At 33.8% G+C, this 140,752-nt stretch overlaps 16 protein-coding genes and 1 long non-coding RNA gene across 23 annotated transcripts in view; 6 read left to right on the top strand and 11 right to left on the bottom strand.

The window, feature by feature from the left end:
• The window catches only part of LOC120334535 (regulator of G-protein signaling 22-like), a 16,072-nt gene extending 4,345 nt beyond the window's left edge, over nucleotides 1-11,727 (bottom strand). Inside the window, exons 1-29 of the mRNA XM_039402044.2 lie at nucleotides 11,597-11,727; nucleotides 10,908-10,936; nucleotides 10,724-10,786; nucleotides 10,457-10,582; nucleotides 10,253-10,327; nucleotides 9,984-10,069; nucleotides 9,670-9,763; nucleotides 9,029-9,145; nucleotides 8,571-8,756; nucleotides 8,186-8,289; nucleotides 7,753-7,880; nucleotides 7,158-7,268; nucleotides 6,671-6,888; nucleotides 6,180-6,265; nucleotides 5,677-5,758; nucleotides 5,447-5,582; nucleotides 5,256-5,376; nucleotides 4,905-5,066; nucleotides 4,428-4,605; nucleotides 3,892-4,159; nucleotides 3,735-3,801; nucleotides 3,196-3,334; nucleotides 2,663-2,728; nucleotides 2,194-2,295; nucleotides 1,445-1,639; nucleotides 1,288-1,371; nucleotides 705-868; nucleotides 473-635; nucleotides 1-29 (exon numbers count right to left, since the gene is read on the bottom strand). The exon at nucleotides 1-29 is cut by the window's left edge and continues 112 nt beyond it. Of these exons, the coding sequence (XP_039257978.2) occupies nucleotides 1-29; nucleotides 473-635; nucleotides 705-868; nucleotides 1,288-1,371; nucleotides 1,445-1,639; nucleotides 2,194-2,295; nucleotides 2,663-2,728; nucleotides 3,196-3,334; nucleotides 3,735-3,801; nucleotides 3,892-4,159; nucleotides 4,428-4,605; nucleotides 4,905-5,066; nucleotides 5,256-5,376; nucleotides 5,447-5,582; nucleotides 5,677-5,758; nucleotides 6,180-6,265; nucleotides 6,671-6,888; nucleotides 7,158-7,268; nucleotides 7,753-7,880; nucleotides 8,186-8,289; nucleotides 8,571-8,756; nucleotides 9,029-9,145; nucleotides 9,670-9,763; nucleotides 9,984-10,069; nucleotides 10,253-10,327; nucleotides 10,457-10,582; nucleotides 10,724-10,786; nucleotides 10,908-10,936; nucleotides 11,597-11,621 (3,404 nt within the window). The 5' untranslated portion in view covers nucleotides 11,622-11,727. The remainder of the gene's footprint in view (nucleotides 30-472; nucleotides 636-704; nucleotides 869-1,287; nucleotides 1,372-1,444; nucleotides 1,640-2,193; nucleotides 2,296-2,662; nucleotides 2,729-3,195; nucleotides 3,335-3,734; nucleotides 3,802-3,891; nucleotides 4,160-4,427; nucleotides 4,606-4,904; nucleotides 5,067-5,255; nucleotides 5,377-5,446; nucleotides 5,583-5,676; nucleotides 5,759-6,179; nucleotides 6,266-6,670; nucleotides 6,889-7,157; nucleotides 7,269-7,752; nucleotides 7,881-8,185; nucleotides 8,290-8,570; nucleotides 8,757-9,028; nucleotides 9,146-9,669; nucleotides 9,764-9,983; nucleotides 10,070-10,252; nucleotides 10,328-10,456; nucleotides 10,583-10,723; nucleotides 10,787-10,907; nucleotides 10,937-11,596) is intronic.
• Nucleotides 11,728-14,553: 2,826 nt separating this feature from the next.
• Nucleotides 14,554-27,942, top strand: LOC120333785 (axonemal dynein light chain domain-containing protein 1-like). The gene is made up of 26 exons (XM_039401155.2): nucleotides 14,554-14,718; nucleotides 15,636-15,784; nucleotides 15,922-16,143; nucleotides 16,657-16,839; nucleotides 17,307-17,456; nucleotides 17,547-17,633; nucleotides 17,718-17,830; nucleotides 17,998-18,082; nucleotides 18,499-18,639; nucleotides 19,299-19,462; nucleotides 20,304-20,398; nucleotides 20,499-20,602; nucleotides 21,498-21,625; nucleotides 22,042-22,148; nucleotides 22,221-22,304; nucleotides 22,699-22,834; nucleotides 23,215-23,308; nucleotides 24,211-24,395; nucleotides 24,829-24,925; nucleotides 25,416-25,607; nucleotides 25,758-25,859; nucleotides 26,373-26,474; nucleotides 26,936-27,105; nucleotides 27,199-27,298; nucleotides 27,385-27,477; nucleotides 27,710-27,942. The coding sequence occupies exons 1-26, from the start codon at nucleotides 14,640-14,642 to the stop codon at nucleotides 27,824-27,826; spliced, it is 3,279 nt and encodes a 1,092-aa protein (XP_039257089.2). The 5' UTR covers nucleotides 14,554-14,639; the 3' UTR covers nucleotides 27,827-27,942.
• Nucleotides 27,943-29,056: 1,114 nt separating this feature from the next.
• LOC120333790 (uncharacterized) lies at nucleotides 29,057-44,488 on the top strand. Of its 2 annotated transcripts, none has more exons than XM_078109520.1 (25): nucleotides 29,057-29,281; nucleotides 29,393-29,435; nucleotides 29,866-29,994; nucleotides 30,551-30,669; nucleotides 31,050-31,167; nucleotides 31,371-31,456; nucleotides 32,573-32,663; nucleotides 32,896-32,979; nucleotides 33,481-33,652; nucleotides 34,053-34,193; nucleotides 35,118-35,234; nucleotides 35,754-35,847; nucleotides 36,475-36,677; nucleotides 37,180-37,501; nucleotides 38,358-38,611; nucleotides 38,995-39,086; nucleotides 39,374-39,525; nucleotides 39,785-39,874; nucleotides 40,359-40,456; nucleotides 40,643-40,757; nucleotides 41,242-41,352; nucleotides 41,586-41,653; nucleotides 42,028-42,190; nucleotides 42,370-42,484; nucleotides 43,547-44,488. In XM_078109520.1, exons 1-25 carry the CDS (start codon nucleotides 29,173-29,175, stop codon nucleotides 43,854-43,856), a joined length of 3,396 nt encoding a protein of 1,131 aa, XP_077965646.1. In that variant the 5' UTR covers nucleotides 29,057-29,172; the 3' UTR covers nucleotides 43,857-44,488. The 2 variants fall into 2 exon arrangements, with proteins under 2 accessions (XP_077965646.1, XP_077965645.1); XM_078109519.1 differs by having other exon boundaries at nucleotides 38,331-38,611.
• A 1,671-nt stretch (nucleotides 44,489-46,159) lies between these two features.
• LOC120333836 (uncharacterized) lies at nucleotides 46,160-48,924 on the top strand. Its single transcript, XM_039401222.2, has 4 exons — nucleotides 46,160-46,437; nucleotides 46,953-47,099; nucleotides 47,819-47,938; nucleotides 48,123-48,924. Exons 1-3 carry the CDS (start codon nucleotides 46,279-46,281, stop codon nucleotides 47,903-47,905), a joined length of 393 nt encoding a protein of 130 aa, XP_039257156.2. The 5' UTR covers nucleotides 46,160-46,278; the 3' UTR covers nucleotides 47,906-47,938; nucleotides 48,123-48,924.
• Nucleotides 48,925-50,396: 1,472 nt separating this feature from the next.
• On the top strand, nucleotides 50,397-57,278 carry LOC120333830 (uncharacterized). Its single transcript, XM_039401214.2, has 5 exons — nucleotides 50,397-50,555; nucleotides 50,661-50,813; nucleotides 50,949-51,088; nucleotides 52,944-53,139; nucleotides 56,341-57,278. Exons 1-5 carry the CDS (start codon nucleotides 50,397-50,399, stop codon nucleotides 56,419-56,421), a joined length of 729 nt encoding a protein of 242 aa, XP_039257148.2. The 3' UTR covers nucleotides 56,422-57,278.
• On the top strand, nucleotides 53,166-55,158 carry LOC120333843 (uncharacterized). The gene is made up of 4 exons (XM_039401229.2): nucleotides 53,166-54,253; nucleotides 54,336-54,488; nucleotides 54,567-54,706; nucleotides 54,784-55,158. The coding sequence occupies exons 1-4, from the start codon at nucleotides 54,095-54,097 to the stop codon at nucleotides 54,992-54,994; spliced, it is 663 nt and encodes a 220-aa protein (XP_039257163.2). The 5' UTR covers nucleotides 53,166-54,094; the 3' UTR covers nucleotides 54,995-55,158.
• Nucleotides 57,279-58,645: 1,367 nt separating the features above from the next.
• On the top strand, nucleotides 58,646-62,621 carry LOC120333847 (vesicle transport protein GOT1B-like). Its single transcript, XM_039401234.2, has 5 exons — nucleotides 58,646-59,046; nucleotides 60,287-60,378; nucleotides 60,872-61,050; nucleotides 61,290-61,371; nucleotides 61,714-62,621. Exons 1-5 carry the CDS (start codon nucleotides 59,022-59,024, stop codon nucleotides 61,750-61,752), a joined length of 417 nt encoding a protein of 138 aa, XP_039257168.1. The 5' UTR covers nucleotides 58,646-59,021; the 3' UTR covers nucleotides 61,753-62,621.
• A 1,911-nt stretch (nucleotides 62,622-64,532) lies between these two features.
• On the bottom strand, nucleotides 64,533-83,828 carry LOC120333811 (cytochrome P450 2J4-like). Its single transcript, XM_039401192.2, has 5 exons — nucleotides 83,607-83,828; nucleotides 81,129-81,694; nucleotides 80,504-80,678; nucleotides 66,025-66,242; nucleotides 64,533-65,053 (listed from the first exon to the last, which is right to left on the bottom strand). The coding sequence occupies exons 1-5, from the start codon at nucleotides 83,758-83,760 to the stop codon at nucleotides 64,640-64,642; spliced, it is 1,527 nt and encodes a 508-aa protein (XP_039257126.2). The 5' UTR covers nucleotides 83,761-83,828; the 3' UTR covers nucleotides 64,533-64,639.
• Nucleotides 83,829-90,818: 6,990 nt separating this feature from the next.
• On the bottom strand, nucleotides 90,819-95,087 carry LOC120333812 (cytochrome P450 2U1-like). Its single transcript, XM_039401193.2, has 5 exons — nucleotides 94,719-95,087; nucleotides 93,516-94,087; nucleotides 93,255-93,444; nucleotides 92,494-92,711; nucleotides 90,819-92,052 (listed from the first exon to the last, which is right to left on the bottom strand). The coding sequence occupies exons 1-5, from the start codon at nucleotides 94,849-94,851 to the stop codon at nucleotides 91,645-91,647; spliced, it is 1,521 nt and encodes a 506-aa protein (XP_039257127.2). The 5' UTR covers nucleotides 94,852-95,087; the 3' UTR covers nucleotides 90,819-91,644.
• A 5,756-nt stretch (nucleotides 95,088-100,843) lies between these two features.
• On the bottom strand, nucleotides 100,844-102,121 carry LOC120333845 (uncharacterized). Its single transcript, XM_039401232.2, has 2 exons — nucleotides 101,976-102,121; nucleotides 100,844-101,413 (listed from the first exon to the last, which is right to left on the bottom strand). Exons 1-2 carry the CDS (start codon nucleotides 102,066-102,068, stop codon nucleotides 101,075-101,077), a joined length of 432 nt encoding a protein of 143 aa, XP_039257166.2. The 5' UTR covers nucleotides 102,069-102,121; the 3' UTR covers nucleotides 100,844-101,074.
• Nucleotides 102,122-103,634: 1,513 nt separating this feature from the next.
• On the bottom strand, nucleotides 103,635-105,008 carry LOC120333846 (uncharacterized). Its single transcript, XM_039401233.2, has 2 exons — nucleotides 104,849-105,008; nucleotides 103,635-104,440 (listed from the first exon to the last, which is right to left on the bottom strand). The coding sequence occupies exons 1-2, from the start codon at nucleotides 104,939-104,941 to the stop codon at nucleotides 104,111-104,113; spliced, it is 423 nt and encodes a 140-aa protein (XP_039257167.1). The 5' UTR covers nucleotides 104,942-105,008; the 3' UTR covers nucleotides 103,635-104,110.
• Nucleotides 105,009-108,240: 3,232 nt separating this feature from the next.
• Nucleotides 108,241-109,816, bottom strand: LOC120333864 (uncharacterized). Its single transcript, XR_013480579.1, has 4 exons — nucleotides 109,634-109,816; nucleotides 109,318-109,454; nucleotides 108,937-109,103; nucleotides 108,241-108,385 (listed from the first exon to the last, which is right to left on the bottom strand). It is a non-coding gene; the product is annotated as an uncharacterized LOC120333864 (long non-coding RNA).
• A 1,890-nt stretch (nucleotides 109,817-111,706) lies between these two features.
• Nucleotides 111,707-114,871, bottom strand: LOC120334536 (uncharacterized). Its single transcript, XM_039402045.2, has 4 exons — nucleotides 114,342-114,871; nucleotides 113,831-114,042; nucleotides 112,627-112,826; nucleotides 111,707-112,396 (listed from the first exon to the last, which is right to left on the bottom strand). The coding sequence occupies exons 1-4, from the start codon at nucleotides 114,732-114,734 to the stop codon at nucleotides 112,170-112,172; spliced, it is 1,032 nt and encodes a 343-aa protein (XP_039257979.2). The 5' UTR covers nucleotides 114,735-114,871; the 3' UTR covers nucleotides 111,707-112,169.
• Nucleotides 114,872-116,065: 1,194 nt separating this feature from the next.
• On the bottom strand, nucleotides 116,066-126,407 carry LOC120333804 (uncharacterized). The gene is made up of 8 exons (XM_039401181.2): nucleotides 125,806-126,407; nucleotides 124,004-124,196; nucleotides 123,641-123,776; nucleotides 122,445-122,519; nucleotides 119,767-119,919; nucleotides 118,724-118,908; nucleotides 118,039-118,364; nucleotides 116,066-117,710 (listed from the first exon to the last, which is right to left on the bottom strand). The coding sequence occupies exons 1-8, from the start codon at nucleotides 126,213-126,215 to the stop codon at nucleotides 117,467-117,469; spliced, it is 1,722 nt and encodes a 573-aa protein (XP_039257115.2). The 5' UTR covers nucleotides 126,216-126,407; the 3' UTR covers nucleotides 116,066-117,466.
• Nucleotides 126,408-127,921: 1,514 nt separating this feature from the next.
• Nucleotides 127,922-131,176, bottom strand: LOC120334538 (uncharacterized). Of its 5 annotated transcripts, none has more exons than XM_078120604.1 (6): nucleotides 130,920-131,176; nucleotides 130,584-130,689; nucleotides 130,101-130,334; nucleotides 129,535-129,789; nucleotides 129,148-129,322; nucleotides 127,922-128,744 (listed from the first exon to the last, which is right to left on the bottom strand). In XM_078120604.1, exons 1-6 carry the CDS (start codon nucleotides 131,004-131,006, stop codon nucleotides 128,474-128,476), a joined length of 1,128 nt encoding a protein of 375 aa, XP_077976730.1. In that variant the 5' UTR covers nucleotides 131,007-131,176; the 3' UTR covers nucleotides 127,922-128,473. The 5 variants fall into 5 exon arrangements, with proteins under 5 accessions (XP_077976730.1, XP_077976731.1, XP_077976729.1 ...); XM_078120605.1 differs by having other exon boundaries at nucleotides 127,926-128,756; nucleotides 130,101-130,316; nucleotides 130,920-131,175; XM_078120603.1 differs by having other exon boundaries at nucleotides 127,933-128,756; nucleotides 130,920-131,173.
• Nucleotides 131,177-132,239: 1,063 nt separating this feature from the next.
• LOC120334540 (uncharacterized) lies at nucleotides 132,240-135,596 on the bottom strand. Its single transcript, XM_039402048.2, has 5 exons — nucleotides 135,504-135,596; nucleotides 135,078-135,314; nucleotides 134,418-134,636; nucleotides 134,019-134,154; nucleotides 132,240-132,959 (listed from the first exon to the last, which is right to left on the bottom strand). The coding sequence occupies exons 1-5, from the start codon at nucleotides 135,562-135,564 to the stop codon at nucleotides 132,629-132,631; spliced, it is 984 nt and encodes a 327-aa protein (XP_039257982.2). The 5' UTR covers nucleotides 135,565-135,596; the 3' UTR covers nucleotides 132,240-132,628.
• Nucleotides 135,597-136,453: 857 nt separating this feature from the next.
• LOC120333829 (uncharacterized) lies at nucleotides 136,454-140,217 on the bottom strand. 2 transcript variants are annotated; one of them, XM_039401212.2, is made up of 5 exons: nucleotides 140,013-140,217; nucleotides 139,230-139,457; nucleotides 138,629-138,847; nucleotides 138,107-138,236; nucleotides 136,454-137,644 (listed from the first exon to the last, which is right to left on the bottom strand). In XM_039401212.2, the coding sequence occupies exons 1-5, from the start codon at nucleotides 140,056-140,058 to the stop codon at nucleotides 137,350-137,352; spliced, it is 918 nt and encodes a 305-aa protein (XP_039257146.2). In that variant the 5' UTR covers nucleotides 140,059-140,217; the 3' UTR covers nucleotides 136,454-137,349. The 2 variants fall into 2 exon arrangements, with proteins under 2 accessions (XP_039257146.2, XP_039257147.2); XM_039401213.2 differs by having other exon boundaries at nucleotides 138,110-138,236.
• Nucleotides 140,218-140,752: the final 535 nt, after the last annotated feature.

Below are 140,752 nucleotides of genomic sequence, written 5' to 3'. Positions count from 1 at the left end.
ATTCCCCAACCTCCAGATATTTCTACAACCTTGATGCAAACGAAACTGGTTAGATGAGTAGTGAAGCTCAGGTACAGGACTGCGTAATCGAAAAAAAATTACTCACCCAACTACAAAAACCGTGCCCAGGGACATAGCCAGGAGTGGAGTTGAGTGTCGGAACACCCTCTTCCCAAATTTTGATAACAAAAACTTTGTATATGCAAACGTTCTTTAATTGTGTGTTGCGAATGCTTAGTCAACAAAATTTTGTCGGAAATTTTGACTTTGATTGGAACTAATCAGTATAAAATTTTGACTCCAATGAATTTTGTAAACAGGGAATTTGAAAGTGAGAATCCCATGCCAATAAAATCGTGCCCAACTCCGACTCCAACTCAACGGCCTCGCTCGGCCATAAGAGATCGGAGTGAATGACAATATCATACCTGTTTGTATTCTTGAATAATTCATCTAAATCATCAAAATTCACCTTGTTTTGTTGTTCTTTATTAGCTGGACTGCTCGGCCCAAAAAAGTACTTTTTATGAAGATATTTTGTTTTTATTTCTCGAGCTTTTTCATCTCTTTTATCTGAAGCTTGATGTGGAACTCTCTTGAAACTTTCAATGTCAAGCCAACAAAGTAGGTCAGTTCTACAATAAAAAATAGAATGTTGTAATATTGATGTTATTTTCCTTTCGTTTCGTTAGATAGTATCTCACTTTGCATAATTCTCTTCTAAAAATTTGCGAAAATGTTCAAGTTCCAGTCGATTACGGACAAGTTCATCAAATGAAAATGTACGATATTCTTCCGGCACTTTTGCCCATAAATCTCCTTCATATTTTTCTTCTCCTAGAGTGTCAGTCGCCATGGCAACACGTTTCTATAAAAGAGTAAATTTTGTATCAAAAGTTAAATTTGGTGTAGTTTATTGTGGGCAGCTAAATATGGACTATTTTTATACCATGTCCTCTGACAACTGTCACTCAGTCATAGCTCTGTACAAGCGGATACTGATAAATATTTATACATATAATTTCGTGGAACTCTCTTTTGAATTGATCATATTACACAATAACTGGCCTCTCATATCATTATTTTATGTATATTATCCTATGTGGAATCCTACACTGCAGTTATATTTGTAAGAGTAAATGCCAAATAGTGTCTTTGACCAACAATGTCTTGTATATGTCTTGTATCTTTTATGAGGTTCGTTTATCATGCAGATGCTATTATATTTTGAGGCCAAACGTATATACATTTTTGTTTAAACTCTATTATGGAAAAATTCCTACTCACTTCTTTGATGACTCCTTTTCTTTGAAGAAAACTGAGATATTTTGATGCAACTTGCAAATTTCTTTCTTGTTCAATCATCTCAACCTGAAGAAAAATATCCAGTTGCAAAACAATATTTAAATTGTAATTCAGAATAAATACGATAAAATTACTTCACCTTTTTGTATCTTTCTTGGTCATTTCCAAGCATTTCATTCCATGGAATAATCAATAGTTTTAGTACATGTTCTTCTGCTGCATCAAACAATTCATCAAAAGCTGGTTCTAAATTTTTTGAGATTTTTTGTCGAATAACTTTGGGGAGACCTATTTGTTCTGGTGCGCTCACAACAATGTAGGTTGAGTAGAGAATCTGAAATCGTTAATAAATATGAATGAGAGAAGCCTATGAAAGTTTCTCAAAACAAATTCATTTGCACTCTTATAAGCAAACGAGATTCATCTCTGACCAAGAACTACTTGAACTAAATAGAATATGGTGGTGCATTATGTGACAGTAGATGTCAATTTATGATTTAATTGGTCAAATTGTAATTTAATTTGTAATTTAATTGTGCTGAGATGGACATATTGTGATGATGTGATGCTAAGGAAAATTTTCAGTGGCAGCCCAATAGCCTTCTATGAACCGATCATTCAAATAATGATTTGGATATATCCTTCCCTACTTTCAACTGAGTTTACTGGTCAGTGCTGTACTGGCACCTTTGCAGGCTGATAGCAGTGTGTGGGAAAAGGGAAGAAGATGGATGCTTGAGTTTCTTGGTGGCGATAATAAAATTTTATTACGTTATTATAGCAATAAAACAATATTTTCTTCCCATTCCATTTGAATATTAAGCGTGAAAACGCTGCGCTAATTCAATTTTTGTGAATTTATAAGGGAAAAAAACTTAAAAAAATTACCTGAGCTTTTCTTTGTACAATAAAAGGATCGAGTGAATTTGTGTAAAATAAATTGTGAAATTCTTGAGTATCAAACCAAAAGTGTATCGCATTACTCCAATCCTGTGAGAAAATGACATTATAAATACTCTTTATAACATTAACATGGCATCCAATGATTCCAAAGTTTTAATATTCAAAGCGGTTTTATACAAGTCAAGATAAAATTTATTTTTATCGGGCTATGGGACAGTCGAGTCATTAGTCAATTAATTCGCCCAAAATTTCAAGTTCGATTCTAAAGTCCAGTATATCCAGCGATTAGTCTTTAGTAGTGTAAGTTCATTTTGTTTCGATGGTACAAGTCATTCGAAGTGTTCAAAAAGGTTACTCGAGTCTGACCCTAGACAAGTCAATGGCTCTAGTTTACCCAAGGCTGAAAATAGGCATTGATATTGTGTGAAATTTTTCAGTATATTACATGATTCACCTTGTTTCCTGACTGTTCGCAGTATCGAGTGAAAAACCATCCTGCTCTTGTGTCATGATACAATGCCTAGGAAAAAGAAAAGAAGGAAAATCAGCAACAATGAACTTCCAAATAAATCTACTGAAGTTGGGAAGCATGCTTAAAATAATAATGTCAAGTACAAGGCCATATTGACTACTTGCCAATAAAACACTTTCATTTATACTTGAAAAACATTTGGCAGAATTTTCTCGAATTGAACAACATGCAGTAATTCTGTCAGTTTAGTTTTATTGACCCTTCATGTTAGAGATTTAATTCGACAGAACTACGAAGTGACTAGACGTACATATAGAAAAATAAGTTCATCAAGTAAAATTTATTTTCCCCCCTCTCAAAAGAAAATGATTGGGATGCTTTCAGATTTGTAGTTTGTACTAGACCTTCAAAATTCGGTAAACTAGCTAACAATCAATAACCATTTCTCTTAAATATTGGAATATTTTATCATGAAATTTGCTTCCTTGATTACTCAAGGATTCTGTTTTTGTTACCTGTAGCATACTCTCCATTGGTTCACTTCCTCGTATTGTTGTTCTTGATGCACTTGATAGTGAAGTCTGTTGTGACATCAGAGAATGTCTATCAAATGATGGTTGTTTCATGGATTGAGGAAATGGAGTCGAATGAGATCTGAACCAAGTTCAAAGGAATTAGGGGAGTGAACATGTACCACTTCTTCATGGCAAAACCTTTCATTTTCTATATATTCTATACGTTTTAAACCTTGCCCAAGGTTTTGTTTGCTCTGCTGATTTCATAATCAGATTTTGTTTGTTTGTTTTTATCAATCATTTCATTGCCTGATATGCTGATTATGGAGTCGAAATAAACTTATACTTATAATTAGAAACACATGATTAACATTCAAAATTGTTTCATATTTATTCTGGCAGACAGGAAAGCTGATATGTTGGCTAAATTATATCAGAATTATATTATATGAGAACAATTAACCTTAAATTCATTTCAGATGCATAGATTTCTCTGTCTTACTAACAAAACCAATCAATTTACAGTAAAATTTACTTACAGTTGCTGGGCTGATTTTATTCTTCCCTTCCTCTCAAAAATTGCCAGTGTTCCCATTGTTAATGGCTCTGGAAAATCGAGATTGAAATTTGTGCTATGAATATATACATATGAATATATACTATCAACGTACACTTTAATAGAAATGTAATACTTACCAGCTGATCCTGGACGTTTTGCTTGAGACTGCATTTTGTTCAAATATCTTGAAGATGGACGAAATGTACTTTCTTTAGCAGGAGGAAAAAGACTTTTTGGTTCTTTAGTTTTTGTTTCATATTGTTTGAATTTTAACATATGATACATTTGATGTTGATATTGGGGATGATATGTAAGCTTTTGATACATTCCCATCTCATGGTATTGGGGTTTCTTTGGCTTTTCTTCTTCTTCTTTGTTAACTAATTTTGTTGATCCTTTTTTTGTCTATGTATATAACAAATAAATTACCGGTAGTACAACATGTTTTATTGAATTTAATAAAACATAATAAATTGATTGGAACATGCGTGCTAGTGTACCATGTTGGAGGCCAGAGATATAGTCAAAATTTTTACCAAACGAGAAATTGTTTTTTAAAAAGTTTGGAGTTGGGCACACCCTGCATGAAGCCGAGTTGAACATAACCAATAAGAAAATTTTTATAAATCCGTGGAATGCATACTGTTATGTTTACGCATTTTATCAAACTTACCTTGATTCTTGGCAAACATGATTTTGGTCTCAATGGATGAATTATCTGTGTTTTGGGAGTCGGATAAGATTGACTTGACATTGGTCTTAGCAATCTACCTTGTAATTTAATAGTTGGTGTAGGTGGTGGAATTGTTGTAAATGGTTGCACCATTGAATGAATCAAGAACCTTGGACCCCTGAAAAGTGACAAAAAAAATTAACAACAAGACAAATTTCAATAATAATGTGTTGATCAGATAGTGGATAATGATTTTTGTATCTTTGTGTCGCATGTCAGAGATTTTATTTATCATTAATTTGCATCGCTTAAAAGAAATTGTGTATCACTATTGTATGTCAGACTAGGCTGTAATGATAGGATCTCAAAATAGCTCAAAGTATTGCCTGGATTAATTAATTATAAAAAATATCCTCAAATGAAATGAGTTCAGTAATATAGTATAATACAACATATTTAGTAGTATCAGTCATATACCAATAGAGCAGCAAAGATTCAACAATGCTTCTTTGAACGTTTTGTAAGTTCTTGTTCGTCCAGCAGGATGCATTCTCAAGCTCCCATTTTTTGAGCATTTCCTTAGATATGTGGTTTAAACTTGATACATTGAGATATTTCTGCCGGAGTTTTGCTAGAAATCTGTAAATTAAAGTGTAAAAACTTAAATTATATTCAATTAAAATGAAGGTCAGTCTTGTAAAACAAGTGTGCTAGTTTATGCAGCTTTATGATTTTCATGTAGGAATGCTGCCTCCTAAAAAAAAAACAATATGCAGCCTATCTGTAATAAGAATAAAACCTAGAAAATCATATTTTAAATAAGCTCACATTGAAACTTTCTTCAAAGACAAAGCAAATCTTGTTTTGTCAATATCCATCCATAATTGCATAATGCTATCACCCATAGTTCCTCTGATGAATTCTTTAAACTTGTTGAAACCTTTCACATCTGAAATCAATTTTATTTTATGTAATGTAACAATGTGTCCATGTGAATAGTGGATATCAAAGTCTCATACCAGTGAAATCGTATTGATGGATTTTTTTTCTATACTGAAGATCAAGTTCATCTGATTTTTCAGAAAATACAGAATCATGTTCATCAGTTTCAGATGAGTTTGATGACAAATCTTTACTCTCTGTATCAACAGCTACCTGTTAATTTTAAAGAAAATATTAAGATAAACAACAAAGTGAAAATAACAAGCAATTTTTGTGCCTTTTATTGGGATCAGTATGAAAAACTTACCGTTTCATCAAATGTGATTTTCTTTTTTGGAATTTCAAGAAGATCCAGAATATCTCCACGTGATTTTTCTGATTTAAAAGACCTGCCAAAAAATATTTGACTAAAATTAAACATAAGCGGCAGAGCATATAGGAGTACATAAAAACACAGCACATTTTAAAGTAATGCCAAACATGGGATAGGATTTACATATTCATCCCAAGGGAGAGAAAAGTTGATAAGATGGTTTAATCATACGCCGATCTACGGCCTATCGTCCGGTTTCCAGTCCATGTTGAGTATGAGATTAGTTAGCAAGTTATTTGTTTGAATTGCATGGGCTTGATGGTAGAGGAAACCATAACACACCAGCAGTTACGTGACCACCCTACGCCGGCAAGGATTTCAGCAAACCCCATAATTATCCCCACAAGATTTGAACCTGCGAACTCATATTTCTGAAAAGATTTTGACTTTTATCAAGTCAAGATATAATTTTAGTCAAAATAATAGAGTAAGATTACTTTGAAGATTTCATTGACTTCCTTGACATTTGTCCAGTCTCTTCCAAAACCCTGCGTTCTTGTGCAATGATTGCTTCAGCAAACAACTAGAATGAAAGTAAAAGTTATAGCTTGACATTTGGCATTTACTAACATGCAATGCACCTCCATAATATTATATAGAGTCTATAGTTTCCAGCATTGCAATGGTGGCTCATAGTTAAGTCTTCTTCTCCTCTTAAAATATGTGTCCAACCCTGGTCTCTCATTAGGTTCAGGGTCAAGTATTTGAACAGCTAAATAGTTTAACATTTGCATTTGATTAGTGTAGGATGCTCAACCAAGTAGCACCTGAATAAACCATCACTGGCTTCCTGTATTCATTTTAGGATTCCATAGTGTAACCCTTATAAAATTCAACTAACAGTGAAACAGCAGAAGTTTTTGCAACGTCGTCAAATGAGCCTACTTGGCTCAACATGACACATGGTGGACAAAAACCTTTAGCTAACCTTTTCATCAAGCTTGCTGACTGGAACTGGTCTCTTTGAGCATCTCAACCCAAGAATCCAATCTTTTGGTTTTGGAATAATGTCCTCAAAAACCTGCATGTCATCTAATGTATCTTCTGTAATATTTTTGTTCAATGTCATCAATGCTTTTTTCAAACTCAAAGCAACAAAAACAGAAGAATAATCTTCCAAGGTTCTGAGTTCAAGGCCGTAATCATCTGAAGAGAATGAGGAATTTAGAAGTTGTATACATTTGATGTATGGAGGGTACCAGGATAAAAAGATCTCTTTTTACTTCTTGCGCTAAAGAGCCACTCTTAGGTCACTGAAACCTATGGGGCCCTATGTTTTTCTGTTAAAGCTTGCCACAAGGATGTTCAAACAAGATAGTATTAGAATGATAAATAAGAACAACATGAGCTGTTTACATAAAACAACTCTTTGTTCATCACTTTGATTTAAAGTAGTGATAAAACCAATGAAACACCTGAATAGTTTTCTGTCAAATCTTCGATCGAACTTTCACATTCACTGCTTCCCATTCCTTGATCTGATTCTTCATCTGATTGTTCTGGTTCAATGTGAGCTACTTTACCAACTAAAAAAATTAGAAAAAATATTTTTTTAAACTGATGATAAAGTGAAATACATTTTTTTATTTTAATATTGAAACCTATTTATAAGAATTAGATAAATACAGTATATGTCGAGATAAACATTATGATATGAATGCAATCGCATCTTAATACCCTGCACAGACTGAAATACTTTAGGGAATAATATTCGCAAGAGATCTTTTGTGAATAATGACTGGCTAGCTATTTCCATACACAACCCTCCATAATATCTATAGTACGCAAAATGATTTAACCGTCTTATTAACTTTCCTCTTCCCCAGATGAGCAAAATACTTATTCTAATGAATGTTTGTAAAAAAAATAACAAAACAGGGTGACTCAATAGGAATTCAGACTGATAATCGAATGAGAAATTCAGATTTCTCATATACATGATTTCATTAGATTATTCGTTCCATTATTAACTATATATTTTGATATGGTGAATTTATTCATCCTGTTCACCTTTTCCTGTAGTAGATGTTGTATCGGATAACATGCATGCAGTATCTTCTATATGAATGGGTACAGTAGGTGGTGTTTGTGGAATGATTTCAGGATACTTGGAAAAATCCAGCTTCTTAACTGAAGTACTAAAAAGTTGAGAAAAACAAAAATCGTATTTAGCTTGAAACATAACTTTATTTCCTGAAGTATCTTTAAAAAATGTGGATGTCTCAAAATTGTGTTGTCCCACTTTCTGCATGAGATGAGTGGGACACACAGCACAGCACATTTCGATTACACCAAAAAAATTAACAATTGATGCTTGAATAAGCTTTTTAATTAGAGTGAGTGAATGCTTGTTTAGGGACTTGTTAGGAGCAACAGTTAAAAATCGAACAAAAGAATTGATAAATATGGCAAAAAGTATTCATTTAATTTCATCTAGTTATACCTTGGCTTCGTTGCATGTGTTGAATCAGATTCAGACATATCTTCTTTTTCAAATGTTACAGCACTTTTTGCACTCTTTGTTTTTCGGGTGCTGCCATAAGATCTCTAAAAATATAGAATAGCATATAGCATTGAAAACAAGGTATTTATTTTGATTTAATTAAAGTATTAAACAAATGGATATTATTCAGAATCTAAGTAAATTTATATAACCAAATTAAAAATGGAGGAAATTATCATTTGAAAGTCTTTAATATGTCTTTATCGGAAACTAGTTCATTACACCACAATTATATAAAAGTAGGTCCCAATAAGAAAATGGAAATCTTGTAAGAATCTTTTATCTTATCTCGTAATCTCAATTTCAATGAAAGAACTATTTTCACATCAGTGTATCCTCCAGTCCACATTCCACTATCTAAAAATCTTGAACTGTCTTCTCCAATATCAAGTCTTGCGCTCTGGATACTGGTCGGCCTTGAAGAACTGCTTGGTCTTGCCCAGACACCAGTTGTTATGGTTGTACTTGATAAGGGTCTGGATTGTGTAATGGTTGTTGATTCTTCTTGTGCCTGTTCATCATAAAAAAAAAGAAATTTAGTTTAACTCAACATATGGTGCATCGAGTTCCGCGGATTTGACTTCTTGTCGTCATAAGGTGGTTCATTCACAGCCACTTCTACCACCAAGTTTATGAATAACTTAGCCATATCTTTTCTCATACTCAACACAGGTCGAAAGTCTATGGTTCGACATATGATTAAGCCGTCTTATTTACTCCTGATAAATATCAAAATGCTATCTTATTTCAATTTTAAATTTGAAGTATCAAAATTCATCTTACTTCTTTAGCCATTGTGAACCATTCTTTAGTCTGAGAAGATGGTGTTGATCCCAATGTAACAAACATTCGTTGAATCATAATTTCTGTCTCATCAACAGGTGGTGGAGATTCTGGAGTCTGTAGAAAAATTATGCAAGATATAACCTCAATTATTGGCAAATTTATCTAACGGTTCCAAACTTGTGCAACGAAAGAATATCAGAAAAAGAGGATGCCAAATCCTTTTTTTCTCAGCAAAATCCAATTGTCACATTGTTTGGTCAGAAACAATCAGACAGAAGTTTTACAGGATGCTTATTTAACATCCTCCCTTCCTTGATAAACGGCCGCTGACATGTAAGAAGGTACTATTTTTGGTTAGAAGTAATCAGTCTGAATTTTTTATATGCCTCATGCCGTTCTCTCTGAACAAGGCACTGCTAACATAGTTAAGTCTTTTACCAGGCCATCATGTCCAAATATTCATTTAAAGCTTCAAAATGTCAGTAACTTAACGCATTTCGCATGAACTCACTGTTTTTTTTAAACAACAAAATCCATATGTGATTTCGTTTCAAAGTCTTGCTAACATAGACATTTACTATTTCTTGTATAAAAAACTATATAACTTTCATTTTGAGTCCAGTATTTATTAAACTTACTATTACAGGCTTGTACCATGGTCTGAAATCTGGATCGATTGTAAGCTTCATCCCACCAGGACTTGTTTCAACTTGAGAAAGGAGTTTGGCAAGTCTAAAAATATTTGCATAAATCGTTTCAATTTTTATTCTGGCAAGCTTACTTTCAATTTCATCAGGTTCAAGGTTTGACTACTTTTGTATGGACAGTCAAAAGTCTATCACAAACATTTTTATATGCTACTCTTAAAACAGATTGAATGTTATCACCGAGGTTATATATTTGTCAGCATTTTTAGAGACTGATAATAACAAAGAATTTCTATCTGATTCACCTGTATTCCATATAAAGCTCACTCTGTAAAAATGACGGCAATCTCTCTTCTTTAATCCATTGAATTCCCTGTTCTTTGTCCAAACACTAAATTAATTTTAGTTCAATGAATTAATAGACATGTTAATTAATAAGTTAAAGTGAATGTACGTCAGACTCAGACATCTGAAATAAAGACAAAACATGGATTCGGTATTTTTGCGTTCAACAAATTGCTACTTTTTAGAAAATGCCTTCACGCGCGATATAAACAATTTTATACCCAAATACCTTGACGCTGAAACTTGTTTTAATGTCTTCGTCATTATCTTCATCCTCCTTTCCATAAAATCTTGAAGCAGCCGTCTGATATTAATAAATAGTACAACCTGTATTAGAACTAAGACACATCGTTGTATTTCAAAAATTTCTGGCAACGTGTAAGTGCCAAGGCCCCGATGTTTTCTAATATTCAATCCTCAGTCAAATTCTCACCTGTGGTCGGGGCGTGTTATGAACTCTTGCTGCCTCTTTTATCTTTTCAGCAATGTCATGCTTTGCACTTGTTAGAACTTCGAATCCACCAGACTCAGGATTGAAGCGCAACGGCTCCGGAAAACTCTACAATTAAATTAAGGACGGTGATCATAATTACTGAATAGAACTTACATTTTGTCGGATAATAAATACTGTTTTATGCTTTTTCTATGACGACGCAAATGTACGTCATATTTAAACATTCACGCAAAATTAAATTCTTACCGGGAGGCCTAAGAACGTGTTGAAATAATCGACAAATAAGTCATCTGTTGCAAGATAGTCTTCCTGTAAACGGAAAATTCAATATGGTAATAGAAATCCTCTATTTCAGTGATCAGTTAGTTACTATTTACGAGCGTGCAATTTACATTGGGAGAAATACTAACTAAATTATGTTTTTACTCACAAAATCATCCTCATCTATTTGCGGTGGATCTGAAAAAAAAAAATAATTAAAATTACTTCGCTTGTGAGAGCATTTCCAGGAATTTCGCATTTACGGGGTCGTTAAAATAACCATCCTATTCCGAAATACTTCCAAATGACAAGATTTTATATTTATATATCTTATAGTATTAGGTTAAATGTAGCGTGGGCAGTACTAACCCATCATGGGCATGGCAAGGTTAATTGATAAACTTTCTTTTTAATATATTGACGGGTTTGTGGAATTAGAATTTAAGACATTGAAATGAACAGAAGAAGAATAAGGAAAGGAAATTAGGTAAAACATGGCAAACATTCAACATTGACTTGAAATGATTTGATTTTAAGCTTTTCGCACGGGAAATCGAATTCATTAAATAAACGAGGGAACATAGTTCCCTGACGACAAAGTGTACAAATTCATTATATTTATTACGACCCTCGACCAAAATCATTTATCATGAAATCTACAAATTAAATATTTCGCACAGCGGGGGTTACGACATTTATTTGAATAACGCAATAAATAAAGCGACAAATAACACAAAGACTCAACTCATAATTTTCCGTTAGAAAACATGTGTTTATTTAACCACGGTCGCACTTGATGTAATTATAAAATGTACCTTTGGGCGTGGCCCTTACATTTATGACGATAAAATAATTTACCTGTTGTGATGACTTTTTCCGGCATTATGTCAATCTCCCTCTGGATGTTAGTTCCGTTCTTTATTCCTTATGTCATATTTCAACAAAATTAGTATTTACAAATATATAAATAAATTAAATGAACCTGTATATATTAAAAAAAATTCTAGTTATTACTTAATGTTAAATTTCAATAAAATTTAAATTCTGTTTACGTGGTGACCAACTTTCGCCAGCCGTAGGCCAAAAATTTTGCCCATCTGAACTGGCGGGCCATATAAGTGTGACGTAAAAAGTTACATTTTATAAACAACATACAAAAGCAAAAAATTGAAAACAATGGACCTCGTGCTAACGTGCTAAATTTAATCGCAATCTCAACAAATTCCTTGAGCTATTTCTTAGCTAAAACATTAAAATTTGGTTTTACTTTGATTGTGGCAGCATCGGGCGGGCCAGATTGAATTACCCAACGGACCGGATTTGGCCCGCGGGCTGTAGTTTGCCCATGTCGGGCATGGAAACGGAAATGAACGTTTTCATACCTACGTTCGTAATTTATTTTGTTATAAGCTAAATTTCAATCGCGGCTATAATAAATCTTATCATCGTATTCCCTACTTTTTTCACAAGAAGAGAAAATAAGAGAATTCATTTCTTATAATAACTTCAAACAATTTAAATTCTGACTCATCCGGTTTACCAATATATTTCCTAATATATTACGATTTTCCTCGAAATGGCTTGAACGTAACCCTAGAAGATATGGTATTGTCCATGTTAGTAATACACATCCGTGGCTTACGATTTGTGCCAAGTAAAACTCTCCCTTTCAACCGTACTGCAGCATTAGAATAAATTTCCAGTACGGCATACAAATATAGACTACTTGAGAAATAATATAGTCCTAATGTACAGTCGATTTCAATTGACACTCCTTAGATAAGTCAAGGCAGTAAGTGAATTGAAACCTCATCTATAAATACTACTGTGTACACAACACACAATATTTCATGTACGATAGCGTGCTATAATACGTTACGGTATGGCTTAGTCTTTTTCGATAGCGCAATTTCCATGGATACAATTCCTTAAATGCTCGCATTGATACACTAACATGAACATAATACCTAGATCTCGCACGATACGTCGATAAATAAAGTCGGATGGATTTATTTGTCGATGGCCCATGTTTGGCAAGAACCTAGGTATATATTATGAATATATCCGAAGATGTTTACTTTAACTATCCAAGCTTGAGCCTAAATGAATAAACACTGTATGGTTTAATGGTCAATTTGATTTATTGAATGACCAACTTAGGCTTATGGACAAATAGAAGAGACGTTTACACACTGACAAAAATGTGAGATTGAAAGCAAAATAAGGAAAAAGGTCGCACGATGTTCGAGGACGACTCAACCGCTATATCCGCTCAAAAATTGTCACTAGCTCACATTTCAATCTAATTTATTATCATTATTTATTATCAACTCATTTTCAGGATAACCTACCTGCTTTCCCTCAGAGGATGGTAACAAATCACAATGCACAATTTGAAGACCAACAATATGTCCAGCTCGCCGGTCGACATCGTGATCTGGTGTAAAATTTGCTATATATATATGATTGTGTCGTATTTCACAACACATTTTAGATTTATATTCAAGTCATAAATATTTATTAGTGTCACTTCTTCTAATTCTCCGAATCAATGAGTAGTCGAAAGTCAAATATACGGACGCAATGCGATATATAATATTATTCACTATATCCACTTTAACCAAGTTACAGCTATAACACAAACTATATTGATTCACTGGAAATTTATACTACATAAAGCGACACATAACATTTTTTCGTTCGTTCACAAAATGAATCAATCTACATATGGCCATTCTCAGCATTGGTGAAAATCCACTATTGATATTTTTATGAGTTCAAATATTTCAGCCACTCAATCTCAAAATGTCTCATTATATTGCCTTCTCAAAATTAGCCGAGTAAACAAAAATATAATGAAAACGTGGAATGATATTTTTAATACCATCCTATTACTTTCGCTGTCACTTTGGTTGGACTTGGTTAGATTTCTTTCAAATAAAACTCAAGTGAAAAACTAATTTTACAACGATAAGGCGCTACATTAGAAAACACAGGAGATAGTAAGCACTGCATTCCCAGATTTATGAAAAGAGGTAAGTTTCGTCGTAAAATGCCTCTCTGCGATCTGACTACTGAATAATTCAAGCTTGCCGTAATTCACGCAATATATACTCTATTTTCGAACTACGCAATTTGGAAGTAAGCTATTATACGAACAAAGCGTAGAACAGTTTTTAACAGCCACTTCAAACACTGACATCTTCTGTGACACTGGTGGCTACCAACCTGTACGAAATACCCACTTATAAAAAAACTAGACAATAGCGCGGGCAAAACACTTCACACAAAAGAACGAAACATTTAGCAACTCATTGAATTCGGCTCATGAAACGTTACAAAAGGGGAGGGTATGTCGAAACAAAGCATAAAATATCATTTTATGTGTGACGTAGAAGTGCAATAATTTACGTGTGCCTGCGGTTCACTAAATATTAACAGTTTTCGTCTTGGATTTCACGATTCGATATTGTAATAAAGTGCGATTGGCACTATTTGTTTTGAGCAAACTTTAAAAATAGGTTGAAATCTTGCTGCCGTATCATTAAAGAAGTCTGATTCGGAACTTTATGGAAGGTTTCATTTTTATTTACAAACTGAGAATATTTTTAATTCAGCTATTTTATTTATTCGACGAATATAAAGCGATTTTTGAGAGTGAATCATAAAATATTACTCGTTACGCTTGAACGCACGTATCCATGGATATCGCGTGTGACTGACAGGCGGGATTCGTATGGTTCGTTCGTTTTTTGAGCTCACAAAGTTCGCACTAAATTCTTTGTTTTATAATTTCAGATGACTTGAAATATGACATTATAGATAAATATATACGTAGTTATTTACAGTTATACCGGGTTAAGATTTTGGAAGTGGTTTATCTAACCTATACAACGGAAAAATGGTGGAGCAACCGGATAATCAGCACGTCGTTCCTACAGAAAGTGAAGCACTCAAGATCATGAAAGCACCTTTATCACGTGAGTTTATTACTTTCATAAACATGTTTAAAATTATAAAATGCAATTTGCAACGTGGTATAGTGGTAAGGAATCATTTTTACTCTTTTTAGAACTGAAGGAATGAAGTCAGCGATTTGGGTCTGGTATAGTTTAGTACCACAAGTAGGCTACTTCCGGTGGGCGTAGCATGACGAATTTTGCATATGTTATTCTTAACTCTCACCTGACTATGTCATCCGAAAATTATGTCGCTATGACATCACAATCTCGTTATAGAGCTTGCCAATGTATAGCTATGATCGCCCGAAACGGCATCTGCGCCGACCATAACGAACTCTCTAACGCTAACAGTTTCTCTCATATCGGGATCGTTGCAACGAAAAAACGAGAGGAATAGCTTGCTCGATTTGGGTGATTGTCGGCGCGTTTTGGACGACCATCCATACACTTTGAAGGTCTTTAATACGCCCCTGTGAGGTAGTGACGTAATTTTTTGGTGAAAAAGTCAGGTGGGGGTTAGAAATGACATATGCAAAAATTGTTGAGCCAGGCCAATTAGAAGTAAGTAAACTATACCAGACCCAGCGACTTTTATGACTGCAATATGTAAAATTTCTTAGTTCCTTTTGTCTTGCGTGGTCACATTCTTGAATATACTTAAAACTGTTGTGACTCCAAGTATGATGAGAAATCCAAAACACTATCACAAACAGTTATATCATAACAATTGAGCATTTTAAAAATTTATTGTGATGTTTCAGACAATACATTTTATGAGTATGGTAGTTTTTCTAAAGCCTTGCTCATTGCAAACATTATAAATAGGCAGTTGATCATAATTATATTCATGTTTTTTTTTATTGGCTCAAATTGAACATTTTATTTGCAACCTCAAATTGAATGTTTTAACAATAGCAACTTTTTCTCTTATTCAGCTAACGCTGCAAAAGAACCCCTGTACAGTGAAATGATCCCTGAAGATCTTTTATTTGCTTTAACTGAAGTAAACAATCTACTCGAAACAAAGAAAGAAGGAGAACTTGCTCCTGTTAAAACACTCAAAACTCCAAAAGAAATGAGAGTGGTGAGTGTGAACAAGGAATGAGATTTTGTCCTGCATCGGCCATCGATAAAATCTTAATAATATGAACCTTTACTTGTTCTTATTGATCCTTTTCTTTATTTTGGAATTTTCAACCCAAAAAATATTTGAATATTCAGGCGCTTGGAAAAGGTATACCTGACAATGTATGGCATCATAAAGCAAGAAGAATACAGTTTCGTCATTTGACTGATCATCCAAAAAGTGATGGCAAAACTGTTGGATCAAAAGATATTTCATTTTTATATGACGTATCAGCAATGCAGAAACCTCCTTCAGAAAAACCGAGCCGACACGATAAAAGTTCTTCACGATCACAAGCATCAAGAGAGCTTAATGCTGTAAGATTTTGTTTAGAAAGGATGTTTTGTTGCATATTTTTACAGCATTTGTTTGTAATAAATAGAATTGTTGATTATCACCTATTTTCACATGAAGAATTATGATGAATGAGAAGAAATCTTTGAATGAAACCTTGGATAAATAATGTTGTATGGTAATGCATCGTAGTGTTAGAATGGCTTCCTTCACTACTATAGCCCATGCATATGGAGCAATTAACTGGTTACTTTTTTTCATACCCTACATGGACTGGTAACCAGATGAGAAGCCATGGCATGCTGTTCGATTAAGATGTTTTGTCAACTTCGTCTCCTCGAAAATAAAGATACCAATTCTATTTTATGCTTCTATTAGGGTTGAAAACTTGATCTCAACTGCACCATCGCTAATAAATTGATTATACCACTGGTCAGGTTATGGAGAATATTTAATTAAGTCTGATGGTTTACAACCCATATTATACTTGCATTTTGTCCCTATTATCCAGTATGATACAGTCCCAATTTTTTCAGACAAAATCATCATCAAGTAATCTGGCGGTACCTGACTCCATTATACCAGATGAATATCATTTAGTAAAAAGTAAAGGAGTTCTTGGACTTGAATATATGGATGAACAGATGACAACAAATCTTGCTGATAAAGAGAAAACATTAAGAGTGTTTCCATCGCTTAAACCTACGAAGAGATTTGAAGTAAGCGTCGTTGTTTTGTTATATTATTTTGCCAGGAACAAGTCACTAGACTTGTGAGTTGTGATGAATAATGAAGTTGAATTATAGGTTAACAAATTAGGGTCAGAGAAATCACTGCTTAGCACAGAAAAATTTGTTGTAAGTTACAAATATATTTACCAAAATAATCTCACTCACTCTTATTGCGAGAAGTTTAAGGAGTACTGCCTCTAGAGTGAGGAGTTACTAACTAAAATGAGCAACTACTGTACTGATTCAGGAAGCTGCATGACAATACTATAATTAATTATAAGTGGTGCAAAATGTCTTACTTGGTGGATGTCCAATTCTGAAACCTAAAAAATGTTAAAAAGACAGACAAGATATCTTTATATAAATATGAAAATAATACCTTTTTCTTAGCTGCACATTTATATCAATCGAAGGTGGCTTGTTTTCTCCAAATTGATATTCCCTGTTCATTACAGGTCGTTCAACTGATGAAAACAATGGATCAAATGTTGGCAAAAGCAGGAGTTGATGACATTGAAAATGAAGCAAAAGGACCAACACAAATTCATAATTTATTGGAAATTATTAAGAAGGAACAACAAATTTATGATGTAGTATTTCATGAGGTATATAAATTATGATTTTTATTTTTGAAAAAAAAAAGAATCTGAGAAAATAATTTTAAAATATGTTTGTTGTTCTGTTTTACAATACAGGTTATAAGGCAAGTCAGCATTGAATGTGTTGAAAGAGGACAATTAATTTCAAAATTACGACAACGATACGCTGATCTTTTGAACAGGGTAAATATCAAAATTCAAGTTTCCATTTCTATTCATTCATACTGGAATATTTAGAAAATCATCATTTTTTTTTACAAATTTCAGATTCCGAGACAGATCAAAAGTCTTCATGCTGAAGTCATGGCACAAAGATCACTCGATCGCAGATTAACAGAAGAATTGTTAAGATTTAAAACTTCTATTGGGAACTTGACAAAGTAAGTTGGGCTTTATTTCATTTGTATGATGTAGTATTATTGTCACACAAAGTGATGTCATTGCCCTAAAAACTAATCCTGCTGCTTGTGCTATTTACATATATACAGGCAAATGTATAAACACATATTTTATACTAGTAAATACACATGAATTATTCTTTGTTCAGTGAATTAATAGCTGTGAAAGAACATGACAAAAAGATCACCCAGGAAGCTGAAATTGCACAACTTGATCTTTCTGAAGCTTTAAAGGTATTTACAATTGAAATTTCATTTACTTATATTTATAAGAATACTTTAGGATATATATTTGATGACACAATCAAAAGTAGAAAATTTGTTTTCGAAACTGTAAATTGAATGAATACAAAATTTATTTGATATATTAAGTCTCACGTAGAAACACCACAATGAAAAAAACAAACCTTAAAGATGTATTAAATTTAATGTACCAAATTCAAGTCTAATTGTTTGCTGTTGTCTTTAGTAAACTTAGTAGTCAAAATCTAGTTCAGGGAATAGGAGTTGATATTTTTGAAAACGTAATGTCATGATAACCTAAACAAAACTGAAAATTTAAAATTAAAACGAGGAATACAAAAATTCCAAGCGTAATTCCAAGTTTGTAGAAAATCAGTGTTGAAATTGAACAAATTTGAGTTTTTCAGGAATCTCAGAAAAATGCAAATCTTGTTGATGAATACCATGATTTGTATGAATTACAACGACATCGATTAGAAACTCAAGTTTCCATTTTAACAGAAGAACGAGATTTATGGTGTAATGCTTCATATAGTCTTGGACTGAAAGTAAGATTTTACAATTTAATTACTAGGAAAATGTCACAGAAATATCTTTTTCTGTGCTTCAACATGTCTTTTATTTATCGAGTAGCAAACTGATGTTCATTTTTCTTTAAATTATGAACTAGTTTCGAATGGTTTTATGCGATTTGAGCTTGAGTGAGTGCCTTTCGAGAAAGTAACTTTTCCCTATTTCTCCTAAAAAGTAGAAAATTCAATGTTTTTATTTGATTAATTTGATTTCAAATAATTTGGTGCTAAGGGCACATATTTTTAATACATTTACTCAAATCACGGTTATACGCACTCACTCAATAGTTGATGAGATTGATTCATGAGCGACGGTTCGAATGACCACTGAGATGCCAAGAGCTACTGAGGAATTATGGAGTAGAATTGAGTGTTAGTTAATACCGATTGACCTGCTGATTACACTATCTAGGGGATGCAGATTTGAGTCCTCTCGAAGTGCCTCTTTAAACTATTGGAACAAAGGGTGATTCTCGTAATCACCAATAAAATGTGGCTTTTTACAGTGAGCATGTGTGTTTAAACAAAGCAGACAAGCTCTGTCTTGTAGAACATAGCCAACTAGTCTTCATATCTGAGATAAATAAGAAATTTTCTCTCATTTCCTCGCTCAATAATATTTCACCTTATTTCAGATAATATCAGAAAATTCACTCAGCACTGCCAAACGATTACTTGTTACTGAAAAAGCTTGGCATAAACTTGGATGTCATTTTACAGTCTTAATAAGTGATTGTGATACTGAAAGCCTGGTTCAACTCCATCAACATGTAGAACAATGGAGGGATATGATTTTCCAGTAAGATTTTTAGCTTAAAAAACAGTGATTCCTGCTTGCGGCTCTCAACTATACTTCATGCGACTTTTATTATTCTTTAAAAATTCTTCATTTTAAATGAAAATTGAAATTGAAATACTGAAGTGCAGTAGTTGAATTGATGTCATCGTAGCAGTTAGGTCGTTCCAAGTGCAACTTTTTATTATGATGTCATAGTGTTTTTCCCCACAAACTTTTTTACTTGCTATGCCCATGAGCCTTCATTTCAGTACACTGATTTCTTTGTTTCCAGTAATCACAAACAGGCTTTGATTTACATATACTGTGCAAAGTTTTGATATTTTCAAATAAAGTATTCATTTGTTAGCTTGTCAAGACAAAAGCACATCTCAAAAAAGCTCGCACTCTATAATCGGGCGTTTTGATGTGATTTGAAAGGGAAGTATTTTCAAATTAAAATACCGTAGTTATCATTATGAAAAGATGAAGATAGCTATTGTTATATATATTGCTGGAGAATGCATCTATCACGATTGCGGCTCGCATTTTCAGACTTCAGAATTGAAAGTCAAAGCCAATGTCAAGTTTAGCGTTAAATTGGTTTTTGTTCGGAGTTTTGTTGCTGTTGTTATTTTAAAATACATACTTGAGTTTTGTTTCATTGCTATTTTAAGTTGCTTTTTTGTTGTTGCTTAAGTTGTTTTTTATGCGGCTCATTACAACTTTAAGGTTTAAAATTTGGCTCTGACTTCAAAAAAGATTGAGAACTACTGTTATAAAGAAACAGTAGCTAATTTACAGAGACATGTTCAGAGCAAAAGGCTTATTAAAATTACTTACATGTTGCCAAACTCTTGTTCAGTTTTCATCAAGTATTGGATGCCGCGGATAAAACGACAGCAAACGTATTGACATTAGTAAAAGAGGGAATGGAACAATGGATAAATACTTTTGAAGGTAAGGAAAGGAGAAACGAAAATGATAAAAGAAAATATCAACACAAATTATAAAATCAAGGAAATTGTATTTTAATTATTCATATTCATTGTTTTATCAGACACACTGATGGGATATTTTGAAGATACAGATATTCGGACAATAAAGTTACCGCCTAGTGATTTGATTGAAAGCTTACAAGTTGATATCGCACATTGGGAAGAGGTAATGTTATTAATTTGATCACAACTTAGACTTTTTCAATATATTTATCTGGAAAAAAAATACGGCGAAAAGATGACTTAATTATATGGTAAACTGTCATCTCTAGAATTCTCAACTGTCTAGTTAAGTGGTTCCCAAACGGTAGGGTGTGCCCCACGAGGCTGGCGTAAAAAATTCTTTGAGGTGGCGTGAAGCTAATTAAAAATAAAAATATTTGTCAGATTTGATCTTGTCCGCTTTATTTTATTTATTTTAGATATTTACATTTCTTTATTTTTTGAGATTGCAATTCCATCCACTTAATTTCAACCTGTTTTTGAAATGAACATTCCTTCGCCCTACTGTTATTTGTAGTCTATTGTTAGCTAGTTATTTTTGAGGTGGGGTGCGAGACTTGACAAATTCTAAAAAGGGGGCGCGGCAAAAAAAGTTTGAGAACCACTGGTCTGGTTACTAGTCCTTGTCAAGTATGGGAATAGCATGTTAGGTATCGTTAAACGCGTGCACTACATTGACTTGGGCCATGGTGGAAATCGGATCTGACTCGTCGTTTTGTGAACTGTCAAGTAACTGCAAGATATAGGCTACAATTGTTGCAATTTGTATGTTTTATGCATATTTTAATTATGGTGATAAATAAACTAATGATTACTGATATACAGCAATCTTATTGCTAGGGATGTACTGTACATTTAAAATAAGGTATATCCAAAATAAAAATTCCTGATTTGAACCATTTCAAAATATATTCAACATGGGTTATATTTGAAAGTGTTGATTCAGAATGAATTGGAAATAGTAAATCATTAGATCTTAGCCGTCCCCGCCTCTTGTACATAGTTACCAGTTTATTTTATCATTTTCGCACCAAAAAAAACATTATTTTTTTCTTTAGCAATTAAGCGAGAATTCTGAAAGATTTGGTGGAGATACTCTCTTATCTAATCAGGAACAACTGATAAAAATGGGAAAAGAAGTTGATAGTTGGACTGATGTTGCTATCACAGTGTATGATAGGCATAGGTGGGTTAATTGGAGAATTGGAGAAATTTCAAAGATTTTATAGATATTACAATCATAAGAATTCACTATAAAAAGGTTTTCTAAAAATATTTCCTACTGAACTTCATATCAATTGTTGTTCCGAAGAAAGGCCTTGCAAGATATTCTTTGGTGATTTATATTGGATTGCACCACACAAGTTTAGAACTAGCCGAACAAATTCGTTCAAAATTTTTCTATAAATTTGATTCCAATATTCAACTTACCTAGGTAGTTATTACTGTACTGACAAATGTCTAAAAATATATGCAAAAAATTATATATTTAATAGACCAGTTAAATAATCTAGCATGGACCATAAATGCTCTGTCAAGGTACAGATTTTCCATCTTTCATGCTTGACCAGTGCTAAATAAATTATATTTATCATTCTGGAGGTCTGACCAAGGAGACAGATATCCATTGCACAAAGTCATGACGGAAAACAATAAAACTTTACAAGACTTAACGAAGCAGCTTGAAATACGGATATCAGGAGAAAACGGTTTGTTTTTCTCTTCTACATTTTACTTTTTTACAGTATTACATGCTTTTCTAAGTAATTGTATTTTTTTAGGTGTGGCAAAGGGAATGATAACAATGCAGAATAATCTTGATACATGGAATACAAGACTTATCAATTCAATGCGTGGTGCGGAAGGTAGGTGTTGCCAGTTTTGTGTTAAGTTGGATACCTGACATGGATTGATAATAGGTTGTGTTTCAATAAATGTTAGAGCCATCTTATCAGATTTTCTCTACCCTGAGATAAATAAAAAAATTAATATTTCTCAGATAAAAACTCCAATTTGACATTTCCAAAATTAGTCAATTATATGACAGTTTCAGTCCTATTCTTCACATTTTTAATCTCAATATACTGAATATTTATGTATAAATAGCAAAAATAGGATTCAACGATGATTGACCAAAAATCCAAAGGAAAAGTTTTATAAAATATTACTAATTGAGTAGATAACTTTTTTTCGTCTAATCTATTTTCATATGTAAATGTACTTTTTTTTGTCTTTTTTAAAAATATTTTTACATTTCAGCTATATCTGACACAGAATGGTTGAGGTTTTTTGAGCTGATGCAAGATTATGTTGCTTCCTTGAACGATACAATAGATTGTGTTGGATCGCAACAAAAAGATGAAGATAGGAATAATCCTGACTCGTCCTATGACAAGTTTGTTACATTACAGCAATTGTCATATTGTAAAGTGGGGGCGGTAGTAGGATATGGATATGGAAAGGATATGGGGCGGTAGTAAATTCACATTCGATGCCAATTTCCGAGCCATTCGAAAAGGGACTTCCAAACACCAATTTAGAAATTATTCGACTTGGACTATTGAATTCACGTTGATGAAAATTTTAACTCTGACTCTAGTTCCGAACTCAGAGCAAATCAAATTATTTTATTATCTGTTGAGAATGCTAATCAACTTTAATGCTTTCTGAGTTTCCGTCAAAATAAAAATATAATATTGAACATAACTAATTTTGATTCAAATATTATTTTGGACTTTCCCGCAAAATACCTTACCAAACCCTTTCTTATTTCAGAATATATGTTGAAAATTCCATTACTAAAATTCAAAAATGGTTGAAAGACACAGTCAATGGTATTGAAGGAGAAAATGGAAAAATGGTCGCTCAGGTTTGTCATTTTTTCTATTGTTTTCATTTGACAAGTACGGTAGGTTATTCTAAAAATATGTAAAAAGCTTATGATTAAATGCTTATGATTACTTTGTACAGATGACTATCTATGTTTGAATCAAAGTTAGCTGTCTTGATTTCTTGAATCAATGGTCAAATCGTCAACTGACCACTTCATTTAGACTGTGATGAATTGTTTAGATCGGGGTTTTCCAAACTTTTTGGGCCGCGTCCCCCTATTTGTGAATCTTAGTTTTCACAGACCCCACATCCTAAGCCGTATCAATTTATGCCCCTTTCCAACGAGGAAGGATAATGTTTCATTTACAACACAAACAACATTAATTTGATGGATGAGATTGCTTTTCACTGCACGATTCATCACTTCTCGGAGCAATTTGTGACAAGCAAACTCATAGATCCGACTCTAAAGCAATTCTCAAACTGTTATTTGTCATTATATCGGTAACAGCTGAAAATGCTGCCTCACACATGCAAAAGGCAACCAAATTTTAATTGCATTTTCTGACAGCAATGGATATTCGTCCGCAACTATCAACCAAAAAGGTGCAATGATTTTTTGATTAAAATCAATCATTAAAGATCGATCAGACTCTTTTCATATCGTTGCGGACCCCTGTTCGGGAAACCTAGTCTAGATTATGCCAAACTGGAGAGACTGTGGCATTGTCAAATTCAATAAGCACACATACATCTCTTGATGCTTTTATGGAGTCTTGTTGCTATGCCAACCGCCTAAGGATGTAAATAATTGGGCTGGCTTGCCAAACCAGATATATCAGGACTCTTCAAAAATACTAAAAAATACTATATTCGTGGCGGATTGTTCAGAGTTGTGTTTATGGTGAAGGAATCCAAAACTTAACTTTGTTTTTTTAGGTTTCTTCCATTCATACAAGAATGATTCATTGGATGGTTCAAATGTTGTTATTGCTTGCTCCAAACAAAGCCAACAAAATGCCTTCGGAATCAAGTTTAGAAGCAAGCTGCTCTCTTGAAGAATTAACTAAAAAATGTCAAGAACTAAGTGACCATTTGAGCAGAATAACATCATATTTATGCCAGTAAGTATTCTTGTTTGTAATTGGTAATAATTTTTGAATATTTTTATTAAAAAGAGTGCATTACTTAGTTTGAATTGAAAATGATATATAACGTTATTGTATAATATGCTTACAGGCGTGGCATGAAAGTGAATGCCTAATATTAGCAGATGCCACAAATCACCATAGATGCCATGATTGTAAACCCTATATTTAGGATACGCATGGAATGCTATTTAATGTAGCATGCAATAAAAAACGCTTCATATAATTTAACATGAATAAGGTATTTTTTTGTTGGGTAAAGTTCTTTGATTTAACAATAATTGTAGTAGCCTGCTCTAGGATACATGTAAAAACCGATCTTAATATTCCAGTTCATCTGAATCCATTTGCGCTTCAAACCTGAGCAATTGCTGTATCACAGCCAATTCATATAAAATTCCTTTTTCAGATGTACACACAGTATTGTACAAGTATCGGTGCAAAGGAAGAAAGATGCCGGAGATGATGACGCTGATCATGAACAAAGAGATTTTGCCAGAGTCAAGGTAATTTCAGTCTAGTATTTGTATTCGACATATATTTACTTTGACTATTAGAAAATGGGAGGTACTAGGGTATTGTAGGGCCATAAGTTGGCTTAATCATATGACAAACCATGGCCTCTCGTCTGGTTACCAGTCCATGTCGATTATGGAATTAGTTTACCAGTTATTGTTTTTGGAGTCATGGTCTTAATAACATTAACAGAATTTTATTTTTTCGAAATTTTGTTTTTAATACAGAGTAGAAATGTTGAATACATCGATTATGCGTGTCTCTTTGTAGATTGGCATTAGTGGAAGCATCAGTCATCTTCTCAATCTAGACCTATATTGAATATAACTGTGATACAATTTGTAGGTTCTACCCGTCATTTCTGAAATTACTAATACTATTCTTCAGATAAAGATATATCTTTTGGAGCTGTTTTTCATCTGCAATTATTGCAAAAAAATTGTGTTTTAACAAATTCATCTTTATCTATACTCCATTAAGTCTGAATGTAAAGAATGGATCAGAACTTGTCAGCTGCTTCTGAATACATTACTTAGCGAACCTATTCTACTTCTCGATGAAACTGTTATTGCAAGACTTAACCAAGGAAAAGGTGGGCCGAAAAAATCAGGTTCAAAAGATACTCAAAAGGAGAGAGAAATACCTCAGGAAAAAACTACTCAGGAAGAGGAGGTAAGAAAATGTGTCAATTTAATAAAATCTCAATGTTTTGAAATCAAAACTTTTTTTTCAATATGATCTGTCAATAAAACGAGCATAAATATTTCTTGTCTATGAAAATATTCAAAATCAAATTCTTTTTTTTTTCTATTTTGCCTAAAGGCAGTAGCTGAGGAGGCTGTAGCAAAAGAAAGTGATGTCAGTGTCAAAACTAGTGAAGAATCTGTGGCCAAATCAGAGACAGCTAAGCCTGCACCAACCAAAGTAAGTAGTAGTTCAGACATTTTGGCCCATGGACGTTTTGGTCCAGATTTTTCAACAAGCCTCCAATGGATATTTCGATAATGGAATGAAGTATTTTGATATTTTATTATACATTGTTTTGTTGAAGTGTTTTGTTATTATGACTAATGAGAGCGGATAAGAATTTGAAAGTTCTAATGCAAACACAAAATATTTATTTGTGGCATTTATTTTTGATAAATGTATCTCCTCCTCTCTTGAGCCAGTGTGGGCCAACACGTTTGTAGAATGAAATGTTTGTACGCCATTAAAGATGATGTATTTCCACAATTCATATTTATCTCTGGAAAAAAGAAAGACTGTAAGATGACTGAATCGCATGATGAACCACGACCTTTTATCCATTTACAATTACATGTCTTGTCTCACACATAATTATCCATATAAGAATTCAACAGAATCCACCCACAGTTATCAGAGGTGTGATAATGACAAGCCTTTGCACCTCTTATTAAGTGTTTCTGATATATTTAGTCTGAAGAAAAGGTTCCTGAAAGAGTTTCAGAAGAAAATGTAAAAGATGAAAAACCAGAAACACAAGAACAACTTCCGTCGAAGATGACCAGAAGTTTGGAGGTAATCAAATTGTCATTTTTTTCATTATTCAAAGATTCATCTGTATTGTGTTCTAAACTACTCATTTTGGTCCAGTAATGAAGAATATGTAAGAAGATTTGGAGATTTGACTTGCAATATTTGCAAAAAGTGTTAAGGGAAAGCTTATAATTTTATGTGGTTATGGTCAGTTATCTAATGTCAGTTTAAAACAGATAAGTTAGGAATGAAGGTGTGGAAACAAATAATAGCATTATATACATTGCATATTTATCCTGGGGGAAATGAAACCAGATAAGTGGGCCGAATCGTATGGCGGACCACGGTTTCTCGTGCGGTTACCAGTCTATGTCTGTAATGGGGTTAGTTAGCCAGTTATTTGTTTCAGGTGACGAAACTGTAGGTGGTTCAACAACTGGTCCAACTATCTGATAATTTAAAATATATATGTTCAACCGAAAACAATCTTTATCTACTTTCAGGTTATTGGAGCAGATGAGAATGTTCAAACTTCATCTCTTGATGAAATACAAACAGGAAAAACGCCGTCTCAAACAAATATGAGTGATGGACTCACACCTCCCTCATCAGCACTCACTCAAACTGCTTATGATGCAATTGCAAAAATGGATGAAATTCAGTCACAACTGCTGTAAGTTCTTCGAGTTTTCTAACATAGAACAGTATATTAAAAAGACGATTTCGCTGTTCTGCTCATGTTTGTAATGTTTTTCTCATTTCCCAGTGCTACTGAAGAAAGAGCTCAAGAAGCTGAATATAAAGCACTTGAAATTGAAGAAGATTTAAATGAAGCTAGAGAGAAGATAAGATCTTTAGAAAGACAGGTAAGATTAATTAAGTGGTGTAAGATGTTTTTTATTATTTGCTATATGAAATTTTTTTATCGAAAGTTACATTTTTTTCTATTCAGCTTGCGGCTGCAGAAAAGCGTTCTGAATCAGAAACAAGTTCAAAGCCTCCTACACCAGTTGTTGAACCACCGGCAGTTCCGTCACCTGAACAAGTAATAAAATCTTTATTTTTTATGTCTGTCTTATGTGGAGGTGTCGAATATAGTATTTTAGTAATAATATAGTGTCTAATATAGCTTTTTACATTTGGTAAATTATGAACCTCGTATGGCGTCTGGTCCAAGATAGATAAGGGGAATAGCAAACCAGTAATAGCTTCGATAGCAGAAGAAGATATACGGTAAGCATTTTTTAATATTGTTGAAGCATTTATTTATTTTCCAGGCTCCAACACCTACAACAGATGCAATGGCATCAAAACCTGGTACAGCTGATCCTGGCAAGAGATCTTCATCAAGGGCAGGACAGGAAAAAAAGAAATCAAAATCTAAGAAAAAATAGCTTTCAATTCTGCCTAACTTCACTGTAATTTATATTAATGATTGTTTTGAAAAATATATATTTTTGTGTCTTTCCTAAAGTTTATATTTTATAAATGAAATGGTATTATAATTGGAGATCTGTACATTGTTTTATTCTTAGGAATGATGTAGTGGGTATGAAAGTAGAATTTTCATTGTTGGAAAGGAAAGTTTAAAAACAAATTTAGTTAACTCAGTAATTAGGCTCGGTGTTCAATCAGCACATACATCATGATAAGTATTGGACTGTGAAGTGGCATACGCTGGCAATCATGTTGTATGTTGGAAGCTACCTGAATATAAGGGTCATTGTGACAGAGATTTCAGTTGACACAGATTTGTAGTAGTGCACTGAGACGAATTTTATTGATATCGAGTAAGATCTCATATTTCTTTGCCGGTTAGCACATCAGATAAGCTTGTCACATCAAACTACGACTGCTCGTCGAATTGGGTATGGGTAGGCATGGAAAAATACCATACCTGGCCAGTTTAGTACAAAAGATACATCCGCGTGAATAGTATAAAATGTTGAGTATCGGTATGTGATCATACCGATACAGGTTCCCAATGGGATTCGATTCCGCAATGCATATGGCGCGGCGGTGTGGCTGGCGCGGCGGTGTGGCTCAACGGGCTAAGCGTTAGGAATACGCTCGCCACCGCACCTCTAATTACTCTGCGTGGGTTCGCAGGTTCGAATCCCATGCAGGGATGGTTATGTGCGAGAGGATTGCTGGACTCCTCGCCGTCGTTGGGTGGTTCACGTAACCGCTGGTCGGTTACGGCTTCCTCCACCACGAAGTCCATGCTTCCGAAAACAAACAATACAGTAAAACTAATCCCATACCCGACTTGGAATGGCAACCGGACGAGGGGCCGTGGTTCGCCATATGGATAAGCCGTCTTATCGGCTTTCCTCTCCCCCGGGATAAATATGTAAATCCTATCCTATCCTATCCTATATAAAAGTGAAAGATCGTATCGTTGCCATCGACGCTCTCTTTCGCTACTAGCGGGAACAAATGTAAATAGGAAGGCTTCGCATTGTCAAGGCAACTGACCCCGGCGTCCTTGCTGCGCTTCAATGGTTTGCCTTTAATTACGTTGTTCCTTTCAGTTTTGCCTTTCCTCTTTCACATTTACATCGTTCACGTTTTAATTATCTGAGAATCCGCAACCATTTTTATTTTATTCAACATGGCAGAAAATTAGGTTATTTAAATTGAATTTTCGTATACATGTATGCAAAATTGGGGACCATATTCGTGAAATCCATAGATCTACTTGGAAGTTGTAAAAGAATGATATTCACGTTGGTGAATAATGCCGGATACTCCAACAAAAGAAGACGTACAAACTTGTGAAGAAAATGGACTTGACGATAAAGAGAAAATTGACGTCATTGCCGACGATGACACGACGCCGATAAATGGTTAGTTATGAAAAATCATGCGGTGTTAGCAATGTAAAATAAAACTTAAGTTCAACTGGTTCTATGTATATGCGATGTAAAATACATGCTTTTTCACTTATATTTTTTCAGAAAATAATGAAGAGGCAGAAGAAGAGCCCCCATCTTCTACTAGGTATGTTTGCAATTTGTGTTACTGTATTAACTAGTCTAAATCCAGAAATCACTTTAGTCCTGTGAAAAAAACTGGTTTACCAAACTATTTTAGAATGTGGAGTATTTTTTCTTTTTAAACAGCAGTCGCATAGGCATGCCTTTATATATATTTACAATGTAAAAGAATTCAAGTATTTTAGCATTGGACTTAATATTATATATTCTGACTAAGAGTAGCTGATACAATGAATTTTTCAAATTGGCTAATTCTTGCATTACATCCACTCACTGACTCAACAATCAGAGCAAGTCTGGGGCAGCAAGGAAAGATTGTTGTATGGCTAATTTCACAAGATCAACAACTTATTTTGATATACTTTCTAGTCTTATTTGTATATTAGAACAATGGTTTGAAAATGAAAATAAATTAACATGCTCTTTTATTCTAGATCTCAGCCCACAGAAGAATCAGAGCAACCAGGAGATTCACCAAATACCAATACAGCAATCATAAAAAGAAGATATAGAAAAATTAATAGACCTTTGTATTATATCGGTGGAAACAATGGAACACAAATGTATGCAAATTTGATAATTCTATTAGTTAGCATGATTCCAATTTTAGTCAGAGTCATGCAATACATAATTTCATTACTTTTTTGTGGTATTTTGTAAGATGATTGTGTATAAACATATTCATTGGTTCACTTCAAATCAGATTCATTGGTTTTAATGTCTAGCAAAGTGTGCATCTGATGAAAACCGCATAGATTTCATGAGCCTTTTCCAGGATCGCATCGGAGCTTGAACTCTCTGACTTACTTATTGAGTAGCGAAAAAGGTGCTCGCTGTACGAAAATGCTTTCAAACTGCTAGTGTCTTTCTTTGAAACCTCTTACACACAGACTGGAAGTATTCTAGTAGACCTACAGTATAAGTTCTGGTGTATCATGCAGTCACAAAGTTTCTGTAACACAATCCCAATTTTATTTCTTAAAGACTTCTTAATTGAAATAAAATGGAAAAAAAATTAGTTAGCAATAGTCAGCATTTTTATTTCTCATGTTGTAACATGTTATCTAATTGTTATTTTTCATTACAATTCAAAAGCTATTATAATTCTTCTATTTTCAGAGTTGATGAATTTCTCAGTTCTCTTGGATGGGAAAGAATATCTGACAAAACAAGAGATGATTATAGATTAAAATGGTGTGAGATCAAATCACACAATAATTACTACAGTTTTAGGGAAGGTACTTGTACTATTTCAATTTTTAATTTTTTACCCTGATAAGAAAATGTTTTATCTTGCTTAACTCGAATCATTTAATAGCAGTGTTGGCTACAAGATCATGAATCCTGAGTCTCTAATAAAATTGAGCGAATGGTCGTCAGCGCCTTGAGTGAAATCCAGGTCCCGGCAAACATCTAATCTCAAGTTGAGGCACTGCATTTTTGTATCAAAAATCAAGTCTATATTTATGTAATAATTTAACCTCGCTCCAAATTAATCTCAAGATAAGATTCCTCAAGTCGAGTCATTTTCTTTCGATGACTGGAGTCTGTGTTCAGTTGAGTCAATGATTTGAGTATTTTGCAACACTGGTAATTATTTATTGTTGTTGTTTCATAGGTGATCAGCTGTGTTACCAGATTCCCAATAATAAAGTATTGACGACAAAAATAGGACTTTTAACTTCTCTACAAGAGTATGACCGGGTGATGAATAAAGTCAAAAAAGGGAGACCTAGGTTGGTATTTTATATAGATTTTTGAATTTGGTATTTTTCCTGAGAATTTCTAGTAAAAAATATTTTTGATATTAATGTGTAGTCTCTTTTATTTGGTTAATTTCTTCACCAATGATTGCAAAGTTAATTTCCTCAAATAAAATAGGAGCGTCGTACAGCGGTTTATTATGAGATTTTTAAATTAAAAATCATATTTTGTACAGAATCATGAAATATCAGGACTTCTTTCCTGAAACATACAGAATGGATGTGAAAGAAGAAAGGGATATGTTTTATGAACTTTATAAAGGTATGATCGAGTGTAGGACGAAGGTTGGAAATCAAAATTGCAAACACCCTCGGGTTCAAATCTCAAGTCCACTATCTCACTAAGGGTGTAATATATCGGGGAGGCAATGCCGAACAAAGAAGGTTCTCAAAATGTTCTAGAAGTCTGATGCTTTCTCATTTTAAAATTTTTTTTATACTGAAGAAAAATTTCTTTTCATTTTTTTTAAATGAATAGTAATCAACGTATACTGCATAATATTATTTTGGTGGAAATTTTCTCCGACATATTAAAATTAGACTCTAGACAAGCGCTAGTTCAGACATCAATTATGTGTACCGTAATTATAATTAATTATAAGTAAATTTGAAATCCTATCAAAATTTAATGAAATATGTACCGGTATCTGCTAAAGGCAAATTGCAAATTTAAAAATAAAGTTCAAAAAAAGTTACATATTTTAAATTTTTCAAATCAATGATTAAATATAAATATCTAAATTTAATCAAAAATGGTGAAAGACACAATTCTTAAAAATATGATTTAGTAAATGTATTTGCGCCTCATGGCAACACTTGGTACATAGTCAAAGCGGTGTTCACATAGTGATATCATGTGCTTTAGAAACCAAAGAATCAAATTAAAAACTTGCGGATTGATCTAGGCATAAAATAAACAAGACTCTTATGTTGAGAACAGGTGTATGTACAATTATTATAAAGATATATTGAAGACCCGAGGTTATGAATAAATATAAGTATCGGTTTCATTATTGATTTACTGTGAATGGATTATAATGGGTATTTAAGAGGAATAAGATCACCTGGTCCCAACTATACTAGTCCAATAGAACTTGTCAAATAGGCTTTTGCTTGTTATGGCAACTAATATTGGCATATATATTGGAAGATCTTTTTTCAAAATGGAACTAATTTTGCCAAGTTTTCATCAACTTAATGGTAGTCTGTAGTACAAATTCAATCATTTTTTAAAAAATGTATGGTTTACGCGCTGCAGTACTAGTATATTGATATATGGTATTTCTGTTTTATGAAAAATAATTCTTTTCATATATTAATTCAAACCTTATTTTAACTTGTTTTGGATTTATGAATCGTGTTCAAATTTTTGATTTAGATGGTGAAATTTGGATTTCAAAGCCGACAGGATTAAATCAAGGCAAAGGAATCTATTTAATACGAGACCGAGAAGATATATCCAAATTCCAGTAAGCTTTGTTATTTTGTTTATATCTTCTGAATTTAAATACCTATACCTCAAATAAATAACCATCATTTTTTTATTCAAGGCAAATATGATTTGAAAATGGAAATTATATTTTTATTTAGTTTTTTTTAAATCACATCCAAGTATACGGTACTTTTACAGGATATTGGGTCAAAAAATTTCAATCATTTATTACTCTAAAAACTTAATTTTTGTATTTTTCCTTCATAAAGAGAGAAAATGGCTGATATTGAAGAGGAGGTCCAAACAACAAGAAAACTACCTTTCAAAGTACCAATGGCAAGAATTGTTCAGAGGTATATTGTATTCTATATGGCATTAATAAAATATAGAATTATTGTCGTTATAATGCTGAAACAAGAATTATTTCATTGCCTATCATTAGAGGGTTTTGATTCATTTTGATAAATGTTCATTTAGGTTTTGATGTGCCCTACAGCAAGGCTACTCAACTATTTTTACTGAAGATCCGCATACAAAACTTCAAAATTATTTGGGTCCGGTGTTTCCAGAAATTAAATTTCCGCATCCTTAAAATCGCACTTCCTCGACCGGCTAATGATTATCAGCTAATCAAGATTGGTTAATATGATGTAATAGTTCTTTTCATATATATTCAAAAGTCATTTTAAAAAATGGAACTTTAAAAGTGGGGCTAATGATCCAAAATAAAGAATTAGGTGCGGTCCGAATCAAATACTCGAAAGGCCCTGATTCGGACCGCGGTCTGCCAGTTGAGTAGCCTTGCCCTACAGTATAGTTGTTTGGGAGAAATGGTCAAATTTATCTTTTGTTAGATACATTACAAATCCTCTACTTCTTGATGGTAAAAAGTTCGATGTTCGGAATTACATGCTTGTGTCATCTACTCAACCATTTGTGGTGTTTTATTGTGATGGATATTGTCGTCTTACTTGTTTACCTTATGATGAAAGAAGTACAGATTTAACTGGTCATCTTACTAATCAGGTAATGGGAATTTTGACTTTGACCCTAAACCGTAATCCGTGAAAAGAGAATTATAAAGAAATTTGATTTATTGAAGAATATTATAACAGTACATGTATAAAATTTATCTTGTCAATTCCGAAATGACTGGTTCTGGTATTCAAGTCAGGTCCAAGCAGATTTGAGACCACTACAAGGCAGAAATAATTTAAATTTTATTAAATGGTGACATAGCCTGAAACTAGCTGAGTTATTTCAAGTCATGAATCAAGTTGCTCGGATCCTGATATTCAGTCATTATTTTTCCGATTATATAAATTATCGTAACCTCAAAAATTAATACAATATAATTTTTACATTTCGTTATTGCTTACTTAGAAATATACAGTTTCAAAAACTTTCAAATATGTTAACTTTACAGTTTATGCAAAAAAAGAATCCACTTTATCAAGAAATTAAAGATGAAACTGTCTGGTCTATGGATAGATTCAACGAATACGTAAACAAGCATCACATGGACAAAAATAAACTTCCGCAGGATTGGGTTCATACAGTATTAAGGGTAATCAGATATAATGATTATCGTTAATTATATATAACATTAATTAATATCAACATTAATTAACTTTATAATTATTTTACAAAATACTATCGAATCCACAATTTTTTATGCTAAATTGATGCTGTACATTTTGATAAGTCATCCTTTTGTCGTTGATTTTTTTCGAAGCGTGGCATTTATAAATATTTTCATTGTTTGTTGTTACGTTGCCGCCACTACCGCCAACATTGAAAATGTAGAGCCACTACAATGTGAAATTATGTGGAAATCGCCGCCTTAAGAGTGTCATTCAATTTCTCAAGTAGTTTGAAATTTAAATGTGCTTTGTGTACTTATAAACATATAAGTATATAAACGTACTTATTAAATTAGTCTCAAAGACCACGACCAGTTTAAACAAACTTTGATTGATAATGATGAATTCTTTGGTTGTATAGGATAGGAGTCTTGGAGTCATTAATATGATATTAATTTTGTCAAAAAGAATTATAGATATTTTATACGATGATTATTCAGGATTTAATCTATTTGGCAATAAGCTGAAGACTTTTTTTTTTATTAATTTCGTGTTCACCCATCAAACTCTCTGTAATGTTATGATGGTTATGTCCAATGAATAACTCAAAATGTTTTTATATAAAATTTAAATTGAAAACAACTATCACAGTAGAAAATTTATGCATTGCTATTGGGGTAGGTATTATGGTATATTATTGCTTGATAGTTTGGAGAGAACCCACAGAATTTATAATCATAATTTAGACCAGTAGCTCAGTATTACTCTTGATCGAAAATAATTCTTAGATATTCTTTATTCGAAATTAGATGCAACTGATACTGTTCATAGATGAATTTTGTCTGTTTTTGTAAAACAGCCATACATTATGTTTGATAAAGCTAAATTTTTTGTGTGTTTTATTCTAGAAACGTTGTCAGCAAATCATGCTCCATTGTTTTCAATCTGTTCGTCACAAGCTAGAATGCAAGCTAGGATTTTTTGATATGTATGGATGCGATTTTCTAGTTGATGACAAATTTAAGGTAATTGTTAATTAAGATTTTAACAATTTTAAATTTTAACAATTTAATAGAATTAGAAAAGTTACAAATTTTACAACCATTTTACGAATAAAATTTTCTCAAAAAGTCGAAAATATGAAGGATTGCTGAACGAATTCTCGAGCACCAATCATTTAAAAGACTTATCATCATACACTTTGGTGAAGTGGTAAAATAGAAGGAACTCAAAATTTACTGTCATAACTTGTTGTGTTAAATTTTGGGTTGAAAAAGGCCTCACAATTTTCACGTTCCGGCATTTCAATTTGTATCAGATTTCATAAGCTTAAATTTTCTAATATTCATTTTAACCAAAATTTTCAGTTACTATATAAATATATGCTTTTACTCCACCAATTAGATATAAATGATTCAGAATTTTGAATATTTCCAGTTTAAGACAATATACGTAATAATAAATATTCAGAGCATAATGATATATGAAAGTCCTGCCTGACCAGAATTTAAAACTGGTGTTATTTCTTTTTGTTTTCTAATTAGATCTCATTACTTGAATTCAATTGCAATCCAGCGCTACATACAAACTGTGATATTTTGAAGGAAGTTATACCTGGAATTGTTACTGAAAGCCTAAGTATGTTTTCCAAAAATAAGTTAAAATGAGATTACTATATTTTATACATAGCGTAGCATATTTTCTTTGCAAGTTTTAACGCAGCATCGCCTTAATCTTGACTCTTGTTTAGCTACTTATAGATATACAAGTCTTCAGCTAAAAGTGTGACGAGCATTAGCAAAAGGAGGTTGATAAATGGGATAAAAGGGATGGTTATGTGCCAGAGGATTGCTGGACTCCTCGCCGTCGTTGGGTGGTTCACGTAACCGCTGGCCGGTTACGGCTTCCTCCACCACCAAGTCCATGCTTCCGAAAACAAACAACATACCTAATCCCATACCTGACTTGGAATGGTAACCAGACGAGAGGCCGTGGTTCGCCATATGGATAAGCCGTCTTATTGGCTTTCCTCTCCCCCGGGATAAATATGTAAATCCTGTAAATCCTAAATGGGCATGCCAAGAGATACCCATAGTTTTTTCTTTTCGACACAAAAAGTCAATAAAGACTGTCCAGTGACCAGTAGTATACCTGAGAAATCTAAGTCAGCTCTGTTTATGGTAGTTTTACCTATGATGCCATATTACAGTCAGTTATCATTTGTAAGCTCATATGCTTCACTTATATTTCACACATTTTTCCTAGAACTGGCATTGGAGATATTCAACAAATCCAAAGCGAAAGAACGAATTATGCCTCTCACTTCACAAGAGAGAGTAATTCTTCTTTATAATGGTGATTTGATTGAAGCAGAGGAACGAAGAGAAAAACTTCGATCGGCTGCTGAAGCAAGAAAAAGAGCACGAAGCGCTCAGAGAAGAAAAAAATTTATGGCAAATTTTAATATGGTTAGCGCATAAATTAATTTTTGTATCATAATTTCATTTGTGTACTGTAACCATTTGCCTCACACTATATATCTATCATCACTCATAACAGTGGGACAAGTGTGATAGAAAGGTAAAAGGTGGGGAAATAGCGTTGTATGAGTGGGACACGACATTATTGAGACACCGATACTAAATGGGGTTGTAGTTATTAAATGTTCATTATTTTAAATGTCAAAATTGAATAACAGTCAGTCGATCAGTAGTTTATTTTATCGCAAACCAAAAGTATACAAGGGACAAACATAATTAAGAAAGATAAAAAATGCATGTCAGTGTGAAAGGGGTGCGATAAACCAGTGATGGTTATCGAGCAGCGACACCTATTTGTTTTTCTTACACTTCATAAAAACAAATATATCTGTTACTTGTACAGTAATAGGCAGAGGATGTCGAATGTTCATTATTTATTATGCATTGCTATCTAATAAGATTGTTGCGTAACAGTTACATTTTTTTCCAGCGATATGCATATGGAGGCAGAAGAGGTTCAGATGGTGAAGGTGAAACAAATACGAACCCAACAACAAATGTAACAAATACGACAACATCCACGACAAATGTCACCTCAAGACTCGCAAATCCAAAACAATCGCTGAGCACGGAAAGTATCTTGTCCGTGACAACAGCGTCACAACTTGCAACTTATCACGTTTCTGGTTCACGATCGCAAACATCACTTTCGACAACTTCGAGTAATCCGGCACTCTCACAAAGTCCTCCTAGAGTCGTACAATCTCGAAGTTTACCAAACGTGTCGCAGAAAAAGCCGTTTTACGCTGGAGGTGAGGATGACATTGACATTGTAGCCGAAGAACCGAAAACTGAAACTAGCATTTCGAAAGAAAATAATTGATAGTAGTTTGATTTGAAAAAATTGTATTTTTGCGTGAAATTTACAAAAAAAAAATTATTTTTTGCATGGATAATCAGTTTGGCTAATTTATGCTAATTTCAGTTTTCCTTCTGTGGTTATTATTGTTACTGTTGATTAATTTACCTATTATCTTTGTAGAAATATAGCCATATTTTTGCCTTGGAATTTGTAAGGACCATTTAAAATGGTAAAGAATTTAATTTCAGTCCACCTGCGTAAGCGCAATTATAGCTGATGGCTGATTGTGAATACTGTAGCTGAGTGTATTTGTGAAGAATCTTTATATAAAAAATATATATATGCCGATACTTACATGCAAGTTTTCCATATTCTACAACAATAAATAGAAATTTTGAAATCGAAGATTGCCATATTAATGAATTATTGTAATCGTGTTGAGGTAACAGAAGATTGTGGTTGTCATGAGAGATCAGTCAAATTTTACTTTTCAGTTTTTATGATACAACTAAACCATTACTTCAGTCGATGCATTCATAGAGCCTTGTTAAGAGACACAATATGGAACTTTTGCTTTACATGTTAATATAAATTGTAGTTTTCGGATCACGGATATTTTCATATCATTATTAATTAGTAGAACTTTCTGGTCTCACAAAATGGGGACAATATCTATAGCAGTGAGCACTTTTCTTTTAAGTCAAGGTGTTTAGAAGCTGTCAGAAAAAAATAGTAAAAATGATGTTGTTCTATGAGTTACTTTTTATATTATAAAACAGGAAGTGTATCTTCTCGTCCATTCTCAGCTCCACGATTTCAACGAAAAGCAAATGATTCTCGAAAATCAAATAATAATAATAATTCGGTAACGCAAAATAAAACCACAAATGTCACCTCGACAACGAACGCTGAAGATAGTCTCGTCACAGAAGAATCTGTAGCAGCGTCTTTGGATGCTAAACTCCATGTTTATAGAAAAACGATTTCTACTAACACAAAACATGATGAAAAACGAAAAGAAAAATCTCCAGAAATGGATAAAAATGAAAAAGATTCTCAGGTGAGATTTTCGACTGTTTTTTGCGTATGGAATGTAAAAGTCATTTTTTATTTGAGAAATGTCCAAAAGCTTATTGATAAATTTAATTTTACAATGAGATTCAAAGTCACAAATGAGGTATCACATTTTATCTGTATCAATTCTATTTTGTAACCATAGCTAAACATGAATCACGCTTGTGTACTTAGACTTGTCAGGAATTGAATTTATAGAGTAATATTCGAAGTGCAATCATTCATTGTGCATTTTTGACAATGATAGACTTCAACTTTGCCAAGCCCGAGGAGCCAGAAAAACTTGATGTGATGTTTTTGTGAGATGCATTGATTAAGCTTTTTATCGAAAATCCAAAATATTATTGATTTGTATTTTCTGTTTTATAGCAAACTAGAGGACGAGCGAGAGAAAGATACAGGTACAATGCTATGATAACAAAGGAAAAGAGAGACAACAGTTCTCCGAAAAGACAAGAAAGGTATCTATTTGCTAATCATATTTGTAATATTCATTCTGCAAATTTCTGATAGTGATATATGAATTTGACACAGTTTTACCATTCTAATTCTGAATCTATTGGAGATTTATTATGTTCAATATAAGAACTTCTTCAGTCTATGAATGATTCGGATTATATGCAGCTGAGAATTCCTCATTTTGAGCATCTTGTAATCAGAAAAACATCATACAACATTTTAAGCGTTCTCACAGTATAACTGTAAAATACCAGTGTTTTTGCTAATTTTTTCTCTTTCTTTCAATCAGATGTGATTATTCTGATGATAGTGATCAAGAAAAGACTGTTGCAATGAGCAAGAAATTACTTGAAGCAATGTCTCCTTCATCATTGTCAGCCATGCAAGCACCTTCTGCTAAACTACCATTGAATTATCATAATAAAGTACCAATGGATAACGGTAAGTACCGATAGGTACCATTCTGGAAATTTTGATTCATAAGATTCAAAAAAATTCGAAAGGAATCTAATGCTTGTAGATTGTTATGTTAAGTATATGTTAGGAGTTGAAAATATGTGAGATGGTGGTCAATGAATACAAATCCGAGATGTGTAACTCACAATGCCTACACAATCAAGTCTAATACTTTAACCATTTGGCCATGGCACCAATCTTGGAATAGATGATGATATAATATGTAATTCTCTGATTTTGGCAGAATTTTCAAAGAAATATTTAGCTGGGATTGCAAATGCGAAGAAGGGACAAAACAAGATAGCAAAAAATAATACAACAATGAAAAATGCTGGTATGTATAAGCTAACCATTAAAATAGATTGAGAATTAAAATATCAGTTTAATCATATTATAAGGGTGGATTAGCATTATTATAACATATACCATTGTGGAAATTCCTATATAAACTCGTGACAAAAAACACCACACTAGGTATTGAACTCTGAATAAAAATGAACATAAAACTGCAGGCTATATTTTGAACAGAATACTTTTAATGAGAATTGAATTGCGATTGGGAGCACCCTACCATTTTACATTTGCCAACTTGCATTGCGCTTCAATCGCAAATTCTATAAAGAACCAAGAGATCATTAAAGCAATCACGATAAGTGAAAAAAATAAATCCAAATTATGCCAATCAATCAATGTTGTGAAAAGAGTTACCGTACATTCCAATTCTTGCATTCCACAATGACTGGTCAAACATATACATTTTTAATCAATAATAATGAGGATAATACACTATTTGGATAAATTATTATTTTTTTTTCCAGTTTTTAAGACTCCACTGCCGTCAGCTCTGCCATTTCATTCTCGAGACACAGGCTCATACTTTCTACCTTCAAGCGAGCAGATTATACAGCAACAAAAGGTAAAAGAACAGTAACTGTCTTCTTGGATTAGCCACAGTGTATAGCACACAATGCAAATCTGATATAAGCATTTTATAATGACCATTGAGACCTGGTACTGGATTTTAATGTTTTCTACTCAAATTTTTGTTTTGTCTGATAGATTAGTGCTTATTCGAGCAATCAAATGTTCCTATTTATCACAGGTGCAATATCGAACACCAACAACAGTACGAGTCCGTCAGACATTACAAGCAACAACATGTACTTTAGAAATTGGTCCTAAATCAAGAAGAGGTCTTGTAGCCATCCCAACAACAGGTATGCAAAAAGTATTGCGAAATATGTAAATAAAAAGTTAAGTGAGTTATCTACCTAGTAGGTACAATCAGTAAATTGGTCTTTACTATGTTTGCATCATATGTTGGAGATCCTTGGTTTAAATAAACCCATGCTCACCGTCTTGTTATGCTGAGTACTGCAGGGCAATCCTCTAAGAACAGTGCTGTTCCTGAAAGAAAGCATAAAACCCTGATGCAGAGCAAGGGATAGACATCAGTTTTTCAAAAAAATTAGGAGTTCCCTCTGTATCTGCTTTTCTATAGCCTTACTTGGAGAGAATATTTTGTACTATTTCATGCTTATACCAATCGTGATAAAGTCCCATGTTCATAATCATCATTCTCTCAATCTCAGATGCGTATATGGCAAATTCATGATATCAAGAGTCATAACTTCTATTTCATAACCTATCTGCTGTATATTCCATGATATTGTTGTACAACTTGTTGTTCTCCATTTTCAGCAACTACTACTCCTCTTGTCCAAACACAGAGAACTCAGACAACAAAAAACAATCAAATTACAAAATTACGAATGATAAATGCCACTGCAGCAATTACATCTCCATCATTAGGTAAATATGTCAGTTTTATAAAGAGCTGTTATGATTATTACTATTTGCAACAGTAAGGTAGTCCATGTTATTGCTGGTCAGTTATAGCACAATCTATGAAGATTGTAAACACATAAACAGGGACCTTCAGTGAATTCCATAACCAGCCCTGACTAGCATTTAAGAGTGTTATCGTTTCACCTCATGATTTCATTTACTGTTATATTCTATTGAAATTTACATCAATATTTCAGAATTAGAAGATAATCCTACATTACCAGGTGTGAGAATAAACCTAGATGAACCACAACTCCAAGTTCAGGTAACCTGTGTTGTGTAGAGTACGTAAACTTCATTAATATAACTGTATTTCGAGCGAGACCACAAATTTCCCAGGTTTCAAATCATTATATAGGCAATTATAGTATTGCTGAATTTGATATCTGATTTCTTTATTACCCATGTTTGACCATGCTATTAATGTTGAAAGTCAGTGAAGTATTAGGTTATGTCCCAACCCTATGGTTTTCTCATGCTGAATTCAAAATTGTCATTTTCTTCAACCTTTAGTCTGCTTAAACAGGAATGAAGACTAGTTATTTTTGGAGCCTTGAAATTTGAATCTGGAGTAGGGTATATACTGGTATATCTTTGTGTGTACGAAGTGATAACAAATTTTTAAATCTTGTTTTTTAGTCATCAGCGCATAATGGCTTATTGGCTGATTCCAGTGAACCAAAGTCAAAAGCAACTTGTGTTGATTCATCAACGCAAACACCTGTATCAAATTCTAGTTTATCTTCTGAAGAAAAAGTTATCTGGAGACTTCGGACAAGAATTGGTGCTAATAACAATAATGGTGGGATATGTTCTCTTTTGTGGAAGATTTGAATCCTAAACTGAGCAAGATGAGATATCCGAGGGCAAATGTGTTCCTACTACTTAGCAAGATCCGTAAATGCCAGACTTATTCAAATAAGTTTGGTATACAAACTTCATATTTTGGTAATCATTCACTTATTTTTTTCAATCTTTCAGTTCGACATTCAAATCGTTCCTCAATGCCAAGTAATGAAATGTCAACAAAATCTTTAGCAAGTTTTCCATCATCTATGACCGGAATTAAAACGTATAATAATCAATTAAGTCCAAGGTATGATGTTTTTCATTATTGTTCACAAATGTATCTTTTTTGGTTAAAAATAGACTTACAGTTCGTTTAACTAAATTGTTCTTGTCAAGACAAAATTTTCTTCTTTTTTTCAACTACTGAAGAGAATTGCTTTCAACTTTTATTAGTTAGAATGGAAGAGTCTTCTACAAAACTAATGTTTTTCAAATTACCTCTGAGCTTTTTAAATTGCATGATTTGTACATTTTTACTTGGTTGCTATTTGTGGTTTCCCCAGTCAGATATTTTATTGAAGTGAAGTTATTTGTTAATGTTGAGTGTCCCTAATATGATGATATTTATGGACATTTTTGAGGGGTTATCATAAAGGATAGGATAGGATTTACATATTTATCACGGGGGAGGAGAAAGACGATAAGACGATTTATCCATATGGCGAACCACGGCCTCTCGTCCGGTTACCATTCCAAGTCGGGTATGGGATTAGTTATATTGTTTGTTTTCGGAAGCATGTACTTGGTGGTGGAGGAAGCCGTAACCGACCAGCAGTTACGTGAACCACCCAACGACGGCGAGGAGTCCAGCAATCCTCTCGCACATAACCATCCCTGCATGGGATTCGAACCTGCGAACCGACGCAGAGTAATTAGAGGTGCGGTGGCGAGCGTATTCCTAACGCTTAGCCCGTTGAGCCACACCGCCGCGACATTTTTGAGGGGTTATCAACTTATGAATTTGCGAAATTGACACAATAATTTAAAATTTTATGCCATAAGATAAAAAAAAATGACGTCATGTGGCGTGAAGGGACGTAATATTTAGTGGTTGAAGCATTATTAGACCTTACTTGAAACGAAAACTAATTTATTTACGATTGAAGTGTCAAATTGCCCACTAATCTTAAGACTTGAGTGTGAATAACATATTAAAAAGTGCTTTCAAGAATAGACATTCGTTTCCTCAAAAGCCTTTTTAACAACTTATTTCCGGGTCTCATTTTTAATATATTCAAATATTCAAATGGGTGAGACACACGTGCACAATATCTTAAAAAAATCGATATATACAAAGTTTCATTTGCAGGTACATTGCTGTCAGGCCAAGTCTAGGTAATGGAGTAACTCTTGCTATATCACCCCCAGCACTCATATCAGGTAAAAACATGCTTCCAGTAATACAGGAAAACAAGACAAATAATGAGGTAAATAACGCAGAAAACTCACCAAGAGTGAGTGAAATAAGCATAACTCCTCAACTGTCACAACATTCTCAAACGAGTATCTCAGACCCCGATTATGAATTACCATCTGGCGCGACAGTGAGGACTATTTTGGATGGAGTTGCTCGTGCTAAGTTAGAAGATAACTCAGAAAGATGGATGGCACCAGGATAACTCAATTTTTTGTTATTTTTATTAAATTTTCTAGAAAAATTGCCATTTTTGTTTGTTTCCTTCATGTTACTATTATCATTTAACACTGTGCTAAAACTTCATCGTCGATATTGCAAATTTTACAACAACCAAATATAACTTCTGCGTCTGCTTTTAAATGTTTATAAATTTTATTAGTCTTTAGGGTAAGGGTTCTTAACTTTTGTTCTTTCATTCACCCCTTTTGCAAATTTCAAAAGTAATATTTACGCTCTAACTTTATTTTTATATTTCACTTCTATAAATATCTATAATGGTTCAAAATCCATATTCAGAACCACTGAGGTATTCTATTTTGGTTTTTAAAATTGAATTTGGTTTTCACATATTATAAATTGTTTTTTATTTATGCTTGGCCAAATGTATGTCAATGATAAATGATATTCTTGAGGTGTGGGTCATATAGGACACATATACATTTTGAATTGGTTTATGCAAAATAGCACTTCTAGTTATGTTACTGCCTCCAAGCCACTTATATGTCATTGCGATATTTAGCACTTGTAGTTGTGTGCCTTTGCTTTTACTCCTTTTATTTTGCCTTTAAGTATGTTCCATGCCATCGTTATTTAAATAAAACAGCATCCTGAAAACTATTTGATTTCTGATCGGAAGTTGTCTTGATCTGATGACGGCAAACCATTCCTGGCTTCAAGTTTGGGACACACAGTATCAATAAATCAGTTACTGTACCGGTACAATTTCATATTATTTCGGAAAGAGTAGAATATACCGGTAGTCAACGCCAATCGTTTGCTTGATGATCAATTGCAGTACCCTACCTGTATGACATGGTATCGGTATTAAAGTTCGTTATTGTAAATTTTAAAACGCCGCACAACCAGATATATCGAGATTACAATTAGATTAGTTGCAATGTCCATGAAGTGGACCGATAGTGCAAGTATAAACTAACTTGCAAAACTATACTACATACAATGTTAAACAGTCAGTCGTTTCTTTTTTCACCAAACTGAAAATACACTTGGTGCAAACATAAGCTAGAAAATGGCATTTTGCGATGAAGGGGACGCAAGAAACCAATGTTGGGTATCGAGCAGCAGCATACAAAATTGCGCACCTTGTTGCGGTTTTGGGTTCGCATTAGTCGTGAGAATTGCGATACCGGTAGTGTACTGTGACAGATTGCATTCCAATACTACTTGGTTTTGCCTTTCGTGTCCATATATTTGAGCGCCGCTCTTTTGTTTTTGATTCATGTCAGAAAACCCATATAGAATGATTGATTGAACTGTAAATCAAGGAACTATATAGGACCTGATCTTATGAACTAAACCTATCTAAAATCAAAGCAAAGCGTCAAAAATTACAATTATCACACGGTACTAAAGATAACTAAACGAGACAACAGGATGAAGATTCGTAACCGTATATATGTTTTTATTTGCGCAGGTTTTTCCATAGGAATTTTTGACCTCATTTTCAGGAATCAAACTGAAAGAAATTTAGTTTTGTGATCAAATAAATTTCTTCATATTTAACGCATCAAATACCTAATGCAATACGAACAAATCTCGTGTATTGATCAACATGGCGTATCGATCACCTTCCCCAACGGTTTCCTTGGCAAAAGATATTCAATGCACAATATGATTGGATACACATACGACGTATTGATTGTGAAAAGCGGAGCTGAGAGAGGGAGAGATACTTTTGCTTAGGAAATATTTCAATAATAATTTGTGAAAATTTTTTGATTTACTTGTTTTGTTATTTATTTTTATTTTATGCGTTTTCTGGTTGACGAAACAATATATTCTATCTCTCACGCCAGAATGTATATATTTATATATATTATACGTGTATACCGACGTGAGCCAACAATTTAATATTTGAAAGACTTCAAGTTGAGTTGTTAATAGGCCATGTGAATTTTTTGAATCCGGACATGTCCAGAGAATTATGATGACCATCAAGAACTTGCAGGCAGTCAGACTTGCCTATTAGTAATATTGGATACGAATGTTATAGAGTAGACTGAACTATGAGTGGAAAAGAATATGTATACTCAAATTGAGAGACATGATAGGACAATGGCAAACATGATTGTAGCAAACATTGCGTAACCTTACCGTTGCTGGAATAAACGTTTGTTTCCTGGAATTATGTTCTAAGGAGAATGGAAGTTGCAGGATTAGATAAAAATTTGAAAAAAGGAAATATCTTATTTTAAATCTCTATTATATCGTTGTCCTCACGCTGGGTAAATTTTGCTGAGTTGTACTCACATAGATTGTTTTACGAATTGGCTACAATAGATGATAACGCAACTAATGGAGAAGCCACGTTTTCGTAATTCCTGAATTTTGTTTTTTCTTTTACTTGCATACACAATTTATTGAAGCTGGACTAATAACAAAAAATGGTATTCGAAAATTTTGAATTTCGATTACTTCAAGAGAAAGACTTTGATATGGTGTGGAAGCTGATACTTGATGAATTTGTTAAACGAGAACCCGGTTCAGTAACGCTGAATTTATCTGAAGACGAAGCTCGTATATTTTTGGGAAAGATGGCAAAAGTAGGATGTCGTAATTTTTTCGTATTTACCTAGAGAAATCCGATGAAAAGATCCGAATCTGTCAGCAGGCTTGACATATAGCACATCTAAAGTGTCACCATCAAGGCTGAACATTACCATCGAATATTCGAATCGAATAGTAAATTATTTCGTAAAGAATTTCGAATCGCTAACAACTTTTTTGTCCGCCAAAGGTTGAATTCCTAATTTTTTTTTATTGAATCCATTTTTTAAAATGCATTTCTGTATGATTGAATGAGCTATTGGTGAATGAGTTATTGGTGAAAGGGTTTCTTTTTGTGTTTAAACATCCAGCGAACTGCCTGATTCCATGTTTTCGGTGATTTATGTGTCTGTAGAACTCATTACAGTAAAAAAATCACATTCAATTACATATTCTCAAATATTCGATTCGAGAAAAATATCCGATCGGGTTCTGAATGCTACCGATTTTGGAGCTGAAAATACAATATTTAGGTGTCGTATACGTTATATTGTATTTTTTTTTGTCGTAGGACGGTATCTTACACGGGTCAAGCATTGGTGCGTTTGACAAACAAACAAAAGCATTAATTGGAATTTGTATAAGTTTGTTGGGAACGAAACCCCAGTCAAGTACTGACTCGAGCAAAGACCCAAAAAGAGTACAGCAATATAACAAGGTAATGTATTTTGAGTGGTTCAAGTATCTGACATCACACTTTGCAATATTCCCTGGTAAAAACCCACAGCTTTGAAACAAAACGGCATTACAAAATCATATTCATTTTATATAAACCATCAAACGCATCATTTTTTACGCTGTAAAGTTACAAATTAACACCGTTAGCACACAAACACATGTAAATCTGTAATTTCCCGATGACAATTGTATACTGGATAGTCATTCTGGCCACAAAAACATTAAATGCAATTCTTATTTGTATGTAACATCGTGACCAGAGCTATTCAAATTAATATGTTTTCTTTCTCTATATATAATATATATATATATATCATTTTATTTGAATTGCTTCCGAAATTCGCATTTTCGAAAATCGCCTCTTTCTCTGTTGTCGATACAAAACATACAGTCCCTGTCTTAGATATATGTCATGCAAAAGTCGGTCGGCATTGATTGTTCTCTGTTACCGGAAAAGCATGGTAAATAGGACAAATCGTAACTAATATTCCTCATAATAAAAGCGTCTTTTTCGTAAAACGTGCAATTCTTGGGAATGGGAACAAAGTATTATTTGCTACTAAATTTCCGAGGAACACCTAAAATTATTTCCAGGTAATTACGTCATGTTCTCTACGAAACTGAAAGATAAACGGCCTCATCTCGCGGCCTAATAAAGCATGTGATGTATTTATTCTTAATTTTATTTCATATGTTAAGATGTTATCGCGTCTAACTCCACCGGAAGAAGTGATGGGCACGAGGAACTATGCAATTACCCATTCTTTGTGTGAAAGAAAGCCATAGCAACGCTAGTATCGGAGCAGAGTTGTTCAAAAGGTAGCTATTGCTCCACAGATTAACCAATTTATTTACATTTTTAAACCCTTTTTAATTTTCTATTTATATTATATCGAAAGGCAAGTAAACGCTGCCCATTACTGGACTTCAATTCACGTAGGTCTATCACATTCTGGAAGTTTCCTATATATATTTATTGAATTATTTCTGTCATATTTCACAGATCAGAAAAGATTGCAAGAAACTTAGGATGTGAAAAAATATTTACGTTTGCATCAAGTGCATTTACATTGAAAATATGTAATAAGTTCGGATACGACATCAAGAAAGAAATATTCTATGAAGATTACATTGATCCGATATCAGGAAATAAAATATTTGAGAATATCCCATACCCTCATGTGAAATGTGCCCTTGTTATAAAAACTCTGTGAATGCAAGTTCTCTTTTGTACGTAACAGGTAAAATATTGTTTGATTTCCGCTATGGGAGACACTTATGCTTGGCCGTTCTGCCTGTCTGTCTGTTTATCTGTCTGTCCGTCTGCCTATCTGTGTGTCGAAGCTGTAGCGTCTTAACGGCTGGACCGATCTGGATAAAATACAATGAATTTTTATCGTTTGTCTTGTACCGCAAAATATTGGTTTTCCACTTTCTTGTTAAATGATATGGAGTGAAATTTATTTAAACGTGTTATAAGCGGGTAGAAATACAGATTCGTCTTGTCATTCATGACTGCTTGTTGATATCTAGGCGTATGTGAAGGTCAGGGCGTTCCACTTTGTAAAAGATACATTACTCAAACTTGTGATTTATGACTTAACGTGATGTAGGATGAAAATAGACAAACATAGACAAATATCTATATATCATGCAATTTGTTTCGAACCTGTATCACAATATTGGACAGAAAACTGTTCTAACCATGGTTCGATACCCACTGAGAAAACAAGATTAAGATTACATTGACAGTCAGGATTGATCTTGTATGATATTACTGGTTTGCAAAAAGATGTCGAGTTCATCAAACAGTTTCCCATGCTGCTGAAAAGACATTATTTTCGTAAACTTTATTTGCTGGCTCTGTATATACTGAATTTACTCTATTGGCAGTTTATTCACACTTCCGGGCCAAAACATCGTAAAATCTTCCACAAAAATGCAAGTGCAAAATTTCATTCAATGCAACATGGACTATTTGCCGATAAACAATAATATTCATCACAAGACAATTTAAAGATAAACATATAAATAGGGCCGATAAGAAAGGTGGCTCTTGTAAAATTTAAATTTCAAATACTTGAGAGTCAGCTACAAGAACATTTAAAACTGTGCAACTAATAGAGGTATTTGGATTCTTTTTTCTATTTTTTTGGTGTAGCAGCCTTATGTTGACCATTTCTGGTCCGTCGCGACTTCCTGTCAATTGCAATGAAATCCGTTACTGTAATGCATAAATTTTTTCTTGTTTTGAATTTGTGTAGTGATTTCTTGCGCGACGAAATAAACATATAATGTAAAAAAAAATATAATGCCCTCGGGATACGATCGTTCGTCTTAGAATTGGATGTAGTACAAAAGCTGATACCCAGAAAATGAATTGTAATGATTAACTCGTTTTCTTATAATTTAAAGAATCTGAGATAGACTTAAGATAGAGTTAGGTCAAATTTGGTATGTGTGTATCTGTAACGCTACAATCGCCAACGCTTTTCGATGCTTGAATGCGCAAAATACAATTTATTTCTCTCTCATGAACGCGAGGCGATGTCGTGCTCTGCTAAAACTGGTTCGCCGAGTTGCAAATTCTTGTTGTGCTATTTTTTCTGCTGATGGGGTCGAGCGGGTGTAAAAGAATACCTCATGGTACATTGCACAAAGTGAACCGGTCAGTTAGAGTAAATAGATAGGCAATGTTCGTTTAAAAGCGGTAAACTGAGAAACGCAATTATAGTTGCGAACAGTTACTCTTGGCCAACAACTATATATATTTCAATTTTAACTATGTGTTGCGATAGTTCAGATGGGTATTATCGTTGCAATGGATAAGCAATAGAATTCGCTCAGTATTTGTCTGCACCTGTGTGTATATGTATAATCTTAGTAGTGTAGCGATTACATAAAGATAGTTACTGTGTATTTTAATATTTCCACCACGCATTAAGTTAAGTGTAATTTGTTATCTGTTGTTTGGATTCAATTCGATTGTGCAACTTTACGATACGCGAACATTTGGCATTACAATGCATGCACGAGGGTAAGAACGCGCACAAAGTTACAATTCTCTCCCCCTAGGTTAGCATGCGATTATCTCGTCAGCAACCTCATATCAGCGTGTCATAAAGGAGTTCAAAAATAATATAAAAGTGAATAAAAATATCATCCGTTGCATACTGATTTGTCATGAGCAGTCATCAAAAAATCATTCCCACACACAATTTGATGCGATGTTCTCATTATTTTTCATGAACACTATAATACTATATCAATGAGAAAGATGACATTTGAAAAACTTCAATTTCGCGTACTCCAAGAGGAGGATTATGGTGTGGTGTGGGATCTAGTACTTAAAGAATTTCTTCCTCGAGAACCCTTCTCTGTAGCTATGAAGCTAACTGATGAGGATTGCAATGACTTGTTTCGAAACCCAGTCAAGGTGACGCAAATTTATCTTATAATATATAACTAATATTTAGGGTATATTAGCGTTTTTTTTAAGGAGAAAGCAAAATAGTCTTATAATCCCATTTTTTATATATAGGAAGGTATCTCCCACCGGTCAAGCATTGGTGTGTTTGATAAGGAAACCGGTGATTTGATTGGAATTAACATGACGGCATTGGGAAAGAAGCGTGGGCCAATATCTGTTACTGGCTCAGGTAAAAGCTCAAAGAAAAAACAACAAATTGGAAAGGTGAGACGTTACGTTTCAGTTATATTTCGTAGTTTTCCAGATGCGGTGTTAACTGTAGAATTTATATTGGTTTTGTGCATTGATATTTTACTCCTCTTTATTTTACTATATCTTACCTTTTTGTTTGATGTTTAGTTGGTATCAATTCTACTTGGAGGTGGAAGTCCGAGCGCACCGGAAGTAGCCCTTGGCACAAGAAACTACATGCAGTCATTCATGCTATGTTCAAAATCAACCCATGCTAATACCGGTATTGGAACAGAGTTATACAAGAGGTCAGTTCGATTATTAGTAAATGAACTATATCCTGCCGTGTTAAATGTTAGAATCCGATACCCCGCCGAATTTATATATGTCCATTGTTAATTAAAAGGGGAATAACAAAATTTACGTAAAGCTGTCAGTTACACATTTAAAAGTGTTTTAACTGCATATTTTATTACAACCCTCTATGGTTAATTAGTATATCGTCGCGCTAATAACCGAATTGGGTAAGTCATTTTTAGCAGTTTTAAGGAAAAACGTAAAAAACTTCCTAATGATGTTTTTATGCCATTGAGAGTCAATAATTTGCCGGATTTAAGTTAATTTGTATGACGCAGTTAAGTGACGTCATAATGACGCACTGTGACTTAGGCAGAAATGTGTCTATGACTTGGGGAAATACGCAATTTTGCAACTTTACTATATACACCAGTCCTGAAAACTAAACATTCCAAAAACGAGTGTAATTCTCAGTATCTACAATGTCCAATCCCCAAAATAGCTAATCAGTTTCAATTACATTATTTTTTATGTTTGAAAATATATATTTCATCAATATAACACGTTCTGCACACTCACCGAAATAAGATTAAATATAAAGAATAAAACAGCAATGCATCCAATATAAAAGCCAACCAAGGTGAATTGGACTCGGACAGTGAATATCACAAGTGCACGCCTTCCTATTCTGTAGTATAAATTCAAATTAATACGCGCTAAGTTAGAATCCGAGATGCAAAAACTCGAAAATACCTCGCCGAGAATAATTTGCTTTTGTGACGTCACAATAGTCCTACGGTAACAATGATAATTCATTATGACGAAACAATTGCACAAATGTGCATGTCATACTAAATCTCGATTTTTATGGGTTTCGGAATTCTTAAAATAAATTCTGAGTTAACAGACAGGTGTGCAGCATTACATAAATGCCTACTTTATAAAAAAAAAACTCAAAATCGCCAAAAATGACTTACGCAATTCGGTTATTAGCGTGACGATATGATACAATATTCCTTTTTTCGAACTTTACAATAATTAAGATTACTTTGGTCGAAGTGCAATATTATTTTTCAGCAAATATGCATAGTTCTGATCATACATTTTCCAGGCGCATTGCTTAGTACAAATTCTAAGTCTTTCGACAAATCTAAGCTGTAATTTACCTCCCATCTCCTTGATGCAATTTGTTATCAATCGGTCGCACAGATGATATTATCTGCGGCATCCACTATTAAAGTCTAACAGTTTTATCATTTATAAGAAAGACATATACCGTGATATACGTGAACAGTTTCGTCAAATTGCTGTAATTATTCGTCAATGTTCAATTAGACACCCATTCCCAGCTAATATCCTGACGAATTCTCTATTGAAGGATTTTTTAGTTGGAAGATAAAAATGAATATAACTATTTTGATCACTAAATAGACTTGTTTTATACGTATCCAAACAGGTGTCTTAAAAAAAAACGGTGTCTCCAAAATGTCGTGTCCCACTTGTACCACGTGTTTCACTTGTACCACGTGGCCCAATTGTACCACGTTTCCAACTTGTCCCACTCGACACGCGGGATAAGTGGGACACGTGGTACAAGTGAAACACGTGGTACAAGTGGGATAAGTGGGACAAATGGTACAGGTGGGACACGTGGGACAAGTGGTACAAGTGAGACATGGGGGACAAATGGGACAAGTTGGAGAAGTGGGACAAGTGGGACTCGACATTTTGGAGACACCCTATCCAAACTCCGCTCACATCCTTTCATTTGGGTTATGTTCCTTTTCGAGTCCATCAGCTATTTTTTAGTAATAAGCAACATCGATAAAATAGTAAGATAATCACTTTCCTATTTTTGTTATTTAGAACAGATGCTATTGCTCGAAAAGAAGGATGCAATAAGAGGTTCACTTATTGTACAAATGCCTTCACATTTAAAATATGTGACAAATTTGGATATGAGTCCTTGAAAGATATATATTATAAAGATTATGTTGATCCTGTATCCGGAGGAAAAATTCTAGAGAGTATTCCTCCCCCTCATATAAAGATCAGTCTTATGGTAAAAACATATTGAAATCACTCACTTTGCTTTTGTAATATGATTGCCGGTGTCAAGGGCAGCATTATTTTTTACAAACTTCAGTCATTATGAGTGCAAACGATGAAATATTTTCGATAAATATACCTCGTTCAGTCAAATATTCTGCAATTGCTATGACGATGGTAATAAATTTGGCCTTTAGTATATTCATTTTATAGTGTTTTTCAATAATACCGTAACTAGTGCTAATTAATAGAGCAATCTATTCGAATTCGAATACGCGGATTGCATTGCAGATCATATTTTTGCGCGTGACCTGTAGATTAGAGGTTCAATTGTTGACTCCGCAAAGCTTTCCATCATATGGACTAACTCAATTCGACCAGGGCTTTGTATTACTTCAGCCATATATCCAGATTTTTGTTAAAAGCGCAGTTGAACGCATATAGAACTTACCGGTAACAGTTTTGACGGTTAAATATACACTGTATAAATGTTCGATAAACCGCAACCCACATCAGTGTTCCACCCGCATCACGTTTTGCAAACTATCATAAAGAATAATAGGTCTACTCATGTGTCCAATAAAATAAGAAAACGAAAAGGTATTTTTTCAGTAAAATTGAACGTCATCGAACGTCATGCTCTGACGAGTCCGAGTTATCTTGCGCTTTGAAACGAAAAAACTTCCTACGTCACTTTGCTGCGTGCGGCATAGCAAGTCCACGAAAGAATGCCGCGGTCTGTACCGCAAGCACCGTATTGTGCACGTGAGCGTTTTCAGAGCCGTATTACCCGAGTGAACGAACATCAAATAGATGTTTTGTAACGGAAAACTTTTACTCGAGTCAAACCATCCGAAGCGGATATGCGATGGTAGTGACGGGTCGCTACCGTGTTTTAATAGTATAGAAATTTTCGAATTAAGGACTGATATATTCTCGATTGTTCTGAAGATTAAACTAACGATAAAATGATATTTGAAAATCTTGAATTTCGAATACTTCAAGAGGGAGATTTTAATGCGGTATGGAATCTGATACTTGCCGAATATATCACCCGTGAGCCCTGTTGTGTCGCACTGGACTTGGACGAGGAAAAAATCAGCACTGTTTATCTGAACTTGGCCAAGGTAAGAATAAACAAACTTGTTTGTAACAACTCGCTATTAGTTTCCCTCCAATTAAATATTTTTCTTATCAATTTTCTTGCAGAATAGTATAAGCCATCAAGCGAGTCTCGGAGCGTTTGATAAACAAACGAAGGAATTAATTGGAATTAACTTAACCTTGTTGGCGAAGAAACGAGATTCTATACCCGATATTGACTTAAGCCAACTTCCTAAAGAAATGCAGCAATATGGGATGGTAAAGTCTATTTATAAACGTGATTCATTATAGCGGTGAAGTTATTTTTAAAGTTTAACCGCTTTATTTTATGTTAAGATGCTAACAACTCTGTCAGGGGAAGAAAATCTGGTTGCGCCAGAAAAATTTATGGGAACGAAAAATTATATGCAGTCAACTATGCTCTGTTCGAAAACAAACCACGGTAACAAGGGTCTTGGAACAGAGCTATACAAGAGGTAGGTAGCAACCGCGGATAACCTAACATAATAATAAATTAGATTTAAATTACTTTTGATGTCACATTTTTCGGTAGGTCGGAAGAAATAGCTCTGAAAGAAGGATGCGAAAAGAGGTTCACATTTTCAGTAAGTGCATTCACATCGAAGATATGCGACAAAATGGGGTATGAGTCTCTGAAAGATGTAATTTACAAAGACTATATTGATCCTATAACTGGAGATAAGATATTCGAGAATGTTCCCTCACCACACACAAAGTGTAGTCTTATGTCTAAGAATTTGTAATTCCAAATAAATATTGCAACATTTCAATGAAGAACCGGGACAATGACTTGAACGAGAATTCCTCTACGTCGAGTATTGTAATTTAGCAGAGTTTAGCGCCACGAATGTTTCTAAGAGTGATCTGTGCATATTGGATTTCATTCGAATAAATTTCTTGAATTTTATCAGTAAATTGCATATTATTTTCACGTCTTTTATATTTGGAGTTTCATTATATTGCAATATGTACACTTGAATCACTGCTGGCAACGTCGTGTGTACTATTCGGCCAATATTTTAAGTAATAGACATTATAGAGAAATTTCGTAAAGGGAAGCTTTGTTTGCTTACTTCAGTTCAACATCGGTCAATAACGAGACGCAGTAAGTTAACACCAACGAATCCGCAAATATTTACCCGTTATCGTCGCAATCTGTTGGCGTAGTCCGAGTTCCGATGTTCTATTTACAAATATCCGTTACGTCAGCGCGTAAACTGCAACTCAGTGCAATATTATGTCGTGCACATCGTCATAAAAAACCATAGAACGGCACTGACGCTCGCTTTGTGGTTTGCTCAAGCAGCATTCCCCCTGAATGTCGTTCTCGTCAATCGTAAGCGATATCCCGAAATTGAATCAAGTTTATGATATAAGTTTTATCAAGCAGACCTACTATTTATGTTATGGCCACGTTTGAACGTTTTACAATGATTTAGGGTTATTTTCTCTTCTACCGCTTGTTAGACGTCGCGGGACTGCTAAATACTTGTTAAACATTAACTATAATATAATAAAACATGTAATGCGACAACTTACCGTAAACTAGCAGGATAGTATTTGATTCAAACGGACAGTAGGACATACACTGGCTATGTCTATCAATCTTATAGCTTCTTATTATGGATTTATTAATATTGGATATATGTTACTGTTTATGCATCGGTACAGACAAGGTCAAGTGATAGTTACCGATCGAAGGGCGCCAACTAATGTGCTTTTATTATTTCTGATTGTACAGCCGTTATGCAGGTACGTTTTTGTTTTCGTCGACCAAAACAAACAGGCTTTTCTCGAATATTTATGCAGACAGTATTTGATAAAGATTCATAAACTCCAACATAGTAGAGTGTTCTCTTCTGTTTAATTTGAAGTTTTTAACATGACTTGCCAGCCCAAGCTGGGTACTTAATTGGGAAATAAATAACTGGGAAATATTAAATAGTTTTTCATGTTCGATTCATAAATTTAATTGTTATCGTAACCTTTTCTTGGACATGTAGTGGACCTATGGATCGTTTTGTTTTTGTAGTTGTTCTTGTTATTTATGTGTAATGGGAATTTTCTAACTTGTGGATTCCTTTCACAGGTTCTTAGGCGGAATCAACGGAGTTGTGTTATTTGCATTTTCAAGTATGGCCAGTATTGTTATCCTGCCTACGCCATCTGATGACAGACGTGCCGCTGCATCTGAACAGTCAGACTTAACATCTTCTCCAAGAGAACAAAACATTAAAAACAAGTCGAAGAGAAAAAAGAAAGAGCAATGATTGAGATTAAATAAAGTACCGTGTTTCCCCGAAAATAAGACCGACCCGAAAAATAAGATCTAGCCCGAATTTTAAAAATGATTTCAATATAAGCCCCTCAAAATAAGACCTAGTCAATAGCGCGAACTTTTTTTTACTTAGTCGATAACAAGAAATCTCTCCGACACGTTTTAAATGATTGATAATCTATGTTTTGCAGTTATTTTGACTAAAAACGTCATGGGTATCGCTTTTCATATTTTCTATGTTTGAAAATCTCGTAATTCTCTACTTTATAGTTTTATTTTTGATAAATGAAAATATAAGACATCCCCCGAAAATAAGCCCTAGGGTAGTTTTTTTGGGAGAAAATTGAAATAAGGCCCAGTCATATTTTCGGGGAAACACGGTAGTAAATTTGAGTTCGATATGAAGGAATGCAATAAACTTTTACGTTATATAAAGCTGCTTCAATGCAAGTGTCATATGATATTTGGTTCGTAAGTTATTAGTCAGAATCACTATTTCATGTATGGGATAAGAAGTCACTGTAGAAGTCCCGTTTTATGATTTTGCATCGCATATCTTTACTGTGACGTAACACTTGACTCCCCCGCGCTTTACGGCATTCTAGAATTTGTCTCGCCACGAGGTAGACGCTCGTTGCTCTTTGCGGATCAGGGAGGATGCTGTGCGATTATATATTATATTAATAATGAGTATTTCTATACTTGTGCGATGGTTATACTTATGCCATACAATACAAAATGATTATCAGGGGTTACCAAGAAAATTATTAAGTTTTTTACTTATCGATCTTGATCGGTAAGTATGTTGATAGGTATTTGTTTGTTTGTCTGTCTGTTAGATTGACGCGATATCTCACAAAAGCGAGGTTGAATCACCTCCGAATTTTTTATGTGCATTCATCGTATTTCGGAGCAGAAGCCTATTGATTTTGGATGAATTATGTCATATAATTAGCGAGTTAATAATTAATTAGTGATGTGACACGCGGTGGTGCTATGGAGTAAGAGTAAGTAAGTAACTTTGATCGACAAGTCTTCGGTCTCCGACCGATATTCTCGTTCATATGTTAGCCGAATAGGTTTTGATGTATAGTTATACTGATCATTGTCTTATTTTGTATCTTAGCATACTGGTGGCTGTTCTTTGAGCCCTTGTCAAAACAGTCAAATTATCATTAACACTAATACTGTAACACCAGGACGGTTAACACTGGCGTCAACATTAGCTGCATTTTTTTGATCCTTATCAATGCACAGAATAAAGTACCTTTCAACACAAGTGTACGGGATTGTTGGTGTACAGATTGCAGTGTTGTTCAGTTGTTGGTGCATGGCTTGGAGACATTAATTTGAGGACCCAAGGGACAGGACGCGACTTCAGTTACCCTATAACTCGGAGTCGTAGTGGGAGACATTAAGCGTACTTATCCCATAGTCACATGAATATGTAGTTGGTTAGTTTTTAGATAGAATTATTCCGTTTTCCAGTGGTTTTTAGTTTTTTTTGTGGAGTCGAACTCCATTGAAACATTCCAGAGGATTGAAAAATCCCCAGCCCAATAGTTGTAAAACTGTACAAAGAATTGTATAAAGATAAATAAAAAAAAAACTTAATACTGCCAAATTAAAAGGATCTTCAAAACGTAGCAAGTTTATAATAGTGGCAAACGTAATGGTCATTAGATTCAAACATTTTACATATAGCAATATCGACTCAGGAATTTGAATGTGAACTCGCGGAACCTAAACTGTTCTGGCGAAACCCTAGTCGTGTACCGCAGAGTCCTCACTGAAACCACTTTTTTAGCGTTTAGCGTTGCAATTTGAAACACTTTTACAAGTACAGTAATAGTATTGATGCATTCTTACGGGGATGGTTGTTTTAAAGAACATTCAGGAGCTCTACAAGCCAGATAAGAACGGAAAATGTATGTACAACTGGTACATATCGTTCATTTATGAAATGTACCACTGGTACTTATCATTCATTTTTCTATTTTTTTTCTTAGTTGGAAAGTGTGATCTATATCCGAATGAATTGACTAACACCAAAGTGATAGAGCGAAATGTACATTGATGCTAGGTGGCGATATTAAGCTGCGTTGTTGAAGATCAGCCGAGCGGAAAATAGAACGTTAACGTGTTCTTGTTTTATCATTTGCATGTAACCTGCGTTAGGCTATACCGGTACCGGTATTGTCGTGCCAATTTTATCTTATTTAACATTAACAGTGTTTTATAGTAGCTGTTACTCAAGATCTGGAGTCATAATAATATACGGCACTGTTGTGTTGTGGCACCGTTAACTCCGGACTATCCAAATCCAACGAGTGCAAAGTCCGAAGTTCAATTTTCAGGGAAACAAGATTAAATATTGACAAACTAGAAGTCAGCTCATTAGCCTCAAGACCTGAATACCGTACTCTACTCTAGTTCTGCATGCTGTTCTGTAGTGAATTGGTTGTAAGACTGGAAAATAATCGAACTTTAAGATGTTATCTGTAACAGATTCTCAAAGTAAGTCAAATTATTGAATTAGTTGATCAGCCCATAACTGTACTGACTTACATGTTCAAGTTGAGTTGGCGGGTCTCGTGTAGTTTCGTACCTAATGTACTTCTAGTGGGCGTAGAATAACAATTGTTCGATAAGTCAATCCTAACCCCCATCTGATTACGCCATCCAAAAATTAAATCACTACGACATCACAATCACGGCATAGAGCTTGCCAAATATACGCACGATCAACCGAAACGGCATTGGCGCCGACGATAAAAAACTGACTGACGTTATCGGTCTCTCTCCTATTGGAATCGTTGCGACAAGAGAACTAACTGTTCGATTTCGGGTGCTTGTTTGCGCGTCTTGGATGGCAGTTCGTATAGTTTGAAGGGCTCTATTACGTCACTGTGACGTCGTAATGACGTAATTTTTGGATGGTGTAGTCAGGTGGGGGTTAGGATTGATACGTGAAAAAATTTTCATGCTACGCTCACTAGAAGTATGTTAGGTAAGAAACTACATGAGACCCGAGTTGACATTATTCCGACCAGTCGTGCCCCATAATGCCAATGCCCCCCCCCGTTAATGCGCCACAGCTTCAGACCTGAAATTGCCTATTCAGAATTTTACAAAAGTTAACCAGACTAAAATATGTGTGGTTTAAAAAAAAGGTACTTAATAATACAGTAAGTCTACATTCAGTTTTATATAATTATCAATCAACTTATTAATGTTATATGGGTGCTCTTTTTGTTTTCCAGAAGTTCATTATACTTTTATATATTGTAATTTTCAATAATTTTATTTTTAAGTTAGGCATTTGCTTTTTTATTTTCCAATACTCTTGCTAACCTAATTTATGATAAAAAGAACCCAAACAAAAGATATTTAGATTTTAGAAAAGGAGTGGTGGGGGATAGTAAGTAGTTCAAGTAGCTTTATTCTAAACAAACAGAGTTCAAGCTACTTCTGTACTAGTCGATTGATTTCTGACTACTACTATGGCAATGTTCTTGCTAAAAATTCAGAGATAGATTAACTTTATGACCCAGAAGTTTAAATAATACTGCTTAGCCTAGTATCAATTGTCTGAAAAAGTTTGATAATTTTTATGACTAACTATATGATGTCCCAGCATGGACTCCTGTTTTACCATTGTAGTCTTGTTTGATAAATACTTGCATATTGAAAAGTACTTGCTTAATGTATTTCTGTGATTGAATTGTAAAGATAACAAATTTTATTCCTTGTTCAGAAATTGGGATTGGTCTCACTGGATTTGGCGCATTTTTTCTCTTCATTGGAATGATATTTTTCTTTGACAGAGTACTACTTGCTTTTGGAAATGTGAGTAGAAGTAATATAAATAAATAGTACCAAGTTTATTTATTTGTCTGTTTCTTCTATTCTTAGCTGTTATATAAATAAAACCTAACTCATGTTGACGTTGAACTTAAATTTGTAAACAGATCATCACTAATCATAAAACTTTATTTAGATGATATTTTTAAATTATCTTGAATCAAAAATACACAATGTCTTTTTCTCTTTTCGCTGCGTTAAATCGTTAAATCTTTCTCGTTTTTTCCAGTGCCTTTATTACTGGAATTTGTTGTTAACACACATGTGTGGCCCATCTAGATGTCTGGAGTTGGTTATATGTCCCAGCGACAAAAAATGTTGTACACCCCTGGTCTACATAATCTTATGTATATACCTATGCATGTACAATCATCTGATTATTCTAGTCCCATATTAACTGATTTTTACAAACGGTGGTTAGGACAGATTGTCAAAATGACAGATCTAAATAGCAATGTTCTATGATATTTTATTCTAGCTTCTATTCATCAGCGGTTTATCATTTATCATCGGGTTGCAAAGGACATTCAATTTCTTTTTTCAAAAACATAAAATCAAATCAAGCGGATTCTTTTTTGCTGGGATTTTGATAGTGTTGTTTGGATGGCCTTTGATTGGAATGCTTGTTGAAACATATGGATTTTTCTTACTATTCAGGTAAGTATGTTTATTTGATTAATAAAATACATCCGATATTATTCTACAATGTTGGTTTCTCTGTGATAATTTTTTATTATAGAATATAATTAAATTCAAACCAATTCAATATCCATATCATTCCGCATCCCTATAGCTGTTTGAAAACTATTTGAGTCAATCAACACATTTTTTTTGCCTTTCAAAGTTCAACCTCGCCTTACTCGAATTTACCAATTGTACTTTTTTCATTTTCACAGTGGTTTTTTTCCTGTTATAATCAATTTTTTGAGGAGGTTACCAATAATTGGAAATATTCTTGCCATTCCTGTAATAAATAAGGTTTGTATTATTACATGTTATTATCTTGTATTTTTTCAAGCTCAAATTTATTGAAATATGCATAACAATATAAGATAAGTGGATAAAGCCTTGGCAAGTTGCCCCTATTCCATTTTTATTGTCTGAATATAGTATCTTCATAATTGTATTTCAGTTTCATATAAACACTATCAATAAAAAAATTGTTTTATGTCTTTAAAGTGATAGTTTTGTCTAATGTTTCTATTTCTAAATCCATCATTAATGTATTACAACAGCTGATATAATGAATATCTTTATTCATATTTCATCTTTTCATAACATAAGAATATTTATATCTCAAAATTATATTTTCTTTTTCAGCTGTGTGAAAAGTTAGAGGGGCAGAGTTCCATGGTTTGATGTTAATTTTTGCTAGATCATTGTTTTTTTTATAATTTGACAATGGTGCTTTCATCCAACTTGGTATGACGAAATGCCTCCACAATGGCAGAATTTCAATTTTTAAAATGAAGGTTGTGCTCTAATAAAAAAAATGGGTAACCTTAATATTTTGTTGCATTTTATATTTATAGGCATTGATTGAAAAATATTTATTTATGAACTTTACAACTTACAACCAATGCAATTCAAACTTCTATATTCCAATACTATTTAGTTTTTGGGAGGATAATTTTCAGATTGAATACATTGGTAGTCATTAAGCAGTAACTTTTTTGCTAGGGAGTAATAGGGATGTGCCATATCTGTGTCATGTTTGGGACGTATATAATATTAGTTAATATCTCGTTTCTGATTGCCTTTTCAATTAAATATATTCTGATATACATCTTGGCTTTTTAACACATAAGGATAATGTGAAATATTCAAGAAAAGCATCATGAAACCTTGCATCCTCTCTACAGATTAGGAACCAAGGCTGTGTGTTTGTTTGGTAGCCCATAGACATAATCCATAAGAAAGACCAACGTGCATCTTCCAATTTACTAATTTAAAGTAATGTTTATATATATACAATATCTGTATTTTAACAACTTTTGCAATAAAATAATTATCCTCATGGCATGCGTAACTGCAGCGAAGTTGTTCACCCATTGCGTTGCTTCCTTGCCATGCATTCCAGATAACTTTCGGAAGACACTTAATGTTGGACAAATAAATTTTGTGTGCTTGTTTGTTTTAGTATTAGATTTTGGTCTCTTCGGTGGTGTGGTGATCTAATGTAATTGTGCAATATGCAAATAAAATGTGTACACATTTTGTACATAATATTTCGATGATCATTTTACAAACTATCGCTAGCAGCAACCAATGCTAACAGGTTCGGTATGTCTGTCCCCTGGTTAAAATCCATCAAAATGAATTTATTGGACGTTGATTTTATACGTTTTTGCGAGTTAGAGGTGGTCCCCCACGCTGAGAGCAAACTTTTATATATAGAACGAAAATTAACTTGTATGTTAAACACTACGTAGGTTTCATATTCAACTGAAAAGGTAATATACAAAAAGGGTTTATCTTTCGGTAAATGGATTGCGTTCGAATAAAATTACTTGCTATGAAACAACCAAATATCAGGCCGAACGAACGAAGTCGTGGAGTTCTGGTTCAAGTGGGCTACATTTGAAATTTCATTGTTTCGCATACATATATATGCCTCGTATTTCTAATTTCTATATGGTGGGGTAAATTGTGTAAACGGCAATCAGAAATATGGATGGGTATATAAAGCTTTATTGCTAAAGCTGGGAAAACCGCCATCGCCTTGAGTGGGAAGTAAAGAAAGCATTTTCGTGCTTCTCGCTGGGATATAGTGTTTCTTGAGTTCTATTAGCATCATATTACATAATGTTGCGATTAAAGTTGCAACGGTATTGCGATAGGTAAAATATAATTTAAACACCAAACAAAAAGGCTGAGGTTTGACTGTCGTTGTTTCATAATTGATATTTAATCATTTTTATGTAAAGATCGTGTCAACGACATCTTTTTATCGAATCGTCAATATTTCCTGCAGTTGTTGCGTGACTGTATTAAGAGAAATTTTTCTGGATATATATTCCAACTCCACACTGTATGTTTGCTGATGGAGTAGTCCCAGTAGCGCTCCCCAGTTTTATGGATACAAGCAGTAGTGCGTTTCTAGCGAACCCGCGCTTGGAATACCGGGTCTGATCGTCGTTCCCTTTAACAAAGAATGCTTCCTCAAGCATCGACCTCCTTGTTTATTTTAGTGACAAGGTCTAATCATCAAGAAGTCGACGATGATATACTATTGAAGTTCAAGCAGTCGTTCAGACGCCATTTTTGCTCACAGATTTTTCAACATGATTTACACGCTGACTCGTTTTTGTAGTTTTGTTTGTTATTTGTTAAGTTTTCGTTGAGTTTACAAAATTTAAGTGAAAATAACTCAGATTATGTCCCCGGGTGTGTTTTAGTTAGGTTGCAGCAATTAGGATATATATATATATACAGTGGTGGGATTCAATTTTTTGTCAGCCGGTTCCATCACATATTTTTCAGCCGATTCTGCTACAAAAAGTCATGTTTTTTCAGTAATGCTAATCGGTTCGCTGGTCTCATAAAATTCCGTGAGACGGTTCTATAGAACCGACTGAATCCCACCACTGGATATATATATTCATTGGTTGTAGTTGTAGTAAACTCCATCGAGAGAATGGGAAGACTGAGCTTTCAAAATCAGCTGTAAAATTTTTTCGTGGCTCCTGCTTGAACACTTTGTGACAAAATGGCGATAAAAGATATGCTGGTCTGCATGCGCTAGCTCGCTAAAATACTCTAATTCAATAATGAAAAATTTCGCGATGTTTGTAAAGAATTTTGCCGAGGTCAAGGGTCGGGGATGATCTGCCCCAGTTTTGAAGGCAGATGATTTGATGCCAGGTTTGCAGTAGCACCTGCGGTTCCTCTAATCGTCTGTTGAATCATGAGTTAATGGGTCAAGTTCGCAGTGGGACAGCCATTAGTATTTACCAGAACAACGCTAGAGTCATCTACGTTTAGTCTAAGTATATCGCGATCCAAATAATTTGTGATAATGGCGAGGCAGCTGCTGAATGACAGATTCCATTGACTAAGTAGTTATCAGTCCCTATTCATCTACACTACATTCAGAAGGGCCCCATAGAAGACTCTGCACTGCATAATTACAGTAAAGGTAAGAAATCATGTTTGAATTAGGACGAAACTTGTAAAGAATGATGAGATGTTTTGAAGCGAAAATGATTTTAGCGTTGGTCAGACAGTGTGTAAGCAGTAGTAATAGTTACCGGTATCGCTCCGAGGCAGTTACTTCAAAATTACATGGTCTCAAAGAAACGATGTTTTTACCATGCATGTTGATACTATCAATGTTTTTCACAGTGAGAGAATATGTTTTAAAAATTGACACAACAAACAAAAATATTTCCGTATTTCCCAGCTGTTGTCCGAGGCAGTGACGGGCGCCAATGGAATACGGTATCACGTACGGTGATTTCCTAAATTTTCCATTTTGGTCCAAATGTCTTTCTGGCCTGAAGCATTCGCTATCAGACCAAATTGTCTCATCGTTGTGAATACGAAACAAATTTGACGCGACTACGGCGCCTTTCGGTATTTTGTATCCCATAATAGTATCTTCTTTCGCCGCAACATGTGGTATTCCGATTGGTGTGACTGGTCTGATCCGCATCGTTTCCTAAACAACAATTATTGATAATTCTAGAATTCCTTTGTGGTGGTTTTGGGGATACTACGACGACCGAGGATTAGCTCTAAAGCAAAGCAAAATCGTAGTTGAGAACTAAGAAGTACAGGCATATAACTTTGCATAATGCGGATAGACTACAGTAGGAATGGCGAACCACTAACTCGATGAGCCACCATATTTTTTCGGTGACACGCCAAGTAACGAATAAATACAAAAAACGTAACAACATTCCAGTGATAAAAATTGATAATAATACCGAATTACCGTCTTCAATTCAAGCTGACAATACGTGAATACTGATGTTGGTAACAATTATTTTACATTCTTCATGACAATACAATTGATTTGTTCATTTTCTCACAACTTGTCTTGTAACTGTGGTCTCTATCAGGTGCATGAGTTATGATTAAAAAGGGGCCGAGAGGGTAAACGACAACCAGATGTGACTTTGCAGTTTATTTTTTTCCTGCATACAAAGCCGTTTGGAAAACAAAATTTCATGGACTTGGATTCACGAATATTGAAATGTGAAATACCGATAGGGACTTTGATGCGGTCGGAAGACGATCGAAAAATATAATTCTGAGTGGAATTCCCTTCAAAATTCTTTTTTTTAAACCAGAATCAGATTTGCTGCAGCATTATAAACGTTTTTTCTGTTAATTCGTTACACGCGAATTCATGTTTTATCTCATGAATATCATAACATCGAGTGCCAGAAATCGCCTCAGTGTTATATATATGAGTGTTGTGTGCGTAAAGGTCAAAACTACACAAAACCGACCAAAAATTACAGCACTGTCCGAAAAGATGCAAAAGTGATTTGTCTCATTGGTGAAAACTTCGATTGAATATATATGACCCACAGGTTCTTTTTCAAAATAAAAATTTACTTTTTGACCCACTCTATCATCCCTTTGAAAAGCGCGGACCTATTCTCGAACCACGGATTTAGTCACCTGGATTACTGCCTTTGTGTAGTGCATATCTTCTGATGCTGACATACTCAGTTGTCTTTCTTCACTCAGTACTTCAGAAATTTCGTTCTGCATTTTTCTTTGAATCTCCGGATAACGGCATAAGTATAATATGAGCCAAGCTACGGTATTTGAACCCGTTTCTGTTCCCGCATAAAAAATATCACGTATTGATAATACGAGCTGCAAGTGGTAGAAACCTGTTTAAAAGTATTTTTCATAATGATAAGATATATAGATATTCCCGAAGAGTTTTTCTGATATCAAATGTCCTTTTAATGTCCTGTTTTGTATCAAGTTCTTTTAATTTGTAAATGCGGGTATCATCCACCTGCGAACTGTCAATATCATTTTTGTGTTCAGTTTCGGTACATATTGTTATATAAAAATAAAAACACTTCACTGTCAAGTGCATTTAGTTCCGGCTCGTATTTTTGAAAATTTGGTTTGTCAAGCGATAAAAACTGATATGTAGTGATTTGAAAAAAGGGTTTTGTGTAACTTCAGCGTTTGATGGGATTTTTTCCAACAGTATATTACAGCCTTATACTTCAAAATCCCCTTAGGGCCCAGACAGAATTTCAGACTTCAGAATCGGAGTCTCATATTTAAAATGAAATTGACTGGAGTCGATTTTTGTGTAATCCGGGGGATCGATTTGTGGCCAGATTGGAGCCGAAAGGAGCTTTATTGTGTCACAAGAATCAATCGTTATTCACTTGTCCTCTCTGTGAAAATGTTAGTAGTATATGATGTTGTCCAGAATTGGTAAATTACTCCACAATACTCCACAAATACTCCACAAATACTCCACAATACTCCACAATACTCCACAATGCTCTTACTCCACATTGCTCCACATTCACATTGCTCTACATGGACAGGACATGTTCACTTTTTCGGTACGGTATTAGAGTATTCGCTAGAGGGGTCAGGGGTGTTTCTCTTTCGCTCGATAAGACCTTGACATGAGAATTGGGGAGAGAGAAAAATCGCGCTATTGTTTAAATTTCGCCCTTTAAGTTATAAGACTTCGAGGAATTGGGGAGAGAGAAAAATCGCGCTATTGTTTAAATTTCGCCCTTTAAGTTATAAGACTTCGTCAAACTGGGGAGAGAGAAAAAGTCGCGTTATTGTTTTAACGGGGTGGAATCGCTTGTCGCGTTATTGTTTAAACGGTGGTGGAATCGCTTGTATAATAAATAAGACTTCGGCAAACTAGGGAAAGAGAAAAATCGCGTTATTACTTTATGGGGGTCGTATTTTCGCTTTCTTGATCGATAAGACCTCAGCGTGATGAAGTGAGTTACCGTGAATAATTAGATAATAAAACTGCGTGAGAAGATCTGCGCAATCGTTTTGTTTAAATGGAATAGTGTCTTATTATAAACGAAGAAAGAGTTTGTTGAAACTTGATCAATGCGAGAAAAACATCATGATTGCTTGACTATGATAAACTGTTTACTTTGAAATATTCTGACGCTTATGAAGAAAATATCAGCTATGTTTGTAAGTGAATCTGCGCAATCGTTTTCTTTTAATGGCTTGTACCGTAAACAACAAGACTTGCTGTGTAGCGCTGTTACACTGTTTGTTTTTATAAAGAATGTAAAAGAGAGAAAAATTATTTACAGAAAAATCTAGTTATTTTTACAATTAAACAAAATCGGAAATATATCACTCCGTGAATTTATAGGAAAATTAACTAAACAGTGGTGATACAGTAAAATGAAACGAAACCTTAAACAAAGGAATGAAATATGAAATGCGAGTGGGATTGCTGAAAATTTGACGATGAATTTTATCCGGTTATTTGTTAACGTATGCTTTTTTACTAAATATCTCATTAAATATGATGAAATAGATTCAGCGTGACAAGTAAACCCCCCATCTGGTGCTTATTTTTTATTGGAATATTGTTGCGATTATGAATAAAAAGTCGGTTAGGTTTTTAAGGTTTGCAGCTTTAATAACAAAACTAACGCAGTATCCACCATTTCGTGTAGTATCAGACCACATAATTTATTTTATACCACTGGTCGTACTATGCGGGGCGGCTTTGTAGTTTTAACATATTGAGACTGTTGTGTGAAAGGTTTCTCAAAATGAAGAAAATGTTTTATGCTTTGGCGTGCGATTAATTTTAATGAGTGAAGTAGAAAAGTTTAAATGTTAATTGAACTGCGGTAATTCTTGCGATGGTATCTAATTATACACCATAAAAATTCAGCATGCGTTAATTTATTAGCGTGTGCATATTTATTAACAAATCTTCAAATGTGGCAAATATTGAATGCTCAGTAATGAACTAATAAAATTATTTTGTTAATACTTCTGACATTTGATACATTGGTATAAATTTTATGTAAAGATAAAATGTTGATTAAGCAGTTGGAAAGATTATTTTTTTGCTTGGATTTTGTTTAGTCGACCAGAATGAAAGTTGTATTGCCCGTAACCGATTTGCTGAAAATTGACAGAGCTGTTTCTATTTTAGTATTTTATTATGATAGAATTGATTTGGCGCCGTATTACACTCGGCAGAGATCAGCAGAGGCAGTAGCTACGTATTATGCATATGGGTGTAACCATGTTACGATACTAAAATATCGCTATGGCCATGATAAAAATTGCAAAGATTTTGTTTTCATTCATGAAACATGTATACAAACAAATAGCGGTTACACACATGTATATATGTCCCGAAAGTTGATATATTCCAAACAGATTGTGAGACACATGACTTTATTCAAGTATCTTACTTACACGTAACAATATACATATTGGGTTTTTTAAATCATTTCTTATTAAAACATAACTCAGATTATTCAACCGTGATTAATTCGATGACGAATATGATTATCATGTGACAATAATGTAGTATCGCGAAATTATTTTGCACTTAGATTGATGTGAGTGAGAAGGATTCTGATATTTAGAGTATAGAGTTGTTTCAGTATATGAGCTGTTCAGTTCTTAAATTTTGTTTCATATGCATGAAAGAGAAGTTACGTAGAGATTTCGCATTGTCGCAAACGATTAAACAAAATCGGAAATATATCAATCCGTGAATATATATGAAAATTAACTAAACAGTGGTGATACTGTAAAATGAAAATAAACTTTAAACAAAGGAATGAAAAATGAACCGCGAGTGGGATTGCTGAAATTTTGACGATAAATTTTATCCGGTTATTTGTTAACGTATGCTTTTTTACTAAATATCTCGTTAAATATGAAGGATATTTAATTATTGTTAAAAGATTGAAGAAGAATTTGAATTATTTTATTTTACTTGAATGTTTTGGTATAATATTAAATTGTTAGATTTTATGTTAATGTGGAAAATAAATAAATACTTCTTGAAAATTCATATTGGAAATACGAAGTGACTTGTGGTGCAGCTTTCGTATATCTGAAGAGAAATATTGTTGTCTACTGATTTGTTTTTATAAGTTGATGAAGTTGTTTATGAGGTGTTAAGAAGCGGTATGAAGGTAAATCGTTTGCTTTGTAGCGTATAATTGCTACACATTACATGTTGCATTGGAGTTGCGGAGTTGTTCATGGCGGGCCTCTAAACTCGGTATGGGGTATTTTATGATTTATATTTAGCATAACGGTTTGTACATAAAAAATTACTCAACTGCGTCCAAAATGTAGAGCCACGAGATTATTTGTGACGTCGCTTATGGGAGATATGATCGTAATTTCATGTATTCGCGCCTGGACGTTGAAGTGCATTTTTAATAAATTTTGATGAAATTGGTCATGGCAGCGTTTATGAACTTTATAAGGGAATTTCAGCGTTTATGTTCAAACATATTGTTGCGGTGCATTGAAGGTTATTCTGTTATAATAAAGTTAATTTTGTAATTTCGTGATGTTGTGTGTAGCGTTGTTTTTAAAAATACATTGTAACGCGTTTACCATCTACCGGTAATTCAATAAAGAAGATCAAATCAGAATAAGGTTGAGATGTTTAATATTTTGGTATTATGCTCAGATTAGATTACTGATAACATTTTACCCAATTTAGGTGAATGTAAAACAACTAATTTTATACGTTTCATCTCCGCATAATAAAATTGAATTTTTCCAACTTGTTGCGGTAACAAATACGGTTGCTTTCAGTAAACATCATTGAAAAGTAAAATAAAATCAGTACATGGTAAACACTTTTAAATCGTAATTCTAAATATAGCAGATACTGTTATTTATATTGTAGTATAAGGCCTTTATCGTTGTCAGAGAACATTTATCAACTATAACTATTTTAAAATTAAATTTAATATACATGAATGATTGGATGATTAAAAATTTGTAACGGGTTTAATGATCCGTAATGATACACATTTCATTCTCTAAAACGATTCATGCCGCCCAAGTGCGTAGTTCTAAATTTTGAATTTTCAATGTGGATCGATTATTTGTCATGTATCTTTATTTTTGAGTCAATATGACATTGTATTGATATTTAATTCATAATGTCATTGTTGCTTCATATTGAAATGCATTTTTGATATATGTTTACCAGTTAATTACTCGGTTGTTGTAATGTATGATTATTTACGGTTAATATTATTTTTTAATAAATGTATATTCGCACGTTATTTCTGTAAAGTAAAATGACCAAATGATTTCAAATAAACTTTTTGTGATAAAAAAATGTAAAATGCTGAAAGTGCAGTTAATATCTCGGAGTAATGGAAATATTTCAAATGTTTCTGTTTTAATGTGTGATTATTTACGGTTAATATTATTTTTTATTAAATGTATATTCGCACGTTATTTCTGTAAAGTAAAATGATTATGAATTACTAAATGATTTCAAATAAACTTTTTGTGATAAAAAAATGTAAAATGCTGAAAGTGTAGGCAATTTATCAGTTAATATTTCGGAGTAATGGAAATATTTCAAATGTTTCTGTTGTAGTGTATGATTATTAATATTATTTTTCATAGAATGAATGCTCGCACGTTATATCTGTAAAGTAAAATAATTATACATTACTAAAAAGCTTTCATAACAAACTGTTTTTTTTGATAACAAAATGTAAAATGCTGAACATGTAGGTAACTTATCAGTTAATATCTCGGAGTAATAGAAATACTTCAAATGTTTCTGTTGTAATGTATGAATATTTACGGTTGATAATATTTTTATAGAATGAATACCAGCACGTTATTTCTGTAAAGTAAAATAAGCATACATTGCCAAAAAGCTTTTACAATGAACTTTTTTATGATAATAAAATGTTGAATATGTAGGCAATTTATCAGTCGGACCTCTTGAAGTATGCGCACCAAGATGGCGCACAACCTGAACCTGATCTCGGAGTAATAGAAATATTTCAAATGTTTCTGTTGTAATGTACGATTATTTTAGCTTAATAATACTTTTCATAGAATTAATACTCGTACGTTATTTCTGTAAAGTAAAATATTTATGAATAATAATATTGAATATTAATAAATGTTTTTTAGGAATACATCTGCGCCTTTACTTTTATGTCACATTATTTTTAATGTAACTGTAGCGGTATAAATGGGATCATGGTAATGTTTTAAAGTATGTGTAGGGTTTGAAAAGATTAAATATTTAATTAATAAATGATAAAGAGGGTACAAATCTACAACTTCAGTGAATTCGGTTTTTGTTTTAATCAGGGCTATTCGAAGTTTAACATGTTTTCAATGGAGCCGCAGTCTTATTTTTTAAACTATCTGGAGTCAAAATTGCAGAGCATCGATGAAGAGTATCATGTATAACTTCTGATTAAGTCTGCAAAATCATTACTTTGACTGAGCGTTCTTAATAGTTATGCATACACTAATATTTTTCGGTCAAAAGTTGAAATCGATTTTTTTAAAACACATAGTTGTCATAGTTGATATTTTTTTTTCCACAGTCGGAACCAGAATTTTATTTCGAACTGTACCCGGAGTTGATCATGAATTTTCACTGACTTTGCAGCTCTGGTTTTGAATAATATTATAATGGGTAGCTGATTTAACTAGATAATTTTTTGTTTCTGTTCAAGTAAGATTCCTCCATAGCAATGTAAGATATGATGTCATTGGATCAAGAAATGATTCGATATTGTATTATCGTCTCACGCATATTTGTAGGATTCACTTGTAACTGAAAATGAATGATATACAATCACAAATGAAAAAAGTTAAAATTTGAATCTAAACTCAACATATCACGTTGTTTCTCAAAATAACATTGGTAAATGTTACCTTATTGACATGAAGTCAGATGTATAGTGAATACGGATAAAATAATAAAGCTCTGTTTTAATTTCATTTATTTCTTTACATATAGGCTAAAAGTTTTTATAACGCAGCTTTTGAAATTGAGAATATATAAATGTAAAATAATCGGAAAAATTCAATACTATATTTCTGCTTGTGAATAGTAAAATCGTGACTTATTAACGAAAACGTGTACATTATATTGTAGTATTAAAATAATTTTATTTCAAGTTGGCGAGTGTTTTCACTTGATGCTAAATTTTTAATACTTTGGAACGGTATGTCATTAGATTAAAGAAGTATGTATGTAGTTTCAACGTAAAACAATTTTATAAATGCTGAATAAAAACCCACATTTTTTAACACACGTGAATCATTGAAATCGAGTGAAACAAGATGGAGAAAAATGAAAAGTTCAAGCTCGGGGCATTAACTAATGTTTTAAAAGTTTCATTATTTTGAAAAATATACTCTCAGTGAAAATGAAAACGGTTATGAATATAAAAAAAACTTTAGTATTCCAAGGAATTAACGTGTGACTATTACGCACAGTTTAATATTATGTATTTCGAACCTAATGGATTTTTTTTCAACTATTGAGTAAGTTGTTAACAACTATTCGCATACCGCATATTACCTTTTAAGTTTGTTTCGTTAAAATTTACATTCATATTCAGTAACAGTTATTGAAAAAAATTGGCAAGAACAAAAACGTACAATTTATGAATTAAAATGTGTGAAGGTTAATTTATTCGGTTATATCATGACACTTACATGTGTAAAGTAATCTAAGTGGAGGAATTAAAAAATTATTACATCCAATCGGACTTCAAAGTTCACTGACAATTGTTGCATAATGTAAATAAAACTGAACTGCGCTTCAATCTCTCAATAAATTGTGAAGTATATACTTTAGACTGAGACAAAGAATCTCGGAAAAACTTTACAGTAAACATAAAATGTGATGTTTTAACGCCTTATTCAATATTTTTTTTCTTCGCACTAGTTTCGCTTACTTTTCTGTTTTTGCATAAATTTTTAAATTCATAATCTTTTTTTCAAATACGTTAAATTTGTAAATTGTACTATGTTTATTTATTTTTCTTAATTCATTTTTAACGCCATATTTATTTATTTGCGTCTATTGAACCTAATTGATTGAAACGATATTAATGGTTTCGTCTCATTTCATGTTTACATTCAATTCATATTGGTCCGACAGTGGAATAAAAATGTTTTGACGGATATTTTTTAGTATGAAACATTCTATTAAATCACGTATGAGAATTTCAGTTTGCAGAAAAAAACTTATTTCATGCCGGACTTTTTTACCCAATTCAACTTACACATGAAACCGTGCGCTAAAGTCTTTAGCCTTACATACTTTCTCATTTTAAGAAAGGAAAATCCATAAAACATGACTCGATAAATCATGATGTTTTAATGATAGTTTACTTTATTACTTTTTTAAACACCAAAACATTTTTAAAACAGCACAGTTTCAACATATATTATATGTACGATATATTTTAAATTTTAAGCGGGAACGATATATTACAAATGCAAGTCAGTTTTACAATCACGCGTTTTTTGTTAAATATTCTAAAAAAAGTTCTGAAAGGTATTAATTAAGTATGAAAATTTATTTCTAACAGTTGTATTTATTAATTATATTCACACAATAGTTTTGTACTATGAGGAACACACATGGTCAACAATAACTGGTTTTTCCGTGCAGTGTCACGCACATGTACAGCACGAGTCATTGTTCTTACAAATTGTAGCCGTTTTACATATTATGTTTGTCACGCTACTCGTCTTCTACATATAATCCCTTAACATATGATCAGCTGATATATAATTTACGGCACACATTTTTAATTTATAAATTGTACGTTTTTGTTCTTGCCAATTTTTTTCAATAACTGTTACTGAATATGAATGTGAATTTTAACGAAACAAACTTAAAAGGTAATATGCGGTATGCGAATAGTTGTTAACAACTTACTCAATAGTTGAAAAAAAATCCATTAGGTTCGAAATACATAATATTAAACTGTGCGTAATAGTCACACGTTAATTCCTTGGAATACTAAAGTTTTTTTCATATTCATAACCGTTTTCATTTTCACTGAGAGTATATTTTTCAAAATAATGAAACTTTTAAAACATTAGTTAATGCCCCGAGCTTGAACTTTTCATTTTTCTCCATCTTGTTTCACTCGATTTCAATGATTCACGTGTGTTAAAAAATGTGGGTTTTTATTCAGCATTTATAAAATTGTTTTACGTTGAAACTACATACATACTTCTTTAATCTAATGACATACCGTTCCAAAGTATTAAAAATTTAGCATCAAGTGAAAACACTCGCCAACTTGAAATAAAATTATTTTAATACTACAATATAATGTACACGTTTTCGTTAATAAGTCACGATTTTACTATTCACAAGCAGAAATATAGTATTGAATTTTTCCGATTATTTTACATTTATATATTCTCAATTTCAAAAGCTGCGTTATAAAAACTTTTAGCCTATATGTAAAGAAATAAATGAAATTAAAACAGAGCTTTATTATTTTATCCGTATTCACTATACATCTGACTTCATGTCAATAAGGTAACATTTACCAATGTTATTGTGAGAAACAACGTGATATGTTGAGTTTAGATTCAAATTTTAACTTTTTTCATTTGTGATTGTATATCATTCATTTTCAGTTACAAGTGAATCCTACAAATATGCGTGAGACGATAATACAATATCGAATCATTTCTTGATCCAATGACATCATATCTTACATTGCTATGGAGGAATCTTACTTGAACAGAAACAAAAAATTATCTAGTTAAATCAGCTACCCATTATAATATTATTCAAAACCAGAGCTGCAAAGTCAGTGAAAATTCATGATCAACTCCGGGTACAGTTCGAAATAAAATTCTGGTTCCGACTGTGGAAAAAAAAATATCAACTATGACAACTATGTGTTTTAAAAAAATCGATTTCAACTTTTGACCGAAAAATATTAGTGTATGCATAACTATTAAGAACGCTCAGTCAAAGTAATGATTTTGCAGACTTAATCAGAAGTTATACATGATACTCTTCATCGATGCTCTGCAATTTTGACTCCAGATAGTTTAAAAAATAAGACTGCGGCTCCATTGAAAACATGTTAAACTTCGAATAGCCCTGATTAAAACAAAAACCGAATTCACTGAAGTTGTAGATTTGTACCCTCTTTATCATTTATTAATTAAATATTTAATCTTTTCAAACCCTACACATACTTTAAAACATTACCATGATCCCATTTATACCGCTACAGTTACATTAAAAATAATGTGACATAAAAGTAAAGGCGCAGATGTATTCCTAAAAAACATTTATTAATATTCAATATTATTATTCATAAATATTTTACTTTACAGAAATAACGTACGAGTATTAATTCTATGAAAAGTATTATTAAGCTAAAATAATCGTACATTACAACAGAAACATTTGAAATATTTCTATTACTCCGAGATCAGGTTCAGGTTGTGCGCCATCTTGGTGCGCATACTTCAAGAGGTCCGACTGATAAATTGCCTACATATTCAACATTTTATTATCATAAAAAAGTTCATTGTAAAAGCTTTTTGGCAATGTATGCTTATTTTACTTTACAGAAATAACGTGCTGGTATTCATTCTATAAAAATATTATCAACCGTAAATATTCATACATTACAACAGAAACATTTGAAGTATTTCTATTACTCCGAGATATTAACTGATAAGTTACCTACATGTTCAGCATTTTACATTTTGTTATCAAAAAAAACAGTTTGTTATGAAAGCTTTTTAGTAATGTATAATTATTTTACTTTACAGATATAACGTGCGAGCATTCATTCTATGAAAAATAATATTAATAATCATACACTACAACAGAAACATTTGAAATATTTCCATTACTCCGAAATATTAACTGATAAATTGCCTACACTTTCAGCATTTTACATTTTTTTATCACAAAAAGTTTATTTGAAATCATTTAGTAATTCATAATCATTTTACTTTACAGAAATAACGTGCGAATATACATTTAATAAAAAATAATATTAACCGTAAATAATCACACATTAAAACAGAAACATTTGAAATATTTCCATTACTCCGAGATATTAACTGCACTTTCAGCATTTTACATTTTTTTATCACAAAAAGTTTATTTGAAATCATTTGGTCATTTTACTTTACAGAAATAACGTGCGAATATACATTTATTAAAAAATAATATTAACCGTAAATAATCATACATTACAACAACCGAGTAATTAACTGGTAAACATATATCAAAAATGCATTTCAATATGAAGCAACAATGACATTATGAATTAAATATCAATACAATGTCATATTGACTCAAAAATAAAGATACATGACAAATAATCGATCCACATTGAAAATTCAAAATTTAGAACTACGCACTTGGGCGGCATGAATCGTTTTAGAGAATGAAATGTGTATCATTACGGATCATTAAACCCGTTACAAATTTTTAATCATCCAATCATTCATGTATATTAAATTTAATTTTAAAATAGTTATAGTTGATAAATGTTCTCTGACAACGATAAAGGCCTTATACTACAATATAAATAACAGTATCTGCTATATTTAGAATTACGATTTAAAAGTGTTTACCATGTACTGATTTTATTTTACTTTTCAATGATGTTTACTGAAAGCAACCGTATTTGTTACCGCAACAAGTTGGAAAAATTCAATTTTATTATGCGGAGATGAAACGTATAAAATTAGTTGTTTTACATTCACCTAAATTGGGTAAAATGTTATCAGTAATCTAATCTGAGCATAATACCAAAATATTAAACATCTCAACCTTATTCTGATTTGATCTTCTTTATTGAATTACCGGTAGATGGTAAACGCGTTACAATGTATTTTTAAAAACAACGCTACACACAACATCACGAAATTACAAAATTAACTTTATTATAACAGAATAACCTTCAATGCACCGCAACAATATGTTTGAACATAAACGCTGAAATTCCCTTATAAAGTTCATAAACGCTGCCATGACCAATTTCATCAAAATTTATTAAAAATGCACTTCAACGTCCAGGCGCGAATACATGAAATTACGATCATATCTCCCATAAGCGACGTCACAAATAATCTCGTGGCTCTACATTTTGGACGCAGTTGAGTAATTTTTTATGTACAAACCGTTATGCTAAATATAAATCATAAAATACCCCATACCGAGTTTAGAGGCCCGCCATGAACAACTCCGCAACTCCAATGCAACATGTAATGTGTAGCAATTATACGCTACAAAGCAAACGATTTACCTTCATACCGCTTCTTAACACCTCATAAACAACTTCATCAACTTATAAAAACAAATCAGTAGACAACAATATTTCTCTTCAGATATACGAAAGCTGCACCACAAGTCACTTCGTATTTCCAATATGAATTTTCAAGAAGTATTTATTTATTTTCCACATTAACATAAAATCTAACAATTTAATATTATACCAAAACATTCAAGTAAAATAAAATAATTCAAATTCTTCTTCAATCTTTTAACAATAATTAAATATCCTTCATATTTAACGAGATATTTAGTAAAAAAGCATACGTTAACAAATAACCGGATAAAATTTATCGTCAAAATTTCAGCAATCCCACTCGCGGTTCATTTTTCATTCCTTTGTTTAAAGTTTATTTTCATTTTACAGTATCACCACTGTTTAGTTAATTTTCATATATATTCACGGATTGATATATTTCCGATTTTGTTTAATCGTTTGCGACAATGCGAAATCTCTACGTAACTTCTCTTTCATGCATATGAAACAAAATTTAAGAACTGAACAGCTCATATACTGAAACAACTCTATACTCTAAATATCAGAATCCTTCTCACTCACATCAATCTAAGTGCAAAATAATTTCGCGATACTACATTATTGTCACATGATAATCATATTCGTCATCGAATTAATCACGGTTGAATAATCTGAGTTATGTTTTAATAAGAAATGATTTAAAAAACCCAATATGTATATTGTTACGTGTAAGTAAGATACTTGAATAAAGTCATGTGTCTCACAATCTGTTTGGAATATATCAACTTTCGGGACATATATACATGTGTGTAACCGCTATTTGTTTGTATACATGTTTCATGAATGAAAACAAAATCTTTGCAATTTTTATCATGGCCATAGCGATATTTTAGTATCGTAACATGGTTACACCCATATGCATAATACGTAGCTACTGCCTCTGCTGATCTCTGCCGAGTGTAATACGGCGCCAAATCAATTCTATCATAATAAAATACTAAAATAGAAACAGCTCTGTCAATTTTCAGCAAATCGGTTACGGGCAATACAACTTTCATTCTGGTCGACTAAACAAAATCCAAGCAAAAAAATAATCTTTCCAACTGCTTAATCAACATTTTATCTTTACATAAAATTTATACCAATGTATCAAATGTCAGAAGTATTAACAAAATAATTTTATTAGTTCATTACTGAGCATTCAATATTTGCCACATTTGAAGATTTGTTAATAAATATGCACACGCTAATAAATTAACGCATGCTGAATTTTTATGGTGTATAATTAGATACCATCGCAAGAATTACCGCAGTTCAATTAACATTTAAACTTTTCTACTTCACTCATTAAAATTAATCGCACGCCAAAGCATAAAACATTTTCTTCATTTTGAGAAACCTTTCACACAACAGTCTCAATATGTTAAAACTACAAAGCCGCCCCGCATAGTACGACCAGTGGTATAAAATAAATTATGTGGTCTGATACTACACGAAATGGTGGATACTGCGTTAGTTTTGTTATTAAAGCTGCAAACCTTAAAAACCTAACCGACTTTTTATTCATAATCGCAACAATATTCCAATAAAAAATAAGCACCAGATGGGGGGTTTACTTGTCACGCTGAATCTATTTCATCATATTTAATGAGATATTTAGTAAAAAAGCATACGTTAACAAATAACCGGATAAAATTCATCGTCAAATTTTCAGCAATCCCACTCGCATTTCATATTTCATTCCTTTGTTTAAGGTTTCGTTTCATTTTACTGTATCACCACTGTTTAGTTAATTTTCCTATAAATTCACGGAGTGATATATTTCCGATTTTGTTTAATTGTAAAAATAACTAGATTTTTCTGTAAATAATTTTTCTCTCTTTTACATTCTTTATAAAAACAAACAGTGTAACAGCGCTACACAGCAAGTCTTGTTGTTTACGGTACAAGCCATTAAAAGAAAACGATTGCGCAGATTCACTTACAAACATAGCTGATATTTTCTTCATAAGCGTCAGAATATTTCAAAGTAAACAGTTTATCATAGTCAAGCAATCATGATGTTTTTCTCGCATTGATCAAGTTTCAACAAACTCTTTCTTCGTTTATAATAAGACACTATTCCATTTAAACAAAACGATTGCGCAGATCTTCTCACGCAGTTTTATTATCTAATTATTCACGGTAACTCACTTCATCACGCTGAGGTCTTATCGATCAAGAAAGCGAAAATACGACCCCCATAAAGTAATAACGCGATTTTTCACTTTCCCTAGTTTGCCGAAGTCTTATTTATTATACAAGCGATTCCACCACCGTTTAAACAATAACGCGACAAGCGATTCCACCCCGTTAAAACAATAACGCGACTTTTTCTCTCTCCCCAGTTTGACGAAGTCTTATAACTTAAAGGGCGAAATTTAAACAATAGCGCGATTTTTCTCTCTCCCCAATTCCTCGAAGTCTTATAACTTAAAGGGCGAAATTTAAACAATAGCGCGATTTTTCTCTCTCCCCAATTCTCATGTCAAGGTCTTATCGAGCGAAAGAGAAACACCCCTGACCCCTCTAGCGAATACTCTAATACCGTACCGAAAAAGTGAACATGTCCTGTCCATGTAGAGCAATGTGAATGTGGAGCAATGTGGAGTAAGAGCATTGTGGAGTATTGTGGAGTATTGTGGAGTATTTGTGGAGTATTTGTGGAGTATTGTGGAGTAATTTACCAATTCTGGACAACATCATATACTACTTATGTTGGTTTCAGACTCAAAATGTTTTGAGAAATTGCTGTAAAAATTGTGTTCAAAATCAAAAAGGATTACCATCTAAATGTGCATTCGGCTTATCCATTTCGTTTAAAAAACAGTCGATGAAATCGCGTGGTTTATCAGGATCTCTTGCAATTTTATGACTTTCGATTTCTTGATTGAGTATTTTTAGCACTGCGTTTTCTATTCCATCTGTTTCTTGCCGAATCCAACTGAACGGTGGTATTACCTATAGAAACAACGTTTGTTACAATCTAATGTTGAAAATAGCTAATACAAAAGTGTAAGCGTGCCTCCGTCAATTTTGAAACTTTAACATGTTGATTGAGCTTAAGATCGCTAAGCTGAACTACATTTAGTTGATGTTTTGAGAGGCATAAGTCTCGCGATTTATATATATATATATATATATGTTGTATTTATTGCAATTGTGGAGTTAATTCTGAACCTACATCAGTCGAACTTAGGTCAATTTTAGTTGCCTCATAGCAATTACTTATATTAGGATTTTTGTTTATTTGAATAATCTTAAAAATTCTGATGTTGCATTTTGAAAGCATAATCAGACCGTTAGACAAACCTTTTTTTACTGATATCGATTAGATTTATTTGGAACCTATTAAATTGCAGGCGTTCAACATGACAGAAAAATGCATATATATTAGAGTCATATTCTTACCTTTAACAGAGGGCAAAATATCATTACGCTATTCAATGTACTTGAAGATTTTGCGATTGAGCGGATAAATTTACGAAATTCTTTGTTTTCTTGTAAAATATTTTTCCCGAACGCCAAGTGACATATAACACCAGAAAAGGCTTCGTAGAGCATGAAATCAATGCTGAACGTTTTTTCTGTCGTGGAATATATTTTAATTTTGTCACAAAGTATTGAACACTCTTTCAAAATGTTCGCTTCTATGCTTTTACGTCCCATACCAAAGTTTTTCAAAGTTGAAATGCAGTATTTTCTTTGCTTTTTCAACTTTTCAGACCAGTTTGAACAGGCTATTCCATCAACCCCTGATAATCCAGGTACTACATTTTGCATCCTATTAGAAAAAGTTTCACATTTCTTTACAAATGCTTCTTGGACTGCTTCAAGAGTGCCAAGAATAATAAAGTCAGTGCTCGCCATTTTAAGATGACAAACGGGTCCATATTTTTTATTCCATTCAAACATATCTCGCTCGGAATGAAGCGATAAAGATGGTAAATTTCCGAGAATTGGCCATCTCGGAGGACCTGTGTATTAAACAATAAAAATGCAAATCAATGAGCAAATAAATTTTGTTGCGTTTCGAGTAAAATAAAATAAGAGTTTCAAAATGAAAATAGTAATTTTTTTTGGTACCGAGTCGAATACCAGTTTATTATTGTTACAGTTGATTGCAAAAATGATATTGCGTGGGGTAACAGAAGCAAAAAAAACATAAATATTCAAATGCGTCAATACTGTTGTCTTTCCCATTGTTTAAATTTATTCTGGCTTGATTGATAAATCATGCTGTTTCTTATGGATTAAGAAGGAGTCAGTTGTATCGAAACTTTGCGGTTGTTTTTTTGATCGTGTTTATTGAGATCACACCTAAACTTAAATAAGACTTCACGCAAGCAACCACCAAGATAAAAACATCTTCTATCTAGGAATCATCTCGAACCCTTCATTTCAAAGTATGAATGTTATATCCTAGCTCGATTAGGCCTAAACATAAATTAGGCCTCACCAGTTTTAAAGAAAAATATTGGGAGTTTTGATTGAAAGAGTATATCGACCGTATTTAAATACGCGTTCATTTACAGCAGGGGTTCCCAAACCGCGGGCCAATTACGGCCCGCGTATCGATTTAAAATGCCCCGCCGGGGTTAAGTGAAATAATTTACGGTTAAACTTTAACCGTGAATAAATACTAATACGTTTAACGCTTTATGTGTTCAGATACCGCCAATTATTACATCATTGTCACAGTTTAAACACGCGTATATTCTTAACAATTCAATTATACCGGTATCTTACGTATACGTATCGACATCAGGACTACATACGTCCGTATTTTAGGTATCAGCCCTATATTAAGAAAGCTTAAAGATGTCAAAAAGCGAAAACTAGACACTGAAAACAGACGTTTTTGAAGTAAATGGCAGCGTTCTTATTTCTTTCTTCTAAAAAAATCAAACTTCAGCGATTTGTCTTCCTTGCCAACAAAATATGCCTGTTCTGAAGGAATATGGCATTAGGCGCCATTATGAGACGAAGCATTTTTCGAATTATGATCAGTTGATGCGCGTATTCCAAAATTCAATGCTAAATTCATACAAAAGTCAAATAAACATATTTAAAAAAATGAATCTAATAAAAGTGAATCCACGGTGTTATCCAGTTATATTGTAGCCCACAAAATCACTAAAAAGAATCGCTCGTTTGTTGAAGTGGAATTTTTCCGCGAATGTATGCTGCAAGTTTTGGAAGTCATTTCTCCCGATTTAAGAAGTTAATTTTCCAGCATCAGTCTTTCTAACAACACAATTATGAACCTTAACGAAACAAAACTTCGGTCCGGACTGCATGATAGATAATCACTTGAATGCGTTGTTGCGAATATAATGTACTGAATTGGAGCCACGTAAAGAACATCTGCCCTAATTACACCTACAAAAATATATAATTGGTATATACAAAATAAACAATTAAATTATGTTGGCATTCCGTTTTTTTATACTTATATACATTGGGATGTTTTTTGTGCAACAAAACAAGCCATAAGTAGCCTCCTTTATACGAAGCCGTATATTTCAGATGAGCAAGTAACTTCAATCAGTTATCATAACAAACTGCGATGCTAGGTGTAATAATATCAAGCTTGCAGTCTATTTTAGTGTCTAATTTTTAAAATTTTCTCAGCCGTGGCGAGCTCTTTTCGTCGCTCACCTTTTCTGGCCCGCGAATATCCTTTAGCTTCGAAATTTGGCCCGCGGTTAATCAACTTCGGGAACCCCTGGTTTACAGTGTTTAATGAAAAATAAAATGGGCCCGACAGAAATATTTATCAGATGTTGTTTTTTCGATGGAGAGAAAATAATGGTAATTGGTTATACCACTCAGAACTAAATTCCCTTTCTTAAGGGACCATCTACAGTCAAATTTATATATACAAACCTGGAGGTAGATTTGACGCGAAACGAGATCCTTCTTTTTTACTATATTTGTATAGATATGAATATAATCCAATAACAAGAAGTACAAGCACTGTGCTCTGAAGATTATCATACTCCATTGGCTTAACGCTTTTTTGCTGGTGGTCGTTCTTCATTGTAACTTAATCTCAACATAAGCCAATCAAAGGTATAATCTTATGCATTGACGCATTAAGATAGATTAAAAAACTAAAAAGAATGCGTTAAAAATCGGTTAATTTTGTGCCAGTTCTTAAGTTATTGCAATTTTTCACTAAAACAACTGAGAATATTTGTAAGCTTTACCTCCACAGTACCGTTGCCACACGTTTTTGAATAAAAAATAGCATTATTATAATATCTAGTTGCTTGGTTTTATTGTTTTTAATTGGAGCAAGTCATTTCCATTATGCGGCGACTATTTTAAATTTTATATAAACTTTCGCTTATATACATCATTAGCATGTCACTTCTAAATTTATATTTACAGAAACTTGATAATGTTTATGCGTTATTTAGCGGATATATTGACGTAAATGCATAGTTCTGAGCGAAATGCCGGTGGCTAAAATAATTGTTATTTTCTTCCGGTTTCCAATCAGTAAATAAGTATGCTCTGACAGTATGATAAACGTATAGGGTTTTATGATCGATCATCTGTTATTTGGAATTACGTTTCTTCTGTTTTTACACAGTAGTTTATGACCTGCAAAAATAATGTTGTTTACGGCCTTGAAGCTTTACATCGTTTTCGTAAATTTCAATTCATTTTTACGCACAATGAATAATATCTGATCTGCTTTTGAATTATCATGTCAACCTTAATATGTGAAAAGTTCGTCTTCATACTGAATGGAAAATACAATTCTTCACTTGTACCATATCACATAGTATGATAGTCCAAAAGTCTTGATTTAAATGAAGATATGTTATAATATTTTGTATTCAAATTATGCTCCCCTTCTACTTTATGTTTTTGTCATCTCATGGGTTACAGATACAATCATGTACTTTATTCCTCTGTTAGTATCATTCAGTTAGAGGATTTTTTTTTATATATTCCATACAATTTAAATTTACTATATTCATCACAATTTTCTTTCCACCAAACACTACTTACTAAGTAATCACTATTTTATGCTAATGCTTTTTTTTAAATACAATGTTATATACACTCAATTTTTTTACAATAAGGCTCGGTTATCACGTACGTGCGGGCAAAACCTGATACTGCAATACACTACAGATACTGATAAATGTCTAGCCACAACGAAAAGGCACTAAAAAGAGGCATAAAGCGTAAATTACACTAATAAATGTAAATATGATCATGTCTTTTCACTCAGACAAAAGTAATTTCCGGCCAAGAAATTGTCTGCAAACAAATATACAGAATTCAAAAAACGTGCAAGCCTATCCTAACTATCTGCAAACTTTCATGAGACTTTAAGTATTTTATATATTTTTATTGGCAAGTGAGCGTGTTCGCTAATCGGATCTCCGACCAAACACGAATATTTTGAACCTGCATAAACGACTTAAGCACAACTTATTTTATTAAATCAAATGATAGCTATCAAATTTTTTCAGTTTTTATTTTAATAAAATAAAATTCGCCGTTGTGTGAAACGTGAAAACGCCTAGCTGAGGTTTGATGTATTTCCGCAGTCATCTTTTTTGTTTTATGGAGATCAAAACGTATATAAGGAATTGAATAATCTAAAGTTACACTATCGAATTACTCGCCCTGAACTCAACCACGAGTATGACCCTAGCCTGCCAGCATGAAACTATAAACCTGTGGAATCTGACAAGATTCGTAAAATGCATGTCGCGAGTTCCAGGTATTATACTAAAATAAAAGACACTCATGCATCGATGCATGTCTTTCCGTTTAACGCCCCCTTTTTGTGTGTCAAGTTAATATTAAAACATTCCTTGCGGCTTAGTTTGCAAAAATTGTCGACGAGTGCGGAAATTTGAAACATATCCCGAGATTACTGAAATAAAAAGTTTTTCCTAACCTTTGACGTGTGATTCCTTTAGGTTTGCAGCTTCTCACAAAGTTACTTTTATGTGATGAACATGGACACTATCTAACCTCTTTGCATTTTCTCTTAAAACATGGCTCTATCTGAAGGATAACGAATGCGTACGAATCAAATAAATTTGAGTTGACCGTTATGTTTCCCATTCTTCGGTAAGACAGTGGTTGTCGGTGTACATCTGCACTGAAATCTAATCTCTTATGACCATAGTTATACAAATTCTTCAGTCACTTAAGTAGGCTACTAACTGCTTCTTATAGACGATAACACTTGCCAAGGTTCATCAATATTTTCCTAACTATGGAACGTTTGCTACATCCTTCCTTCCTTCAAGTCTGAAACCGGGTTCAGAATTACGGGCAAATTCGATATAACTAAAGCCATTGTTGCTATTCACAAGACACGTTTTTGCAAAAAGATCCGATTATAATATAATACCTGATAGACAGTGTTCAATATCGTCCATTTTAATCGGCAATAAGACGCGGTGAACTTCGAAAAAATTCTAATACTTTCAATTCGATCTTGACCCATTCACATTTATAAGTAAATTTCAGAGAAATTCGTGCTCACACCTGACTTAGCTAAAAATACTGATTTAATAATGGCCTATCGAAACCGGGACGACTAGAACGACTTGAAAAGTTAATTTTAGTAAAGTCTTAACTTAAAAAAATAATTTTCTCAATTGAACTTAATCTCGTTGAAATTACATTAGCTTACATTGAAAAATGTTTGAAATTTTCTGCAAATTGTATACGCGTATTGGTGGTTGGTCTCTGGGCTTGCCAAGTTGACATCGCACTTGAAAATTTGATTTCAAGTCTTCTGTCTATTTTGCGCACTTACCCTGGCTAAAAATACTAAGGCTATGCCAATTTGATCGAATTCTTTCATACCCATACATATACATGGTTGTATAGAAAGTGTTTAAATTCACAAAAAACGAAAAACCTAATGCAGAATAGATATATACAAAAATATTCTACCCTGGTGCCTGAAATATTCACGAATGCTAATACTCCATTCTTCTGAATTAGCGTTTCGGGGCATCGTGCAAGGAAAGCCACTTATGTCGCAACTTTTGCGTTGTGGAACGTCTATTCTCTCTTCTGAACTCAAGTGCGTCAATCGATGTTTACTTTCGTCTACTAAGCGATTGTATTAGTTTACTGCAAATTTATCAGATGTTTATGCATACTTCCTTATTAATTACTGTCAAAATATGAGTGCTATGTATTATCACTACGAAATTACAAAAACAAACAATAGCAAATTAATAGTTCTTCGTAACTATCATACTTTTTTATAACATTACAAATAAATGAAAGCTTGCGGCGTTGCTTCGAGCAAATTTATACTTTTTCTTTAACTAAAAACACAAAACTTGTATCATATGGTCATATTTCTTTCAAAACTCAATATTATATAAAGTAATACTATGATAATTAGAATATATATTAAAACCAATAACAATAAAACTAATTAAGAAATATGAAAATAGTAATAGTAAATAAATTGATAAAATTCCGTACCATAATGCCAATTAGACTTTAATATTAATTTTACTAATTGTGGTACAATAAGTATCCATTCCCAGCATAATCGCTATCTTTTCTAACTCGTATTACTATTATTATTGAACACGCGTGGTACTTATTTTAGTTGTATTTAAAAAAATATATAAATTATATATGGGCCGAGATCGGGACGCGTATTTACTAGTTACCATACAGAATTGGTGTTTTGTTGCTTATCGTACATTTACTAAGCTTGATACGTGGAAAAACTACGTAATTATCAGTATTTTTATCATGTTTGGTCGTGAAATAACATAGCTGTATACAAGCGAACGAAGTTGCCAATTTTGTTTTTAAATTCGTAAAAAATAGAATAATGAGATTTTAATCTTAAATTTATGATCGATAATTCATTTGTATACATAATATACTAAATATTTACAAGATAAAATTTCAAATCGGATTTTTGCAAAACACGCTAATAACTAAAGAATGAAAAACTACACTTTAATAAAATTATAAACTTCGTAAGAGATCAGTTCGTATAGGAAAATGCAAGTCATGCCATTAGATATATTTAACCCTTGTTATACTAATAACTTTTTCATGCATTCCTTAAATCTTTTCGCCCCCTTTTTACTTAAACATGAAAAGATTCCGAATAGGAAAGATCGGAATATTCAGACGAAATCTAATATTACAGGTAAGAGCATATTTTCTATAATCTATACGCTATAACATGCGGGATTTGCCATAATGGGTTTCATAGAGTCTTGTATGAAATTAGGTTAAAAAAAATTTGATGTAATTCGTACAACTAATATTGGCCATATATAATTATATCAAAGAAGTTAAATTTTTTTAAAAATAAACACCGATTAAAAAAAAACACAACCTGGTTCAGTTTAGGAACCGATTTCATAAACAAAATTTTAAAAATTTAGCAGAAGTTTAAGAACACCCATATGCGTTACGTAATGCATTCTCAGACTAAAAATCATTTTGTCTGTTTGGAATTGGAACATTGGAATTCCGATTCTTTTCTTTTATTAACGTCAAGGTTCAGCTATTATCGAGATTGCTTGCCTTGTAGACATCACTACAGTATTATAAATGACGGAATCATGCGCAAGGAAACTTGAGTGAGACAAAAAAGGAGAACTCAACTTCAACTCACATTCCTTTCGATTGCCGTCATGAGGTTTCCTAACGGCAATAAATGTTTCTCTTGTTTCACTTTTGAGTTAGCTCAGTCATACTTCAATGGACATTTAGTAAGAAGTTCACCTTTTTGCGTGAGAACAATACCTTATCCGCAGAATAAACAGATGCATTTCTCACTCGCGTGCGAAGCAATGCCGTTTGGTTCCGCGGAAATGAACTTGTGCATTTCGATTGCATAACTTCAAGTAGAGACGTATTGCATATCATGTCTTACAAAGAATTTTTCAATGAATTATTATTTATTTGTTTCTAACTCATCGGGTTTTAACACATGGCATATTTAAAACTAAATTAGTAAACATAATAGTATATTTTAATTACAGGTTTAATCATCCAAATTCTCACTGGCAAATAACATATATCAGTGTTGAAATCATGTTAATATTATTCAGGAATTTTTGTTTTGGGGTTTAAACTACAGTCTAATTTGAGACGCAATTAAAACGTTGTTGTATAGAAATAAATTGCATTTTTATCATTTCATGAACGAGCTTAGATGAACAAATGAGTTATTTCTAGTAAATTGTGTAAATTTTTCAAGTTGAATCAAATTTTATGTCCTGTCTATATAGTTAAGGATCGGGGGTCACATATAATATATTATTCTGTAGAACACTATGACTCCTCGACTCTTGAAAAATAAAACTTAAATTTACTGGACTACGTAAAACTTACCCAAGTATACTTTCTATAAGACCATTTTGTACTCATCACTACTTCGATTACTTGCCCGAGCCCAATACAATACAAATTAGAATACTTGGCGACCTTTGTACCATCTTCGACAAAGGCAAAATTAGTTTCGATGATTTGGGGAAAATTTTGATCCGAATTTTGCAAATAATTTGCGACATTAAATACCAAAAAAATTTATGCATTTCCGGAGTATATTTCCTTGTATCGATTTCATTTCATGACGTCAAATTAAATTCCTTAATTTTGGACAGGAAATCACTTAAAGACATGAAAATTAATTTAAATTATCACGATTTGGCCTTATTCCCATTTTTAGGAATAAAATATACATATACTGTATATATGGAAAAAATATATGCCGGAACCTCGATAATATTGTATATTTTCAAGACGAATAAACGATAAATTTGGGGATTAGTCCTTGAGTCTAAGACCTGACACCCAAATAGCTCCCATAGTCAACACGCACATGATATGGTTGTGAAATACATGAAAAAAAAAAAAAAAACTAGAGAGCAACGTTCAATAGGGCCAGGAAGCCTTCCTTATAAAAAAAAACTCCCGACATCGCGACCACCAGATCGCCGAAATGTTCCGGTGTCCGCCATCTTGGTTCACATACTTCGGGAGTACTGATTCCTGTAATCAATATGCACCAACTTTTATTAAGTTATTTTTGAAAAACATTTTGAATGGTCTGGCTTGGTTATCTTACGTTCTATACATTTTCTTGTTCTAGGGCTTGACATATATATAGCATTCATAGTTTGGCTACCTATACCCAATATGTGTTTCAGTATCAGTGTGATTCATGGCTTTTATTTAAACCTATAGGCCTACACAAATGGGCTATCACTGAAACAAATTACCTACTGATTATATCTACATTGCGCTTAATAAACACAGTTTTAAAAACAAACGTTATCAAGATATTACGACACGAACATGATGACGCTCATGTTTTGAAACTGTATAAAAATATATTATTTAGATCAAGGCCATGGGGGCTGGTTCGAAATCACAATGGCTCTAGCTCCGGACTCATAGTATACTCAAATTGTGGGTCCAGCTCCAGCGCTTCATTTGGGGTCGGAGTCGCAAATAACGCATGCTTTTGCATTTCAGTGATTGTTTTTGTAAGTGTATAGCATGTTATCAGGTCTGTAAACACCGGGGATATGGAAATTCCTTTTTGTTTTCGCACGTAACTGTGAATCCATTGAGAGTTATTATATACCGTAATTCTTGGCGAATAAAACTATCCAGCAAGTAGGACGAGGCCCGTTTTTAAGCCCAACAATTTTTTTTTTTATTGGATATAACCCCCTCGATAAGATGGGGCAGGAAAATCGCAACTATGCGTCTCTGTTAGTCAGTTACTCAACAACGTGTGCTGTATTTTTATCGATACAGTCGATGCTTTTTTTCTTTAGTTACGCACCAGTGTTCTCTCTCATTTTGACGTGCTGGCAAGGCGCAGGATTTTTAAAACGGGGAAGATGGTCAAAATCGAAATCAAAAATTTCCATGCAACGGTTCTGAAACAGTCGCCGAGATTGCGTATTCGTTGAAATAGCCCATAATGACTTTTTTTTCTGTCGCGTAATATTCAATCCATGACAACTACGGGATTTTAAACTGTCTTTCTATATTAATTTAATTGAGCTCAACTTAACTCGCGATTGTGTCCACTAAAAGCCAAATAAATACATTTTATACTAAATAACACGGCAATCTGCATAAATAATATTGTGATAGGAAGTAAATTTCACGTATATATAAGAAAAATCACAAATTGTTGCAAGGGAATTTTTGATCTTGAACCCCTCCCCCTTGAAAATATTGACTACGCCCTTGGCCATTAGGATATTTGAGTTTGACCACGATCATAAAAAATTATGGCTTTGCGGAAATAGAAATCAAAATTGTGATATATATAATCCGTTTTAAATTTTGAAATCCAACTTTCAAACATAATATAATGATATAAATATCACTTGAAACTTAATTTAAAGTAATATTAGAAACTGAAATTTATAAAATTAAATATAGGCTGAAATGGATCGATTTCATCATTTGTATTCTAAAAATTATAAATGTGAAAAAGTGTGTGGAAAAAAATGTTAGGAGCTGGAGCCACTCAAATTTCTGGCAGCTCCGGCTCCATCTGTTATAGTGAGCTTGGCTCAAGCTCCATCAAAATGTCACGGTTCCATGGCTCCAGGCTCCGAATCCCCAGCCCTGATTTAGATGCAGTATCTATAAAATATTCCTAGTTGTCGGAATGCTGTTTACTGTACGTTTCGCAACTGCCGGCTACTTGTTTCAGGAATCCTTGTCCCTGCAAGGCCCCGTAAGTGATGTCCTTAGAAGTCGATATAGACGGCACATGCAAACAGAAATTGCACTATTTTATTAGGACGGTAAAATATAAATAACCAACAAAAACATTTTAGCATCTTCATTCCCCGAGAAGCGGTTTCAACCGCTGGATCAAATTGAGAGAAATGAACTGTACCACCCATCACTCAATTCAGCGTTTGGTAGCCAGAACTTTAAATGGATACGGTCGAAGAGTAAACACATTCCTCCCTCGCATGTCAATATCACTATCGCCTGCAAACTCAAATCTGTATCTTTGAAATAGAGACACGATGATTAAAAACAACTCCATATTAGCAAGCTGCATAGCCAAACATTGGCGAGCTCCTATTGAAAATGGAATCACGTTTGCAGACTTGACAAATTTTCCATCAGCATCGATGTGGCGAAAGGGATCAAACATTTTTGGATTATTCCATACTTCATCATTATTCTGAATCGCAAATATATTCGCAGCTACGATAGCTCCCTTTGGAATCCGATACCCCATGATTGTTCCTTCTTGTCTTGCACGGTGTGGTATTGCAATCGGTGCAATAGGGCGCATCCTCAATACTTCCTACGTAAATTATAAAAGTTTAATATATGAAACTAGACTTTAAATCACTTATTACCAACATGTAATTTAATATTGACGTAGAAGTGGTGTCAGTCAATAAAACCTAAGTAGATTCAATCCTGCGAGGGAATGTTTACCTACAAAAGCATAAAATGGAGCATGGTATGTCGTAGCCTGAAGTGAGCCGAGCATTTCTCCTCTTTCATGGCTCTACTTGACCACACGAAAATGATCCCATGGGATGTTTCGGTTACTACATTGTTTGATTCCACATCCTTAATTGCCCTACCAGAAAGTTATTAATCAGAGTTGGAGGCTCTTTTTATTTCTATACACTTGTATACACAGAAGAAACATGGTTTCAATTTTCAGACGTGTGATAAACGTAGTTTATCCGCCTACAGAAATATAATTTTAACGCGTTTTATGCAATTGTTTCACCTGTATAACCGCTTTCGAATACGGCATTTCATCAGCGAAAGCGGTGCTTGGTTGTTTTGCATCTCCAATAACATCCATAATCTCGTTATAAAATTTGTTCTGTATGTCTTGGTTGCGTGAGAGGAACAGAACAGCCCAACAAATTGTCGTGGATGTAGTCTCTGATCCTGCTAGGAAGAAGTCACGGGCGAGAGCCAGCAATTGATCCTCATTAAATCCTGAAATTGAAATGCCAAGACTTGGTTGTTTTCAAGGAAGTCTAATTACAAAAGAGGCAGCGAATTTTTTTGCTATAGGACGCAAGTTCTCAAACTACGAGTCAAGGGTCAAAGGTTACTGGTTAACTCCAAGAAATACCTTATAATTATTGATACTAAGACTTGTGAAAACTTTGATACTACTTGATCTTGGAAATCAATGTAAGAAGCAACCATGTTGTGACGGCCACATTATCTCGGCACCAACACGGTCTACTTTGAGTTATTGCTGCAAAAATCTAGCGTATTTTCTACAAATCATTTAATCAGAGGGTAGATCGGGTATTTCGTTGGCTATTTCGAAAACTCCCCCAAAATATTCGTCGAGCCTAAGTCAAGTCTTTCTGGCGTTAAGACAATTTCGTGAATCGAATCATTTCGATTAGATGACTCATGTCATTTCTAGTCTTTGAATGAGATGCCTCGAGTTTCCTGAGACTTTCAACAGCACCGGGCACTCACTCTTTCTCATATAGTTACCTATACAATAATCAACTAAATTACCGATTGCTTCAGCCTCATCCGGAGACTCAGCCATAACATCCATTTTGTTTAGAAAACAATCGATGAAATCACGTGGTTCTTTTGGATCTCTTGTTCTTCTGTGCTCGTCAATTTGTTCTTGATACAGTAGACGAAGGGTTTTCTCTCGTTGCTTTGCGACTTGGGGTCCCCATGAAAATGGTGGAATTTTCTGTGAACGATTAGCATTAATCAGTTATGGATCCTATAAATATGTCATTTTTAGCAACAAAATGAACTCACTCTTAAAGGCGGAAATAATGTAGCGATTCCACTCAGAGTGCTATATTTTGATCCCGTCATGAGCAATTGAAGATATTGACGAAAGTCTTCGTTTTCATCAGCCAAATTTTTACCAAAAACTAATTGTGTAATCACACTCGATACAGTTTGGTAAATCATGAAGTCAAGAGCAAAAGGTTGCTTCTTTTCTAATTCTGTTTCGACAAGATCACAAAGAGCTGAACATTTGTCAAGTATACTCGGTTCAATACTGCGACTCCCCATGCCAAATTCCCTTAAAGTTGCTAGCGCAAATCGACGCTGTTCCTTCAATTTACGGTCGTAATTTAGGAAGATTATCCCATGAGATCCCGAAAATGCAGAAATAGAATTTTGAAGTCGGTCCGAAAAAATCTCGCATTTTCGAACAAATGCTTCCTGGACCGCCTCTACTGATCCGAGTATCATAAAATCCATGTTGACCATTTTTAAGCGACAAACTGGGCCATATTCCTTGTTCCATTTCAACATTTCTTCTTCGGAATGAAAACTCAAAGCTGGTAGATTACCGAGCAGCGGCCATCCTTTTGGGCCTATAGAAAAAGAGGAGTATTTTGGCCAAATCAAGCTCCATTATCTCCAATATATGTATATATATATATATATATCGGAGCTCCAGAAGTATGTGCACTAAGATGGCGCACAACCTGAACATAATATGTGTACCAGGTTAGGGTTCAGGTTGTGCGCCATCTTGGTGCGCATACTTCGGGAGCGCCCATATATCATCATCACGGAGGACGCCGATACCGCGTTTCCTTCTGATTTCTATTTGCGGGCCATACCATAAGGTCTCTTGGCCGAAATAATAATAGAGTGTTGGTATGCTCCGTAACTGACGAACTGGTCGATTTTGAATTTTCAGAACGTAGAGATAGATGAGGCCCCTATAAAGTTTTACTGTGTCCAATATTTTACCCTAATTTTACAGTTTTCCAACTCTATAGGTACACCATACAACATTCGCTAAAAAATTTAGGTGACATCCGGTACATTTCTTCCAACATTAACTGGCTTTGCGTGTATCATCTAAGTCACTTGTCCGTCATGTCTATAAATTCGAGTATTATCCTCTTGTTCACGAAGCATTGCGTTAGGAATTAGGTAGGGTTAAATTCCCATTACTTCAACAATCAATAATTCAAATATATTTACATAACTTACCGGGAGGAAGATTATTTGATTTTTTGTCGCGTTTTAGCAAGTAATAACACAAACCGAAGACCATGACGAATAAAATCGCTGTCTCAACATTGACACCATACGTTGAGTAACTGACTGCTGCGTTCGCCTTCATATTATCTACACATATTAAATCAGATTAAAGCTGTCACAGTTATACAGGAGCCTGCACAAATCGTGACTGCACTGCATTGTTTTCAATCGTTCAATTTGTTATTGCCTTCAACGATAAAAGCAAAGAACCATTTTCCCTAAAGCATGTATATGATTAACAAACTCTTAACTTTATTATAACGTCCCATAGACTTCAAAACTAGAAATCGCGATTCATTTCCTATGCGTTGTAAGTGTGTGTGTTTATTGTAATTGGTGAAGCGTATCTTCGATAGAGTGACGCAGTAAGCAAAGTCTCGTTACAGTGCTGAGTAATTTCAACGCGCCGAGGGCGATTGAACAAGTAAACCCTGTAAGGTATTACTTATAGTGATCTGAATATTACGAGCAATCAATGATCAGTGAAATTTGGAATTACCCAAAACCGTGAAATACATGCTAGAATCGCGCATCTCATTTAGATCAATGGGTCTAGCATAATATATTAAGTTATGCTATGTGAAATGTTTAAAGAGTGACTTGAGCCGTAACCGAACACTGCTGCTTTCTTGTTTTCCTATATCCTATGGACCTCTCCCCGACCTTTGACCCCCGAAAAATTCTTCCTTTCACTTTACCATTGCAAAATGTTCGGGTCTATTTTAAGAGTGCTTTTGCGAGTTGGCGCTTGTAAAATGATTTATGTGTCCCTAACCATCATCATGATTCATCGTATACAACAATCTGTTTTTTAAAAGTACCGGAAGAGAATTTTAGCCTAGTCTATAACAGCTATTTTTACACTAAATTTTTATTACTGGAATTAAATTAAAACTCCTAGGAATACAAAATGATCATTGAATTATCTGATTTATATTTAAGTTTCCGAAACACAACTGAAAACTAACGAATAGAGTTTAAAAACGCGAAAACGAGTTAATGTTTACGACTTGAAAATCTTTTACGCTTGAAAATCTGTCTGAGTGAGAAAAGTGTCTGAGCGGATGCGAAAAGGAAGCATTGTTACGTCACTTTTTGCATCTTGTTGGTTGGCCAATGTCACGAAGTAAACAAGAAAGTCGATGCTCGGGAAAAGGTCCACAGTGAACAAAACCCGTTATTGGAAACGAAGTGTGCACATGAATCGTTTTCCTAAACTCGCAAATGAACTACTTGATTCTAATTTTTAGTATAATTAAAGATAGCAAAAGTCGCGGGAAAGTTAATACTTCTTTTAAAGTTGCCTCAGAGTCGTATTCATTTCACCCTGAGTTTTGCTGTTTTATTGGACACGTGGTGGACATAACGATCGTTTCAATATTATGTTGTTGTTGTTGTTCTTGTTCTTTGACACGTTTTTAAAAAGTCGCTTTTCTCTTCGAATACTGGACCAATTGCTTTGAAATTTTCAGTGGTTAAAGATTATTTTTTTCGCTAGAAGGCTATTACTTTTATTTATTTCAAAATTTTGCGTGAATTCTATGAAATTTGATATTTCGTCTAAAATTTTGCTGTATTATTTTTTATCCATGGGAACACGGATTTTAGTCAGAGTCATGACTGGCTGTACGTTTTGATTCTGCAAAATTCTTGCTACTGGAAATTCAGAACTTTTTTGAGGGTACCGGTAGCGTCAAAGGTACCGGTAAGGACTGATTCGCTCTGGTCTAACGTGTCCATATATTTGTGCGTAGCTCTCTTGTTTAATTAAAAATGAATTTTTCCGTCATGTATGACCACCCGTTTGTGCACGGGCCTCTTCAGCAGGCTCGCTGCTCTTTAGCCGCACCGTACTGGTATCGATTCACGGCCTTCTTGTCCATATATTTTCGTTTTATTATGTGAGAGGAAATTAGATTTTCATGTATATCATGGAAACTTTGGCTTCATTATGCGATGAACCTCTCGTGAAGACTTGGTATGGTGAAATAAAACCAATTGCTAGCTCCAGATGCTCATATGGACTAGCGTAACCTCATATAATTATCCACTAACGGATTCGATCATGTTAAACAGTGCAGGATAGCGATTGGTGCAATAGAAAGTGACAGCTCGGAGGCGTGGCTTTTCATGATAAGCGTTGTATACGCGCTCGCCACCACATCTATAATTATCCTGCGCAGTAATCTAGAGCTAAGATCGGAAGCCCGAGACCGACCCAAAGTTTCGGGTCGGGTCCGGCCTGAAATGTCAATCATTACGTTCGGGTTGGGCTTCTCTATCGCTGACTAAAATAAATAAATGCTTATAAAGAATATATACTAAAACTATGTGTGGATACTAAACTAAGGAATACTTGTTATAAAAAAATAATTCGAATAAAACAGAGAAGAAGCTGTAGTGGACCATTCCCTGACCTTTGACCCCCGAAAATATTCTACCCATACTTTACCATGGCAAAATTTTCGGGACTTATTTTATTTTAAGAGTGGTTTCGAGTAAAATTGGGTATTTGTTTCAAACCATCATTATAATTCATCGCATACAACGATCTGTTTTTTGAAGGTACCGGTAAAGAATTTTAGCCTAGCATATCACAGCTATTTCTACACAAATTTTTTATTACTGCAATTAAATTAAAACTAGAAAGACAAAGTGATATTTGAATTATCTGATTTATATTTAAGTTTCCGAAACACAACTGAAAACTAACGAATAGAGTTTAAAAACGCGAAAACGAGTTAATCTTCACGATCACGCCCGAAAATATTTCTTGAGTGAGAAAAGTGTCTGAAAATCCAGTTAATTATAGTCGGGCTCGGGTCTGGCCTGCAAATCCATTCAATTAGTCGGACTCGGGTCGGGCCTGCAAATCCAGTTAATTAGTCGGGCTCGGGTCGGGTTTAATACCCACTGGCCCGGGTCGGGTCAGGCTGGAATTTTTGGGCCCGATCTTACCTCTATCGTAATGGTCGGTTATGGATTTCTTCATCATCGAGTCGGTGCATCTGAAACAAATAACTGGCTAGCTAACCATACCCGACATGGACTGGTAACCAGACGAGAGGCCGTAGTTCGCCATATTATTGCACTGCGTTATCGGATTTCCTCCGAGGGAATACTGATTAAAAAGTATGTGTAGGCTAAGTATAACATTATTTGTTAAAAGTGCCCTTTCGTACAGTCTTACTACAGCGGATATAGATGAAATAGCAATCAACTACGAAATGTTATTCATGCCCAAATGATGTTGATGTTAATAACATTATATATTATACAACTAAAATCACTTTTTTATATTTTCGTTTACCACGGTCCCTATGAAAAACTGTAGGTTTCCACTGAATGTAAATTGATTGACTTATTATTGGTATTCGAGCCAACCGGCACATTGTTTGCATCCTGCAATAATATTTTCTCAATTTGGTCAGAAATCTGCTGTGATGCCATAAGTAATGTGATTTTTAGAGTCCACGGCGACTAAACCACAATATTTATTTGTGAACACGATACGATCTAGGTAGGTGGCGGGTTCATATTTCTCTGTGCCCACTTTGATGCCTTCGATAAGACTGCGCAAGATTTCGTCGTAATATCTGTCATCAAACGCTTTGGCTGGTTTGCATATACATCCTGTCTTCTTTCTGTATTGCTGATCCTGGCGGCTCCAGCGAAAGTTCCTGTCTGCGTAAAAGCAAATATCTAGTTAAGATGGATAACAAGAGAACATGGCTCAAATATAAGGACACGAAGAGAGCCTACCGGTACTCAAAATGCCACAAAACTCTACTAGGAAAATTTAGAATTTAATATACCAAAAATGTGGTATACCTTCAGAATGTGATATGAGACAAGCCACTGTTAGTATGCCTGGGTGACGGGATGTTTTTCATTTCGATTATAGACCATATATTTCAAAAACTGGAGCAGAATAATCCGTTGACCTGCAAAACAATCTTACGAAACTATGTTCAAACTAAATTTTTCTTACCTTTGTAAAGACTTCAAATTCGGTGACAAAATGACTGATCCAAAATCTTCAGCGCTAACTAGCATTACCGATAAATATTGTTTATCACTGCTGCTGTCTTATTCATTTCTTACTACTAATCCAGATTTTAGACACGCATTGCCTAGTATTGAAATGGTTCTCCTTTCGTTGCTGTTATACCCATCTAATCCAAGTCTTTACAATCGTTTAAGAATTATGAAAATTGTGAACACGTCACAACGTTCTAATTCGTGCAAAATAGCGCCAAAAAGTTGCCTCGTAGCCAAGAGCGCTTTTCTATGGAGAAAAGATCATTTGTATTAATTAAACAACATTACCTTCAAATCCTATATATAAAGTCGCGAAACAATTGGGAGGGCGAACCACGTAACTATTACACACCAATGTGCACATGAAAGAGGAAAAAATGAACAAGATAACAATGCCCCAGGATGTCGGCTGGTCGTCGAATTACAAGATAACTGTACGAAATGTTTGCATGTTCATATTGTGGAACCTTAAGCCCTTTAAATAAAACCCTGTTAAATTAGAAAAATAAATTTGAGTTGGGTCGCGCGAGACTAACTTCCTATCTTTTCTGTAATTTTTGCATCGTTATAATGATCATTGTCATATTCGGTACTTTAGCATACTTGTGGCTGTTCTTTGAGTTCTTGTCAAAAACAGTAAATTTATCACTAACACTGACACTAATACTGTATTACTGAGACTGTTAACACTGACGCCAACATTAGATGTGTTTGGGCCTGATAATAAAAATCTTTCAACACAAGTTTACGGGACTGTTGGTGTGCAGATTGCAGTGTTGTTCAGTCGTTGATGCATAGATTGGATACATTAATTTGGGGACCCAAGGCCAGGACGCGTCTCCAGTTACCCTGTAACTTGGAGTCGATGTGGGAGACATTAGGTACCCTACGCGTACTTATACCACAATAACTTTATATCGATTTGCTCATAGGGGAAGGCCGACCAAATGGAATTCAAATTTTTAACACTTGAGGATTTGAATTTTTTCTCTGTTTTACCCAAAAGTTTAAACATTCTATTATAATGATAGTGTAATCCTTTTTATTTGTTCACGCTCGGCTGTCTGCTTCACGGTGGTCCGCCGATTAACCAAGTATATATATCTGAATCTCTGCCATATAAAAAATTACTTTTAATAGTGATCTGAATATTACGAGACATTAATCACACAAATAAGTGAAATTTGTGATGTTTTTCTACAAAAATATTCCAGTATGTTGCATAGTCATTGAATTACTTCTCGTTTTTTACAACTAATTTCAAATATTAAAACACATGTTGTGAGCTTTGTTTTTAAGTGTTCTTTATTACATCTATATGGACGCAACGCTCACATTGAATAATTCAATGACTTTTCTCATCTTGAGTGGTCAAAAGTCAAGCCAAGACGCTTGATCTTTTTCACGACAGCTTCCGACAGTAAATGCCTATAGTCGTACCCTTAAGGGACAATGGCCTCCAAGCTCTTCAACATGACGAGTTATGGTCTGTCTTGATGGGCTATTTTTGCAAACACCTCTTTTATTTCCGGACGTAAAACATTGGCAATACAATACATAATATACATTCCTCAACAAATTCTCAATCTGAGAATGGCTCCGATTGTTTTGCGATAATGTCATATAGAGTAGTAAAAGACCAAATGTGTAAGCGACTATGGCCCCTTTATGTATCGATATCTCCTCCCATTTGGTTTCGATTCAAATTGGCACTAATGGCTCGTTTGAAAGGGCTGGCAGAGCGCATTTCAGGAAAATAAACAACTCGTTTGTATCACGTCTTTGTATAATACATCACTCAAAAAAATAGTTTTACTCAAATTTTTTAATTCAATTCTGAAAAATACAGCACGGGCCACTCTAAATGCTACCGCGGGCCACATATGGCCCACGGGTTGGACGACCCTGCTTTACACCTAAACGTCATCCTGTACTTTAACATTTTAATTCATATTTCGAGAGTGATTTCGCAAGTTGGTGCCTATACATTACATTTAGATAAACATCACTTCGTGTGTAAAAATGTAACCACCTTCCATTTGAAAGTATTTATTCGTAGGCACAATTTTATAAATGTTGAATTGGGCTGTCGTGTCGTACAGTTTTCCTACAACAAATAGCAAATAATAATAGCAATCAATTTATTAAATTTTTTTATAAATGAATGGTAACTCTTTTCAATATTGTTTAATGCAATGAAAATCATCTTTTTATGTTTTCGTCCAACACGTCCCTTGTGAAAATTTATAGGTCTCACTAATAATCTATTGTTTCACTTGGGAGTCTTTCAGCCATTCAGCACAACTTTGGCATCCTGCAATAACGTTTGCTTTATCTGTTTTTAATTCTGCTGAGATGCCATAAGCAATGTAAATGCCGGCGTCAACAAAGACTAAACCAGAATTTGTGTCTGAGAACACGATTTTATCTTCACCATTGATGAATTTATACTTCACTGTGCCTACTTTGATTCCATAGCTCTGTAAATCCTCCATGGCATTTTCTGTTTTCTGATCAAACGCTCCGGCTATTTTGCGTCTAGTTTCTTCATCTAGACTCCCCTCTATTTTGCTGGTTCCAATGCACGTACAGAAACTTCCATTCTGCGTGGAAAAAGCGTTTCGGTGGAATAGATAAATAAGAGAATACGGCACGACTTGCAAATCTTGTGTACGGGTACGGCTTGGAATTTTGTTGAAAAGATCGGCGGACAAGCAACACAGGCGGTCGAGCAATACGAAATACAAAAGTGGGACCTCCTGAACTTAGGTTGTGTACCAGGTTAGGGTTCAGGTTATGCGACATCTCGGTGTGCATACTTCAGGAGTACCCAAAAGTGTTTTCTTCAATCAGAATATAGGGTCTCATAGACTAGGGAATTTGAAAGAAAAAAAGTAATAGCATTTTAGAGTCTTCCCATCTTTGGGTACCGAAATATTTGGATAGTTTGTTTAGAAAAATGATCCAACGGACTTTTTACATTTTTTTGTTTGGTTAATGGAGTCACAAGTTTTGCCCATATCATGTCAAAATGCAAGATGACACAAAGCGCTGCTACCGGTGCTTTAATTGATGATAATCGATGGTGGCTGTAGCTTATATTTTTCAAGGACTGGGGCAAACGCTTTATCTTAAAAAACTTTGTTCAAACCAAATTTGTCTTACCTTTGTAAAGACTCCAAATTCGGTGCATTCTAAGCGACAGTTGGCTTTTGCATTTTCGATACTTCTTTTAATACCGTCTTTCCAACCATCCATTTTTTATTTTATGTTATCAAATTCTGAAACTGAATGAAATTGGATAACGGAATATAAACTCTTTTGGAAAGGAACGATGCATACCATTTACCTGCTCGCCTATACTGCACTACCCTCCTGCCATCCGGATTTATGTTGTCGATTACAAACAAACATTGTATGAAGTTTATAACTCAGCATGAATTTGTGATTGCGAAAACTCTAAACTGATGAAAATCGTGAAATTTTAAAGCGTTGACAATCATTACCAAGAAAATATTGTTGATCACTGATGCTGTCTTATTCAGCTCTTACCACTAATCTAAACTCGCAATGGCTAGATTCGAAATAGTTCTGATTTCGAGTTGTGGATACGTCGCAACGTTTCCACTCGTGCAATTTCTACGATAAAAGCCAAGAGCGATTTTCTATAAAGAAAGTCAATGCCACGTCGCAACCTATTTGCGCTATTTCAACGCCCTATTGCTTTCAAATAATAAATTCACAAAATAATCGCGAGGGCGAACCAGGTAGTAACTGAATCTAGCTGAGTATTACACGCCAATGTTCACATGAATAAGCTATATTTGTACAACTAACAAAGCCCCCTCACGTCGACTGGTCGTCGATTTACAAAAAAAAAAAACTTTGTAATATCGCCTTGCTCATAGGGGGAGGGCGATATTAAGAAATTTTCAGTATACTTATTTTCAAGTTTTTCATCAAGATGAATGATGCCACTAGGAGACATTTACTTCAATCAAATTTATTCCTATATTTCGCCCAAAGGTTTGCTGTTCTATTTATTTGAGAAGTAATATGTATATTTCGTCACACTTGGAGACCTCCTGGTATGGTATATTATATACGATGAATTACTCGCCCCAGACGCCCACATAGATCAGCAGACCGTAAAATTATTCTTTACAGTAGGAGTGTGCAACCTTTATAACAGGAGGGTCAGGTAGGTAACAAGTAACTAGGTGAAGCCTCGGGCCGCACCTAGAAACCCTACCTACGGCTCTGAATACGAAAAATTCAAATTACGGAAATTCTTATCGTAAAAATTTTGCTTCAACTAACGTAAGATTTTCTAGATACGAAAGGCCGAAAACCGGGTAAAAAACGGGTTTAGGTATATTTGTTTATTTTAGGTTAATTTAATGCAGTGCTTGAATAAGAGGTGTCCAATTTAAATCTATCAATCGCATATTGCGACCTTCGAATATCATGTTTCGTGTTTATAAGAATACCGAATATAACGCACATATCCTAGCCCCGCCGTTCAGGTTTTGATTTAAAATATTTTACAAATATTTCATCTTTTATCGTAATCGAAGGCAGTCGTGTGCGGCGCGACAATAAATTATTGTCATCCTATTGACTCGTTTGTTTCCCATGGGCACGTACAATGTGTTGCTAGCGAAATTCAGGGAGAAGACAATGATACGACGAAAAAATAAATAAAAAAAATTGAATTTTATGTGTGTGTGCTCAATTTCATAAATTACGATCTCTCTCAGCGATCAACTTTTGCCGCCTCCTCCCACTCTTCGCGGTCTTCGTTTCGCCAAAGATAAACAAACATACCGTTCGTAGTTTTTATTCAATATTTCTCTGTTCTTTCTTTTTTTCATGTGTGCCTTTATTATTTATTTTGCAGTAATTTAATTCTAACATGTATTTGTTGCTGGTTTTAACCAATATTATAATTTATACAAATATTTACGGAATTTTCTACCCACGAGTGGGCTTTCGAAACGAATCAATTTTGTAGGTACAGTTTCTACTGTAGTTTCAAGCACAAAAAATGTAACTCAAACACTATATTTTCCTAAAAAGTAGCCTATTTCAATTTCAAGAAATCTGATTAAAAAAAACACGAATTTTCGGGAATATTTATGTATTGCAATCTACTACAGCAAACGCAAATGAAATATCAATAAACTATTAAATAGTGTTAAATGGTGTCTCTGTTTAATATTGTTAAATACAATTAATTTGATGCTTTCAATCCATGCGAAAAAGTGTTGATTTGCACTAATTATCGATTGTTCTCCATTTTATTGGCTTTTGAGCCACTCGGCACATTTTTCGCACACTGCAATAATGTGTCCTTGACGCAGTTGAAATTTGTCTGTGATGCCATAGACAATGTAATCTTTGGTGGTGTCCACAACAACTAAACCACAATCTTTATTCTTGAATACGATATGTTCTACGTCGTTGATAAGATTATACTTCGCTGTTCCGACTTTGACTCCTCCGCTTCGAATAGGCTCCTTTCCTTTGTCCGTTTTGTCACTGAACGCTGTGGCTATTTTGCCTATACTTTCCACATCGAGTCTTCCTTCTATTTTGGAGGTACCTGCAGACCCACAGTAAGCTCCTGCCTGAGTGAAGGCAAACATTCTGGTTAGATTGAAAATGTAACAATCCACCCCTAATGAAAGTACTAACGGTATTGCTACACTGAATGATGTAAATATGGGTGGGGCTTACCCATTCAGATTGAAGACAACATATCAAAACACATTTTCATTTTATGACTTGAAACGATTGGTATGTTCCCCTTATTCCGAAGTTTCTTAATGAACATATCATTGTCAGAATGGATGAACATTTTTGTCCTTTTACGAGGCGAAATAAGGCATTTATATCATTTTTTTTGATTATTATAAGTAACGAGGCAGTTTGAAAAAGTCGCTGATGTTGTATAATCGGTTAAGTCCACCACCATGTCGTTGTTAAATATAGAAAATATTGAGTTGATTAAAAATGTAAATACAACATTGTCTTACCTTTGTAAAGACTACGAATTCGATTTCCTCTAAGCCCTTGTTAAGTTTTGCCTCAGTGATGACTTTTTTAATATTTTCGTCCCAAGCACTCATTTTGTTTCTATGTTATCAAATTCTGGAAGTTACTAGAAGAAAATAACGGAATGCAACGCAGTTATCTACATGAATTGTTCTGGTAGGTCAAGTTCCTTAATAAGTATTCGATGCAAATTGAAATGGAGGGGTGGCGTCGATTGCGAACTGATATGAGATGAGAATCTCTCAAACTTGAGGGTTGGGCTTACTTGAAATGTTGGTTTATCACGTTCGTTTATAGCTATTACTTCTAGTAGTTGCACTGCTTATCTATTCATTTTTGTTTGATTCGTCTTCTGTATACATTTCCTTAAATTGTTTGTCAAATGCTTGTTCTCATTACCAGTCGATCCTACGCTAGCCTATTTACTTATCTTTTGAGTTGATGCTGCAGCTGTATACAGCACTGTGGTGATCGCTTTTCTTTAATTTTAACTTGTATTTTTGGAAAATCTGAATGGCGTTCCTACAATGTTTCATTTAAGCACAATTCAATGTATTATCAGCCCGAATACCAAATCTTTTTTGCATCTTACTTAAAAAAACGCACTAAAGGTAAAATATAAAGTATGAACATATTATGCCTATCTTGCGTCCGCCTTGAATCGCAGTCCCAAAGAGAAGTGAGAGCACGCCCTTTGTGACGTTCACTTAGCTGCTTTCGGCGTCTGATCAATAGACCTAAAACAGAAGAACAGTCGCATTTAGAATCACGAACAACGGATCAATTGATATTGCTTAATATGATATGCAGCTTGGCAGCCAAAAAATGTGTAGTTTTAACTTACATTGTATAAAAATGCGGACATAGATTATACTTTTGACCCCGATTATCATACAGACAAAATTTGGCCTTCGCCGAGTTTAAACAATTTCACAATTTTTGATGAATTCAGAGCAATCTATTACAGATGAACTTAAAATTTACTGCTGCTATACTGGGCCTCAAACCGTGAATAATTTTCGATCTTTCCTTTGTGGACAGACTATTCAGTGTATGGCCATATTTTTGCCAGGAGGTAACAAAAATCTCAAGGGCTGTACAGTTCAGTGTCATCTTACAAAGGAATAACGAATTTTGTTAAATGATACTAAACATCTTAGATTGCCACTATTTTAGTGCAATTTGAACTTATTTAAATAATTTATTTAGATATTGAAAGTTACAGCATGGATTTGATGCAGTTTCTTTTCGTACATGCGATTAATAAGAAAATTGTTTCGCGGAAGCTTAAAAGACAACTCACGGGTAGGCTATATATTTATATATTCAAATTACCACGCTGGTGATTAGTAAAGCATTACCTGATTTACCAATTCGACATTACGTGATGCCACATTTCTACTGGTGAAGCTATCGTGTGCGATTGATGCTCTGAGATTAATGTAAGTGTGGAATTAGTCATTATATTACATGAAATTAATCAAATGAAGTGCTAACTGAATGTGGAAATCATTCATTTGGAAAACACGTGGCATTTCATTCCCAGTCAAGGCGGAAATAGGACGGCTTGTGATTTTCCATAACCGGTTAAAACGTGTGATCCATACGTCATAATACAAAACATTACTTGTCTCAAGTCGTGATAAAACATCATGGTATTGAAATTCCATCTTTTATAGAGTATGTACAGACCTAAATGGAAACTCTAAAAGAATATAAAAATTCATATTTCGTTTCTTTTTATAAAATAGGGGGATTTCTGTTTAATTTCGTCTACAGTACATATGGTATTTGTACAATATTCACGCGCATCCATTGAGTTTATTTAAAAATGAACTTGAATGACATATAATTTGGTACTCAAGTGAATTCGTATGATAGGGATCCAATAAGGGTATGCTATACTTGAAAAACGTCTGGTATATAATTGTAACATGTATGGTAATTGACATATAAAATAAGTTAGCTGAAATTAGAATCTGATGTTAAATAATATTATTCTACTTTTGCTTAGTAAAATATATTTCCTGTTTATAACTAGTTGATTTCCGGAAGTAAACTTGGTTTGCATTACGTCACTTCCGTTTTATGATTTCGAAACTGATCATTCGGCTCATTCATGTAACAAGCACGTATCGTTTAAATATTTAGATGCATATATTCATAGACCCATTGATAAATGTTAACGACATAAAAGTACCGACTATGAAGTCATGTCTACAAAATTGGTTCAGAAAGCTGTTAACGTTTTTCGATCAAGAGATTACTGCAGCCTTACAAGGCCCAGGATTGAACATCACTCCAAGATATTGACTTTGTATATAGTGCAGTTCATATCTTTATCTCCTGTAAAATATCAGAAAGATTTGTATTTCTCTCTTATTTGTGAACCTGGGGTTGTACTCGCTCTCTCGTTTTTGCTTCATATAGCGTATTGGGTTAGGAGTTATTAATCGTTAGAATTATCAATCCATACCGGACGAACGTTAGGAAATAGACCGGCAGTATACATTCATTTTAGATGACATTATCGGAAGACATGGCATTAAGCCGCGTCTATCACAACATTACAACTGAATGACAGCACCATGTAAGATGAACGAACTTTGCGTTTCGTCTCCAAACGCCTTGGCTTAGTAAGAGTAAGTTGTTGATTAAATTAATGTCTCAAATTGAGCTCGCCTGATGCATAATAGTCCATCAGTTCACATATACTATCACTGAATAGGTCTAATAAGTTTAAAGCCGTATTTAATTTGTGAGCTTTAACCCCTATTGGTGCGTAAAACAAACTTGGTCAGGGCTCCTACGCCCATTATCAGAACGGCTGGATGAGATTGCCACACTTTTGGATATCGCTTGAAATAGAATATTCTGAGCTCAGTGTCAAAGCCATTATGTTACTGCTGTTTTTCGTAAAAAGATTTCCATCGTTATCTCTCATCAAAACCAAACGGAGAATTCGCCGTGGAAAAACTTTATTAGAACCACGTTTAACATGTATGATATCAAAAGTACAGTAGCAAATTTTCCATTAAATCGAATTGTCTGCTTTTAAATTGCATACTTTTACCGTAATTACATTCTTTTAATCATGTTTTGGGTTCTTGACATTTTGGGTTGATTTGGAGGTTCACCGTGGTACGGGATTTTCTTTCCCGTGGCTTTGAATGCCTGAAATTCAACTTGCCTCAATTTTCCTAAAATTGCTTTCTGTCATATTATTATTTCCACACCATTTATGCATTCTGAAAAAATGACACACAATTTGCGCATATTCTAGCACTTTATTGATACATGTATGCTTAACAATTAAAGAATTGTTCAACTTAATTAACAGAAATCAGGCCAAAGCACATTAGAATCGTATCGTCTGCACATACTCTAGAAATTACATCGAATCTCATACTCATGTGCTTGTACCATGTTTGTGGATAAATGCGTATAAAGCGACAATACATGGGCTGCGGGAACTTGGTCACAACTTTTGTGCTACGGTCCCAGTTTCCTTTGAACAGCTGAAAGAAAACGAATATCAATTAACAGCTCGTCAGCCGAATATTTTATGAGTAATTTTGCTAATTTTAAACTAGTATTGGTAGTCCCAGAGTTGTGGTAGTGTCATTGTGGCCAGTAAATTACGGACAGGATTTAAAAAATAGTGATAGCTTATTCCTATTTTGTTGATTTTTTAAAAGTGCACTACTCTTCTTTTGAGATTTCATTTTCGTGACTATTGCTGTCTTGTTTTAAAAACTAGAGAAAATCATGGTAAAACAATATTCCTCATAGAACTCGCGGTATGTAATTAAAAAAAAGTTATAAAGCATTCTATTTTCAATAATAAATTCGAATGCGATTAGTCTAGAAGTTGAAAATATTCTTGTCTTAATTGCTGTCAAAACCACAATGGCTTTTGAAACAAAAAAACATCTATGTATCAAAACGATTGATAAACTTGTTTAAGTTATTTCATAAGCGGCCCAACACTATTTTGACGCAATGAAACTCAAATTACATTGCCCCTAAAAAATTGTTCAACTAAGTTCCTGCATTTGATATAACTCACTTTATCTTCCGAATTCTCTCAACCAAATTTCAAGGTCTTCGTTGTTTTTCCACATTGAACCTTGTATGGTGTCACCCACTGATCAGATAATGGTCTTCTCTGTGTTATTAGGCCTGCTACTAATCCGTACCTACGAAGGTCGACTCGGATCCCCTGCCCGACTCAATCTATTAGAAAAAAATTAAAAATAATTCTATCTGTCCTCAATGTAACAGTTTTCGGAGTACATTTATAGATACATACATGTTTTAAACAAAATAAACGTAACAAATGGTTGAACCACGATTCAAGGTCATGATAAACAGTTTGACTAAGCTTATAGTATTCATTGATAGTATATTTGTGAATCATTGGTACTAAGTTGTCACGCCAATAACTTACTTTTCTTTGCTGCCCATGACCTATTTGGATAATCAAGTCTAGCATATTTCCCTATCAGGGTTGCATTCGCGCTACTGTAACTTCTTATCTGCCGTCCCAAATTTTTCCTTTCTTCATTCCAAGAGTGCAAGTTGCATCTTCGAAAACAAACACAACTTTAGTTAAATTATGTTATTTTGTTTTTCTGCTGCGGACGAAAATCTAGTTCGAGATGAAATCAAAATTAATCAGGAAGTATTCAGCATTTTCGTTAAAAAAAAGGGTTTAAAAAATAAAACCCTATTTTTCTATATATGCTATGATATTTATGGCTTACCTTGTAGTGCGTCACCGCGAGCACGTAGTTTAGCAAAAGCTTGGTTTCCACTTTGACCCCATAAAATTTGGGAAATGTACTCCGAAAATGACGGAGTGATGTGAACAGGAGCTTGCACAGCACTCCAGGCAAGATTACCCACTTGGGCCACCAGTAAAGACACAATTAATATGTTCATGTCACTCACACAATATTCAAGTATGAAAAATGTGGCAAAGTGAAAAGTTTTTATAGCTTCCATATTCTCTCTCAAGTTCAACTATCTGTTTTTAGCATCCCATATTTTTACAACAATGTTGTCTTTTTTGTCTGAGTTAGACAGAACTCGTCAATAATGCCTTTTCAAAAATGTTTGTATTTTGGGCGTTAGCGTGGGTGTTTTCTGAATGTGGTGAAGGGGATCCCATACATTTAGAATGGTTTATATATTCTAAACATTAAAGTCTTCTAGTTTCATAAAAACTGTTTTCAAAATATGGTCACGTATGAGTCGTATGATTGTCAATTATTGATTCAATTTTTGTCATGAAATTTAACGGGGGTATTCCACAAAACGCCAAACACGCGAAAATATTAATTGTGTTTTAGTTTCAAAAACTTTTCATTATTATATCAAAAATACACCAAAGTTAATGGTTTCTATAACATGATTTTCCAGTGCTAAAATGTTAGAATAACCATGTAAACTCCGGTGTTCCCGCTCCACCAATCCAGGGGTTTCGCGATTTCACTTTTAAATCCTGGAGTATGTATTAATATAATGTATATATATGTTGTTTAAATATAATCAAATACCTATCAGGTTTGTCACTATCAGTACGCTTGTTGCATTTCAAACCTCTTCATATTTCACTAGTAATGAGTTGCTTTTATATATATTTATAGTTTATACAATTCTTTTTACATCCTTACAGTTAAAGATAGATTTGTGATAAACTATAAATAATAAGACAATTAAACAACTGTATTTCAAAGGGGTTCCGCAAGCCTCAAATTAGGTTTCCGCCCAACCAAATGAAAAACCACTGGCCAGCCAGCCTGTGGGATTGACGATACTGACCATTTTAGGTTGTGCATGCATGCATCGTATTTAAAGATGATGAAGGGCGACATGTCAAGACTCAAAGATGATGAAAATCAACATTTCATTTGAAATCCAGTCGATAATATGCGGTAAACTGAAACTTATGGTATGAAATAGTCAGCAAATTGAATTGATAACATGCCTACATGTATGGGAACTAGGTCGAAAAATGTGTATTCTTACACTCCACAAATGGAACAAGCAAAACATTTCAATATTTTATATACTATTCTGCTATGTATCACATCACCAAAAATTGTGAATTGAAAAATTTGCAGTCGTGTGATGTTGAAATGCCTCAATTTCGCGGGGTTTGTATTCAATTTATTTATTCACCCTACATTTTTTCCTTGATTTTATTCCTCACAGACAAATATTTTGCACGAAGCATTGTGAACTTAGGTCATGTCAAAAGCATTTTTTTTTGAAAGCAACATATAGCAACATTGCATGTCTACGTTGATGTCTTATTCATTTACTTCAGTTGACCCGTAACAAACTCTCAGCTAAGATATTCCGCGCGACGAAGTGTGAACGTATTTCAAGTCATAAGTATTTTGCTGTATTGGCATGTCTATGGGAACGCCTTGTTCAAATAAGGCTTTTCGAGATGTCCATCAAATGTGGTAGACACAACAAAAGGCGACGTGAAAAAACTGTTTGGAAAACTTACCGAAGAAAATTACAGATAAGTCATGTTTAGACAACTCTAAAATTTCGGCCGTTTTTTTGATGAAAGAAGCTTGTTTTTAAACAAGGTAAAAAAAATTGGGATCATTCCAAGTAAATTTTTTTACTTACATTTTTTTTGAATTATTACAATATATTTATTTAAAATCATCTCAAATTCTTTCATACTTGTAACAGCTAGAATAAATAATGTATATATAACCTATTTTGTTCAATTTCCATTTATAAAAAAACTTTTAATTTAACTATGTGTAACATGAATAAAGTCTTAAATGGGGCGAATAAAATTCAATTTTGTAACTAATAATTCTTTATTTCAACACGAATAAAAGTAAAATTGATGACGATGAGCTAGTTAGCACTGTAGCATTTAGCACTGTAAATCCAATAAAAGCTGTAACTGACTAAAAATTCAGTCATAAATAAGTTCATAAAGTTTGACTGTCTCAAACTTGGTGGCCTATTGGTTGAATGAAAGCAAAAGAAAAAATATTTTCACCAATTATAATAATATTCCAGTCGATCAGAGACATACGCAAAGTAACGTACGGTAGTTACGGTAGTGGCTCCTGATTACGAAACCTAATACCACGTTTGCCACTCTGCGTTTAGGAAAAAACTTTCCGACAAGTTTTTAAGGTGGCAAATCATTAAAGTTTCGTCCTCCCAGAAATAGTAGTTTTTCACATACCAGTGAATTCTTGTACGAGGTTCCTTTTCAGAGTAAATTGCGCTTAGCATTTCATGTTTAAACTGAGTATCTTAGTCTTCTAAACTCAATTCTATTTCTTCTCTTCGTTCTTCCGTAATTTTTTCTGGTTTGTTTCCGGAAAAATAATCACGAATTGCACTTACTCCTCGTTGACAAACCCACAATGGTGGTGATTTAAGGGGGTTTTCGTCAATATTAGAAGAAGAGGGGAAATCGCTCCAATCTAGATTGACCAGCTTGCCAAAACTTTTTGGTAAACTTTCGAGCCGATTCTTACCTAAAAATGAAATAATTTGATAGACTGAATGCTTAGTTACAGTTATCTTCATTGGCAAGACATACTCTGAATTTCTTCTTCGAACCGATTTTTGACGATGTGAATAATATGATAGATTCAAACGAGTAAATTCGAATTTCCCATTACTGCCATTTTAGAGTTGTTCTTATCCTAAAAGACAAAGCGTATAATAAAATTATCAAGTATGAGTTACTTTAATTCATACTTACCAAGCCAGAGTGTCGTTAGCTCTGTTAAATTGCCAAAACTTTCCGGCAGTCTTTGTAAATCGTTAATGTATAATAGGAGAGTTTGTAGTGTTGAAGATAACCAATCAAATTCGTCAGGAATCTCTCGTATTGAGTTGTCACTGAGATCCAGAAACGAGAGACTGACCAGCCCGCAAATTTCGTTGGGAAACTCAGCGAATCTTCAAAAAGAAGCATCGGTACGGTACGCATGATTAGTAACAATCAGTCAGCTAAATTAAACTTGGCGATTTTAAAGGTAGAAAATTGAAAATCAAACGAAAGTTAAAAACCGATCGTGAAACTACTGGTAAATGAATCAGGATTTTTGTCTCATTTCAGAAACAGAGTCGAATTCGGAACATGTATGGCGTATGAGGATTTTCTCCGACCTTGAGCACACTATAGTCTTCTGGTTCGTGTCGTTAGATGTTGTTAAAGAGAATGATTAGCCTGTCGCCAACAAGTGCTAAAATTTGTATTATCCGTTTATTCGCATATGGAGTCGGAGTTGGGCAAGAGTTCATTGGCGTCAATGAGACGTAATTTCGAATTCCATGGAGTCTTGATTTTAGACTTTAAAGGTGATAATCGAAGTTAAATTTTCAACACAAACTCAAAAAAAAAGTTGACTTCGCGTTTTTAACAGCCTTTCAATAAAGGCTTGCATGTGCTTATCACTCCATGCACAAAAATAGCGATCTATTATAATTGTAGGCTACCAGATTTGAAGATTTTCTAATTATAAATTTGACTTAACGTGACAAGAGGCTAATTATAATCTATTGATTGAAACTTTAAATGCTTTTTTTGCCCAAAATACTATATTCATTCGCTCGGATTGAATTTATATACAATGAATCGACGGACCACTTGTTAACAAATGCTCTTATTGCCTGTCGAACAACGAATATCTTCGAAGAATGTAATGCAAATCAATTGATTTGGATATTACCAACCGAAAATTAATCAAGTGCGATAGGTCATATTACAACAAAATTGTGAACAAATATATATATTATCTTTATTAATATTTTCTCAACATAGCATCAATTTATTTCCCCAACTTCAACAACATAATTCCAAACTTTTGTTTTTGCAATGTTTACTTTTTCTACTCATCCAATATTTATATCGGTTGATATTACCATTATGAAATGGAGAGACAATCTATATGTTGTTTTACCTGTTATTAGCAAGATGTAGGCTTCGTAAACTTGACAATTTCGCAAATCCTCCTGGCAACTCAGCAAGTCGATTGTTGCTTAACGTGAGTGTTTCAAGTTGATTCAAATCTGATATTTCGTTTGGAATTTCTCTCAATTCATTTGTGTCAAGCACTAATTGACGAAGGTTGTTTAAGTTTTTGATCTCTTTCGGAACTTCGGTCAGCTTGAACTGAATATGTGAAACAATGATTGCGAACAACTTTGTACAAGAATGACATAGCATACGCTTTGACCAATCGTTAGCCAAACTTTTATATCTACCCTAATCCAGCATATCAACAAATCTTAGTTGTTACACAGTATGCTTCGAATTAGTGTGAAAGAAATGACTGCTAAATCGAAGGGAATATTAGAGATGCTTTTAACATAAGCTATTATAACTTATTGATATTTTTATTCATTCGAGTTGTCAATTGAATATATATTTTACTCAAAGTAACAAAAATCATCACTGTAGATTATATTTACCTCCAAGCACGACTCTCTCTCTGGACTCATAGATAGAGATTCCAAATCTGTCATTTCGAAGAGATCTTTAGGTGGATTTTGCAATTCTGTACCTCTCAATGACAGAATCGTCTTCTTAGCTTTTATCCGTACTCCCTTTCTTTTATTTGATATACTCAGCTTTGACAACCTTAGTGATGCTGTCCGATGTGAATAATTAATGACTTTTGCCGAGTGCCATGGCTCAAGTTTTGCTTGATGTAATGCTACAGGAAATGTCCTACGCACTCCCATATCTCTCCATGAAGATGCTGGATTTGTTTTTGACTTGTCGGAAATATATTTACTGCCTATATGTGGGGGCTCAGACCAACTTCTTCGTGTATCATCCGATCCCATGTTTGAGTAACTCATTTTGTATTAATACTATTGTCCATGTCAAATACCAGTGAACTTGTTTTTGTATTCTGAGCCTGATCCTCGCATTAAAAACTAAACCAACCGTGTTTTTTTAAAAGCAGTAACTTCTTATTCCTCAATTCTATACGAATTTTTTTCAAAATCTAGCACTTTATAACGCCTAGTTCTGTTTCAAAAATCTTGTGAAAGTTGTATAGGTTATACATTCATTATTTTCAAGACAATAAGTTATGTTTTGTAAATAGTAATATCTTAATATAAAAAATCTTTCCATTTGTTTAAGCGACAAATGTTTTGAATGTTTTAGGAGTCTTTTATGTTCTTCTGGGATTTGTTTAGGCAATACCGATACCATTGTTACTAGTGTAAGACTTTCAAAACGACGTATGTCTGGTTGTAGCCATTTAATTTTGTTATAAGACAATACGGTAGATCACTGTTTCGGCAAGTATGGTTTATGTATGCACGGCTATCTAAAACACAATTTAATATTATCAGGCCGTTCGAAGAATTTTGGTATCCTTGTTAGTCAGTCAGCCAATCATTTATTTGTCGTCATAAAAAACAAATGAACAAAGATTGGTACAGAAAATAAATAGACTAGTAACGATAATTGTGCAACAGGAATCGCGAGGGACTTGGTCGGGTCTTCAATCAGCGACACCTATAGTGTAGTTACTGGTTTAGTGTAAAAAGTAACTGCATTCGCTACACACATAGGCTATGCATTAGTCATGATAGTGAACAGATTTTGACTATAACCCAAATATTTTTGGGAACTTGAGAGCGAGCGCAACTTTGCTAACATATATAATAGAATTAGTAAGAGACAAATCGAGAGAAATTTACAGCAAAAGCAATTTGGAAAAATTATGTAAATAATAATTAGATAGAGGGAAGATAATACACTTTAGAAAAACTTGTAACAAACTTGTTATACGAGTGGTAAATTGGAATGGTAAATTGTCTTAAGGGCATTATTATTGGATTTACGTTGTAAAACAATATTGTGTTTTGTGTTTTGATATGCTGTGCTGTATATTGCATTTACGAATGCTGTCTTGTTGGAAATCTATAAAAGCGAACACTAAATATTACATTCTTGTCGTTACGCCTCCGGCACTGAATACACTAAATTTAAATTCTGTTACGCTGACATTTTATCCTCTTTCCAATCTTTAGTTCACATAGACAAAATTTTGGCGAATACAGATAAACATCTCATTAAAAGCAATACAGATACCTGTAATGTAAGCATTTGCATTATTCCTTTCAAGTATGGCTAAGAAGTCATTAATAAAAAAAAATAAAAAATATCACATCCATCAGTCAATCACAGGTTTATTTTAAAATTTATGACAATAAAAAAGGCTCAGATTCATCTATTTAACTACATCCCTAGACATTCGTAAAATATTTGATGAGGGTATGTAGCATCACGATTACTTAGTTGAGGATTTGACTTATGTAGAAAAACTAATATTACATGTTATCAACCTAAAGGTTTTGATAATATAACATATGTGAAATTGAGTCATTGAGTATGTATAATGCGCAAAATTAAACTCGTTAGTGTAATTAATTCGTTCATTACTCCAGACTAAAGGTCTACATGAAAAAATAAATTATATAAATAGTCAAGACGATGGAGCAAATACCGATAATCTAAATGTAAGCGAAATTCAAGACAAATATGAAAATAATTCCACCAGATATCATATGAAGATATGTTTTCATATAACAGTGTTCTCATGAATTAAATAAAATACAACATTTTGACTTAATGTCGGCTTCTGGCGTATTCGAAAAATAATAATAATAACCATACCCTTCTAGTGACTGTCTCCAGGTTCAATTACTAAAAATTTAAATTCAATTGGTCTCGCACTTAGAGAGAAACCGATTTTTTACAACATCATAAAGATCCCTAGGCCTATTTGGTTTCTATAATTAGGAAGGCCACAAGGTTGAATTCATTGGAAACAACCCGCTTATTGAAGGGATATCTGGGAATCAAATAATGTTTACAAGGGGATGCTGGTGTGTTTACTCTTTTATAGGCACAAACAAATATTTTACTCATGGAGAGCTTCGAATAAGGACGTTACCAGATAACATAAAAAATGCCTCGAATTACAAGATAAGACTGTTGTGTGAAATTATAACTGTGTAAATAAATAATATGCTGAAATTTTATTTTATTTTATTGCGTGTAACTTAATATATAAAACAAACAATATAAATGACACATAAGCACAGAAATAAGACGCTGAATAAGAAAAGTATTGCACGGAAAGTAATAAAAGTTAAAATGACTAACATAACAAATTACAGAAGAGTTAAAAGGCATCGTGAAACAGTTACAGTCAGTTTTCTCCAGCTATTTTTATCTGATAAGAAAGATTTCAGACTGATCATTTGCATACAACGATAAACTATTATAGTATAGGCCTCTTATTAAACATGATTAAAAAAAGTCGTTACGAATTTTCGTGAAAAAATTATACCAGGGTTTATGGCAGAACCACTCCTTCGCGTCAACCATTTTTAATATCAACTCCATACTTGACTATGGCATAATTGATAGCAAAAGTATATGAAGAAAAAAGTTACAACTATTGTATTATATTAGTTAATGTTTTGCTTTTTTATGTTACAGTGTCTCATTGATATTCACAATGCGTTTTAAGAAATTTCATAGAGTAAAATGAAATCAAATCACTTCTTCAAATAAATTTAAACTTTTTTCTCTTTTTTAATTTTCCATCCATAATTTTTAAGGTATAATCAGAAACAGAAAAATCTTGCTCTTTGATTGTTCTTCCTTTCGAAAGATATCTCTGCACGAGGACATTCTTAGACCAAGTACTTTGACGAGACCATAAAAATGAAGAACTCTCTTCGCACAGCTTCATCTCAATTTGGGAGATTGTATCAGGAAGTTGTCGCGGATCCGTCATGTCACATCCACTGAACAAGGAGACATGAAAAGATTCGTTAGAAATGGGGATGGGATATGTCTCCAGTCGTCTTTTGAATGCCCCTACCATAAAAACAGTGAGTTTGATTTTCAGGGAAATAACACAAGAGATATATTGTCGATCAAGCGCAATGTACAATGCAAAAAATGATTAGAATTGTCAGATGCTATGTCGCGACGAATAGGAATATTGCATACGAGTATATACGAATATTGCATTTTAATCAGCTTCAAGATAATAATAAAATCTTTTCAAATTTCCTAAAATTTTATTTTTACCTTTTGCAATTTCTACTGATGACATTACTGATTTCATACCTGTGCCTTTGCTGAAGAAAGCTTTTCAAATCTTTAACTGATATCACAATGGGTGGTTGAACTTCTTCAAAAATTTTCAAATTTTGTAAAATGTTACGAACAAGATTATTGTTATTTAATATTGTTTTTATGTCATCCACCAATGTTTTTATTGTTGGAGGTGTTGCAAAATATAACGAAGTTGTGGTTTTCCCAACTTCTTTCTTTATATCATAAGTCCGTCTCAGTATTGATGTCGCAATGGCTGATGCATTGTGAGCTCGCCTCACACCTTCGCAAAATTCGTTTCGTCCTAATCCTTCTTTACACAAATAGTCGAAGAAATCCTGAAACAGGAAAAAATACTTACATTTCAATATATATATTTATTGGTATTGACATAAGAAACAGAAAAATGCTCGTATTCTACTTTGCGCTGTATACAAATTTGGATTTTTTTTTTAAACACGAACTAGTAGAAATTGAGCAAAAATTACGATCGATGGCCATACAGATTATCATTATTTTGTTACAGCACTGACCAAACTATTAGTGCTAGCTCTTGAATTTAACTCAACTGTCTTTGAGGGGGAAAAGAATCCATACACCAACCACATCCTCATCAAAATTGTAAATAAGGTTTTATAAAATCTGCTGTGAACTGCCTTCAGTAAATTTGTTAGATTAATAGACATTAGAGACTTACCTCTTCGTCAAATCTCCAATGAAGAGCAATATAATCCCGTGGAAGTGCTTGTTTACGAAATTCATCTGCCCATACTTGTACTGGCTCGGGTGGTTGTAAATATTTGAGAATGTCTCCGTGTATTATTGATGCTTTCTGTTGGTTAATATTTTGTAAATCTTTTACTTTCGTTGTTGTTAATGCATCTGTGAAATGAGAAAACAAAAGGGTATTGAATTTTAAACTCCGAATATTAGTCCAAGTGAACTGTGACTTCATAAACTGGGGATTACCTCACTCGCCTCCGAGGTAAGGATGCCAAGTATGAGTACTTACAAGTATTCGATTCTTATCCGATTCCTAAATTTTCGATTCCGATTCTCGATTGCGAATCTCGATTCCTCGACATATTACCGAAAAAACATACCCACCCAAGCAATACCATATGAAATCAAGCAAGACAGCGATGTTCAAATTCTGGACGGACAAGAAGGCCGAAACTAAATAGTATGGATATACAATCTGTCACAGGAGACAAAATCGCACAAAAAAAAGCGAATGCCTCAGAACCCACAGACATTTTTAAAATGAATAAACGTTAAAGCCTTCTAGCGAAATATATATATATATAGTGAAGTTTGCGGCGTCGTAGCAACTCATCATAGCAGTGGAGCAGTTTATACATATATGTGAAGGAATTGCCCCAAAACGTTACACATTGTTTGCAATCCAAGTTTCAAACTCGAGATTCTAGTCGATTCCGCGAAGAATAGATTCTGTAATCGAATCCGGACTCGATTCCGCCATCCCTACTCCGAGGTAGGTCATATCGCGGCGATATTTCTTCTAAACGTAGTAACTACATACCAATATTGAACCCTTTGCCTGGGGCTTGTTTGGAGCAATGCTTGATTCGGAAATATAATATTATAACAAACAAAAAAACGACAAGCGTGTTATTATGACTGAAAAATCATTATTTTTACAATTCATCGTAATGAAGTTACTTCGATTAGACTCGCAAGAACACCACACTGTTGATATTTTTGATAAGAAAAACTTACCTTGATATGGAAAATCGATGTGAAATTCTCTGAACGGGAACCAATATAAAGCACATTTATCATTAGTTTTGTAAGCTGTCGGTACGTCCTCCAGTTCAACTTGTTTATCTGCTGGACTGAAGTTTGGATACAGAGGAACTGATACCGGGTGATCTGATTGAAAAAAAAAATGGAAACGTTATTCCAATTCTGGTATGCCTTTGATAATAATCGCGTATACTTAATACACGATATATTCATCAGTTTTTATCTTGTTTACTAAAATAACATATCAAGTGTACGTCGATATATCATTATCAATTTACAGCAGTTCTTGAATTCCCACATTAGATGAGAACTTTTATGACAAATTTTTCTAATAAAACAAGCCCCATAATTGTCCCTTATTTTTGTAATGTTTCATATTCCTTCAAATTGTCAATTGCAGAGATTACGTGAATAATTCAGTAATTAATTAAGTCTCATGATAATTAGTCATCTTCACGGAATAGGTTATCCGTGTTAAGCAAGCGCTGGCGTTTCACAGAGTCGCCCGTCGGGCACATTGGTAACACCTTTCTAGGATGGGCGTATCTCTGAGTTTATAAGAAAACATATTTTCCAAAATTAAATTACATGTGATAGGCTTGCACGTAATTGACAAAAATCAATTCCGTAATTACGGCCAAATCGATTACGTAATGACCCCGTAATTGCGATATTTTTTTCACACATTTAAACCTAGCATACCAACCAATTTAATCCACTTCTATTCCGAATGGGACATCGAAGTTTGGTTTTCATATTCCCGGCAGTACCACACGCCGGAGACAGATGTTAAAGACAAATATCAAGGAGTGAATTCAAAATAATTTTATTCTGATTTTTATCTTTTGTATTAGCTTTGATTTTCCTTTATCAACTTTATCACCAAATTTTATGCGATCAATTTTATCATTACCAACACTGGTAATATATTTAAGAAACGATAGTTCACTTTTTTAAAATCGTATTGACGTATTAATACGACTTTCATATTGAATAAAAATTCCGGGTTGCTAATTTATTAATCAACTACAAGCGTATTCTCTCGTTTGATTATACTTTCGCTTGCCTCGCGACGAAGACTTGTTATTTCACCGTTTTTTACAATATCCGACTTTACTACTTAGTTAGCATTTTATAATAATTATTGATGCCGACTTATTGACGATATTCCGAATTCCATGCTTCATTTTACATTAAATCATTTCGCGGCCTAAATGTTATAACATTATTTACGATAAATTTAGATCAAATATTAATTATTTGCGCATTATTTAAAATACCGTACTTATATGACATGCCTTCTCCGAAAATACAAAGTTATATCGCAAAACAATGCATTTTGTGACATTTATTTTGCACTCATGAAAATATTAATTTATTTTTCTAACTCAAGTCGACAATCCTATTTGCCAAGATTGACACAAGTTTGGTCGAGTGCCGGTGGTATTCAGGTCGACGATAAATCAAAATAAGTTGCCGCATTTGGTAAAGACAGGTAATCATATTTGGCCGACATATTGCGATTTGCGAGGCATTGTGAAAAACATATTGAGCAATGCCAAGTCCGGACAGATATATAACGATAAAACCGGTAACAGAACATCAAGATTTTGTAATAGAAAATGGATTTCGCGCAGAATAAACACGGGAAATCCCGTCGTAATGTTGTTTCTCTGCCGTCTCAATCGCTTTACCGATGCCGAAAGGACTAAGTTGCGTTGGTTCATTACGCAATTTCTCTTCCGTCTCTTGCTGTTTGATAAGCGCGACATTAATTATCACGACATTTACAAATAGACCATGTTTTATAAGTTGATCTCTTACATTCTTCACTCATTTCACCCGAAGAAGTTGAAACCAGGTGTGTTGGCGTCCATCGGTCTCGACACAATTCTATTCCTTATTTACGGTTAATATGTACATTGGCCATCTTAGTTAAGTTGATAATAGGTTAGTAAATGACGCGTTATGCCCTCCCCATCTGCCTAACAAGAGAGAGAAAAACGGCTGCGAATACCGGAACTCTAACTTCTTTTACTTAAACTTTAATTTTTTACAATCGACGGAATTGACTGCTCTGAAGAGAGCTCGTTTCAATCGCGAAAGCGCTCGACCAATAATTACGACTTTACGTAATTCGTGACTTCGCTTGCGTAATTCGAAATAATTCCGTAATTCCGTAAATTTGTAAATTACGTGCAAGCCTACATGTGAACAATTTTGTATAACACATTTTACACGCGGTCATTTCAGCTGAGTGGGCTTATTCGTGTCTTGGAGTTGATATTATTACTTTTTACATATTAACCGAATTTATTCGTCCGGGTTTTGATCTCTCATAAGTGAATCCGCTCACAACACTGCTGATTTACGGCTTGTTGCAACGCTAATATCTAAAGCGTTATCATAATAGCCCCATTAAGCTACCATGAGGTTGTAATTTGACCCAAGTGTCGGCTTACCGGTATCAAAGCCTCTACTAATTTGACTATGAGCTTCAAACGACTTTGACTGCCTTATCATTTGCCCCTGTCGGCTAATCAGATTGTGATTACGCAGGATTTCAAAACATATAAATTGGTCTTCTGAGTCAAAGACTTACTTCCCATATGTACTCAAATATCATCATCGTAAAATGATCACTCATTTACCTGGATTTAGTATCCTGTACATCCATTGAGAATCAGACGGGCTATGTGGCCACCAACGTTGCGAAAGTAGATCCACTGTGTAAGTAAAACATAGAAATTATGCCAATGCCAAATATTTCTCTGCCCTTTCAAGAAATATTATATTTTTCGATTATTGACGTGTTTCGTATCTCAATAAGAGGAAGGTTATTGAATTTTGTAATTTGACGTCATAATTAGGTTTGAAGATACAATGGAAAGTCACTGCGAGTGACTAGGTTCATCTACTCTACAGGTTAATTATAAAATATAAGCTGCCATAAAAAGTAATTTATACTGGTAACTAAACATCATATGATTTCAAAATATCGTCCACTTTCACAGACACGTAACTCAAAAACAATCGAAAATAATTTGCTGTTTGGGAAGCTATCATAAAATAAAGTGCAAATACTGAGAGTCGTTCAAGTTCCGCTACAATTTCAAGTTTTCAATGAAGTCAGTTCTCAATATATCTTAACCTGGTTTGCGTCATTTTTTTCAAGTTTGTTCAAGTTATTTTTTACCTTTTTTGCCGGTAAGGACCACAAAACTATATGTGGTATCGATAATCCTCTTTGCAATTTAAAAAATATAAAGACTTTAATGAATACCCGTGTATTAAAGAATCAATGGTGGTATTCATTGCGAAATGTAGATCAAAACCAATCATTTATCCGTATCCGTTAGATGCTATAGTTGAGGACCTCTTTATAGGCGCATATTCTAGTTTACGTTTACTTTTGGTGTTGTTCAGACCACGGTTTAGTTCCGTACTATATAATTAAACTATTGATACGACGGACAGTTATTACTCATTTAGTATTGGAAGTAATTAACCGTCACAATTCCTACAATTCGACTGTGGTATTTTCAGTAAGTGATTTCTTTCACAATGGAATGTTACTTTTTCAAAGACCTTCTTCTGGAAAATAACATCATTCACCACTAAAATTATCCTAATATTTGCAGTTTGTTCGTTTCTTTGTGAACACTTTGTCTTAGCGTGTAAGCCTGACTTAAAATTTCTGCTTAAAATTATGAGTTACATATAAGCATTAGAGACGGCACCTCTAAAACCTTGTATGAAGGAAAGGCATAAATCATTTCAACAATTTTATTTGTGACATTTTGAAATGAAATATGTGCTTTCATTTTCACTTTTTCATATTTCCTACCGTCTGTTGTTTGTTTGTTCCTTCTGACATAACGCTCAAGCTCATCTAGGGCGTGCTTATTTACACCTTTCACATAGTTTGCTGCTGATAATCCTGTTTCCATTTCAATGAGAACTAACTTTTGAGCGGCTGCCAGCTGTAAAGTGAGGTTATGGTAAGTGTTTTAGGTGTAAATTCCTAATTCTTGCTTTGAACAGTTTCAAAAATTAATAATAACAGTAATTTGGGTGATTTAGCTGATGCATTAACATGATAATAAAAATGAGGATGACGAAATAGCATTTTATGTGAAAGATCTGGCATCCTTTCAATTTTTGATCAAAATAATGTAATATAAATTCATATTAAAAGGTAAAATCTAACCATGACTTTTGTTCCTTTTGTGGTAAAAACAGCATCGAATTTTGAATTGCACAATTTGACAGCTTTTTTGAGTGGTATAACAGATATAAATTGCCGTAGTTTTTGAACATTTATTCTGTACTTTGGTTGAACGATATTTCGGAACGTTACACCCAACATTGCGTGCTCGTAAAAGTGTGGTAGAACAAGAGTCCTGTAACAGTAACAATTTTATTGGTAGCAAAAAAAAACAAAAAATATCAATATTTTTAAGTTGCTAGAAAAACAAATTAACTTTTTCCTCTCAAATAAAGTGCGGGATTTGAGCTAAAGAAATAAACTGGTAAAAAAGTTTTCTCTGTTAGTTTACTCTACTTTAAATCCTAAACAAAATCCTTGAAAGCATTGCGGTTTTGTAATAACCATACAAACATACAATTTGTATCGTTAGCAAAGTTAATACTGACAGCAAATACCCCGGGGTATGGCTTATGGTTACAAATTTAATATCAGAAGAAGTAAATCAACAGGTTTAACATGTATATTAGATTTTGTGGTTGTTTTAAATTAAATTTGAGCGATCTGTAACAACTGGATTGGGCTTTATAAGCAGTATAACATTCTTATTTCACTTTCTGAACTGTGATTCATCGCCATATATGGAATAGATTTGGATATTTATGACGTTAGCTATGATTGCGTATTTCATCACATTATTTGTGTTAGCATTTTTGCAATGACTGTGACCACTTCGCGAGGTAACTTATGGAGGTAACTAATTTTGTTCACTTAATTTACATCAAGTTGTGTAACGGGACTGAAATCTATGGGCAGGGGGTTTATTCACTTGGCTACAACAGACAGTCCTCGAACTCGTAATGGAACTAAAATAAGGAAAATCGGAATAAAAGCATGGCCTAACCCTTACCTGGTACACATACTACGGGAGTACCCAATTTTCCTTGGTTTCGTTTTAACGCTCGTGTCAGCCGATATTTAGTAACAGTCAATTAAGTTAGATTGTGATCACTCGTTAGTTTTAGTTTAGGACTGGCGATATTTCACCAAGCAAGCATGCTGCTAAAATATATACCTTAAGAAGCGCGCAACTCACGGTCGGTAATTAAGTATAATTTCTGCCTTCCGACGAAATACGTAATCAAAAGAATTTTATAATTTGGACACAGTCGTCATTTACGTTTTTGTCCATGTTCATGTACTCAGAAAATATATCATCCTCAATCAAAATTCTTTTCAGAGTTATTTTATTTAACAAGACATTTTTGCACGTGTAACTTGATATAAAAAGTGAAAAATTGTGGGAATATTTATTGGTAATGGCGAGTACAGGGGGGTTTTAGGATTAGGAATTGCACTATGGCACATTGGCGGTTGCATTAGTCGGTAAATTGTGCCGATAAATAACATCTCTAAACCAAGAGAAGTACCTCGGCGAAAGTGACATGGCCAAACAGTACAATTTCAGAGCGGACGTTTATCATACACGTTTTAAATTAGTCGGAAATGAAGACAATCTTATGTTAAATTTAGAAGCTCATAAACAAGCAAGCTGACCGACTAAGGTTTTGTTTATTTGCACCTAAATATCAGCAACTTTGTTAACAAGAATAAAGTATACGAATAACGTTTAGAAACAATGCCTCTACTTGCTACAGATATTATTTGAATAAATCAATCTTCAGAGCGACCCTATTTCGTTTGTTTTCGTAATTTATTCTTTGACAATTTATAACTGTCCGTACCTTTTCTATTTTTGTATCAGATCTATTCTGAAAACAGACAAACAAATAACATTACCTTACCTGTTTAGTAGCAATGCAACCAAAATACTTTGTTGCAGTCCAATGATTTGATTATTAGGTCCATTCTGTAGTGTAGGAATAAGAAACAGATTCGGATTCATAACATATTTCGGAATGGTCCCATCATTCCATTTTATTTTTTTATCCGCGCATTTTGTTCCAGGTGCTTCTATCTCTAAATCATTTTCTGCGACCTTTACGTTTAAATGTTTGAAGTCTTGTTGACGATTTGTAGTCTCTGTTTCGCTTTCATCCTTGAAATTCATTTGTGGTGGAATCCCAATGTCAAAGTATTGTGAGGAAAGGTCTTTTCGACCACGTACAGTTATGTTTACATGCATAACATATCTCATCACTAATACAACAACAAAGGCAAATATCGTTTTCCTGCCAACGAAAAATCGTGACATCCTGACCCCAACTTCGAACAACAGACTGTAAACAGTAACCTCTGTACAACCTGAACTCTAAAGGCTTAGCTACCTTTCCCTTCCATTTACTGTAATGATCCGGTTCTGTTTCCCAAACTGGCCTTTTAAAATCACTTTTTCCCTCGGGCGAACTTGTCGGCGCGCGCCGTCTCGTAATCAACTTAAATTAAAGCCACAAAATGTGATGGGTTATGTGTAGAGATGGCGGAATCGAGTCCGGATTCGATTACAGAATCGATTCTTCGCGGAATCGAGTAGAATCGATTCCGATGCACTGGAATCGATTCTCGAGATTGAAACTTGGGTTGCAAACAATGTGTAACGTTTTGTGGCAATTTCTTCACATATATATATATGTATAAACTGCTTCACTGCTATGTTGAGTTGCTACGACACCGCAAACTTCACTATATATAATATATATATTATAAATATCGCTAGTAGGCTTTAACGTTTATTTATTTTAAAAATCTCTGTGGGTTCTGAGGGATTCGTTTTTTTTTGTGCGGTTTTGTCTCCTGTGGCAGATTGGATACCCATACTACATAGTTTCGGCCTTCTTGTCCGTCCAGAATTCGAACATCGCTGTCTTGCTTGATTTCATATGGTATTGCTTGGGTGCTGGGTATATTTTTTCGGTAATATGTCGAGGAATCGAGATTCGGAATCGAGAATCGGAATCGAAAATTTAGGAATCGGATAAGAATCGAATACTTGTAAGTACTCATACTTGGCATCCTTAGACTTATGTGACGATAATTTTAGAGTCATATTGAACGGCCACGGTACAAGGTTATTGCTAATCTAGATTTAATCACATTAGAAATGTATAAACAATAAATAAAGATTATTATATGGTCCGAGAATTTTTTCTTTCCATGATGTCATGACTAATGAAATAAATATAAAAATTGATTAGATTTAAGTGGTATTTAATGAAGACGGAATGATTTTAATAAATGATGTTATAAATATGCTGTTCATGCACGAACCGAACACTAACCAAGCTATGAAAACTTGGTAATGGAACCATGAAAAACTCATTCCGGAGCTATGGAGCGATGATTTGAAAATACTTTATCATATGGTGCATTGATATTTGTAATTTCTAACAGATTAGTGAATGCTATTTAAAGTGAGGGTTTAACTTCAGCGCATACCCCATTGGAAGATACGTGTAATCAAATAATAATTAGCCTAATAAGAAGGGTGAAATGCATAATCAGTTCAGTTATTTTCTTCTCAAAATTGTATCAAAAAATAAATAGTATTTCAAAAACGTAAAAATTAACAAAAACATAATTAGATAAGTAGTAGCGAGTCTTAGATGTGTGCGCTTACACTAATTCCCTAATCTGCTAATCCTCTTTTAGGCGACTTTCTAAGCCTGTTACCATGTCATCTAATAAAAGTAATTGAGCAATAGCATATGTGTACCGGTAATATACATTGCTGTACTTGACATCTAATTTACGACGAAATAAATACTCTTGTAGCTTTTTCCTAAATTGCAATATAGAGCACCTATATGCGTTCTACGACCTAGGGAAACAACGATAATAAAGAGATAATAGATTAGAAGAAGACTACGCGTGCATTGTAACACACAATACAAAGCATGTAGTAATTATTGTCCCATGGAAGTCATATCGGCGAAAGCATATATCCCCTGCTACTTTACATAAACACCGATATGTAGCTCAAAGCATGTCAGATTTTCAATATTCCTTATCATAAATAGTTTGCCCACGTTACTAATAGGAAGAATATATATGAAACAAATATATTTCATGAATATGAAAGCCAAGATACCTAACTCTCCAATACTATCATATGGGCAACGGTGACACACTTCCGGTATATTACAACTTTTTGTGAAATCTATTGCAACTATATACTGTTGCGCCCATAGTCGGAGAAAATCTCCATTTGACTCCAATCAATCCAAAAACCCGGATCTGACTCCGGTTTTATAAAAGATTTCAAATTTTCGACCCCGAAAACACATTCCTGGGCTATTTCAACTCATGAACTTGAGTATATTTTGAAGAGCTGTTTCCTACAACATGCGCTCTCCCACCAAACGGTATTTTAATTTTCTAACCCTAAGTGCAATAGGATTTAGAAGTCCTATAAGAATAACTATATGAACTATTATGATATTTTACAATTATAGTATTAATATTTTTATTGTAAGTAAAATAGAATGAAATTATAAAGCATTCAATATAACAATCTCAATCAACGGAAATATCATATGCTACGTTTACAGCCGATAATCTGGTTGGCGATTGGCTTGCATCATAAATAATATTATCAACTATTTCTCGTTCAGAATTTTCGATTTTATCCTCAAATTTATTCCGAAATTTAAAACTTTTAATAACTTCATAATTGCTGGTTCCTATAGTTTCATAAATCGCAGGCGCTTCATCTGCTATTGTATATGTATCTTCGCCCTGGTTGTCTTGATCGCTATTTTCTTCCGCATCCGGGTCGACCTTTGACCTATGGATTTTTCTGTAATACGATAAGTCTAAATTTTAAGTTTCTTTTTTGTGTTGATAATATGAAAATTGAATTATTTGTAAATGAGGTGGCATTATTTTGATATATCACGACGTATAGTCTTTGTAAATTTTGACTTATACTAAAATGACAAAAGTTACTACGTAGGACTGGTGAACAGTACAGCCGGCCAGTAATAAGAAGAGCATTCAAATTAGAATAAAAAAGTATTCTGATATCTGGCATTTCAATGAATATGTGAACAAGAAAGACCATGTGTTTGGCGTAAGTATATATATTACTAATATCCTAACTCAGAAGGCGAACGATAATTATCTATCCCTTAGTATGAATGTTTCATAAACGAATCATAACAATATTTTTGTTATTCAAAGTCAATTACCTTTTTATCATTATCCCCAGCAGAACAATTACTAAAATTAATAATGCTGCAGATAATGGAATGGTTGTTGAATAAAGTATTCGATTCCTTGAGGTATTCGTTCGTGATGAGATTTCTGTCGTTGTTGAAGTGGTGGGAAGAGTCTTGTTTTTGCCCGGTATTGGAAAACCGGTTTCTAGATTCAAAAACAAAACGTGAAGTTTTTGAAAATGAAAAACAATTTTATCAAATGCTCAAATATCCAATCCCCAAAAAAAGGCCTTGAAGAATTTATACATATATATATATTTTGAGTTTTTTGCAAAAACGTAATAAAGTATATAATTTAAGCATTATATAACGCAATAATAAATCTAATTCTAGTTTTCGAAGTAACTTTCGCTTTACCTATACTTTTTCCAGAAATTCCACCGTAGTTTTCTGAACAATCCAAATAACTGTATATAAAATGTACGTTCTGCTGTTTTATTTCAGCTACAGCCCATAAGTTAGCCGTAAATAGTATAGAATAGGTAGGTTCCTTCCAAGCCTTAACGGAACAGTGTTTGTATTCCTTTGAATCTGATAATGATTGGCATTTCTGGTTGTCACTGAGGCGAAAGATTAAACAATTTTTCTTTCGCGGTTGACACATATTCATTCCTGTAAATATCAAATTTCCATTGTTATATTCACAAAATAAATATATGTATATTTTTAATTGTCTAACGAGATATGCATATATTCAATAAATGTGACTTTTTAATTGCATCAAACACAGCATAGGCTCATAGACAAATTTATTCAATTTCATATAAAACGTACTAAGTCATTTTAGTATCACAAGTCAGGTACCACACCCCACCAAAGACGTACAAAATTGGGTATGGCGTGGACTATGTCAAGAAAAACGGCACATTATTGGCTGACCGTTTGCATTTTCAGCTATTGATACTAGAAAAGACTATTCTCACCATTTATGAGCAGATTCGCTGAGCACTGGTTTTCGTCGGTTGTTAATTTAAGATTGAAAATGTGTATAAATATCAGATGTTCTTTAGAAGGTGGATGCATATCCCATTTGCATTGTAATGGATACGGATCTTTTTGTCTGTCATATTTAACTTCCCAAGATGTGAATCCCCTCAGATTTCGTTCCTTAGCAGGTTCACAATTAGAATTTGGACTCGCTGTGAGAGAAGTGCAATCTGTTTTAAAATAATATGTGGATGATAAATGTCCAAAAACTAAAACAGACCACAAAGAATCCAAAAGATTTAGAGCCGTGCAAAACCAATAGCAGTTAAGGTTTAGCGTATACTTGGGATTGTGAAGTTCATTCTGCAGTCAGTGTTTTAAAATCATCAAAATTCGTTAGCGTTTGTATGGCTCATATACAGTTAGGATATTTAAATTTTTTTGTTACGTTTTGCAATTTCATTTGAAACGGTACTTACATCCGTACGTGGCAAAATTTGTCATCAAGAATGCTACAAGCAAAACATCCAGGGCTGTACAGCGCTGCAACAACTGTGCTGACATTATGATTTTTATAGTTCTGAACTGTAAAAAACGATTGAGATATAGTATATATGGAATAAAACCCTTTGCTAAACGAATAGAAAGTGTATAAAACCCCTGCCCCCAGACACCCCGCCACACACACACACACAATCTCTACACGGATGACCGTTTTCGGACCTTTATCTCGAGAACTGCACAAGACGTGCACTGCATTTAAGATTTGAAGAAAAGAGTGCATTCTAACAAATTTAAAACACCCGACGAACTACCAAAAACGATGCTTCGGTGAATATAGCTTTGGATCGAAAGTAACACCACAGGAACTTCCGATGTCCTGCATTCCGGTTCACAGTCATTTCTGCATTCAATACAATGTCCACCTAAAACTCATATCAGTAGTGCCGAACAACATTTTCGTACATTTACAAAAGTGTCTGTAACAAATATGTCTTCTTTGATTACGTTCCTTGCCGTTGCTTTCTATGTTAAACACATCATGTTACTCTGACCATTTAACATATAAGTTATAACTGATAAATCATGCCGGTAGGAAACGCATGTTTCTATTCAGGTGTTCCTGAGCTGTGAATTCATTTAATGCCATTTTATGACGTAATTTTGCATGCAAAACACTGACGACATTTGCTAAGTTCACAAAATGATTCGTTACCTTTCTTCGAAAGTACACTTTCGATAGGTATTTGATCAACTTTGATATATATTTTTATCAATATTTACCGATCGATTAAAAATAGATTATATTTATAGATATCAATACGTCATTTTCGCAGTATCTTTTTAAGCAATATTCGTTTTATTGCGCGTTCAGTCACATACTGATGTCAAATTGGATATATTTGGAGTACTCTATCCATTATACCAAACACTGTCGTTCGTTTCCCCTTGGGATGACGCGCAAAAAACGGAAATGACGCATATACTTCTTGAAGTTAAATTTTACATGGAAATATGTTTGCGCTTTTCGTGAATAATGATGTAGTCATTCTGACAATTGACCTGACGGGCATCCAGAAGGAAAATTGATATGTATTCAAGAAAAATGAATGCGTTAGAATATGGTTTAATACCCCTTTCTTTGTGTAATTTAACTCACTTGCCTAACTAGCTCCGTCTCCATATCCATTTAGGCTATTTTCGTGTATAACGTTATCATTTTTAGATATTGCCGTTTGCATTTTGTTATTCCTTTCATCATTATTGTATCCAACTACCAAATGATGATTATAAGTACATTTAGGTTTCGAACTGTATAATATCCTCAACTCCGTGATATTTGCGTATATCTTCGCTAGTATAAGCTATGTTACACTGGGAGGCAATGCTAAACACACTGAACAGCGCAAAGATCAAATATCTGGCTATCAAGGCCTCGTCTGAGTGAACGTGTAAAATCCTTATAAACATTGTTTGAAGTAAAAGACACTAACCTCTGTTTTCCGTCTAAGACCAACTTTTACTTGTGGGTCTTTGAGAACGCGAAAAAAATTTCATACAGACTTGAAATATACATATTTTTTTCCAGATATATATAAGAAATAAGTGAATATTTAACATAAGCTGGAGTTAATTTGCAGAAATAATGACTCAAAATAAATTTGTTTGCTCAAACGAAAAACTGTATTCGAAACAGTCATAAACATAAACGTTTTCAAGAAAATTTGAATGAATAGAAGTATCGTATAATATTCGATAAATAAACATAGTTTATTTAAAACTATTATTATGAATAAATGTCCTTGTCATTTTCTGATTTAAAGTACAGCATAAATAACACGAAGCTTTCTTATATTTTGTTTTCGTTCCAATCTGCCAACCAAATTAATCTCTGAAAATATATCTATTCGCAAAAAGCAAGCTAATGATGCGCAATGTAAAAATAAGTGGTTCCGAATGTAAATGATATTAATTACCCTTTGACCTCTTGAGTAATATTTTATTCAAAGTAGGAATTTTATTTTTATTGATCGCTTCGTCTCATAGTGGCATAATCATTATTTGACTGTGGAGAGTTACCGGTTAGTGGTTGAATATCTATGTACCCATCTACTTCCGGTATTGGGGCCATAGGTCGCGTATCCGTTTTTTTCTTTCTTTCCTTTTTTTCTTCCGGTTGTTGTGGATATTGAACTAATTGTCGATGAGATAGATAACTTGCCATGTCTTCTCTGTTTAAATCAGTAGGAACTCGTATACTATCGTATGTGTTGGCGCGTTCCATAGGTTCAGATAATGGAGACTCATATACATTGTCGACACTCTGAATACGATCACGGCTCGGATGATTAGACCTGGAAATTGAAGGCATTATATTTTCGTTGGAATGCCAGCCTGTATGTGTGTGTGTGTTCAAAACGGTTACGTTTAGCTTACAAATTCTAGCTTGGTTTAAATTTATTGTGACCAAATATTCACCTCTATGTGGCCTGGACACATACGGGCACCAATAAACAACCAATCATATGTGACAAATTTTATGAGAATTCCCACGATTTCAAACTTTACTCATAAAATATTTTACAAGACATGTAAAATATTCAACTTTATGTAACCTGGTCATATACAGGCACCAGTATCCAACCAATCATATGTGACACATTTTATGTGAATCTCCAAGTTTTCAAATCCATTCAAAAAATGTTTCACCAGACATGTGAAATATTCAACTTTATGTAACATGGTCATATACAGGCACCAGTAACCAACCAACCATATGTGACAAATTTTATGTGAATCTCCAAGTTTTCGAATTCATTCAAAAATGTTTTACCAGACATGTGAAATATTCAACTTTATGTAACCTGGTCATATATAGGCACCAATAACTAATCAACCATATGTGAAAAATTTTATGTGAATCTCCAAGTTTTCAAATTCATTCGAAAATGTTTTACCAGACATGTAAAATATTGAACTTTGTGTAATCTGGTCACATGTAGGCACTATTAACCAACCAACCATATGTGGCAATTTTGTGTGAATCTCTACGATTTCAAATCCATTCGAAAATGTTTCACAAGACATGTGAAATATTCAACGTTATGTAACCTGGTCGCATATAGAAATAGTAACCAACCAACAACTTGTGACAAGTTTTATGTGAATCTCCACGATTTCAAATATACTCGAAATTGTTTTGAAAGGTATGTGAAATAAACAACGCAGCAAAAATTCAAGCATGTGTACCAGTAGGAGAAAACTAAAATTGAATGTTCAGTGATAAGATGTTTACTTTGTTTCATACTTCTACTAACAACTATCAACTTTACTATACTGTTCAGCTTTATCTTGCGTAATATGAATGTTGGTATGTGTATTTGAATATGTGTATATAAATCAAGTGTACTAACCTGTTTATTACAATAAACATTCCGATCATAGTTCCAGCAATTATAAATATCAATATTGCTAATGCAGATGGAATTATGATGTATGGTTTGGAGTCGAATGGTGGAGAACCAGTCGTCACAGCATCAATTAAATGGTCTGAAAATTTTATGGGGAATTTACGGTTTTTCATTTTATGGCAATCATACTGACCCCAAGTTGGAACCCCGTGTTATCGTCGTAGGCTAGGGTTCAACGTCAGCACTGTTTACCACCTCGTAGGAAAGTAGATGCTTAGTTTTTTCAAAGCAAATTGTTTCCTATTTTATCGCATCTACCATCTCCAAGTGTTGTGTTTAGGCTTTGTGCCCAATTCTTATTAAAGGCGAATAGGCTAAAGCTAGAGTCTCAATAGTTCTTACCTCTGCATTGCAATATTTCGTACGAGAGTGAAAAACGATTCTTTGACAGTTGAACACTTGATGATCTGAATCGTAGTTTTGGAGGAAGTTTAGTTTTGTCTATTTTATGATATGAACAAAATTTCAAAGCGTTTTTGACGTTTTCTGAGCATCTTGATATCGTTTGGTTTTCTCCGTAGGCTATACATTCATTTTTCCTCTCTCCCTTTATCTCGAATCCTGCGAGCAAACCGAAGAAAAGTGTAACCTTCAAAAGACACATCGCGTTACAAAGTAAGGTGACAGTGTGAACATAACCACGAAATAGAACTAGTCATATTGATATAAAGTCGGTTGAATATATGAATCCAGAATGAAAAATATGTTTTCATTTATATTTATTTCAAATATTTGCAATTTTGCTGATGTGATATTAAAGAATTGCTCCACCACTTGGGCCCAGCGACTAACAATATAGTCGACCAAGTGTTTAACAAGAGCTGAATGTTTGGGATGACGATACTAGCCTTGCTTGTATATTTGATTAATTTCATCTTGGTATTTATATTTTAGGACAAATTTCCCCCCTTATTATAGAAGTCAACCTGAAATCATGCATTAAAAATTGGTCAACTTTGTATTAAGTGTCCCTCAGAAAAAATGGATTATTGTTTCACTCACCATTTGGCATTGTAACAAAATTTAGAAACAGTACTGATAATAGATCGCCTAAAGACATTTCATGTATCTTTATTAAGAGAATATCATCTGTGCCGAAGTTTTGAAAAACCCATTCGCATCTTTGACTACTTGGAATCTCGAAAGGGTATCTCGGTGATGTAATGTTGCCTCGTGACGTAGTCAAGTATTTTGGTGATGTCATTCCTTCGCACGAGGTTGCATGTACTATGTCGATAGCTGTAAATTATATGTATTGGTATGATTATTTCGATAAAATGTTTAATAAATTGAAAATTAGCTTTTAGGTTTAGAATTTTGTGATTTGTACTAGGGCATTATTAAACTTGCTTTTACGATACAAAACTAAATGTTATTGAGTGACAATACCAGCAAAACCAGTAAAAATAAAAACTTACACTGCCTTACCATAGATGAAGAATATTGCCAATACTTGTATTTTGAATCCTCCTGTATCCCATGTTGACATATCGAACTTTGTGCTACTCTTATATTGTGTATTTTATTAGAATATTTCTGAGTGTCAAAAAAAAACAGTATTGAGATTTTTGTAAGACTTATACTTTGTATTGATGAAGGCCATATCTGCTACTTTTCCTTGAATGAAACGTGTGGTTCGTGTCTTTCAACAAGCGAATGACGGAATGCTTCACCTACCTCTCCACCTCAAACAATGGCGAGTAAACATTGCAAAATTTTAAGATTACAATAATCATAAGTTTAATGTTTGAAGGATTGTGTGCAAGACTGTTATCAGACGTTACCTTTATAGGGAGTTTCACCTAATTACTCGTCGGTTACCTCCGTTTCCACGCTCATGCAACTGAATCAATGAAATAACAAGCTATTCTCGATCTGGATCGAACGTTGTTCGGTCTGCTATGTATATGATTATTTCGTGTTATCGGAATCATGAGACAAATATGCTAATCCTATCCTTATCTTGGTTTCGCCATAGTCTGCCGAGGAATTAATCAGTGGGAGAGAGAGAGAGAGAGATTTTTAGGCAAGTACACTTCTAAATACAATGTCAAAATGCTCTGGTAGCTATTATGTCAGAATTTCCAAATCCTACAACATGAAAGGGGAAGTTTTTATATTTTGTCCTTAATCGCACCTTCCCTCTCTTTATCTTTCCACTTGTTTAATCTTTTGACTACGACTGCAAAGAAATCCTGTTAAAAAATACTCAATATTGCATCTTTTGATGTTCCAACTTTTCATGTTTCAATTTGTTCCATCATTTGCAATTGACTTAATCTTTTACCAAACTCTATTTCACTTCACATGTGTCAACTATGACAACACCTCTCACTATAAAATAATCTCAATGAGTCAAGAATACACGTCAGTGAATTTAACTTCTTTTATTTACAATATTCACAATATGATCACGATACAAATAGGAAAACGTAATACACACAAAACAGGTAGAGAAGTTGCCAAAAACTAATCACACTTACTGCTATTTACATCCAAGTCACAATGTACCTGTTCAATTCGACTTGATAATTTTGAAATATTTGAAAAAATCTTATCCAGAAAATGACTGCAATGGTGCCATAAAAATCTATAAAATTTTCCATCCAAATTGGAATATCGCTTCACTTTAATTATTAATATATCTGGAGTTGATAACTAAAAATAGATCTTGTTTATTATTCAACTAGGTGAAGGGAGTCAATTGGAGGGAAAATAAGGGTTATAAAAGTACGTGTTTGAGCTTTGACCAAGGGCAATTCAGGGAATATTACATTGATATACTATAAAAGGTTTTTAATCTTGATTTTCAGCGTTTGTAAAGCTGAGTGACACTGATTCAATGTTAGTGTCAAAATATCATGCAATTTGTTTATCTGGATTCATAAAATAAAATATTTTAGATAATACGTTATTTACCTCGTTTTATTTTTGGGGTCTAAAATGGTATTTTATCCATACCTATTTAGCCCTATAAACTTTCCCGTTTGTTGCTTGGTCCTTAAGCATCACAGTTAGTAAGCAGCAAGGTGGTTGGACCACGTGCCATTGAAATCATTGAATTAATATATGAAAACCACATGTGAAAGCAAAACGACACTCATACAACAACACTTATACTTATAAAATACTAAATGTTTGAATTAGTTGGTCAAAATATAAGATTCGTTCCAATATATGGAATATTCACCATGTAGCTTTCAATTTGCATTGTACCAGGGATTTACCAATATCTTTTATTCCGATTCTGTCACGTCTAGCACTTCTAAAAGTCTCAATGAATCAGATGTGCATATATAGTATTTCTTTTTGAAGCCATTCCTGATCGATCGATAGTAAGATTTTCTTCGTCATTCACATTATCTTGCCTTCTTAATTCTCGCTTTGGCAATTTTGGTGATTCGTTGTAATTTCTGGAGGATTCATCAGCAACTGTATAAACGGTTTCAGCTTCGTTTTCAGAATCATCGGACATTATACCGCCACCATAGGACGAGTGTACATTATTAGAAGTCGCCGTTAGAGGTCGCGTTTCTTCCCTAACGTCTGATGTTCGATATCGCCTTTCCCTGAAATGCACGATTAAATAGAACTATATACTTTAACCGAGATTGTTTTTTAGATCACTTGAATATATTTCACATGAAATTTTGTGAAGTATTATATTTGGCTTGTTTTAATTATCATAAGTCATGCGTCAACTATTCACGTGCAACAGTTTGTATGCTAATTAAATAATATTTCAAATTTATATGGAGGCTGAGCTTAAATCAAGCTAATTCAGTAATAATATACTGCAATATTTTACCCTTACTAGTGTGGATAATAATTGTCATTCAAGTTTATGTATAGAGAGTGGAAATAGCCTACTCAAATTAATACATTACAAAGGTGGAAAAGTTTTTTTTTATAATCAAGTTGGCTTTGTGCTCCTGTTTTGATCTTTTCCTCCAGCAAAATCTGCTTGGTCAATGAGGCAAGCTTGCGCTTCAACATAATAACAATGAAACAAATAAAAATGATATGAATACCACCATCGAAAAGACATCAGCGCTGAAATTAGTATTGCTAACGCAATGAGTACAGCAACTGGTACACTTATTGGTACTTTATTTGTTTTATGTCCGTAGTGAATCCATTTCTCTTCATCAATTCCTGTACCTGTATGTGAAAACGTTAATATTGGTATGTGAACAGTACATTCAATATATGATAAATTGGACACAAATGTACTTTATTCATTATTGGATGGGACATTTTTCTTATCATTAGATACCTGCTATGTGCTAATTTTCACTACTGTACATTGAATTGAACGTAAACATTTTAAATCAGTCGAATAGATTGATTGAGATCGAACAAACTACGAAATCCAAATTCGTACATGGTATAAGTAAGGGCAACGTTTTTCCAATCAAAATGCGGGGCCGACAATGAGGCAACGATTTTTGGGCATACAGTAGCTGCAATGACTGAATGAATGGCCTGGATTTCGGCCACACTGACGTATATATGAAATGTTATGTAAATGTCTAATATGTAAAAGTGCTTACCATTACAACTTTGTAAAAGTTGATAACTTATTTCAAATCCCCTGTGCATTCGATGAATAGTTGAATTGGCGGCGGAATGAAAAACAAATTTCATCGGCCACGTATCAGCACTGACCGAAAATACATCACAGTGTTCGTTTAATTTTCCAAAACATGATACTTCGTGATTAGAAGATGTGAATATTTGACAGTTCTGTGGCTCCTTGCACATTCTCGTACCTGTGGTATAAATTTCTTAGTTAAATATTTATCAAAATTACAGAAAATAAATGAATATGAATATATGTATATCAATATGAATAAACGAAACAAATATAAAGTGATCTCAAAGATTGAAATGATAGCAAAATGTCATTCTATTTCAATGTGCATAATTTATTCAAATTGAGGGTCTGAATATTCTAACTTGATTTATGCTCGGCAAAATTAATCTGAAAAATTAGCATAATAGACTTTTGCATGAAGTCGATTAACTAATTAGACGTTGTGCTAATGCATATGCATAAGACATTGACGTAGTCTGCCCTGATGACGCATCCATTTCCACCAGTAATTGGTTACCTAATATAATTTATAGAATTATCGTTCAAATGTTATTTACCTGTTGGCAATTGTATAGAATCTGCGCACGTAGAATATTCCTGTAAATCAAATTTCTCGTAGTCTATCATTAAAGACATATACATCATATTAGGTCTTCTAATTTCCAGTGTGCAGGTTTCATTTCTTCTATAACCTTCTGGGTCCCATACTCCAAAGGAACCGGTTTCAGAGAATCCATTGTTTTCAATGAAAGTGCTATATGAACAGAAGCCATGAGAAGACCGGACTGAAAAATTAAATTAAATTGTAAATTGACATCAGGAAATTGATTTTGGAGATTCCACGTTTTTTGGATGTAACATCAATGACAGTTAGGTTAGGACAAAATAATATTCGATTTTTGCTTGTAATCTTAATTGTGACGGGGTGTCTTTAGGCGTCTGAATGTGGGGTCATGATTTTGCTTTGAAAGGTAATGATATGATATAAATGGATAATAAAAAAGAACTCTAAACACCATGCAAATATCTCAATATGATGCATCTTATGAACGTTATGCAGAAGTGCTATGGAAACTGTATTTGTATGGCAAAAACACTAAAATAACCTTTCCCGTGAGGCTATTACAAAAGTGCAATCATGCGCACAAACATTTGCTCACATTGGAGCCTGAATTTTTCCATTCATGACGATACTGATTGGCTCACTTCGGTTTGACAATCAGCAATCTTACCTGGCCTTGGAGCTGAGACCTCAAACTTGGCAACAACTGTTAAGCCAACATTTCTACCACTGGGAATAGAAAAAGTTTCTCGATAATATAACAGAAAATTATATTTACCTTGATCAAAAATTGCAAGAAAAATCAACACAATCCTTAGATCCATAGCTTTTGAATTATCTCAAACCATTGGTAAATTTTCAGTTATCCGTTTTAATTTAGAGTATTATACAAATCTTTCCGTCCTTGTATACCACACTATTACGTCTAGCTTATGCTAAATAATCATTAGTCCTAGAACAATTCCGTTGAGAAAATGCGAAAATCTGAAAGAAAAAAAAGAGACTATATTGTCGACCTGATGTCTTTTCTAAATCTGTTTGAAGTGTTGATGCATCATCTTAAAGCGCATTTGTTATGACTTAAAGTAGAAGCAATCGATCTGCGGCACCTAGAATGTATTTTGTCTTCATTTTATCACGATGAAGCTTCATAATGTATTGATAGAAACACATTTTCTCTGTTGCAGCCAAGGCTGCCTTGCGATCGATCTGTTCTATGACATACACTGTATAAATTAGGCCGGTACTGAATAAGCATCATTTGCTCGTGCTTATTATCTGTCAAGATTATAATATAAATGTGGCAAAATCTTCACATTTTGAATAGGTTTCATCCAACTCATTGCCCCATATGTGATGTTGGATAAGGGCATTGAACCCTATCATGTTAACGCAGTTTGGTCCAACGTTCCAACAACTGGCGATAGATATTACCTTGTGTTAACATTTTATTTTCATATTTGCTTTCAAGATTTTCCTAAATGAATATAATTACCTAAAAAAAGTTGTTAAATTTCG

Source organism: Styela clava, chromosome 15 (genome assembly GCF_964204865.1).
Source record: "Styela clava chromosome 15, kaStyClav1.hap1.2, whole genome shotgun sequence".
NCBI classification, from domain to species: Eukaryota; Metazoa; Chordata; class Ascidiacea; order Stolidobranchia; family Styelidae; genus Styela; species Styela clava.
The sequence above is the reverse complement of the archived record's forward strand: the minus strand, read 5'-3'. Positions and strand labels throughout refer to the sequence as shown.

Coding starts and splice junctions, on each gene's coding strand:
- LOC120333785 (XM_039401155.2), top strand. CDS start 14,640: ATGGTGGAGCAACCGGATAATCAGCACGTCGTTCCTACAGAAAGTGAA. Junction 15,785..15,921: donor CTCCAAAAGAAATGAGAGTG/GTGAGTGTGAAC, acceptor TTGAATATTCAG/GCGCTTGGAAAAGGTATACC. Junction 21,626..22,041: donor ACAGTGTATGATAGGCATAG/GTGGGTTAATTG, acceptor ATCATTCTGGAG/GTCTGACCAAGGAGACAGAT.
- LOC120333790 (XM_078109519.1), top strand. CDS start 29,173: ATGCCGGATACTCCAACAAAAGAAGACGTACAAACTTGTGAAGAAAAT. Junction 40,457..40,642: donor AGATTATACAGCAACAAAAG/GTAAAAGAACAG, acceptor TATTTATCACAG/GTGCAATATCGAACACCAAC. Junction 42,191..42,369: donor TGGTGCTAATAACAATAATG/GTGGGATATGTT, acceptor TCAATCTTTCAG/TTCGACATTCAAATCGTTCC.
- LOC120333836 (XM_039401222.2), top strand. CDS start 46,279: ATGGTATTCGAAAATTTTGAATTTCGATTACTTCAAGAGAAAGACTTT. Junction 46,438..46,952: donor TTTTGGGAAAGATGGCAAAA/GTAGGATGTCGT, acceptor TTTTTGTCGTAG/GACGGTATCTTACACGGGTC. Junction 47,100..47,818: donor GAGTACAGCAATATAACAAG/GTAATGTATTTT, acceptor TCATATGTTAAG/ATGTTATCGCGTCTAACTCC.
- LOC120333830 (XM_039401214.2), top strand. CDS start 50,397: ATGACATTTGAAAAACTTCAATTTCGCGTACTCCAAGAGGAGGATTAT. Junction 50,556..50,660: donor TGTTTCGAAACCCAGTCAAG/GTGACGCAAATT, acceptor TTTTATATATAG/GAAGGTATCTCCCACCGGTC. Junction 53,140..56,340: donor ATATAAAGATCAGTCTTATG/GTAAAAACATAT, acceptor TTCCTTTCACAG/GTTCTTAGGCGGAATCAACG.
- LOC120333843 (XM_039401229.2), top strand. CDS start 54,095: ATGATATTTGAAAATCTTGAATTTCGAATACTTCAAGAGGGAGATTTT. Junction 54,254..54,335: donor TTTATCTGAACTTGGCCAAG/GTAAGAATAAAC, acceptor ATTTTCTTGCAG/AATAGTATAAGCCATCAAGC. Junction 54,489..54,566: donor AAATGCAGCAATATGGGATG/GTAAAGTCTATT, acceptor TTTTATGTTAAG/ATGCTAACAACTCTGTCAGG.
- LOC120333847 (XM_039401234.2), top strand. CDS start 59,022: ATGTTATCTGTAACAGATTCTCAAA. Junction 59,047..60,286: donor ATCTGTAACAGATTCTCAAA/GTAAGTCAAATT, acceptor TTCCTTGTTCAG/AAATTGGGATTGGTCTCACT. Junction 61,051..61,289: donor GGATTTTTCTTACTATTCAG/GTAAGTATGTTT, acceptor TCATTTTCACAG/TGGTTTTTTTCCTGTTATAA.
- LOC120333811 (XM_039401192.2), bottom strand. CDS start 83,760: ATGAAGAACGACCACCAGCAAAAAAGCGTTAAGCCAATGGAGTATGAT. Junction 81,695..83,606: donor CGCGTCAAATCTACCTCCAG/GTTTGTATATAT, acceptor TTTAATACACAG/GTCCTCCGAGATGGCCAATT. Junction 80,679..81,128: donor TATTTTGCCCTCTGTTAAAG/GTAAGAATATGA, acceptor TTGTTTCTATAG/GTAATACCACCGTTCAGTTG.
- LOC120333812 (XM_039401193.2), bottom strand. CDS start 94,851: ATGAAGGCGAACGCAGCAGTCAGTTACTCAACGTATGGTGTCAATGTT. Junction 94,088..94,718: donor ATCAAATAATCTTCCTCCCG/GTAAGTTATGTA, acceptor CTTTTTCTATAG/GCCCAAAAGGATGGCCGCTG. Junction 93,445..93,515: donor CATTATTTCCGCCTTTAAGA/GTGAGTTCATTT, acceptor AATCGTTCACAG/AAAATTCCACCATTTTCATG.
- LOC120333845 (XM_039401232.2), bottom strand. CDS start 102,068: ATGGATGGTTGGAAAGACGGTATTAAAAGAAGTATCGAAAATGCAAAA. Junction 101,414..101,975: donor AATTTGGAGTCTTTACAAAG/GTAAGACAAATT, acceptor TTTTCCACGCAG/AATGGAAGTTTCTGTACGTG.
- LOC120333846 (XM_039401233.2), bottom strand. CDS start 104,941: ATGAGTGCTTGGGACGAAAATATTAAAAAAGTCATCACTGAGGCAAAA. Junction 104,441..104,848: donor AATTCGTAGTCTTTACAAAG/GTAAGACAATGT, acceptor GCCTTCACTCAG/GCAGGAGCTTACTGTGGGTC.
- LOC120334536 (XM_039402045.2), bottom strand. CDS start 114,734: ATGAGTTACTCAAACATGGGATCGGATGATACACGAAGAAGTTGGTCT. Junction 114,043..114,341: donor AGAGAGAGTCGTGCTTGGAG/GTAAATATAATC, acceptor TCACATATTCAG/TTCAAGCTGACCGAAGTTCC. Junction 112,397..112,626: donor GCTAACGACACTCTGGCTTG/GTAAGTATGAAT, acceptor TTTCATTTTTAG/GTAAGAATCGGCTCGAAAGT.
- LOC120333804 (XM_039401181.2), bottom strand. CDS start 126,215: ATGTCACGATTTTTCGTTGGCAGGAAAACGATATTTGCCTTTGTTGTT. Junction 122,520..123,640: donor GAACAAACAAACAACAGACG/GTAGGAAATATG, acceptor TTACTTACACAG/TGGATCTACTTTCGCAACGT. Junction 119,920..122,444: donor GTACAGGATACTAAATCCAG/GTAAATGAGTGA, acceptor TTTTTCAATCAG/ATCACCCGGTATCAGTTCCT.
- LOC120334538 (XM_078120603.1), bottom strand. CDS start 131,006: ATGACTGTGAACCGGAATGCAGGACATCGGAAGTTCCTGTGGTGTTAC. Junction 130,335..130,583: donor AAATTTTGCCACGTACGGAT/GTAAGTACCGTT, acceptor ATTTTAAAACAG/ATTGCACTTCTCTCACAGCG. Junction 128,757..129,147: donor CTGGGGATAATGATAAAAAG/GTAATTGACTTT, acceptor ATCGTATTACAG/AAAAATCCATAGGTCAAAGG.
- LOC120334540 (XM_039402048.2), bottom strand. CDS start 135,564: ATGTCAACATGGGATACAGGAGGATTCAAAATACAAGTATTGGCAATA. Junction 135,315..135,503: donor GGCAATATTCTTCATCTATG/GTAAGGCAGTGT, acceptor TATAATTTACAG/CTATCGACATAGTACATGCA. Junction 132,960..134,018: donor ATGTTTATTGTAATAAACAG/GTTAGTACACTT, acceptor TTCAATTTCCAG/GTCTAATCATCCGAGCCGTG.
- LOC120333829 (XM_039401212.2), bottom strand. CDS start 140,058: ATGGATCTAAGGATTGTGTTGATTTTTCTTGCAATTTTTGATCAAG. Junction 138,237..138,628: donor ACTTTTACAAAGTTGTAATG/GTAAGCACTTTT, acceptor TTTCACATACAG/GTACAGGAATTGATGAAGAG. Junction 137,645..138,106: donor CTGATGTCTTTTCGATGGTG/GTATTCATATCA, acceptor CGTGCATTTCAG/GGAAAGGCGATATCGAACAT.